Raw genomic sequence first — 140392 nt, forward strand, 5'->3', positions numbered from 1 at the left:
ATACAATTCTCGACACTCTAGAGAGTATTCATAACAGTGCCATGTTGCCCAATCAACAAAGTATGGGAAAGTAGGATTAGCCAAAATTCAAGTTTCTTTAGATCGCCTTGCTGATACACTGTGCGGCCAGGTACATTTAAACTTTGCGATTGTTACGCACCGTTTGCTGGCGGTTCTCGTATTGTCCGGGTTTGATAAAGACGAATCGGGACTTTAACGGTTAGTCTTTCAATTTAGTTTCGCGGGCCGACACGCCGACCGATTATACCTAAAACTGGATCGGACGTGGAGACGTGGCCGGGATAAGGTGAGCATCACCTCAACTTGGCATGTATGTTTGTTTTGTAGTACTCTGTTTTTGGAACATTGGTAATCCTTGCCAAGGCAAGCACAAATATGCATTTTAACCGTGTATTCGATGAGGTTTATTCTAATGCTATGAATGACGGGCTTCGCGGCAGCTATAATGGACCGATATTTGAATGGATGTATAGATGAACACCTTGGTGACGCCATAAGTTAGATTTTCTTGTCCTTCTTTTAGCATGCCCGGATTGCACAGGCACACATATGTGATAACAAGATCAGCTTATCGTCACGGAAAAACAAACAATAGTAGCAACATGCATGTTTAACTTTAGATGAGATTTATTACGGCCTTTTGGCTACCAATTTGTTTAAGTATTATAAAGGCTAAGGCAAAAATCTCTCAAAAAAGGTTTGAAAGTCTATAGTCCGCCCCATATTTATAAATATATACATATATGTACACACATATGCTGTACACTCGAGAGAAAAATCGTCACAATCTTATTTTATTCTGTAACATTTCTGTTCCACTTGTATGATTTTTCATTTTTTTCTCCCATCTTTTTTTGTTGTAATGCACCAACAAAACATGTTGCCAACCTGTAGAAAAGTCCACGTGGGCCTCAAGCAGAAGATTCCACGTTTCATTCTAATGCTCTTGTGATACTGGGGTACGTTGACCGGCATGAGACGTTTTGGTCACTTGCATATTAACACCCTGCCTCGCCTTGACGTGGTGCCTCATCAAGGTACGCGTCAAAACTCATTACATGATATGCCGTTATGCGCGCCAATATTACTCCCTGCGAGGTTTGCCGTGTGCTTCAGGCGTGTAACTGGCCTGACTGTCAGAGAAATGCGAATACACTTACGCATCAGTCGACGATATATATAAGCCACGAGCTTAGCACACGGGGGTGTCCGCGACGGCCGTCCACTGCTGACAACTAGATAAGTAGATATGATCGATGCCTTATCGCTTGCCCGCTTCCGTCAACGATGACGTTGTTTCTATGGGGAGGCAGATAGTGGGGCGAGCTTTACACGCTAGTAGACATCGCTGTGCGAAGGCTGTGCCGGTAGAGCCTGAAAAATGATTTGGTAATCACGCTAGCACTCAGTAGTGTAGATCTCTCAGCGGAGGAATACAGTGGCAGGGTGGCTACTCATTTGTTGCCTCATGATAGCGAGATCATTTGATCGGGGCATCGAATCGGCACAATATATCACACTGCGTAATCGAAGCGCATAAGCCAGAAGACGAGTAAAATGGCTGCACATAAATCAGGCTCGTACATATATGATGACGAACTTTCATATTAGGCATGCGGCCGGTACTTTTTTTCAGGGTCTCGTCTAATTTATGCAACTGAGTGACGCGACGTACCTTTAAGGCTCAATAGAATTATAAACGGCTGACGCAAATGTAGCACTTAGTAGGTATAAAATTCGCTTTAAATGAACATAATTAAACGTTGATTGTGGATAAAATAGCTTGTGGATTGCAGTTTTCGATAGACTTCCTCATCAGTGTGACTGTAAAAGATATAACAGTGAAATGACAGTTTTCAGACGCATCATCTCATGTTTACACTATAAATTGAATAGAGCTCAACAGGGCAGGCTCAGAAGCTTTGATAATTTCTATCAAATGTCTCTGCCAAAATATATACAAACGTTGGTAGAACCAGACTGCAAAGGATGTGGTTCAACGTTAACTTATTTAACAAAATAATAAAGTACAAATTTACAAGCTGGAACGGCTAATTGTATATTAAATTACAAATTTGGTAACGGGACCAAGATCTCTTGTTAGCACTATTACTAGGATCGGATTTTCCTTAGGTGCATTTAATGGCCATCGACGAGTCGTACATAATTGTCGACGTATAGCAACTTCCTTTTCGGCTTCTAAAATCAGCTCGATGCATCTATGGACACCACGTTTCTAAACATATTCAACTTAACCTTTTGCAGTACCCAATGGTTCATTCTATGCCAACGACGACAGTGCTTGTTTTGCGCCCATGTATTAGCACACCACAACTGTTCATTGCTATTCCATTATATTCAAACTATAAAGAGAAAAAACAAGCCCCCATGGAGGTTTGTCATAGAGTTTTTAGTCATCTACCTTATATCTCAAATGTACTATATGCCTATGCTCTCCTTTCATCTAAGCTCTTCTGAATATATAAAAAAAAACTGACTAGTATCGTTGCTGTTGTGGCCTTCGCCGCCACCACTACGTCCGCAACGAAGCAAGAAGGTCGCTACCATAACAGCATCGTATGGGTAATGAAGGACCGAAGCCCGCCACCCTATTCGACTGCTGTTGGTTACCCATCGTATCTTGCCGTCGTGTATTTTTTTCTGTTAAAAACTGCTCCATCCTATCCGCCTGTCACTTTAAGTCGCCTCGAGCGCTATATGCACCCTCGCGTGGCGCTATGCAGAGTTTTCCGTCGTTGGCGCATCGTCGGTTCGTTTCAGCTTCCCACGGGTGCTGTATCGGCAAAAAAAAGACGACGATGTGGCTATGATAGGACGGTTACGCTAGTCACAGCGCAATCGACAGCATCTATGGTTGTGATGAAGGGTGCAACTACGCCCTTCCATGGCATTACTTCCGCAACTTCGGCACCCCCTTCTTGCTGTGTAATGGCTGTCATAATAATAGCCACGCTTTGCTCGGCGAACAAGAACGTTTGCAAGCGCTACGGTACCCACGCCTTAGGACGCTACCGATTTCGCTAGTTCTACACTATACTGCATACTAGTGTATATACAGTGCTCAAATTACTATATTGAGCGATGACAGCAACACCGTCAACAATAATAGCCATTGCTACATCTGCTGCCACTACCAATACTCGGATAAGGCCTCTATATTTTTCCAATGAGAAGAACACCTGAGGAGATTGGAACGCCGATAGCTGGCAGGTCAGAGATTATTTAGGGACACGTAGTGGTCTACGTTCTAACAAAGGCATAGACAGACTTCGTTTTACGTCGCGAACGAAGTGTCTGATGGACGGCGATACCGGATTCGAAACATAGAGGTCAGAGACTCCAAAAGGAAACAGAACAAAGACAGAGGATCCGCAGGTTAATACAGCGTTTTAATTCCTTTCTGCGGTGGCCGACGTAGACGTCTACAGAGACATAAATAGCGGATGCATACACAGAGCACCATGAAAGCGACATCTATGGGCGGAATTATGGCAGCAAAAAATCAAGCCACGGATTTTGATGTTGATCGTAACGCTTACTGCTGCGGTTTAATGGCGAACTAAGAGGAAATCGGTGAAACTAACACTACGTCGATGATGAGAGCGCAACGTGATCTCAGACGACGAGGAAAAGGCCTGAAATGACCATAGACACGAGGCGTGGCGTAGTCTGGGCGGGTAACGTACATCGTTTTGAGTACGTTCCCATGGAAACCATGAGCATGCGGTCAATGCTGGTTCAAATTTGACCGTTGGCAAATTCTTACCATGATAGTTGGATAACCTACCGTTTCATAGGAGGCAAGTTCAGATAAAGGCCCGCTGCGGCTGAACTTTCTCGTCGGGCCAAGTCTTTGATGCTACACCGAGGAAATAATTCTCAGAATTTGTTGACACAATAAAAAACTAAAAACGTTCGAAGAAGCGACTATATGGTACTAGGCAAAATGTCTACCAATAGATGGCCACTCTTCGTTAACTTTCTTATGCACTGTTGTATCCCGCTTGCGACTACTCTTGAGACTCCTGTTTTATCCTCCGTTGTTACGATTATTGCCTTTTTCATGTCGCTTTTATCCTTTTATACAGCTTGCTTTTTGGGGCTCGGTGTTTGATGGTCGTTGGGCCTTTTCTCGTCTTCTTTGCAAAAAGTCTTTTGAGTGCTCGATTCTTCGCGGCTCTGAAAGGCACTTGGCCATCGCCTTATGGCTTTGTTGTGCTATTCCTTTTTCCTTGCTTTTATCTACTGACCTCTTGAGATTAATGTCATCTCTTTCCTGCGGGCAGTAACGTCGTTTTCGTACTTTCACTACCGCAATGACGATGGCTGACCAGCATCGCCATGTATCTCTATCTTATGGTCACCTTCATTTTTTCACGGCTTTTTTGCCCCTGTTTAGTAGCCCTATATGAAGAGACGGGAAACGGGCTAAATTGCCAAAGACCTGTTCGCGAGCTTCGCTATCAGATCAACAGACAATAGAACGACATATATGTGAGATAGCCAAGGATATGTACATTAGCAGCGTATAGAGTCCATCCAGATCGCCCTGTTTGCTTTGGTAGCTGGCCTCGTCGCAATATTTCAACTAGAGGGCTTGGTGGTCACATATCATCATTGCGAAGACGCTGCAGAAGAAACGCGTTCGTTGTTCAAGTTTGGGAACCGCTGAGACAGAGCTGGGGGATGCAAAAAGGGAGGGACTACGCACAGTGTGCATTCCGTGGTTACTGTATCTTTGTGCAGAGTTCTCCAATGTTCTCGAATGCAGAAGTGCCTCTCTTTTTCTGCTATTGAAGTACAAGCAGGGGCCAGGCAGCTACCGGCGAGAGGTGGTAGCATTGCGGGATAGAGCGAAAGTTATCCTGGTAGCACAATCTTCGTTAAGGCGAGGCCAAGAGGGGTCAGCGTGAGAGTTCATCACAAAAACCAATGTTCACCTAGTTTATAGTCACTGCTGGACAATGCCGCTTTGGTCACTCATCCCCATTGAATTGGGTATCGCTAACATACGCGGACACACATATACATATATCGAGTAAGCTCTTTAGCAATATATAGTGCTCTGTGGGCTTTCTCCACAAAAAGAAGCAGCAGCAGGCGAGCGCAATCGATCAGTACCGCAAGTGGCGGTAACAGTGAATGCTCGCCCCACAGCATTTTGTGCCCCTTCGTCGCCCTATCACAGAACTGGATAAAGAAGGCAAACTGCTTTCCCTTCGAGCAAGCCACAGTCAGAACAACACCTGCTAGGTCACAGGCCGCAACGGCCTCCGGCATATAAGAATATAAAGCAGCTCCCATCCCTTTACACGAACGATTAACTGAAGCAAGTAGCTCAACTACTGCTTACATAGTTACATCCTAGGTTTTGTCGCAGGTTGCCCACCAATGCCTAACCCAACTGTCACATCACTTGAAAGTACATTGGCTAGGTCAGGAAATTAATGGTAGCTTGGTTGCATTGTGGCAGAGTGTCTAAGGGAACGTGGAGGCATGCGCGATGTCGTTCTGTGTCTCTTTTAGACTAACGGTAAGGTAAGCCTGTCCTGGGTAGTTATAGTGTGCTATGACTTGCAACGATAAAGGCCCGAGGCCTGCTAGTAGTCGTCAGTCGCTGCTAGCGACGCGATCACAGCGTAGTTAATGCTATGCGAAAAAGGAAACTAACTGGGGGAATCCCATAATCGGAGCTCCAGCTGTACCTCCGAGTTTACCTCCGAGTTACTCACACCGAGTTTTCATGCACTCCGAAGAGCTCCTCACAAACATCAAGTACTGACAGTTTTGACGAAATCGTCTTCGTAGAGACCACATTGGGCGGATGAGTGATTAGCACGCAAGATACATGGGCAGTACAAACCTAACAACTTTTTACTAATGGGTTATTCAGAGGCCAAGAATTGCTTGAAATCGTCGGAACTATTGCTGTATAGGCGACAGACCGATAAGCCGCTTGAAAATAATATTATATTCTATACTACAGGTGTTGCCGACCAGAGTTGTGACGCATGTAAGTAGCGCATGTAAGTGGTTTCATACGTCTTGCTAAGTTTCGCTCTGGCTCAATCTTCTTCTATTGAAGTCAACTGGTTTTATTTTTATCCAACAGCGTTGGATCCAGCGCCAGCCGGAATGGGGTAACAAACTAAGTAATCTTTGTACCGCTTTAGTTTTCGCTTGGTTGTAGCCATTGTGTGCATGCACGCTGTGTTGACATAGCAGGACCAGCAACTCGTACAAATCGTGTTATTTTATTCACAGTCGTTCTGTATAAAAGAGACGCTAGATGAGCTCAAGAAACATATTTCTACCGTTGCCAGATGTGTCTCTAATTCGAAGTCTTAGCCCCTTATCTCTAAGATGATACCTCACCAGGACTGCCGACATCTTGTCCTGTAGTGTTCTCGGACAAGTTCATTCGAAGAAGCGACACGGCTTCCTAGTGATTCAATGGGTCTCGATATTCAATGAACTCACGATATGAATTTGCTACCACTCTCCTTCTAAACGATAAGAGAGCTCAGCCTTAACTCGTTCTTATGCTTCCTCTATTCTTTTTTACTTTTTCCTCAAGTCACTTTCTTCCTAATCCAGGGGTACTAGTGTGCTAGCAGTATTAGACAGCGCTTAGCTTGTGGTGTAACTTTTCTCGACAATCCCGCCTGTATAAGCACCGCACCTTCATCCTCTTTTTCGCTGCTGCTCTCGTCGCCGTTGCTTGAGGCCACTATTCGTGTGCTCAGTATCTTTTCGTGCATCCATATGCGATACGATATGGTAAAGCACAACAACGCAAGTGGCAGACGATGCGAAGCGGCTTACGGTTTGTCTGTCGTGGACCATGCCGAATTGCGCTTTTTTTAGACACAAAAACCTGTAAAAACCTAACGCCTACACTAAACGCATTGCCTGTTCTAACCCTAACGAGCAACAGCATTTGGCCGCAAGCCGCTGTACTCGGCCGCGAGTTCTATGTAACGACCCCAAGATGCTGAGACTGATATGATCGTTGTCGGGGCGTTATTACTAATGTCGCTATGCCTGGTGTCGAGTCGAGGGACACTGTCTGCTACAGTTCATCTGGGCGCTGCTACCTATCTGGTCCACGTGAGACTAATGAAAAAACAGTGTTTGGTTCTATGTTTTAAGTTTTACGTGCGGTACCGCCGTTAGGAGAAATAGACAGCCGGCTACCAACAGGAAATGAGGCGTGCCTATGCCCGGGTTCGGACCTACACTACAGCGTGTTTCCAAAATCAATAGGCATATACTTTGCCCAGTAAGCTATCATGGCCGGTTTGGGTCTACGTGCTAGGAAGTGAAATCTTGTCGACGATCCTGAGGCTGTGCTGTCTACCACCAACAATGAGTAGAGAAACTGATAGAAGAAGATATATGAATGCAGGCTACGAGGCAGGAAAGGATCTATAGATGCTTTCGGAGCCGATAAACGAGAATCAAGCCTGGTTATACTATATGTATGTCGCATAACATCTTCGAATGGCAAAAATGGACCATGAACGAAAAAGTGGGAGAAAGATAGTTGTATACCAGTTTCGACAATCTATACAGACAAACAGACACATGAGAAAAAATCCAGGCAAGCAGTTAAAACAGATTTGAAGTGAGTTACTTACATAGTTAATTACCCATTAACCGGCATCCTATAAGTAAATAATCAAGTTTCCAACGGATCACGTGAGGCCATAAAGAAAAACGCAAGATGCTTTTTCACCGTTACCATTTTTCTTTTTATTCGTCTTTTCACCGACACTTGGTTCTTTGCAGAGTGTCTCAAGTTGGAGAGGCATTAGTACACCCGGAGAGAGATAGAATCTGAATGGTAACTGGGAAGACAGGTGTATAATCAAAACACATTTTACAAATGTAATGACTTTGATTTTATTTTCAACGGATCGAACTTATTATTATATTTCATTGAAGGCATTCATATACATTGAAGGCTCGACTTCCAAATCCCTGTCTACAAAATCACACGTATTCTGCCAGTGCTCTTATTATATTATATAGAGGACCTTCTCTATAAACCGAATCCACTTCGTTAACCCTTCTCTGGATCATATCTGGCCCGTTCACCTCCTGGCTAATTAATGTCACTCCATCTTAGCCAGTGAATCTTAGGTCGCTGTACGTCCGCTTTCTGTTGCGTTGGCCACCGCTGTTTTTTACGAACTTTCACACCAGCGGTCGCCATCATAACCTCCCACTGTGCCCCATTTTGGCATCTTTAAATAACCTTTTGTCTTGCCGTGATCTTTTCTTGCGCCGTTTTCTTTTTGTGGGCGATGTGACGCAAGCGAACTACCCCATGCCGGCCTCCGGAGGCGCTGTCCTCTCACAGAGAAATTGCTCAACATACCTCTTTTCAAAAGCGAGATAACGCAGAATGTTTTTGTCCATTGTCATGCTTTGACCACGTCCAGTTGAACGGGATGAGCTCCCGCCCACCTTGGAGAAGAAACGGCTCCCCTTTCGAAGCACACGAACCTGTCGTTGTCGACTAACCCCCCTTGGGTGTAACAGAGAGAGACTGCAAACACCCGTTATTATTGAAGCATCTGCTACTGCCAGGGTTCCATGCTATTAGTGTATAATAAGCCCCTTACCGCTGCTGCTGGTTCATCTCTTGAGAAAAAGCGGAACGAGGCAGGATAATTTTGCACGTGACTTACTGCGTCGCCCTCTGCGTTGACGGCACGGGCTCTGTTTTCTTACCGCCTGCCACATGAGAGTCGTGTCCAGGGTCGCTGGGCCGTCGGCTCACATTGGCTGGATTATGCAGCACGCTTGATTCTAACTTTTGCAAGTAATACACCGGCATGGTATACTCACATGGACATCACAGATAGGAAACGCCAAACGAGGCCACTTCTAAGTAGGACCAGTAGCAGGTCCGACCGGTTCTTAACGATGCAGTTGCTCCTAGGTTATGCTTGCGGGTGTCTCCGGCGACTGCGACTCTTGCTGATAGTTTCACACGTATGAGCGATACTGATATCAATCAACAGCTAACACCGAAGAACGGGCGGAGGGTCTGTATGCAAATGGAATTGGGACTGTTGTCAAATAAACGTGTGTGTCAGCAAGTCTCTACAGTCTTCCTGCTTACCACGCCAGAACAAGGTAAGATGATCGGAATGATCTTGGTTGATCACAATGGTCTTGATGATGCAGGTGATGATTACGCTAAGAAGCGGCTATGTCCTTTATCGTTTTAGTTAACTGCACGGACCGCTGTGTTAATTTCTTTCCGGTACTCTCATGCACCAGCAGATAGCTTCAACTAAGTTGTTTAGCAGACATAGAGGAACGACGAGAGCAGACATCGTCGATGTTTCATTGCTGGCTTGTCGTCGTGACAGAAGAGCGTGGGTTGTTTGGGAATTCGTATAAGTAGTCACTGATTGGTCAATCATCAGCAATACATTTATGAAGAGTTAGCTGACAAAAAAATAAGTTTTGAGAATAACTTATGATTGGGTTTTTACCCATTTAGTCGGTGAATAGGTGGACGCTGGGGAAGGTGGTTATAACTATGCTTTTTGAAGTGGAAACACAGCCCAGATTAGGTAAACATCCTGACAAGCCTGATAGGGAGAATAGATTTATCAGCACTTTTCATTGTACGACGAGCATCAGGCGGGACCCTACACATGCCTATTGCATGTCGCATGCCACGTAAATTAGAGGTGCAATTAGAAAAAGGAACAATCCTGATCACTCAGCATTACAGATACTTGTAATTTTGACAAGTTTAAGCACGGTTTCTTTTTAAATTGCATATCTATAGTGGAACTGTTTTTGAGGCCTAGAATGACTAAAAATTGGAATTAATAGCGATTAGCTGATAATAACCCGAAATTTAAATCCATTTCATTCAAAGCTTTTTCATTTAAACACATGTTTCACCTAGCTGGTTCTCACGAATTGGCCACGAGCGTATTTGGTTTGAGATCACAGTCCTATCAGGCCTGCTGGACATCAAACTGGTGGTAGATTTCCATAAAAAACCTTTCAGTAAATGCTCGTGTTAGTACTTAGAATGAAATTCCGACTGACAAAAAAAACGGCTAAATGTTCTACACCTCATCGGAACAGTTTATCGAGACTGGTCTTCCTTAGCGCACTTCTCCTTCCTTGTTTGCCCTCTAGGCTTGATTTTAAAAAACATTTATCTTAGCTCGACAAAACGTTGAGGCAAATACAGGTCGTTCGAAGGACGGCTTGCATTCAGCCGGGAATGTTACGAAGGCTAACCGAAAATTCTGGATTTTTGGGAAAGAAGGTAGGCAAAGTCAAAATGCTGCGCAGGCATCTTGTCATTGTTCAATAACAGGCTAAACTGAACAGATGGTTGCACGTTGTGCCATTGCAAACCTTGAGGGCGGGTATAACCCTGTGTTCTTATCATGAGGAAGTCTAATCTAACCAGCCCATTGCGTATAATACGATACACTTATTCCAGATATAGCATGGCTTGTATAACAATTTGAAATTTTTGTTTGTCGATAGTTCACTAGCTCTAGAGAGTATGGAAAACGTTTCATTCTGACATTCCTATCGAGAATACACATACGAGAATATACATAATGCGCTAACATGACCTGTACAATCTATTAACAGGTCTATTCGATTTATATCTAGGCATAATTCCACTCGACAGTGACATGGAATCGTTTCATGCGTTTATGTTGCCTGTGCTTACCTAACCCTGCTAATCTCCAATTTCGACTGCATGTCAGTGTAAGCTCCTTTCATTCGAACAGTCAATGCAGAATACAGATTGAACGGAAGGACAGTTGAAATGAAAAAAAAAAAGTTGAAATCCGTCGCCTCTATTTATACATTCCATCTTTTATCGAGAGGCGTCATTGTCCCTCCTGGCAATTCACCGACTTTTACAGGTGAGTAACGGCACACCCGCAGGGCTACTTGTTAAACCTAGGCAGACTCCGGTTACTTAAAACGACACTCCTTCGCGTTGTCTATTTGTAATAAACACGGTCCTTTCTGTCCTTTTAGAAGAGAGAATAGAGCCGGACGTCAGACAATAAACTTGGCCAACAATGACGATGAGATTTCGAAGTATCCTAAACCTGGGAGACTTTTAGAATATTGCCTTAATGAAAATGGCGTACTCCACTGAGGATATCGTCTTTGCATTTTCAAGTATAGGATAGCTTCTCCTTGTCCGCTGATCGAAATTCAACAAATGAATTCAAAATAGGTTCCCAACAAAGCGGCTGCAACCGGTGAAGATCAGGGAGTAGCAGCAAAGTTCCCAGCTAAGCGGCTGCAACCGATGAAGATTAGGAAGCAGCAGCAAAGGTGAGTCATTCTGAAATATACTGTTCTAGTTCGATACCTCGGAGATTGCATCGGCCTAGAATGAAACAGGAACAGGCAACCAACCACAAAACGATACGAAGGCAATACAACTGGCGGAATAGAAGGATCCTATTGCACCAGCATAATATTCGTCAACGGATTTCTTGAAGAGGCAGTGTCATCACCACTGAAAGACTAAACTATTTTTGAGGCTGGCGATGGCTTTGATGTGAGAGCAGAAGAAAGAAGTAAAGGGTTATTTTGGCTTTTTGTCGAAAAACGTAGATCGGTACGTGAAGAAAAAAACCCGCTTTTCCTGACACCATTCGAACATGTCAGGGATATTTAGTAATGATTAGGAGTGCGTCTTAGCTCGAAGAGAAAGTGGATCAGAAGCCCCTACTGATCTCGGCTATGAGCCAGACAGATGTATTCTATAAAAAACTAAATATGTTGTGTAGAGAAAAATTGTTTAAGATACTTGGTATTACGGTAAATTGGATTTAGGTTAGATTAGACTTAGGTGTGGTCTTGAGTGCTTACAAGTAAAGCCCAAGAAAAGCTTTGAGCAGACATAGGCAGGTCAGCCGATTACTTATCAAAGCTATGTAATGCGTCATTTTACTTTTAACGCATTAATATTTGAAAATCACGTAAATAATGTGATACATTATTATTCATCGCGCTGATCTGAGGCGTCGTCCAGATACAAGCATCTGTAGAATCCACCCGTTGTCACCGTTTAAGTCAACATTTGAAAAGAATGGATATGCTCAAAGCCAAAACGATTCCATCGTGGTACTGCCGCTAAACAATGAATAATTAACAATTTAGTGAAAAAAACGGATAACAACTAATTCACAAATGAATGAAACTTTTCGTTCACATATTTTCAGCAGCGCAGGGTTTCGAATACAGGAAAATTGCTGTAGGCCAAGTCCTGCCATGCAGGAAAGGACGGTGTGCATTTTACTGTGTGTACAAGATGAAGTCAGCTGATAAACGCCACTATAATCGGGTAGCCGCTAGTAATCGAATTTTGTGAGGCCCATAATATTAGGAACATGTGATGATGTGATGATCTAGGTACAAATCCAAACATAAATGCACTTCGTCTCGTGCTGGGCCAATCATCTGGTCGAATAGCTGACGGTTGTGTCGGGCATAAAACTAAAAGCTTCAAACGCTTCTGCTTTTACGTGTATTGATTCGCGGATGGCTGCTATCAAATGTTCATTAGTACTTCCGTTTCACACACACAGGAAGTTGGTACGCGGCGAAATAACGTAGATCTCATTCTTAGGACAATCCTCTACAATATTTCGAGGAGCGAGAAGCGTCTAAGCGGGCCAAGATGAACCAAATCTACTTTCAGAAATGGTAGCAGCTCACACAACGCCGTCAGGCGTCGATGTCGTGAGGGTGTCGACCATTACAATAAAAGTCATAACGAATCAAGGAACCCTTGAGCTCGCGTTGGCTTCGAAGCCATTTATGTGCGCCTCAATGACGCCGAAAGTGTACTTTATCTTATCGTAGCAGTAGTAGCGGTAATAGATAGAGGGCGGAAAGTGGCCTTTGGCATCAAACTAGGGTGTGCATGGTTTCTTTTAACCAGAAATCCTTACGAGCCCTTCCTGTTAGCATTTTCTAGTATGTAGCACACCATTAACATTGCCGACCTATGAACATCCCGCTCCTGTCCACCTTCGCTAACATAGAAGCATATTCATGTGTAGACATACATTTACACAAGCTAACGAACGATCATCCTCCTGCCAACATTACTGTATATGTGGGTTGCTGAAATTGCAACATTTATCAAAAGATAACATTTTTGAGAGACGTTAAGGGAATCGTCCCTCCTGCCGCGTTTTCGTGAAGCGTAAGAATATTTTGTTCGAATCCGTACCCGCAGCAATCCGACCAAGTTCTGTCATTCTTATTCTGAAAGCAGCGCCTCTTTTTCTCCGACGTTACTATGCCACTCGGCCTCAATTCTGAGCTCATGCTTCATTTCATTCTCTCTATCAATTTTCTCTGTATGCCTCTAAAGAAAGCTAAATTCTTTTCTCCTCGGCTCATAGAGCAGCGTCGGTGGGCATCCGTACGGATTCGGCCCTGTCTTACCTACCATTATAGTCCATGCTCGGGGACGCTGGGTCGGCGGCTACCCGTGAACCGTCGTTCCACAATAGTGAATAGAAACGATAACAATATTGAAATGCCCCGCACCTCACATCTGCCTTTGCTTCCTTCTACCCGCAAACGTCCTTTTATTCCGGTGTACCCCCTGGAACACCTTTACGACCTGCGTCAACATGCAGAAACTCTTTTCTATAACGTCTTGTATGTATACCAACGCTATAGCATAGTTTATTTTTTTTAATTGGGTTTTTCTACCCAATTGGTCATTAATCTTGCCGTGGCCATCGCTGCTGCCGCTGCAAACGGGGCTCACAAATCTAGGTCTGATTCGATCCACGGTCTAGAGCAAATTTCAGGGGTTGATAAAATACGTTGTCGCTATTTCGCCAGTTGGTCACTGAGGCACTTAAGGTAGGCTTCTGAGTATCGCTTGAAGCTAATCTCAAGCCTTCAGTTGCTTGCGCCATATTACTGCCTCCATGGCCGTGCAGTTTATACTGCTGCGCAAACCCATTATATCGTTTTGATTTCAATTTCTTCTTTCACAACCGATAAATACGAGCACGTTTACTAGTTATGTCGTGATTTTGCGAAAGGCAGTCGGGCGTTAATGCTTGTGCTACCGGGCTACTTGTGATATACCGCGCCTTGTCGAGTTATATTTTCCTCTATGCAAGTAACTGCGTATGCGACAACAATAACGGCTTTCGCAACAAGCATATATTTAGTATACATATATGTTAATTACTATTAAGATTGCTATTACTATTTCAATGATAATTTCACGACTTGTAATAGCGTCCGAGCTGGCTAGCATGTTTGGCCATGCACATATAAACATGGACGTATAACAGGATAATGGTACACAAACTTTCAAGTAGAGGGACGTGTTTATGATCGAACGAAAAAACAGATCAGGTTTCGTTAACTGTAGTTGAACGATTATTGTAACAAAATGATGCCGTACTTTGTCACGGTTGGTCAACCAATGGGCAAAAGTGTATGTAATGAAAGATTGAGATTTAGTGGGTATGTTTCTGTTCTAATGTAGTATTGGGCTCGATGTTTGTTTTTATAATTTGCTGTTTTCTTAGATTGTTGAATCTTTTCAATATATTATTAGCAACTAGGCACCTTGACACTTAAATGAGTTCCATCTTAAAATAATAATAATCTCAATATTATTCATTTATCATGTGTATGAAGCAGTTGTTAATATAAATACTAACCATATGCGATCCTGATAGTTAAATATTGTGTTTATTATGTGTTTGTAGAAAATTGTACATCCACAATAAGACATTTAAATATACATAATGAAAGGAGTATAGTTAATATATAAAAATATTTACGATAATCATCTATTACTAAATCAAAAATGGGCTTGAAATTGCCAACGAAAACTGGAATATTCATACTAAATGTAAAAAAATATTAGTAAAAATTTCTATTCGTATTCTCAATCATACATTTAATACCGTTGTGATCTTTTGTTTGCATCAAGCTGATCCTTATATTATTCAGATACTGGGGTTAGAGCGACATTTCGTAAAACCGTAATTTCCAACCTTTGAACCCAATGAAGTATCTAGTTGTCTCGAGTACAATTTTCGGGCTTAACCACTTCTACACTAGCCAATATTTTCTTCAAATTGAAGTATTTAGGTATTGTATTGAAGTATAAACTGGGTGTCAACAAAGAAAATTTAGTAGCTAGCTTTTTCACGAAATATTCTTGCAAGCTTCCATATGACACCGGTGGCGCCCTTCATGAGCTAGTAACTTACCGTACGGTTTACACATCGGCAGTATTGCGAGAGAAAATCGATAGAGGGCGCTGTCAGCGGCCTAAAACATTTTCGTTGGCAGCCATAGAGAGCGCCACATGTACCGTTTTTCGTGTGTCTCGTCTGATGTTTAAGCCGCTAGACACTACTTCAGAGGGCTGGCTCCCAGTAGAAAAAAATCTACCTATTATGAAATTCAAAGCTAGGCCACTACGTAGTTTCAAATTCAGCAGGCAAACACGTTACACACTGAGCTATCACGGGAATGCGCCCCGTATACCTTATGAAACTTGTTCCATATAATCGAGCGCGATAAACAATATCTATTTACAGATAAAGACATTATTTTAGGATTAGATAAATTTTCTATTATTAGATTGATTTCTATTAGATATTTTTTTTAATATATACATATATATCAGAAATAATGATATGTATCACCCTTTTAGCATTCGTTCAAGGGACTGTCAAGGTCGGGAGTTCGAAACGAGCAATGTGAAAAGTCTGAGCAAAAGAAAAGAATCTGACTATATTCAACGTCTTATTTTCCTTTAGATTTTTATCCTTTATATTTTTTCCTTTTTTTTTTTCTTTTTATAGATTATTTATATTAGAAAGTGTATCCATGCTAAGACTAAAGCGTGGATCTCTTCTGCGCCCTTCCGCTTAATAGCCAAATACGTTATCACTGTATTCCCGAGGCGGCATTCTGTAATAATTTGCTCCGTAGTTTCCATACGCCACATATTTCAAGCTATAAATCGTTATCAGATTTATCAGGAGTAAATTGTAACTACGAAGATATCTAGCAGATCAACGCGTCATTGGCGGAAGAGGAGCTAAGGTAACTTGGTGCCTTCAATTGAAATTGGCTTATGTCCTTTTTAAATCTATAACTCTTCGGTGAGAGCCCTACAACGAAAAAGTGAGAAGAATAAAACAATGTTATTAAAACTATTAATTATATGAAAACGAACAGATCTGAGGAAATAAGGCCCACTATATAGAAAATAAGTCTATTATCCAAGCCTAACACGGCGGTAGTAATCATGGTTGTATAGGGAATTGATTATTGGTCCCTCTATTGGGAAATTGGTTATCATCATCATAAAATCAAAAAACGTCCATGGAATATTTAACTAGTTAGCTAATATAAAAATGTTATTTCACATTTCTATTGCTTGACTGACAACATTGGATGAGGGATCTAACAGATGCATACTGACTTTGTGATTGCAGGTAGGATCAAGTGTCATCGGCTTATGTCTTCGTCTGTTAGCATTAACACGGCTGTGAGGGCTTAGCTTTGGCAATAAGCGGAGCAAGCACTTTGCTTTCGGATAGAAGGTGGTCATTTGTTAACGTGGGGGAACGGAATCACCATACCGGCACGCATTGTGAAGTGCCCTATCTGACATAAATATTTGTAGACATAATAATAGATAAATATAAACATAAGTAGTTTTTCAGCTACCGTATTTTAGTGTTAGTCAATGGAAAATACTCGGCTACCGCTAGAGCTACCTCGGCCTGTTCTCGAGGTACAATACTAACAAATGTTTCGGGCCTCACGTTCCGTATTTTAAACGGGAGTCTTAGTACAATCCTGGGACACCTTATCTTTATTTTGTATATGAATTCAATAATGCACGTGTTACATTTATTGGTATTCATGAATATATATATGTAGTGTAAAAACCTGCGCGAGCGTCAATAGGGGCTTGATGTCGCAGGATATTCGAGACTATGGGTTCAAAAATGTGCCGTTCTGCACTTTAGCCATGTAAATCCGAATCATATGTACTCCATCGGCGGCCTTAACCTAGAGATAATAAGAGCTATCCGCCACTTAAGGGCTTACTTAAAATATACAGCATATGCGTTGAATATTGCTCACCATGCAATATGTTTATTTATCCTAGAGGATATATATCAGATCATTTAGGATGCAAGTTACTCATTCATGTATGTTTGAAAAAATTCTAAAAGCATATTAATAGGCGTTCGAACGTATCAATAAGCAAGTCTAAAGATAGCAATGTTCGATACGAAGTAGCGTGCTTTTACCAAATTAATTAACATAAAAAGTTATACACTTAACAACACTTATAAAATAGTCTAGTTTTTTTGCCTATAAATATAAGTCGCTATAGTAACTTTGAGAAAAATATGTTATTCAGCGTAATTCTCACAGTTGTCGAATCTTGTTTACGCTACATCGCGGCAAAACGGACACAATGAAATGCCAAAAGTAGCTGCTTAAAATCTAAATTATTTTTACCTGTTGCTTCTAAAATATCTCTTCCCTTTTTTACGCTACTTGATATTGTACCAGTGTGGATCTAAGAAGGCTTATGATAGCCATATGGAAAAAGTTTTAAAATTTAATCCTTTGTTTCTTTCTCCGTGGGAATCCGATATTAAACACATAATCGAAATTCGGTTCTTATACAATTAAACATCTTCCTGTGACTCTTCAGGTCGGTCGCTAGAGGCTCTCGTTTCATTATCTATGTATCGCTAATGTATCAAAATAGCTTGATGATTCTGAACCGGTGTCTGTTTCCTTTGGCAGTATCTTACTAAAGATACGATATAATTTAATAGGCAAAGTAAGAAAAAAGCGTGGAAAGGTCAAAACACTCGCTTTCCGTTAAGTAATACCCTCGACAGTGCGGCTTTAAGACACAGCTGTTCTTACCAGATAGATAAACAGTGCCTCCGCTGAAATCAAATTGCCTTTAAGGGCGAATAAAAAAATGATCAGCTACACAAATGTTATTTTCTAAGTCGATTTACTATAACGTATCATTTTTAATGTTACAACATTTCAATAGATTTAATTCACGGCAACTGGATGGGATGACTATATAATTTTTATCACAATGAACTTCTATATTTCCTGTATCTAATAAATGAATTTATCTATAAACCATCTTGAAAATCAACGAAATTACCCATTAAAAGCCTAAGTACAAAAAAAGATTCATTACTATTCCGGTTCCATGTGCAACAGCGTAGTTCAGATCCAGCAAAGTTTGATACGAGCGGATAAACGATTAGGAGGTATGGGTTATGGCCACCGTTACAAATCAACCGTTACATCTTTCTCTTCCATTATTAATGGAAATGGTTAATAGAACCAAACATTTCATCTTATCTTTACTGCCTACAATGCAATCTACCAGTTACTACTTGAATATGCAAGGCTTATCTTGACCCATTTAGCTTTCAGCCACCATGTATCCTCCCCGTATAATCTTTGAGGACCGAATGTTAGTTTTATTCTTACTCAATCCAGGTTTCTGGCCATGATTCGAGTATCATTCAATAAGCAATAGAACACTTTGTTTCGTACTGATCTTACATGCACTTACGACAAAAAGCGCAGGGGCTTCTCTATATATGATTTGTCCTTACAAAGAGTTTCTCGTAGAGGTACGGCTTGACGTACACTTGACGTATACGTTTTTATTTCAGTTGAATGCGCAGTTTATGCCCAACTGCGTTGTCAACAGAGCGTTACAAATCCCTCTATCTCTTTTGAGAATAAGCTTCGACACACCTCGCCTTTCTCGAATCACTTATGCTTCTGGTAGAAAGAGAACGATTCTGCGTATGCCTGAATTTGAACGATACCCATAGACGGCCTTTTTTTCCGCAGGCACGTTTGCCGACCAGCGTGGGCGTCAAAGGGCGTTCCAAAACAACATGCACGAATCGTGAAAAGAGTATGTGGACTAAGCGCACACGAGATGCTATTCAACTCCAGTGTCCAGGGCCACTACGACAGACTGAATAAGCCATACTAGAATTTGTGACATTTTGTCATACAACTTAGTGAGAAATACTTTCGAATGGTATGCCTTCACTGGACCTCCGTACATAAAAACGGTGCTCAAATTGTTTTTCTAAGGCACTTAGTTAGTTATAGTGTAAATAAGCAAAAAAGTAAAGATTGTGAAAACAATAGTAATGCCATTGACGACAAGATAACCATACTAACTGAAAGACATATTGGTTCAAAACGTAAGCCTATGAAAAACGATATGATTATATAATAACGGTCACGAACTTCATGTGTTGGTAATGGAAAGTAGCAGTTTCAGAGTGTGTATTTTCTTTATAAACTGCATGCTCGTTTAGCATTTTATAAATTCGTTTAGCGCCTTTCACAGACCTTTTCTTCACTTTGTCCTTTTCTGGAAACATCTCTGCTTGTTGCGTTTTGTGTCAGCATTGCGTAATATTTGAGCAGCCCAATCAGTTTTGTTTTCGATTGAAATTTTCCGAATTGCCTGTTTGTGCTTCCGCGTTCTTGTAACCCCTTACGCTACTATAGCGCTCAACGATACCCCCTTATGTAGGCTTGGGTAAGAGTTCTCCGACCTCAACTATACAGGAACTTCGTTGGTGAGCAACACTGACACAGTATATGCCGACTTCGCAAAATATGATCCTATTTATATAGCCTCATGGCATGCGAATAACTTAGCTCTACTCTTACAGTAATCTTACAAAGAGCAGTTCTTGGTTCTTTTCTGTTTCAATAAACCATTACCAGGGGGAGCCTCTTATTCTAGGAGATGGACTGAGTGCCAGCAATATTTAAGTGTACCCTTTTTCATCTACCCTGTTCTGTACCTCGTTCTCAAATCTGTCAAAAACACCGTATGAGATAGAAGCTAGGTATTACGAATTTGATGAAGTTCAGCCTGAACTTCACGTGTTGTATTTGGGCGTATGTGGACGTGTGAATACAGTGGATAGCAATAAATGTCTTAGGGAGAACAAGTGACGACATCTAAGGCACCAATGTACTATGAGTGACTAAGAGAATTGGATGTCCTGTTAGCTTTACGGTGCCTATGGGCCACCATTCTTGTAGGTAAAGACAAAAGTGCCAGTAATAGCAGGACCTTTTCTGTTGGCTCTATGCGCCAAGATGAGAAGTAGCCCTAGAGCATAGTGGATTTCGAGCGTCCCGTCACATCATAGGAGGAAACAGTTGCGATAAAAAACGTGAACGACGGAAAAAGGAAAACCAGATTACATGTTAACGAGAATCTGGAGCAAGCAGTAGTATTCAGGACCTGCTACGCTGCATATGTTTATTAAACGGATCCATTACATCGGAAAGAACGCAATTTTTAATATCACTCTTTCATAGAAAGGTATTATCACCAAGTAAAACTGACATTGCAATATCTTATCGTTTATACTAATACAATACGCATCGGTTTTTTTCGAATACTGAGGAATAGTTTTCATGAAGAGTACGGTTTGTGTCGGACACGTCTCTCATAATGATAAAACGAATACTATTACGAGGTTTCGTGGTTTCACTTTCGCTTGTATTTCGCGCTTTCATGCACCATTGGACATTTTGAACTTACGTTGATCATTAAGAGTTAAACTTTTTCTTTTTTGCTTTTTTAGGTCAGAAAGAAGAAAGCAAGTAATCAACATAGGTAAACAAATAAAGCAGCTGTTAGTAGATATAATCGATTGCGTATCCTTTGGCGTGCATTATATGCAATGATGTCTCATCAAAGAGAGTGCGTTCAAAACAACGTATAATAGAAACGATAACGGCGATGATTGGACTCACAGGACCTAAGTAGCTGCGTCGATTGAAAGCAATTAGTGTGATTGACCTCGGATAGCAAACATCTCAGTGGACGACATTACGTATTGGAGTTGATCCAAGCTAGCTTCGCGCTCGCTGGCAATAGTTTGAAACAACGCTTAACGGCAACACCAAATATACAAGAAATAGCAAGTACCAGATAACAATATACGATCCCTGAAAAATACTGTCGTTTGTAACCTAAACAAACAAAAGAACATCGATAGATCGAACCATTACATAAGACACAAATAAAGGAATCATATGTTTCAGCAGTTAACACATGTAATGTTTTTTTCTATAGTTTTTGGCAGTAGCTAAGAGGATCGATAGCATACGCATCTAGGACAGGTCTATTCTTCAATGTTCCCTTTGAGTGACAATCAGTATAACGAGAAACTTAGTACTGGACATTTTGATTTAGAGAATTTATTCCACGCAATCCGTTAAACGAGCAAAGCATTAATTCAGTCGTTTATTACCTTAACCTAACCTAACCTAACCTAACCTAAGTTCTAGGCCGCCGATCGTGCTTCGGAAATGCACGAAATTCCCACGTCCTGCTTATTCGTCGTTGGTCATTCAGACCAATATTTTCACAATGTAAGCAAATATGTACTTGATATAATCGTGTAGTTCGCATGCCGAAACTAAATTATCACAGGACATAGCCCGGACCATTACCACCAAATGCGTTTCGGTACTTCGTGACTAGATAGTGTGACAATGTACTAAAATGGAGAGAAAGACTTCCGGCCAGTTTAAAACTTTACAACAGTATATAAAGTCAACTGGAGAAATGAGAAAGACTTTCTGAAATAGTTGTTTGAACTCCCTATAAAAGGGATCTTTAAAGTGTTGAAAAATCCTTGATAAGAGTGCCCTTCTCTGTATAGAGCGACCTTTCTTGCACTCTGTGTTATGTCGCAAATACTAAGGACAAGCCAGACACGCTCTCGCAGCACATTTCCACCGCTTTGAATACCATATGCAGTGAGACTGTCCGACAACAGTTGTGTTATGGAATTACCTTCTTTTACCCTTTCTATTCGCCCTTCATTTTCTGTCTTCCTTCCCTGGCAATTACTTTTCACTCTACAAGCACACTCCTTTTACTCTTCACGTTCAGCGTTAACCAGCGTCACGACAAAAGGCACAAGAATACTCCGAAATTCTGCTATTCAAGTCTGTATACATGCACACATTAATTAGAACATGTATGTTGTCATGTATCAGAGCTATGTTCCAAGTAAGCTCCCTCGTGATTTGTGCCAATTTGCCAACAAAAATAACGCCCACCTACAATGCAACATAACCGCTCCTGCAGACAACACCGAAGTTACCAGATAACTAAGCCTCATCAGCTTTGCTTTTGCTAATTTGGTTCGCCGCTTCTTCTGCGACCGGTTGCTTCGCGCCTTACTTAGTGACCCTACAGACCCCAGTCACCCCTCATAGCATCGGTGACCACCTTTGGGCGGGTCGCCCTTATTACGGTTATTAACCACTTGCCACGCTCTAGGTGAACTAGGATAGAGAAGCCTATTATGAAGGCATGATAATAAGAGTGCAGTTTTTAACAAAGATGATCTAAAGCGTTAGATATATAGTCGATTAGATTCCGAGGAGCATCACATATGGGCTTATCTGTCATGGACCTGAAAATCCCTTTTTTGCTTTTCTTCTGCATTTCCAGTGTTTCGTGGTATAATTTCATAACAATCGACAAATCACGCACTGTGTGTTCCGTTCTGCCTAAAAGCTCCAATGATCATAGTAAATTGCCCCTCTGGCTAATGTCGTGAGATGTACCTATTTCCTCCACACCCTGAATCTTCTAATTTCCGTTATTAAAATGATTACACCAGTTAGAAACTGTTTTTGCATTCAGGACCTCTTTGTCCAAAAATCTCATTATCGCCGATAAATGACGTTAGAACTCTCATTTCCGAAAACCATAACTTTGATCGGAATCATTAAGCGTTGGCCTTTGACAACTTTTTTTATGGTAACGTTTCTGTCATGACGCTCAATATTCTTCTTGTTATTACTATTATCGTAGACAAAATACTGTTGTATTTCGCACCATTGAACGCTATAGAATATGAAAGACAAAAACTGAGAGTACGTTGGGGGTAATCTCCACTTGCTAAACATGATCGATGCCCGTGAAACATGGTCAGTTTCAATGCTACAGTTCAGGCAAGTAGCCCTTTGTTTCTATATTCCCTTAATAATATTTCAACAAACATTTATTGCTGATTAGCGAAGTGTTACCTACTCCTTAACGACATAATTATTTCTCTTCAGTTTCAAGTACCTCAAAAAAGACTAAATTTGTTATCTACAAAACTAACATTAAGTAATTTGACTGCTTATAATTAATACGCAATTCTTTGAATGCGTTTTTATCATAACCACGAGAAGCGGCCATCGCTAACTTAAATTCCAGTGTGGGCTAGTAGTTACAATGGCATACCATTACCATGCCATCTTAAAGGTCTGCTAGAGAAACCCCAGCTACGACCCGCGAGGCCTATCCCGGCTAAACCTGAAACAAGGGCAAGTCTTTGAAGCAAAGGGGTGACTTTAGGGATTCGTTTACACAGAAGAAATAGCTGAAAGCATTAAGAAAATTACGTGCAAGTACTCCTAACCGCTTGCAATCACAGTAGGACAATCAATTATTACACAATAGTAACAAATCTCTGTCGACCGACCTATTCGCTACTTTCCGTACTTTTAGCACATGCTGCCTTTATCAGTTCACGTATCGACTTGTAAAGTCGGAGACATCGTCCTTTCGGAAACTCAAACTTAGTCATAGTATTGTCATGCAATAACGAGACCAATTAGTTGTGTTTGTTCTATAATTAGCTATTTATCTGGCTGCGCACTAGCGAATAATTTTGTAGGCTGTTTAACACGGTCACCTTCCTTCATCGTGACTTGGCCTTCTGCTATCGTCATCAACATCGCTCAGTTTAAATCGATTCGATCTTAACCATCCTAATTCTGTTCGTGTCTTTCATCGGCAAACTCTATCGTCGTAAGGAAATACTACGACTGCCGCTTAATCGGCGTTGATCCACTTACTCTGTTTATTTTCGTCTTCGGCCCCCTTCATCGAGTTCCTCGCCCAAAAACAGAAGATGGCTGAGAAAAAACCTACTTGTGAAAATGATTAAAACCTTACTTCATACGCCTGTCTAATCCTCTTTTCTCATGGAAGCGCCGATTCCTACGTAAGTTAGTGGCACTTACGTAAAGGCAAAATACACCAGTATGGTCGAAGCATCTTTGCTCAGGCAGCGCTAAGGTTCAGGTTGATAGGAAGTTAGCCTTCGCTGGTTCGATGCGACGGATCGGCTCGTTAACAGCCAGGAACAATAATTTACTACATATCGTTGGCAGAAGTAGCTGGCCAGCATTGAGTAAGCAGAAACCTATACAATAAGTGTTTTTCGTTTTAACTCTAAACAACACCCTAGTTCACTCCTCGCTGTTTCTTTCTAATACACGTTTCCTAACTGACATTTACCCTTCATTTTGCCTTTCTTTCAATTCGTTTTGCCAGCCTTTAGGAACTTCCCGAACTTTTAAGAGCTTGTATGCGCAATTTAGACAGTCTAGTTTAGTGTTGAATTTGGCCAGGGACTAAACGTTCTCGTCCTTCATCCCACTCAAAAGCATCAACAGAGCAAAACAAACATAGTCTTAATCATCGTAAAACATACGCTGCTGCCGTTAAACGGACGGTTGGTGACCCCTTACAACGCAAAATGAGCTATGTGCCTGCCCATGATCTATTTGGAGTTGAAATCCTAGCTCACTCGTCCCTAAGTTGTACCTGCACCACCACAGGGGTTTTGTCCTGTCCTTACCTAAATTGATTGAATACTATGAAGTTTAACTAGCGAAACCTAAGGAACAAAACGCAGAGCAGAGAAGTGCTGAGCGTTTGCCTGATCGACCTGGCCTAGAGCCGACGTACAGGGTAGCATGGGCGAGGGTCGATCCTCGTGTTGGGTAAGGGAATGGCGCTAGTGACGTACCCTCACAAGCGCCCCCCCATACGCTCCTAGGGGAAGAGGTTCGCAATGCCCAGCCAGGATTGTTGGCGGACTCCTCGTTTACTGGCAGAAGTGTATGAAAGGTCTCGTGTGACACTACGTGCGTGCCGTGCTCCGAAGCGTGCTTCCGGACCACGCTGCCTGTGGACGGATGGACAGACAGGCCGACGTTGTGGAGAAGCTTTTTAACGAGACGGCTCTGCAGAGACCCGCAACCTGAATCAAAGCTAAGAACGTAACATGAAGTAAAACGAAACAAATATATTGCCTTAAAACTAGGTGCAATTCCACTTATGCTTGTGTATATAGCATGATCATAGTTACCACTAATTCATCGCTGCTGGGAAACTACTATCGGCGTTGCTTCGTATATGTGAAATATAATTTGAATTTCGAATAGGAAAAAAGGTTATGGATATTTACGATCAGCGAAAATCACAGCTAAGATAGTGAAACGTGCAATAAGCAAAATACGATGAGTCCGATGGGCTAATCTCAACCAACAGATAAATCGTCAACAAAAGCCAATCATAACGAGCGGAGAAAGAAATAAATAACGAAGAAAATATAATAGTTACGTAAATCGTTAAGTAACGAACGCACTGTCGAACAACGAACAAACATCGGATGCGTCCACGGTTTCGTACCGTAAAGCGTTCGGTGTCATCAATACGCGATTCGATACCGGATACCCCAGTGGCATCGCGCTTGGATCGTGCTAGTACGTGAGTGAGGGTGTTGGCTTCTGTTGTATCTGTGTGCATTTTCTATGCTGTTCTTCAGTCTTCTTCCTCTGTATTAATTCTATTAGTGGGTTTGAATAAATGCATCGGTCCGCTTGTGTATCTTCGAAGGAGAGAATCCGTCTGTGCACTAAATCTCGCTTCGTAAAACAGAGGATTATCGTAATCGTGTACAGGATCATCACGTCGAATTGGTTCGTCCACGCCGCAGCAACAATAGCGATTAGTGCAGTTTCTGTAGTACCTGTTCACATCTAAAATTGCAATAGGAACCTCATAGAGTGCGTGCTGGCTAGACCACTACCGTTACGGTAGGTAACCGTTACGGATAGGGCAGAAACTCACAGTAGGCAACATTTTCGCTCTGTGAGAATACTGCAGCCCCAAGTGAACCAAGACACATCTGCTGCTAATACAACTATTGTACTGCAGTATCTCATGGTTGGCTATATTACGGGCCGTAGTCTGTCCCATATAGCTGAGGTGCTGTTTGCGGCGTTTGCTAGTTAAAGAATAACAAAACGAATGTCACGAATTGGAATTTTTTATTCATACTCCTCATCATTACTGTAGGGAATAGTTACGAACCGTTCATTTCCCTATCGTCTGCCAAACTGACTGCTCAGCAAGCGTCTAGATAGATGATCGCCCTTTCATGAAACGCTACGCTAAAGCCTATCATAGCAGCATGGTACAGGCGAGATGAGCACGTTCGACATGCTAGTCATTGTCGCCGCAGGCGGCTGCGCAGTCGTCAAGGACCTAGCAGTCGAAAGCTGGCAGTGGAACTGCAGCCGTAAGTGAGGCAAGGTGCAGCTGTATGCCTGCAGCTGTCCTTTTTACGCCTATCTCCTGTCTGCCCTCGATGACTCGTTGGGTAAACGACGGAATCCTGTTGCGTGCCATCCTTTTGGCGGCGACAAGTTGTCTACCACATGGTTTTGTGCAGGCGACACGAGGAGGCACAGGTGGAGGTGCCGGTGTGGGCGCTCACGACGGGGCAAAATTGCCCCTTCGCACCGAGGCATGGGAGCGTCAAGAGCCGAGAGGATCGTTGCTAAGGTCTGGTCACCGGAGCAGGACGCATCATGGCGTACAGACATCGTTGTATCATCGGCTGCCAATCGAAGTGCCAATTGAAGTGCTTCATTCAGTGCATTCCCACCCACCACTTGTTAACGAGTTGGATACGATTCACTTCGGCGATGAAAATAGTCAAAGTGAACTGTTTGATGAGATGATCGCTGTACCCCCGGAACAGACGCCAGCTGACCCGGAAAAGCCATTTGGTTAGTATTCATCAAACGATATTTCTAAGATCTACAAGCTGATAAATGTGCTCAAACGAAGTAACAGTTGTTCAAAGAAAAAGTGTTCCTTCGTTGATCCAGTTTAGACTGAGTATTTTAAACAATTATACCACATAGAATAAATATTTGGCTGACATCGCGGAAAATCTAGGTAAATAACACGTTTGTGCTTCTTCGATACGAAATTTAAGTTGTAGTTGAAGTTCTAAAGTTGTCAATCAATTGACATTCTTAGAATTTGTAGAGCCCATTGTGCGTGAGTGAGTAACGCAAACGCGCTCTCAATCTCCAGTGTCTATAGTTACGTTTATGTTTTTGACAAGGGAGAAACAAGACCAATATTTCGCACAGTTTGAGTTTGGTACAAGCTGATTTATGGAATAGATATAATTTGCGGGATAGAGAATTATAGTAGTTAGCATATTAGACGTTTTTGACACTTTTTTTGAGGCACTTGAAATTGATAGAAAATATTAAAAATAGTATTATTTAATTTTATTTAGTTGCCAGAACAGCAAAACCTTCTAATTGTGTTGCAGACGTATCACTGAATATAAATCTAGTGTGTACTTGATTTATGCCGGAAACTCACAGTTTTTTTTTTTTTGGTAGAATATATTGTAACAGCTACGACGTATCTTAGATTAAAACGTAATGGCGAAAAAATTTTTACCGCGCTCGCTAAGCTACCTACGCACCATTATTTAGGTTACAATGTTCTGACACCGACGACGACGACCATGAATTAGTAAACGGCCTATTGCACGGATTTCTATCTTTTCGCAAATCTATCTTTTCTAGTTGTCGGTTGTCATGGGCTAAAAGTTTGGAACACTAGGAAGTTATAATTGCTTATGTAAATCCCCTAATTACTCGTAACGAATTCTCTATGTAGAAACTTAGTAGTCGTTATAAATAAAATCTATGCATGATAATGTCGTTCATACGTATAGGCACACGACTCTAGAGGCCGCTTGTCCAATACACAATGTCGTTCTGCTATGATTTTATACCTATTTATATATATATATATATATATATACATTTTATATTTGTATATTTTATTTGATTTATAAATTTATGCCGAAATAAAATTATATTAGAATTCAAATTAGTACGAAAAGAGAAATCTTATTAAATTCATGCTACATTCTATACAGGTCTAGTTGACGTAGTGCATCATCTTTTATTTCTATAATCACTCAACTGACGAGGTCTTCCCTGACCATCGATCCAATGTGGTGTCTACTATTCTGGTCTATCAATCTCCACGGTGGCTTCAGACCCAAGGATTAACAGAGCGACAACATGAAATCGGTGCCCACGTTTGTGGCACAATGTGTCTAAATAATAAAATTGCTTGGAAACTTATATAAACATGCTTTCCAATTGATCAATCAATATCGCTGATTAGTAGATCAACGTCGACTAGCTCCCCTGGAATAGTTTCAATCAGTTCAAGCTATATGAAGAATACGAACGACAGGATAAATATACGCCGGGTGCAACTGGACTTTTGGGAATCTATCCATTCAAGCTGGCACAGGAGTGCAATATAGCAATCCTATTTTCTTTTTATATATAAATATTACAAGATGTCTATGAGTAGTCCTAATAACTAGTGCTCGCAGAGAAACACCCATATCCTAGTCTGAACTACAATATTTGCACACGAGCAACGTTACAAAATCGCTTACCTTTCATCTAGGAGACAACCTAGCAACATTTACACTAACCGTATACATTGAATCAAACGATCGTTCCTCTATATTGGCATATTATGCCAGCTGTATTTTGCTCCTTATGCTGGTAGACATCTAGTGATTATACTTAAAACTCAGCTTGAAGCCCCGTGATATTTGCTTAATCATTAAAAAATAATGAACCCACTATGGTTTTTATTTTGTCCTCATAATACGTATCTGTATCGAGTAAATCCCTTTGCCAACTTTCGCGAAATTCTCACATAAGAAAATCATTTATATGCTGTATCTTAATATAAGGAATAAGAACTTCAAGACTATTAATGTTTACTCTAGGAATAGGGTTCATACTTAACACTGAAGGGTAAAATCGAGCTCAGTCGTTAGTTCATTTGTCGTACAATTAAACCTCAGTGGACCAGCTTCTTATGTTAGGCTTTAAGCAGCTTTTGTCTATGTAGTCCACATCGATAAAGCGCAATGTATCCCGCCGAGAATAGGGGCTTGACCCTCAAGCACATTGCAAAAAGGTTCTATTTGCTCAACGTTGAGTAAACAAGCGTCCGCTACCATGATACAATCTAGATATGAAATGATCGACTTTAAGCGGAACGAAGCGCGAAACTCATGAACCGTTTCATCGGCATCCATTTGCCGGTAATGGACGGTGCAGCTGTATCATTACTGCCATTTACGCTCATTGCGTCAACGGCATAATCAATGCGGTGTCCATATACATTTTGTCCTGTCACACCATCAGCCACAGCAGCAGCAGCAGCAGCAGGAGCAGCAGCACTATCACCGTCGCTCCTTCGCTACCCCTTAATTCACGCCTCGTGCATGCCTCTAGTAAACTCTAGATACAAATCCTTTTTATGTATAGCGTGCGTTTATAATAAACTACTTATATAACGACCATAGGCAGAAAGATGCATGTGAGCACGATAACACGAACGGTTTCATACGACCCTCACTCGAACCCAACGGTAACTTTGTGTTCCTCCGGAGAGACAAGGATAGCTATACGCGTCCACACAAGAGTCTCCACCTATTGGATCCGTCCGGCAAAAGAACAATAACAACTACCCAGAAGTAGTTCGATACCGTCACTCAATCTTGAAAGCCATGCGCTGCGCTTCACACTTGTGCTCCTAATGTCCTCTGTCTTTTTCTCCGAAGAACTGATGCTGGGTAACGATGGAATTGAAAATCCAGTAGACGAAAAACGATGGCAAATAGGGACGCATAACGGGCATGGTGAAAGATGCCATGACGGAATCCCCGTACTGTTGCAGCTAGTTTTCTTACTAGACTTCGGTACACATGAGCTGGCCGAAGTTCAGGTCAGAGCATGGACAGCACACATAGTTAATTCTGTGGTGGAAGGGGCCGCTAGCCGTCTGAAGCAGCAGTGCCTAACAAAGATCGTAAAAGCGTATGTAGAATTTGAAGCACTTATTTCGAACTGAATGACACAGAAAATGTACTTTTACCTTTTCGAACAGCCAAATAGACATATTCAATTGTTTTACAATGCAAACGAGCCAACAGCATCACCCAGCTTCCATTCAATCCTACAAACACTGATAGACAAATATACATTGCATTTAGCCCAGTTCAAGCTAATTTTAATTCAGACCAACAATGTAATGGGCAGACACAGGTTTCTGTAAGACTGCTCAGCTGTAGTTTTGCTAAGCCTTAGTACAACTGACTCAAGCGCGTATATGGGGCCGAGACGAAACATCAAGTCGGACATCGTCTAATACTTCCGCTTATTGAGGCGTACATCTTTTTCAAACAACTCTCTCATTGAGACGCTTGCTCTCTGACAAACAAGCGACAGATGATCGAATTATATTATTAGATTATATCATGCCTCTTCCTTCTTTTTTCTTTGAGGGTCTTTTTTCGCAAGCACTTCTTCCATGCAGGAACTCATAATGTCCCAGTTTCCTTTGAATTCTATTGGGCACTTTTGGCGCCCATTCATCAAACGACGGTTTTATCTCTTTTCCCAGCTCTGCTCTAAGTCTCCTTCTCTTCGTGTCATATGCTTCGCAGCTCCGGGAGGCGTGAAAAATCGTATTCGCCTCCCCTAGGTCGTAGAAAGCACATTATGGTTTTGTGTTTTGCCTGTCCTCAATTATTACTCGACGAAGTGTTCACGTCCTAATAGAATTTAGGCTGGGTGAAAAAGTAGGTATTCGTCTTCTCTATCAATCTATACCCTTAATTAAACTTTTAGTGATTCCGTCATTGCTGATCTTACTGTCGGACCAAGCGATCTGCGGCCCTTTCGGCAAGATGCCACTTGGGTAAAATATTTTCATCCTTATCTTGTTTCCATTTATGCTACTTCGCCACTGATGACAGTCACTGCTTTATAGGAAGCTATTCCAGAAGCTCCACTTACTCCAATGAATATATGTCATTGTGGCCGCCGTAACGCGCACGCGTTCTTCCTGGAGCATAACTCATGTATATTTAATAGAAGTCTGCTTAGATAATTATTAGTTAGCATAGCTGCGTTAATTCCTCGGTCTACGCGTGCTGTTCTATTGATAACCTTTTTAGCAATTTTAAGGTTTTCTGCGGAAGTATAGCGTGATCGTTTACATTTTCTCTTGATCCCTGGCGGTATTTGCGTCCTGTGACCATTAGCGATTTCGTCCTGTCCTGCAGCTTGTAGTCTCTGATCTAGAGATTCACGACGTCACATATATCGTTGACGTATGTGGAGACGATACTCTGTAGCCATTAGGCTGTTGCTTACTTCTTAGACGATTCTTTCCCTGCGGGTCTCGCTAGGCAGTGGCAAAAAAGGCCCTAGGGTACTAACCGAAGATATAAAAGGATATTTGTTTTCGATGGCCAATAAAACAACACGCTGTGTGTTGCGCCAGTATATTACTACACATGTAGAAAATAATAGCGGGTATGCGGTAAGCACCTAAAGAGGACAGAATAAGCGACAAAGATATGAACTGACGGTAAGCACATGCGGGGCAGTTCTAAGTCAAGGAAAGAACGGGGAGTTTTGTAGCAGTTTTGGTTTCTTACAACAGTTTTGTTATAAAAGTAGCAGAGTAAAGAGCAAGTACGGTTTAACCTTGTACGAATAGGGAAATTTATATACAATGCATATTTGTAAATATGTATGTATATAACCGCTTGCTTTGAGGGTATGGGACATTTGGAAATGGGTTAACGTTTTCTATGTATGGTCTATACAGGCCTAGTCTGAAATGATGTAGTAACTTTATTGAAACTTCTGTTATAGGCTGGTTTCAATGGAGACACGATAATTGCAATTTGTAATTTTATTTACCGCTCAACTTGGCCTATAAGATATCGATAAATAGTTCTTCGCCGGTTTTAATAATATTTTTACATGCTTATTTACTGAACGAAAGGGTTCTTCTTCTGTGGGTTAGTTGAACCCGGACTCTAAAAACTCTAAAGAGGAAGTATACTGGGATGATGAACGAAACTAAACCACTGAAGTGTACCGTAAGTAAAATCACGTACATATGTAGATTGTTCGTGTATTATGGAAACAGAAAACGACGATGATCTGCTCCTCTTCTTTATTTTTTCAGCCTACATTTGAAAACAACATATCGTCAAAATATCCCTGTTGGGGTCTATACGCATTTGTGCCGCTACAATAAATAGACAAAACTTTACTATTTGCCGTCCGTTGGCATCGGGGGCATACGGTCTCGCTCCTGACTGAAGTCTCATTGTGTGCTATTATAAAAGATAGCAGAAATTTGCCGGTACAAATACCAATCTAATCTGAATAATAAATCAACAGGTTGAAGCTATATTTTTGTGGGCACAGATGCTTTCCAAGTGAACAAAACACGTATTTGTGTTTGCTCTGTGTGAACCCCTCATTATCTATAGACAACATGAACTTCGGAACCCTTGCCGACTGTATAACAATGCACCTGAAAGTTAGAAAACAGCGACCTTGTACTAACGGGCCACGGTTTTCCCATAAAGCTGTATGTTCCCGCTTCCTGAGACTCGCACCTAATATTATCAAAACAACATTTTTTTTATAGAGAGTCCTCATGGAGCCTTAAATACTTTGGTTTAAATCCGCAGGGGCACGCGTAAACCTATAGATTTTGTGGACTCATTTGTGTTATTGCATGCGTAGTTAATTTATCAGTTATGATATAAAATGTAAAATGCATAAAAAGCCAAACATAAGTTTCGAACCAGTAGAGATACTCAATAGCTACGTACATCGTCGAGCAACTTATCACGTATTGATATCGAGGCATGCAACTTGGAACTAGATCCAGCCATCGTGATGAAGTTCTATCGTAACACATCCGTAAAGATACCGTAAAATACTTAAGGTCGGGCTAATGCAACGATCTCGAATATGTGGTTACCCTTCAATTATTGCAACAATATCATTTTAGCGGCTTTAAAGACTGAGGCTAATTGATCAATCGGTATACTCCTCAATGGCTCTGTTATCGCTTTGTCGCTACCCTTTAATGATAAAAAGACCTTCGTAATTGAAAAAGGCATGATTAGCACCGGCTGATCTAATGCGGACTTCTATGACGACATGGAATACCTCTAACTATATTATTCTGGATAGTCTGCATAACGGGCCTAAATTGGCATCGATTTCTGTTAGTACCTTTAACCTACGACCCTGCTAACGGGGGTACATCGGTCGCATTTTATAGAGATCCGAATCAACAGAATTGCTATCTTCAGGAAACTTCGGATAAATGAATACAGAGAAGCGTCAAAACCCAATAAGTATATCTAATTGCACTCTCGCTGCAACGGTAGTATTCGATAATGTTTTAGCATACACAAAGAAAGTGGATCCCCTGTTAATTTCGAGGTGGTATCTCGGCCGTGCTTGCTATATCGTAGGAGGACAATGTTATACAATGTAATCAGTACCTTAACTACCCGTTTACCACAGCCACCGTTTGATCGTCGATTAGACTGAGGAACGTAAGTGTAATCGCATTAGCAGAAATGTGAATTTTCAGTATTGAAAATTGTTTTTCCAGCTTCGTATTACGAAATACGATGTTCAGCTGCATGATTCGCTACCGTTGGGAGAAGAAAAACCCTCGTTAGTTCAGCTACGCAAGCAAACATGTCTAACCGTTTTACCCTACTGTTTATATAGCTTTTGCGCGCGACACTTATATTGATTAAAATGCGCGAATATTGATTCAAATGCAGAAAACATCCCACTTCGTTACGCCCTACGTTTAAATAATTTCTGCTATCTTTCTTCTATTCTAGCACAACTCGCAGTAGATAACCGCTCAGTGTAGTTTAGGGGTTACGTTCCTCACTTGGTCTCCATCTACACGGGGCAATTGCTCTTTGCTAACCGACATCGATCGGCCCACCTGCGATATTTGTTCACTTCTAGCTCAAGTCCCTTCGAATTTGTCCTAAAACTCTATAAACCTTACAAAGCCCTGCTCGGCCTTATCATAGCCTATTTTGTCTGGGGGACCGGTCTTTTCTGTAAAAATAGGAAAAAATTCAAATTTTACAGAACAATGCTTCACAAACCACTTCCGGAATTCTCCGTGTTTCCTGTTATGTCTCGCTTTACTTTATTTTTATGCTCCTATGGATATCTTCCACTGCCCTAAAGTCTGTTTTTGTCTTCTGGTTTACGAACTAACACATTAGAGTTTATGTTTTCATCCCCAACGTAAGCCGGTTATTATTTCTGATATTGCTCTCGGACATCGCGGACCTTACCTAGCGCGAATCTCCGTTACCAATCGCTACTACGTCAAGATCGATTCAATGACAATTCCCTACTTCCTCCGTTGTCCACCTTGAACATAGGCACCCCTCATCAAACCTAATGAAATAGACTCATACTCTCTTTTTTCAGTAAACGCGATTACTAGCTACTGCCAGCTATAAAGTAATCGTTATTTAGGCATTGATGCTGTAGCCTGTTGAAACAACGTGTGTCAATAAAGTGTTTTTGTAATTTAGTTATCCAGTGAAGCACCAACGCGAAGTTCATGAACAACAAAATCTAGATCGCTCCCAAGTCCAATACATTCATTATATAGCGACCTGTGTAATAGTATCTTTTAGTAATAGTTTTATATATATAGTAATGTGACTTTTCTGGGCTTTCGTGTGTCACAGAGAACCCAGTGAACACAGAAACCAGTTTTATATAGGCATTGATACTTCGTATTATTCTAAGCGAACTATTCCAATATATATTTTCGAATGCACATTCTTAGTTTCGGCCAAAATTGGCAAGATGTTTTCAGTTGTTGCTCTATCTGTAGAAATCAATTATCATCCAAATACGACCACTGCGGCCGCGTCTCCATTTTATAAAGCGAAGTCATAGTGTATGGTAAGGGGTACCTGTGTATGGTGCATATACAGTTTGCTTTGTAGCTGGAAATTCACGTGTGCAGTTGGACAGCGGGTGCGCTGTCATCGAAAAGCCTGAGTTTCAGTAGGTAAAAAAAAGGGCTTGCCTTGAATTATATTACTTTTATTAGAGAAAGGAAGCGAGAAATCTACAGTTTGTATGGAAAGGATGCAACGGTGCGGGCTTGATTAAGGCCACTGACGACCACTGCACACGGGTTTTCTGTAGAAGGCGGTCATTTCGAAGATGATTACAGGTGTCGGTGAACACCGGGTCAATCAGCACATATATTCGATCAGAAATATGATTATTGTTGTAACTGCAAATCACTCATGGACTGTGTGGAGGTGCGATTCGCACCGCAAGATGGCGGCAACTTGTGCAACTTACCTGATCAATCTGGGTTACTTAGAGGTAATTAATACGAACCGAAGGTGCGCTTATAAGAAGTCCAAGCTTATTCCACTTTAGTTCTTAACGGCAGATCGTCATTTCGGATAGCTAATGAGAATCATCTAGAGAAACAGGAATTTGTTTTTTAGCGTTGTAAAAGAGCTTCCTGGTTATTATAGGCGCCAAACTACATGTTGACAAGTCAGCAAGGTACTCATACTAGCATAAACAATTTAATTGAATTCCTGAGGCATTTTCTGGAAACTGGTCAGAAAAACCCGTTTGGTTTTTATTTCTGGATATCAGCATATAAATATACTCAGTTAACTATATATAATATGTGAGTTTTGATAGATTATACTGGATAGAATTTTTTTTGAGTCGGTGCAGGTGTTACGTCATTCAGCTATATCGTTAGCGTTAAGCCATTGCGCAATATCGGAACAAGCCATGTAATTTTTTTGGAATCTACGCAAGGATATCTATTTGCACGAGTAAGCAGTATACATACAGGTATCCTTTTAAATGCGTCCATATTGTCAAATGAATATCCAAGGGCTTGCGAGCGAGTGTTTATAAAGATATTTTAAATTAATCGCTTTAATCATATTATCTCTTTCGGAACACAATCGAGTTAAAATTTTCCGGACTGCAAATGTCAGGAAGAGGTTCCAGTTGTGGCAGAGTATTTAACACAAAACAGTCGCCTTGCGGAACTAGCGGACCAAGCAGAGAATAAGAACACTACAATGACTACAAACATTTAACCGTTCTCCTGTTTTGACTTCTTCCATATGCTAGTTACGTGCATTTCGTGCACCTTCATTCTTAAGCCTCTTAATTCACTCAACAGGCTATTCAGTTCCTTGGTACGTATCCCATGCCTCGATGTGATTATTTTATGGTGTGGCCTAATTGGCTGAAGACGTCTGTTCAGCCCTGAGCTTTTTAGTACATTTTTTTTTTCTTTCGGTTCACAGAACGGAAGTCGGTAATTCTACCGTGCTGTAAACCCAGTGATCTTCCGCGTTGCGATTATGGAAAGAAATTAATGACTTGTGGATAATCTAATGGATTTTCGATGCACGAAGAGAGACTGAACGTGTCGTACGCGCCAAAATTTGAAACGACAGCAACCTTCCTTTGTGAAAAGCGTGCATCCTTATAGTGTGGATATGATATATCTTGAGGTGTGTATTCGGAACACCCATGCTATAATTCGTGGCAACGACCTGGAACACGTTTGGCCCTGTTAATAGGTGTAAGCGTTGATAGAAATACCGTCGAATTAAATCCATATTTTGAAGCTTGCTTTCAAAAACAAAGATATATTCTAAAAATTTAAGAAGCCTTTGCACATCTCGTATCTAATAGCTCGCACAGAATGCATTTAATATGCGTTTATTTGACCCATTTTATCCACTGAAATAAACGACAGTTACATGTGTTAAGCTTTCACGTAGAATTGTGTGCTACACAAACAGAAAAATCATACTATTTCGTCGTGTTAGATTTAACCATTTTTCTTAGGTATTTTTTTTCATTAATGTAGGAACTCTTTTCGGTGCATATAACGGTATGAAGTTCAAGTTCTCCCAAAAGTCATTTTTAACCAACGATCCCACAACTGCGAAGGGGTGGAGAGTTTGTATCGCAGACAAATTTCCATAGAGGAAAGTAGCGTACCTGAACTGCACGGAACGATGTTTTGAGCCTCGACTACTAAGTCCAAGTTCGGAAGGGAGTTCAAGTTTCGTGCGTTCGCAAACTTTATTTTAAGGTACCTTGAAGGATACAAGGAGGTTCGGTTCGAAAACTTGCTGTACGGTGCTATGTTTTGTTAAAACAATGACGCGCTGCGTCTATTCTCTTTGATTGCAAACTATCGGTAAAAGGGACTCAGTCAAAAGGCGCTGAATGAGTAAAGAGAAGATACACCGCACGTCAATTACACTCCTATACTTCATTTTGTTCTTTATTGTTAAGCTTATGCCAGCAAGAGTTACACGTAAAAGGGTCCTTCCTACCGTACGGTCTCTATACTATGGGGGGGGGAGGGGTCCGAATACGACAGTTACATATCTATAAGAAACTGAGCGAAATGATACTTAAGAAACGGATTAATGTAGCTAGCTAAACAAGACGTCAGACTTTTATTATAAGTAGGTACTGAAATTATAATATAAATTGGACCATGACTAATGGAAGCATTAGGCCCAGGTATATAGTTGCAAGCCTGCTTAAGAAATTTTAACTAAAGTCGCAATAACAACGATAGTAGTGACATTACCTATCACATACTATGCCTTACGATGCTATCCCTAGCAGCGTTGCTAAGTAACACATATATTACCACCATCAACCTCGAATGCAGTTGAGATTCGGAACTTGAATGATTACATAATTATTTTCAAAATATTTTTCGTTAGTTTACAAGTAACTTTTTAAGAACAATTGTGCAAGAAGTGATATTTGTAGGCGTAAACTCGTTAGAGTGTCGCCCAAATATGCTAAATACAAGGAAAGTCCGAATGAAATTTTGAGCCTATAACAGGCCAAAAATTCCAAAAACGAAAAAAAGCTCGAAACGGCCAAAAAGTTTAAAAGATGCGAAAAGAAACAAAGAGTCTTAAAAGGCAAAATTGATGTAGCTTATCCGAATTACCCAATTAGTAGTGGGTATTCTCCTTTCTAATGTGGTCGTTAATGTCTACATTAAAAGTATAGATGTATCAAATTTTTAAGTCAATTTGTAGAATTTTCGAGCTTTTTTTTATTCTAAGCTTCACTGAGAATGTTCCGGTTCGTTTCATGAGAAATCTACTGGGATCTTTTAGAATCCGCATAAAAACCGCCAGTAATGTGAACTGTCGATTTTTAGAAAAAGGTTTTTAATCTTGATAGGGATTTCCTCCAAAAATAATTTCAGCGCGAAAAAAATAGACAATAATTGGTCCTCATTCAAATTTTAAAAAGGACGCTTTGCTTTTCGCTCTGATGATTTACTTTTTGCCCTGATGAGTTTGTTGTTTTGTTCTAAAAAGAATTGGCTTTCGTCTGGTGCCAGCAATAACGAATGAAAGCATGCCTGTTACGACGAAGGATTCGCCGAAGTTTCCTCTAATTTAAACACTGCACAGCGATGCACTGCTTTTCTGCATAGCTACTCAACCGAGATCAAAGCCGAAACCGTAATATTACGCCGAAGGAGCGGCTGAAGGTGTCGCCGATATTCGGTTGGCCCGAACTTGCCCCCTTTTTGTTTGCCCGGTGTGCAAATACCCATACGTCATTCCTATCATATTTCTGCTGTCTAAGATGAGCCTTCTGGATGACGTCACACCCAAAGGAAAACAACTGATGTGGCTAATGTTATTTAGCTTTTTATTAATGATGAATGGCTAGTTTAACTTCGCCTTGTGCCTTCAATTTATCGATGACCCGCCCTCCTAACGATAATTTCGTTTTCCGGATCTAATTTACGTGATGGTTTAGTCCGTACCTCTATATGTGTACACGCTTCGTTATGAAAACTCATATTTTTTTGTATACCGCATATGAATATATATGCCGTTACAGAGTTGGGGGCAAACTAAACTAGCTGGCAATAACGGTATCTCTCCAAACTATGTTGGTAAGACGAACGACGTCACTTACTGACCCAATGATAGACATAGCAATAGTAGTGCAATACGGGCTAACCCAGCATAGACATAAAACATAAAAGCAGTTGTCTTTATCGTTGTCATCTGTGATGTCGCACTCTCCGAAGAAAAAGGGTTAGAGAAAATCAATTGTTCAATTAACGAGGGACTGGAAAGAACGAACGCAACAACGAGTTATGAGTGAATCAGCAACGGCAAGCGATACGGCCAACTGTACGGCCGAAGTTATTACAAGGACTTTCGCGCTTGTTACTAACTATAATTTGTTTGCAGGGACATGACAGGCAGATATTTGCAAGACCAGATCGACCAGATGGGGACCGGGTAGAAATCCTCTGGTGGTGGTATGAAGACGGCGACAAACGGGCTCATAAAAATTGAGTTTCCTAAAGACTATTTGCCTCAGTATAACTAGAGGCTACATGCTTTAAAAAACGCGACATTCAAATATTTCCTTCGGTTTCAGCAATAAATGTAAAATACCTTCTTTTCTCAATAGAGGCATGCATCAACGGAGTAGATATGTCGAGAGACAAAAGAAATACGAAGCACGAACTCTGTGTTTACAGTCGGACCTGTTTAGTTATGACGCTGTGGCACAATGAAGACCAGTCAGCTGAACGCTGATTTTAGCTTTGCAGTTAGATAACGACGTGATGCGTGAATCCTAACTAAGAATCAATATCTGATCTTTGATGCGCAATCTCTATGACAATCTGCAAACAGGACGCTTTCCATACGTCCAGCTATGTCCACATGCTGTGTTTGCGCTACCAACATTCGAATACTACAAGCTAGCCGTAAAGAAACGCGCATGGTGCGATGTAGCGGCCTTCCTTTTTTAGGCTTCATATTCTATTCCCTTTGCACAGCACAGACACTTGGATGTGTTGTCGGAAATAATTGAAGGCTTGACTTTATTAAAGCTAATTAATATGCACATACGTTTGTGTGCATAATATTATATAAATAATATCATACCATATAATTTCTCAGTTTTTACGATCCAATGTAGTGGTAGATTAGTGGCATAAGCTGGTACACACAAACCATAAATATACATCACAATGGGTCACAAGAAATTTCGATCATTTCATTACAGCACAGAGAGCCATATGCGGTTTGTTTTGCGTTGAAAAGAATTGAACGAAGCCTGATAATATTTGAACTAAATATGCCTTATTTAACCCAGATGAAGTTAGTTAATTAAGAGGCAGTCTAGTCGATCAATTAAAATGCTCTAGCGAGTGACTCTTGGCTACTACGTATACCGAACAGAGCTCTCGCGAAGTGATTGTCATTACTAATGCTTGTTCCGTCCATGACTTAAGCCTCTCAACAACACTTAATCGTGGACAAAAGACTAGGGCATACCAATTATGAAGAGGAACGCAGAAGGCAGGAGCCATAAGGCTGAACGGCAATCCGACGGACCTGGCAATGTATGACATGGCCTAAGTCCAATTACATTAGAATGACTTAACATTATCGTTGCAACATTACGCCTGTGCAGGAGCTTTGTTCAACCTAATTAAGGATCGATATGAGGGTGTATCGACTAACCGAAATAATCCTTTGTCTTTCATGAAATGTCAATTTCTTATGTTTGCGGAACACAAGATAACTTTGTTCATAAAATGTGTAATAACAAAATCAGCGAATAGATTGTTAAAATTAGTATCGGTTTAGCACACTCGCATTACATGGTTATGGTCAAAGAGTTTAGTTATCAAATACTCTATAGCAAATCGAAATACTCCAGAACCCCCACTTCCTCCGTCAGCGTAAACATTGCGAGTACTGCTAGCTTACACGTGAGGCAAATTAAAAGAACAGTGTCAAAAATATCATGAGCATGAGAGGTCCTTAAGTGCAACATTATTATTTTTAAGAATTTTACCATACGAAAAAATATGCGAATATGTACAGTATATGAGACGACTACTTTTGGACTCGGCTTATACTAACACAGGACGAGGGTAATAAAAAAAAAAACGTGCAATTCTGTTAAGACTAATGGGTCGCAAAAAGCGACAGAAACTTACGCTGAACACCCTGAAGGTATTACACTTCAGTGTAATTACAGTTACTTTTGATAATATATATCAATTCAAATTAGGCGTGGGAAGTAGCCATTGACATCGACCACATTTACAGGTATCTATACGTACTGATTTGTTCCAAGCGCACCCAAGTAGTTGCCTCATTTCGAATTATCGTATTGTATATAGAAGCGTGTATGACATAATTGTGCATCTGTAAAAAAAAAACTAGCAAACCAACCGTTATTCGAATTCCATTTATAGCGTATAGTGTACCGGTATGCCGTAATATATATGCAGTACCATCACGGATAGCAGAGACGGTGTACTCGAAAGATAGACTAGCCTTGAGGTGAGACTAGGTTCGTGTGGGACTAATAAGAATATCTGGGCATAGGTTTGCTCCCCGGTCACCAAACGTTCAATCCAGACAAGTTCGTCTATCTAGAGTTATGATAACCGTACATTAAAGCCATATCGCAACATCATTTTAATTCCACCTCAAAAGGAAGAGTAAACATTGCAATCAATGACTCTTCTACAGCATAATCCTATATACTTTATAGGACACGCCTGTCACACTATAACGTCGAGCATGCAGATCTTCTTGAGTAGACAGTTACATAGCATGGCGCCATATCATTTGTGAAACGCGAATAGAAGCTACAAACAAAGAATAGTTACAAAAATATAACGAAATACGGAACTGCACCGTAGTAACAAGCTCATGAACGTGCGCGGACGTTGATGAGCCTGTCGCTAACGGCTAATAGTAATAATAATAATGATAAAAACAACACCAAGAACAACTTGCGTCTTGATCATACTATGAAAGCACCGGTAAATTTTGGACTATGGCGGTTATAACGTACAGGAGATTGAGGTTTCCCCCTTGGTGGCGTAAGTTAGTTGACGCTTTATTCGGCCCCGGCGATGTTAGGTAGGAATGTTGTTTAATGCTATGCCTGGTACATATTGGTTTACTTGCAAGATATGCCATTTTTGATTTTTTAATAATTGCATTATGTAGTTAGCTTGGAATTCGGTCGCTCGATTGCAACGTTTTCGATGGCCACTGATTATCTTATAATTTTTTTGTAAGTAAATGGCCTGTCGATAGCTGATCTTTGTTTAGTTCTTTTCCTTTCGTATAAATTCACGCACATGATTTTATCGTCCGCGTTAGAAACGTCCATCCCTAGTCCACTAAGCGCCATTCAATAGAAACGTTTTCGTAGTGAAAACATCAATTGCTATATAACAAAAGTTGTTTGTTCGGCTCGACTCGGCGTATTTGCAAGACACCGAATACCGTTCTTGCGACTGCCGTTACTATCGATCTTTAACTCTCTTTTCAACTTTCAGAGTTCTTTTGCAAACAACAAAGGTACAGTTGACTTGTTTCCGTTAAACAATAACTAATCCAAAGTCAACTTTGCATCCATCCGATACCGAATCTGCTTCGCGTACAGACGAATATATGTCGTCTCCAATCCGTTCGAATGCATCCGGTGCCATCATTTTTTCTTGGCCGTTCCCTACCTCCGCCATCTACTGTGTGCAGTACCGTAAAATCTTTATGCGAGCAACAACGGCTGGTCCGCACTGTTTCCCACTTTTTCTTTCCATTTCTGCTGTTACCGCTGTAATTGTTGGTTCTCGGCTCGAGTGTATTCTGTGACGGCGATAGTGACAGCGACAGCGTCTGGCGAATTAGTATAGCGTCTTGATTGGGGTAGAAAGAGAAAAACAAAAATAGGTGGAAACAAGGACTGTGTTTATGTGAGCGAAAAAAAGGAAGGATCTATATATGTATATAGAAGGACAGGGGGAAATTGTTCAGAGCCTAGCAGCAGATGTATTTTTCACCCATGGATGGAATACGTGCAACATACGCGTTCATAGATCTTTTTCTCGTGCGAAAGAACTCTATTATTATATTAAATGGTATATTACTGCTGGGATCCTATAGGGTACGATGCAAGACAAACCATCCAGCTGCTAGTCGCCTATGCAGCCCAATAAAAGACAACAGCGACGAACGGAGCAAAAAGTAACACTGCGAAAAGTTGGTAACCATGAAAGTGGTAACGCGACATTTTTTTTTTGAACAAAAACAGCAGAAACGACGGATGTGGCTGTGAATAAATCTATCCGGGCTAGGGTAGTTCAGCGGAGTCAAGGATCGACAATTTCTTCCTATTTTAGCGCCCAATGTTCCATCGAAGCTACAGTGAAGCCAATAAATTAAGAGAATCACGGAGCTCGTAGAAGTTCACACGTCGACGGTTTTGGAAAAAAATTATCTCACTATAGGACAGACGAGGCCGTCGCACTGAATAACATGGCCGGAGAACCGCTGATGTGAGGATTTGTCGGCACGGTTGTATATGCGTGTTTGTATGACAACGGAATGTCATCTGCAGGGTCTAAAAACCGTGTGAACTAGAAGAGATTAACGATAAGACGACGACGATAACAACAGCGACAAAAATGAACTTAAGTTATTGGCTAGTATCTGTTTGACGAACTTTATGCTAAGATATTTAGGGTGTGGTGTTGGTGAAGTATTTGTTCTTATTTAGATTCTTATAGTTAGATATGGGAAACTACGTACATTCTCCATATATACTCGCATGTTTGCATGGATATTTCTAGTCGCCAAATTACTACTGCCTATATATATATATAATCTCATTATAACTAGTTCTGAAGGTTATGCGCGTACCGTCGTCCTCTTTGACATAATTTTAATGCAGCGAATGTATTAACAAAGTAGTAGCAATGACTGAATAGTGGCTATACCATTACGAACAGAGAAAAATAGTCCAGTTCCTGAAGTGCTCCTTTGTTCCACGTAGTTCTATACAGAACGCAGTTCCACGCAGTTCTCTCTCAGATCAGGCCTGTGCCTGTGGAATCCCTGATTTGCCGTAAGATTGTGCTTGACAGCAGAGACAGCCCTGCTCTGTTGGCCGAAAAGAACGTGTGGAATTTGCGTGCATGGAATGAACGAAGCACGCCGGTCGGAAAATTCGATGCCATCGCGCATATCGTGAGGCGTGCAAACAATCGCTAGATGAAAGTCATGTTGTTGATCGACATCGCTGACGTTGCTGGAAAGTAGCTTGTTCGGGTCGGGCAGCAATACGAGTGGGGCTGAAACGCAAGGCCCTGGGGAAATGGCCGAAATGGGGTTTCAGCTCTGACAAACCCTGGAGATTCTTGTCAACATAAAAGAGCGTGTTAAAGAAGAATTCCACAGATGAGACAACTAACGAAAACTGGAATGTAAGCGGGGTGCGGTAACGCTTGCTTCCTAGTTGTTGCTGCTGATAAAGCTGACATGATGGGGAAATGGTAAGTTGCCGGATCGGCAGCCACGCAGTTTCTGGCGTTACCACTTATTGATAGGTGCTCCAGCGTAGGGACTGCTGTATGTATATGAACAACGAAAGCCGGTCTTCAAAACAGCAGTAGAGCAGTGCGGACTAACCCTATATACTATACTGCTTTACACTGTGGCAGACAATAGGCGGCAGGCTTTGAATAGCATACGATAAACAGAGTGAAAATAGTGAAGTAGCTTTGGGATTCGTAGTGGTTTATTTGCCTCTCTGCGTGCGCCTCATTGAAATGGCACGGTGACTTCAAGACTCGACGGCCGCTTTGATTCGGTTTTGGTCGTCTGCCACGTAGGGCGAATAGGCCCAAAGACAAGCAGGGAAACAGAAGTGGTTTTTTCTGTTGGTGGTGATACAGCCCCAGACAAAACGTCCCCTCCCCAAGAAACTAAACAACGATATATGATAAAAAGCCTAACTGGAATGAATAACACATAAGTGATACGTAAAAAAGCAGACATTTCGCCGGAACGACAACATAACCCTAGACGTGCATTTCGACTAAACAAGCAAAAGATATGACCGCCTTCGAAAGGGGATATACTGACATAATGACGCTATATCATCCTGATTTGGTATTAGAAAGGAAAAAAATGGGTGAGAAGGTGTTTGGATACGCGGACAAGATAAGCAGGACAAATTACAATAACAGCGAAGGATTGAGGTACCAGTGTACATCATACGCTGCAAGCTGATTATTGTAGAAGGATTGTCTTTCCTAAGAAGAGATAGACGAAGCAGAACTTCGCTAGAGAATTTCGGTAGCGTCTATTATGTGGATAAATATTTAAGTATTGATGAGCTGGCTGAAACTCGCGAGGTAAATACTCAAATTTCTGTTTTATAAGCTCATGCATTGAGGTAACCTCGACGTGCGTTCGTGTGTTTGCTTATATTGTATGTAATCGCTATGCTACAATTGTATGTTTGCAGCCCTACTGTATGGATATTGTATAAAAGCGTTAAAATGCATCGGCATTTTTGAAGTCTCCCATGGCGGTCAAATAGGTAAGGCAATGTTAGGCCGATAAGGTTTTTAGCCGTGATGTAGACGCTGAATAATTTCAGCTCTGCGTAAAAAATTTAGAAGTAAGATTTCAAAACGATATCTATCCGATATGCCAGATCTATGATGTTTATCTGAGCTGTTATTGCTGATTGAAAGCAGTCCAGGCATTTAAAACTTACGTTGCCACAAAAAAATGTGAAGCAAACTATCGTTGTTTACGGCATTAAGGGCTGTATCATTCTTAGTTCTATCTAGAGAAATGAGTCCAAGCTGACTCCCAGTACGAAAAGAAGTCTGTCTCTGCCGGGCTCAAATCTAGACCACAATGGATCCCTAAGGTTTGCAGGCAAACACATTACTCGCTATTACGGGGGACAAGCAGACATTCACCGTGCTAAGTCAGTTTCTGTTAGGAAACTTGCCACAGAAAACCTGCCCAATCTCTTCTCTGCGAAAAAAAAAACGTGTAATTTTCGGTGAGATCGAACGGAAGCGAACGCATAGAATGAAATTCCGCTAATTTAAAAAAGAACTTTCGACTTACGGACGTGCTACAACAAGTGGACTTGTGTATTTCTGTGTTTTTTGAACGATCGAACCGCTAGAAAGGACCCTTAGACAATAATTCAAATTTCACAATCAATTCGTTTGGCGAATGGCAGCGAGCATCTGGATTGATGCAACATTTGTGGATTGCCGTATTGATGTACGCTCGGATGAAATAATAACCGGAGCGATTATTCCTATTAGTTTAGGTTCTCAGGTCTAAAGACAACCTCTGCTCCCACTTGGGCCCTGCAGAATCGAATCCTGCGGTGGTAAAGCTTGTTCTTACCTACATTGCTCGCTCTAGTCTAGCTATCCATGTAGTTTTCTCGAGTACTACACTGAAGGTATTTAGTTCTAAATGTCTACTAGCGTTTTGGAGCGTTCCCTTTATTTTTACGCCTGGTCATACGATAGCCAAAGCCTAACACCGCATGCCCCGTTTGTTCTTCGCACATACGCTTGCCAACCTTTGAGAAATCGTTTGCATTAAAAACCATATACGCCTCCGAAGAACGCCGCTGTCTATAGGACCGGGTCAGTGTGTCCGCCGGATTCTTGATGCCTTTGTCTTTACACGTCAAAACCCGTACAGTACTTTCACTGTAGATCAGGCATAAAGGCGATGCATGTTTGCACGCAACACATACACATGCACGCACGCACACACAAACACGACTGTCCTGCTGCGGAGACTAGCACCGCAGGCCTATAGCTTTTAAATGGAGGAAAGCATTCCAGGTAGAGAGTGGTACAGTTCAGGAACTTCTGGTCAAGTGGATTCCGCGATGCCTGCGTCCGGCCTGCGTTTACTTGCATTCAAACAGCGGAAGGTTCTGCCGTGGCTAAGCCCCAGCAAGCAGTGTCCAAGTGGTGAAACGATTTGGTGTGCCTTTTAGGGTTTTATGACTGCCCAGTAAATCTGGAAGAAGGTGGGTCTGATAGACGAGTCAGGCTGCTAGGATCTAGTCGCATAGAGGGACTTACACGTGTAGAAGATTTGAAAGACCTAGTCGCGCTTGAAGCGGTTTACTTGTTCTTTTCCGTTCGTTTTAGAGACGGAACCACTCTTCGCTTTACGAAGCAAAGCATGCAAGTTGCTTATAGCGTTCTACAGCTTTCTGTCTTTGTCTACTTTGTTCGAATGTGCGTTCTTATTTGGGTAAACTACTATTACCGTCACCACTCTCTGCCTTTGCACTTTGGAAAGGTGACGTAGATCAGACGTAGAAGGACGTAGCGTGTGGACGCCGGCCCTGTTATTCCAACGTTAGAAACGCTGCAACGTATGGAAGAATGAGAAAACGGCGACGCGGATGCTAATGAAGCTAACATCTTCCGGGCCGTACAGGAGAGAGAAACTTGCTCCCAAACATCGCCAGTCTATTCTGTGTATGCAGTAGTACGCTTGATACAGAGCGCAGAACATGAGATGTTGGAACTACCACAAAGCCAAAGTTATCGGGTGAATTTGCCGTGTGCCATCTGTGGAGGAATGAATTCAAGCTTGCCAAATCTCTGGCCTTCAGCAGGTCTATTATTATTTCTACTATTTGCAGTTGCTCTTTGCTTCTAACTCGATTTTGTCCTTGCGGAGTCCGTGTCCGTCAGATGTCTCTTACTTTAGAAGGTGTACGTTACGGAATATAGACGCTTAGGTGTTTATGGCATCTGTTTGAAGCGATTCTCAGCCGCGTTGATGTTTTAGCAATTTCATTACGGAGCTCCTTCCGAAAGTTCTCTGAATGTAGTCGCCTGCGAAATAATTACACGAGTTTTTTTTTCTTAAGATCCGAACAGGCTGTAGTTAGGCAAAAGCTGAGCAAGCACAATAGCCTGCACGTTCGACTCCGTTAAGTACATTTAGTAATCGGATGTATATACCTATATAGATAAACATGTTGCTTTTAGTGTAAATTACTCTTGTGCAACTTATGGGAATATGTCTGACCTGAAGGGCCGGAAACGGCGGACTGGGCGTTCCGACACCGCCGTAAATCTGAAACGTACTACACAAATGGGAGAATATTCTTCAATCCAACTACCATTTGAGTTCTATTTTCTCCACTTTTATTCAACATTCCCCATAAATTAATCATAGGCTCTAGCAGTCAATCACCGACTCTAGCTTTCAAACTAGTGATAGCAGACACCTACGCCTTCGTTGTGTAGTAGCACGTTTGTAGAGAAAGCACGCGGATGAGAAGGGGAGGATCTTAGTTTGGTTTACCCCACGTAGTTAACAGCAGGTTGTCTGTGCCGATATTACGCGGCTATATACCTTCCAGTGATTCTTTCGCCGACTAATCTTTTGCAACTTGGGCTTTCGGTATCTTGCAAATAGCGGGGCCTCTTGCATTGGAACGGGTAGCCAGCCGTTCGTTAGTAAGAGCGTACGAAACATTCTCCCTTTTCTAAAGTTAGGTTTGCGTCGGTCCCTCCTTAATTGATTCTATTTCTGTTCGTGGGCGTCGTAGCAGTTCTCGTAAGTGTCCAGTACCCGCTTCGAGTACAGCCTGAGCCTAGCCTCCAATTAGGTAGTGCATAAGAAGGGTCCTGCAAGGACGAAATACATCTAATCAACCTGTCTGACTCATATGTTGAGCTATTCCCACGCAGATGAAAGGAAAAAAGAGACCGACATATTTAAATATACCTAAAATAAGCACATTGTTTTCGGAGTGCAGTCATCTAACTTTGTCAACAATACAATAAATATCCGTGTTATACGAAGTTACTAAAAGGGTCTAATTAGGGCCTAGTCAGCGGCATTCAACACTTTTACCCCCGCTATGTATACTTGACAGAAAATGAACCACCTGAGCTTTTCAAGCAAACATTATTTCATATTAATACCAAACAGCGTATAATGACGTATACTAATACGGGTGTTTTTAGTTGGACGAGAACGGCCTAGAAGTACCTTAGCTAATTTTCGTCCTAACAGAAATATTTCACAGATGCTTTTGCGCGATAGTCCTTTCCAGCCATTTAGAAAACCCACTCACACCACATTTATGAAAAACAACAATAGATATAAAGTATACGTACAAGCTATGATGTAAACGTATAGCCAACATTATTCGAGACCCACTTCCATAGCTTGTATCGGTTCAGTGTGCCTCATGTTTAAATGGTTTTTGCGTTTAACATTTCTATTTCTTTTCCTGCTTCCGTTCGTCTTCCAGCGTCGATCGTCTACACGGCCGTTGTTCGCGGTCGTGTCGCTCTGCCCTGCAACATTATCCCGCCTAATCGCGACGACGAGGTCGCCCTTGTTCTCTGGTATAAGGATAACATACCAGCGCCAATCTTCACTATCGATGCAAGGGAAACCCGCGAGTTGGAGTCGGCTCGGCAGACGGCCATCGAAGATTTGACTAAACGAGCTGTCTTCAATATGGCTAATAAGCCTGCGTTCCTCCAACTCGATCCTGTAACAGAAGCAGATGGTGGTGAATATCGATGTCGAGTAGATTTCAAGCGGGCGCGCTCGATTAACACCGTTATTAATCTTCGAGTTATCGGTGAGTACATAAATAATCATGCACAGTGGCTGCATAGGACGCTTGTATCGTATTATATTTGTGAATCTTAAAATCAATACACGTGATTCGTGCTAGAGATCAGCCGTCAATACGATCCTGCTAATGCGGCCATTAGGACGTACCGTTCCTTTGTTTGTAGAGATTCGTGCAGTAGTACTCTCGTAGTAATGGCAAAGACATATTAGTTACATTAATTTCAATGAAAAGATTGTGCCTTATTATCCTAGCAGAGACTGCAGAGAGGGCCATGAATACGTAGAAGTCATTAAAGTAGAGAGTGACAGGGAACTGAAGGGAATGTGCGGAAAACACTACCATTGATGAATATTATCATCATGAAAATACTTCGAAACAAATCAGTGGAACTACTCTGACGTTCTATAAGCTAGATTCTATGGCTGCCATTCTTCGTCTATACTTATAGGTTGAATGACTTATGTACGCAACACGACCCATGTTCTAGGTACAAACCTAAATGGCTTTTTAAAACATTTTTTTTTTTTTTTTTGATTTTTTTATATAGCACTTAATAGGCTAATTGGAAAACTTTGACGACTATCGAATATCTCATTTAGCTTAGGCCGTCTCATATTCAAAATCAGGCTTTGCGTTGTAAAAAGAGTTCCATCGGGTATGGGGCCTGCTAAACGTGTGACGAGAAACCTAGTCTGCACGTGAACATGTACAGTTCAGGGTAAAATGGCCAGTTCGCTTATGTTATATATTCACGTTTGGAAGTGTCGCATTTATTTCGGATCAATACACTGAAACATTATCTAGAACCATTGATGATATTACTACCATGATAATTACTCAATCTCGGTTGGAACCTTTTTCACGAAGTATATCCGAAGAAGCGTGTTCCGAAGAAGGCCTATTCTAGTACCTTATTATAATGAAAAATCTATGAGATTCGGATTCAAGTTTTTCAGGTCTAAACCATATGAAAGGTGCAGTGCTAAGGCCCTTATTAAAACATATAGATTTAGTTTTTAGATAAAAATATAAGATGTCAGCGATTTGAAGTTTCAACAACTGTTTAATAGATCGAAGTCTATTAAACAGTTGTTGAAGGAATTGGATCGCCCACTAAACAACTTTCAATTTTGTACGCAATTAGCCTGTTACTGTAATTTTCATACGAGTCATTCGGCCGAAGCAAGTTATATATGAAAAAAGAAAATAACTTTATTTTCTAAAACCACAGCTTAACAATTCGACGTTCTGATCCTTCTTAACTCAGAGCTTGATTTTTGTCCCGCATATTTTCTCTTGTATTTTGTTATAAAGCGGTGTCTTTTATTCGATCTAGTGTTTTTCAGAGAAAGTTCGGTCATGAATCCTGGTCTATTAGTTTATCCAATCTGAAGTACCACGAGTAACGCAATCCGAGTGGCTAGAATCACTAACGGAAATCTTCATTCACTCGTGAACAATTTCGTCGTTTTCTCCTACGGGCGTTTTTACAGTACTTTTCTAATTTTGTTGTTATCATTTGCACCATAACAGATCCACTTGATTCGTCTGCTATCTCTATTCACTTTGCAGTGCCCCCGGGTGAGCCCATCATCGTTACAGAGGAAGGCAAACCACTTCGGGGTCTGATTGGCCCGTTTAACGAAGGCGACCCGCTAACACTGGCGTGCCGAGCTGACATCGGCAAGCCGCGTCCAACTCTTAAGTGGCTCCAGGAGGGAAGTGTGATTGATGATTCGTTTTCATTTGATCACGTAGAAGAACGCAACAATATTGTGCGTAACTCGCTCGAGATACCAAAACTTACTCGGGCCCATCTCCTTGCAGTGCTTTCGTGTCAAGCGGCCAACAACAATATTACGGCGCCGTCGCAAACATCCGTTACACTCGACATCAATCGTAAGTACTCTATCCTGCTCACATATCCCTTTCTTTTGGCTTTTCTCAATTCTCTTACTTCTTTCCCCTTCCGTACCGCCGTTATTGAGAAAGATATAAGGAGTCGTGGGCAGAATGCTGACCTTCTATGCTCGTCTCGGGACATTTCATCTGCTACTAACGGCTTGGCCTATAGTAGGCTCTGATGACCGCCATACTGCATTGAAATGGATGCCTTCATTATCTACACCTTCGTGTCACCTCCTGCTCTGGCCATGTACGCAATTAAAAGGGTCTTCCACTGGAGGCCCAACCTAGCCAAACCGACCCTGAGTCGCCGAGTTTCGGAAGGATACGCAGATGAAACACGATGGTAAACGGGAAAAGGACATGGCAGAACAACGGCAGTAGTAAGCGAAGAAAAGTAAGGCGAGCAGGCAATATATGGGGGTGTATATCTACTAGAGACGGAAAGTTAGAGTCAACCCCAGCAGCCATTAGCGGTAACCCAGCTGATTGTACACATCAAGGTACGATGCTCGGACGATACACATGTGGCCCTCATGTACGTGCACACTGTGGGATGAAGAGGGAAAGAACTTTGTGATCTGGAAAATTTAAAACAGTGTCGTCGAAGGGTGCACTATATATATATATAGTGTATATATATATATATATACACTATATATATATATACACTATATACATATATAGTGTATATATATATATATATATACACTATATATGTATATATATTATAAGAATTCTATAAACATACTATAGAAGTTGTTGCTAGCATAGCCTAGCTCGCAATCAAAGGGACATAGAAGGAACAGGACAGCTATAACATATTGTCCTGTCAGCAACAGATCTCATTGCCTGTTTCGTAAATTGTAGGCAGAAGATAGTACGAAAGCCGACCGGATTCCGTCGGGGGATAACTGATTCGTTGTTACCCGTTAAGGCTAACTATAGTAGCTACTTTTGAAAAAATCGAGCACCTGAAAATGCTGAAGCGCCGATAGAGACCGCGGGTGTTGATAACCCGATGATAGCAATTTTTTATTTGCGGTAAAGCAAAAAAGGCCAAGGAACACGCATAATACGAGGCAGTAGGCTACTAACAATAACAGCATGGAAAGGTTAGAAACGGACGAAAGTTTCATGAAAGGATTGGTTGGAAGGTGTGTTGAAGTAAACGAGCACGATGATTTTTTTTCTAATGGAACAAGTAATAATAAAATCAGTCGGGAAGCGTTAGCCAATATTAGCTGAGGATACGATAAACTAAAATTAAGGCAGCAGTGCATAATATTTGTTCTAAGGAAGACGGGCAAACGGAGCTTTTCTCTATCACTTTAGTTTATTAGTAAACAGAATGTTTCGAAATAGTGCTCGTTACTCATGGTTACCGCCATAGTAACCGAGATTTTTTTCGACTATGCATGCTAGATCCGGATTTGAATTCGTGCTAAGAATGTATCAGTGGTTTATTTTGTTACATTTCTTAACTTTCAAAGCATATGCTCCGTTTACCTACGCATTACGTAATTCGTGTACATACCGTATACATCCTTATTGTGAATAGAAACAAAGGTATACCTTCTACTCACCGTTTCGTTTAGCTTAAGCTACAGCCAAGTTCTTTATACTCTCACTTTTGTTTGCTGCCGCCGCTCTTATTCAGTGGAATATGAACCAGCTGAAAAAGACGAAGTGTACCGTAAACCGTCTCGCGTTTCTTCGCTGTCCGCGGCGCAAATTCTATTAGCCGCTAAGTGCCCCAGGGTAGACTCGGTAGTCCCAGCAGTCCCTGGCCCACAATCGCACTAATCGACTTTGAAGGGACTAAGCTTTCCAAGAACCTTACCCTTTTTCGAGAATCTTTTATCTCTGACCGCGCCATTCACGCGCAACTTCACTCCCCCAACTGTTTTCAAAGTTCATTAGATTATTAAACATTCAACCTCAGCCACTCACATCAATCGAATGAACGACAGCCTCTAAACCCAAAACTCCGGACACTGACTATCCACGGTTTTGAGGACCGATGCACGTAAAACATGTCCTAACCAGTCGAGCCACTAACGGACCATCGGCAGATCGACAATGTCTGCAAAGTAGTTTAAATTGCTCACATTAGAAGCATACGCAGACTGCTTTCTCTGTTGAGTAGGTTTTTGTAAGGTGAAGTACCGTCGACGACCCCCGATAGGAAGAAGGCTAAAGGGCTTAGACAGCAAACGGTTTTGAGCCACCGGTACCTCGACGGCGGAAGCTCAGTAGGAAAAACGCTTTAACCCCCTTTATCACTACATATAGAGTGTACATGACGTGAAACAAGGAACTGGACCGGGGGCAGACCCCGTAATTATAGGTTTTTTCCAGAAAGTATCACTAGAGTTTATCGAACTGTGTAGAGATAATGTAGCCTCACAGTAGAGCAGTGGCGTGGAAGACGTGCTAACGCTAAGTAACTAGAAATGGGATTGTTTGGCGATCAATTCTATAGGTCAAAATTAAGTAAATCGAGCTCATCATCACGTTAAGGTTGCCGCGGTGAGGACATGTTGTTTTCCGTTTCGCGTCCAATTTTCGCTCTTTTGCCTGGAACGGTGAACTTAGAATACGCACAATGCTAACGTACACAATAATACCTATTATTTCGTGGATTTACTCAACAGCGTGCACTTTGTCAGGCGTGAGTTCAATAGGCCGAGCGAACGACGATTGTGTGAAAGCTATCGGATATATTCTGTATATACCATTCGTGGTTTGTCTTGCTGATGTAAGAATAAAGGCAGACAGTCTAAAAGATCAGAAGTTGAGAGAAAAATTTATACAGCATAACGGATGCCCACTGTATCTGCGTCTTAAGTATGCTATTGACAAACTAACGATACTAATTGATCTATGTACCCTTTATTAATATACTTATTAAATCTTTACGATTCTTGAATTATTCATGTGCTCGTTGAAACATTATACACGCAAACACGCATGCTTAGATACTGACTTTGTTTGTAAATACGCCAATTCAGGTACTATTCGTTTGTTCGCTCAAAAGGTGTGACTGACGTTCACTACGGAAAAAGTTCAGCCATATAGCAAAAGTTATTATTAAGAACGGAAAAAGGCTTTTAAAAATGTAAGCCTATTACACGAAGATAAAGGGAGTGGTATTTTTCAGATGTTGTTGGCATCGCCAGTCCAAGCCTTGTTAGCATATGTCGAGGAATAACGCGCGTGACAAACGAGTTTTGCGTGTTTCCTATTCTAGTTTATACCTTTACCATAAGGTTGATCAAAGTTACCATTTGTACGATGTAAAATGTTCGATGTATGCATTTTTAAGCAACGAATGTGACATTTGCTGTTATATTCCGAATAGGTAACTAATTTTATTACTAGTAGGCCACTCACTGGGTCATTGGCTTATCGCTTACCGGTTTCAGTAAAACCCCTTGATATTAACATTCAGCCACCCGAGAAGACGTTATCAGCTGGTAACACAGTGGAATTAGTTTGCACGTCGAGCGGCTCGCGACCCCCCGCAGTTCTTTCGTGGTGGAAAGGTGATGAACAAGTAAAGGCCACCAAGGAGGACTTTGCCAAAGGTAAGAAATTTGTTTAGGATCTATCGCTAGCAACAAAATAGGCAGGAACTCGACGTACGTGGGCGCTAGCGCCAAAAACTCTGTAGAAGTGGATATCCTTGTACCTCGACTGAATTCGTCCTTCGGTATCGAAAACCTACATGGCTTTCAAGGTTTTCTAATATCTATTTCGTAAGTCTGAGATGTTAAACCGAAAACGAAGGAAAACTAATATAATAACTCAATAAAATTCAATGGAACCTTTTTCTAACCCGTATAAACTTGTTTTTTAAACAAACAAAAAGCGTCGCACAACTCAAAATGGATAAACATCCAATATGCTTATTTTGCATACTTAGACAAATAACAGCTCCGCGATGGAAAGCAATTATGGCTCATACTTTTTTTCTAAAACGTGGTGCCGTTGACTTCGTCGTAAACGATATTTCTGTAACGGTTTGGTTCGACAATTTCTGCCGACGGAACACAGTACATCAGTGCTTTCGTTTTGAGCAGTCGTTATATCTGCAAGAAAAATATGATCAAATATATAAAATACGTTAAAACACGCTCCTATGAATCCCTTTACTAGGCAGATGTTATTCATACTTCGTGCCATAATAATTTATGCCATATCATCGTATATAAGTAAAAAAATTTCAAAATTCAGTGCAGTTACACGCCGCCCTCTACTTAAAGCAGTAAAGGTTAGGTATCAAGACGTCTGCTTAACGCACGGTTAGGCGACCTGTTTATCGCGAAGATATCTAAAAGTTACTAAAGTACCCTATATCTAGTGAATGCCCCTTTCTTTCTAATATTATTAATAATACTAATGATAAGTCGTTATTGTTTTGTTCGACATAGGAAAGCGTGCTAAAAATAAGTAAGGCAAGATTTATTTCTACTTAGTTGATACTAGGGGTAAGGGAGTATGCGCTAAGAAGTCAGCCTACGAGACACCAACTACGTAAATATTTGAGAATAAATTCGCGTTGAAAAAACATTAAGTTGTTGCGTGAAGACCACCAAAAAATCGTAAACGTCGAGAGATACCGATACGCCCCAGTGTAAGCCGGCTGAGTTGAACAGCCGTCGCTAGTAGGTCAGCCAACTACAACTGAGGCCGTTGATAAAGTTACTAAGGGCCTTTGGTCGGAATAATAGATTTTACTATTTTTATTTTGCTCAGGTGAAATTAAAAATGATACACGTAAAAAATACACGAAAGCACAGAGTCGTCGTTTATCTGCTGAAATGTTCTTCTCCCGTTTGTCGTTCGTGCTTATGCTTCTTAGGTCTACGAAATGCAGTTGTTTTAATAATGTATAATGTTGCCTTTTTTAAACTTTTTTTTCAACATTCTTAGTTATTCTCTACGTGAACAAGCCTTCAGAATCACTTCGTTTAGGTGGTCTTGCCCCCCCGCTAGGAAATCTAACTGGAGTGGGTCTATTAGGCCTATAAAACTGCATGGCAACCATATATGCAGCTATTTCCTTAAGCAATTCTTACAGCATATTCAACTGAGACTAGGAGAATGTAACGAGGATCTTTGCGTTCTCCTAGTCTTAGTTGAATATAGAAAAAAAAAAGTAGAAATCACAGCGGGGTCACTAATCCGAAACGTAAGCGATTTTCCCTGTGCTAACTTCATACATGCAAACTCCTCCGTGCTTAAATATATCTATTGGTCATCAGAACGATTTCGTTGTCAACGTTACGTTTTATAGGTTTTGTCAAACCGTTAGTAGGGATCAAGCAGTACAGAAGCCGTCTCTGCAACAACAAATAATACTAATTTCCTAAGATAATCACATGCCATTCGGAACGCACATACGCGAAGGTATACGCATATAAGGAATATGTGTGTCTTACGTGCCAAATATTTCTCGTATAGATTAGAATATCCTATATCATATAAAAAATGGAACGACAGCTAAAGCTAATGGTTCTTACCACAGAAGCATCATTTGCTTTGACAAACCAAAGATATGAATTTTTCTGTTAAAGAATGCTCGTTTAAATTCTATATGTACGCGCTGGTATTGGATCCTCTAATAAGGTAGACTAAAAACAAACTACTAACCGGAAACAATGTAGTGCGGATTGTTATTTTGTATACATACAGAAACAGATAGCCGAAAGCAGAGTTTTGATCAGTCCTTCATTTTCGGGAATTCTCAAATCACTCGCTCGCTAGTCTTATTTGCGACTTACTCTAAGTATCCAACCAGCTAGCACTCTTATCTATTCAGCCAAACCCAGTAGAATGGCTCATTTATCAACATATATTCAAAAGAAAATACGAAGCAGAGTTCTGCGCGTGACGTTTCCTAATAAAGACGATAAATACGCCAGTTGTACATGTACCTCTATTAAACAAACTGACGGCGACTAAAGTTATCGCTGAATGGCATAACATTACATCCAAACACTCACAGGCACAGTCATAGCCGTATAGTCGCACATCCCAAACAAGCTGTACCTATAACACCTAGATGGACAGTCATCAGGTATCTACTAGGACATGAAACTTTTGTAGATAACAACTAGGTATCTTCTTAAATAGACGGACCTCTGCGGAGATATCAACAGCAGCAGATAATGCTAGCACCATACTTATGCTCTGTTCAATATGTGATGTGCCTCTATTCACGTTTGGCTGGACGTTCTCTCGTTGGCTCATTTGCCACTCATCGTCCATCGTTGACTATCTTCTGGCGATGACCGCTTTCCTACGGCAACTTTCATCACCGCGGCGATGCTTGCACCATTTCCACCGCCATCTCTGCTGCCTGCCCCTAATGCCGTATCTTCCTGAATGCGACCATTGACATACGTTAATCTGAATCCGCTCAGGAGGCTTGAGCACGAGCACGTCCGTCTTTGTTCTTGTCCCGAAGGCGGATGATGACGGCAAAATGATCGCGTGCCGCGCGGACAATCCGGCCATCAGCGGGAGTGCTCTAGAGCGCAGCTGGACCCTCGACGTTCATTGTGAGTAGTAACAGTAATAATAATATCTGTGGTGGTAGCGGGAGTTAAGGTCGAGTCACTGCCGAAACCGTGGAGAATGGGTTAGAAACCATGGTTGGTCTTTGTATTATAATGTAGCTAGTAAGGTCCTGAGCTCGACCACTAACGCTAAAACGGTAATGGCCAGCAAGCCGATAAAGCGCAAAGGGAAACAAGCCGACTAATTGGCTCCAGGCGAGCCACATTTTTTCAGACCGATCGGCTTGCCAACTTCAACATGGGTCATCATGGATCGTAAAACAATAATAATAAAACTAGTAAGTGACTCCGTTTTAGCCATTTCTGGTCTTCCAATTTTAAGTTTCTCTGAGAAATTATACATGTAATATGGTAGAGACCAAGGGAAATAAGAGGAAAGGGAAAAGTCAGCGACAGTGAGGTGAAAATAAGACTCGTAAAGACGTATGCACAGAGATGGCGCTGGGCTAACGGCAAAAGCAAAAGCTCTATACCGTATGGTAGAATCTATTTTAGGCCCGATCCTAAGTTATAGAACTGTTATTGAAATTTTGGGTGCATAGATTGCAATGATTTATATTTGAATTTTTGCGTACTCAAGTAGGTAGTTTTTCTAGCTGTTATTGGTTATGCTCAAACGTGCAGTTAAAAATCTCTTTCATTACACAACAAAGTCATATTAATAATTTTATCCATACTGCACCGTATGTTTCTTTATTTCGGACTTCGAAGATGGGACGCACTTTTTGTCAGGTAGCAAAGAACAGCGCTTTCGACACCGAACTTAATCCACATCCTCTCTAATGTCAAAGAGCTGCAGAAGCAATTCAGAATATGTATCCCTATATGACACGGATAACGAGGAGATATGAAAAGTAGATCATATATTTAGTTTTCTTCAAAAGTGGCTTAGGACAATCCTCGACGCATAGCAAATGTCAAGCAGGATCATCCTCTAGGTCCAATATGCCCCTTTTGAACTCAAAAGGCCACTTTTAACAGCTATTTCCAGCTAGAGTTCTTGTCCCACTCATCTGTATGAGGTTATTCTGGCAGTTATTCGACCTTAATAAAACCTGAATAAGGCACTGCTTTCTAGCGCCCGACATATTATCTTTGAAGCCAAGCTAAGAGCGACATTTCGTGATCTGCAGGAAATAACATCTTTATCAAAAAAATGTTTTCCAATAAAAATTGACATTATCTACGTAACAGTCTAATAAATAATCCTCGTACATGCATACGGCATTCGGTAACATAGTTCGTACTGTCACAATCGCTATCATCATAAACATATTCCTAATTTTTTTTTCGAACTATAGACAAACCCCGTATTAGCCTAGTTTTAGGCGCCAACCTAAGGGAAAGCGATATTCAGGAAGGTCGAGATGTCTACCTCGAGTGCAAAATCAGAGCAAACCCTCGTGCTTCTGAGGTTACCTGGGAACTCGAAGGAACCGAATTGCAAACAGATAAGAACAAGGGTACGTACACTATTTTTTGCGTTTACCTGTTCTTGATATTTTATTTGTTAGAGGCTAATGTTCCTAGATATTTAATCATATACGTAACCTGTGAGTCGATTCCGTCAGTAGTGTTACGTAATTACCTTTGTATTCCATAACATATTACAAACCAGGTAAAAGTTAAAGGCCCTGAGCTTACTTTTTGAAATACAGTATACAATAGTAAGAACATATTTTAAATGAAGAATATTCCGATTCTTTCTATCTATATAGTCTAACATGGAAATTAGAGAAATATAATTAATTTCGAAGCAGTTACCCTTATTTTCTCTAAAATTATATAAACTAAAAACGTTTTCCCACGCTAGCTTTTATTTAGCTTAACTATATATGCATACTTATTAGCTATATATGTAGCTTTACGCTTACCAAAATCAGTGACACATTAAAATTCACGAATTTATATATCTATAATAAATATAAGGTTAATTTTCAACACCTTCCTCGGGAAATAGGCGATCGGTACCTGTAGTTGATTGCATAACTTCTCTGGAAGCAGTATACAAACATTTTAAACGCTGATGAACTAGAAAGCTGTTCTCTCGACAATTTTTTCTTTCGAAGATTTTAAGGTTCTAGTTAGATTGAACGGGAATGTTTGTATTGAACACAAACGTATTTCACACGTACGCACACAATTTACTACTACTACCGACTAATAAAGGAGGCAGCAAAAACAAGTTCTCACTTACGAATTTGCCTTTGGGAACTTGAGGTTAAGCGATCTAGTTTTCATGCTCTCACGCTTATTATCTACTAATTATCTATAGTGATCACTAAGCGCGAATACAAGACAAACAATTGTTGCAAAATACTATTTTCTTCCTCTGGGTGAGTCATTATCAAGCTGTTGTTAGTGGTCTGAGCAAAAGCTAAATCTATATTAAGGCCACGACTTTTGTCCATGGTACAGGTATCATTGTGAGCAGTTCATCGTTGGTCCTTCAGTCGATACAGAGATTTCAGAGAGGATGGTATACATGTTCTGCCAGTAACCGGGAAGGCGCTACAATAAGTAACCGGCTTCAACTAAAAGTTAAATGTAAGCTTGATTAAATTCTGATCCGAACGGACATTATTATTAATAGAGTTTACTGGGATGGTACGAGTAATGGGGTTGTGCAAGAATATTTAACAGGGAAACATAGATCAAATTGACTTTCAGCACGATAGCACCATAGGTCAGTATGCTAGAAAAAGGATGATCAAACGATATTTCAGAACCGTTAGTGTCATTAAGTTTTATGTAGACCATCTATAAAAGCCCATTCAATTTGATTCCCCTTCAAAATAACTTGCCATTACGCTAAACTTACATTGTCACCAATCACCTTCATGATTCTCTACGACGAAGGGCACTAAGCATTAGAACGCATCCGAGGTTAATCGTACAGAATCGATTTAGCACTTCACCAATACAACTCGAATACATTCACTTTAAAGTATTGTATTGTTGACGCCTTGCACGTACCACAGTTCTCATTGCGTGGCGCTCTCTTCAGCTGAACTGCCAGTCTCTGTCATAGGGATTTCTTTGGGGTTATCGAGATAAGTCAGCGTGGTCTCGAAACTAGGCATAAAAGATCACACTCGGAGAAATTGACCTGCTTGTCCCTACGGGGATTGGAGCGTAACGTTTTTTTTGTTTCTGTTTTTTTGACATATTACGCAATACTTCAGACGCACCCCGATGTCGCGAGCAGCAGCGCAGGGTTTACGGTGTCGATCTGCATGAGACGACACAGATCCGATGTGATCTAGATGCTGACCCTGATTCGGAGATCGAATACACCTGGGCGTTCAACAACTCGCAAGGAAAACGGGCCGAATTAAACCCACTGAACTCGACGCCACACCGATCATCGAGGTACACGAACACTTCAATGCTAGCTGATAAAGAAAAACATTCTTTTCGGTCTGTAGACTTCATCGTAGGCTAATAATCTTCGGACAGATAGGCTACCGATCTAGTCGCACACAGGTCCCGTGAGTTCAAACACTGTTCATATAGATATCGAAGGGGAATGTATTCTACAGCAGCTGTTATAGATTTCGTTGGACGTTACAACATGATAATCAGGCTTTCGTAATATGAAGAAGCGTTTACGATTTCGTTAACAGCTGACCAAACAAAATGGCGAATACTAAAAGGTTAGCTAATTTTATAAGAATCAAAATCAATAATTCAGCAGGTATCTAGCTAATTAGCTGTTACTCGCTCGAAATTACTCCGTCTTCCGTCACGCGACTACGGTGAACTTCAATTCAGTTGAAGTTTTCAGCATTCACAGGTTGTCTTCAGAGCATGCTCTATAAACCTCTTTTCCTTTGGATATCCCGTTCTTCCCTTTACAGCAAACGTTTAAGCTCCATAAAACTGCGCGATGTCCTGATCATCGTTTTGAACCCTCGACCCACGCAGTTGAAATGCCCCTAGCTAAACCGAGCCATTTAGTGCCACGATTGTATTTAGTTATGGACAATGCCGAACCAGATGGTAGCAAGCCCTTTTCGAGGTCACTCGTCCTCGTAACTGGTGAAGCATATACATTCGACCTTGTTTGGAGTTGTGTTTGACTGGTATTTCAACGAACGACCCGCCCATAAAATCAAGAGTTTCCGTCTGTCTGTCTGTCTAATAAATGCAACGAATCCATCCTCTGGGCCCTCACGGCTGGTCACCACCTCTTATAGGGCTTCTAATAAGCGGTTAACCGCTGTCAGATGGCATGCATGATCGAGATTCATTTAAAGCGATGCTTAACACGGTCTCACTCGCCATGTATCAACTGCTCTGTTCGTTTTAGCTTCATATATCTGTCGCAGGGTGTCATATACTACGAAATATCGATTTCGCCCTGCTCTTGGTTGCTGGTCACAGTTTTTCCTATTCGCTAATGTTACCTGGGTGGAATACATAGTGGAAACATAGATATTCATCAATGAAAGGCGCGTGCGAAGCGATCTTAACAGATTTTTGTAACGCGCCATTGATATACATGGCAGTGATGTAACGAGGGATATGGTGCGTGTGGGGCACGCGGAGCTGAACCATATTGACGTTCTGAAATAGTGAACAAATGGGTTATGTCGTCGTTTCTGGTGACGCCATCGTTGTACACACATACTCATAATGCATAACCTGTATTGCGTCTGTTCTTATATTGCATTGGATTTGTTTGTTGACACGCGGTTGCCCCCGCACGTCGTTGTTGTTATGGTTAATTTCCTCGTCGATGACGCGGGGCGATGAACGGCGTGTTCCAATATGTCAGGTCGATCCTCAACTACAAACCTATCACGGAACAGGACTACGGTGAGCTGCTATGCTACGGAAGTAATGCGGTGGGTCATCAACTTGTGCCATGCGTCTATCACATTGTGGCTGCCGGCAGTCCTGATCCGCCGGAGAACTGTACACAGGTGAGTGGGGCAAACCGAAAAGAACGATAGACAACACAATGTTGATGCGCGAGAAAGACACATTCTACTATCAAAAATAGTAAATTACAAAGGCGTATGGGAATAAGGGAATATCAATTGCTGAGATATTGCCTGACGCTGTATCTTATAAAATACAAACAGGTATAGCGCAGTTATCAAAACATCAGCGGGGTCATGGGTGGTTAACCTTGTCTAATATGCAGAACTTGGGTTCCAATTAGTTCACGGATTATCATGCCGGGCGATTGGTGCTCAGAGGCTTATCACGGTCTATTTGTGTAGCTGTTAATCATAAAATAATGACCGTTTCGCCTTTCATTAAACATTTAGCGTCAAGTCGGTATATAAATCGTACATAAGCACAGGTAACGATTCTCGTTTATGTGTTGATTCTCTCTAGACAATTTTGCCCAATATATATATACATATGTATTACAGGTTAACGCAACGGAAAACGGCTTCACGGTCGAGTGTGTCTGGCCGGATACGGCATGGAATGGTGGCGTCACTTTAGCTCAGCTTTCGTTTCTTGCCGAAGTTATCAACGAAGACACACATGTACACGTGTTTAATGTAACTACAGAACCTGGTTTACTACCGCCCACGATCGTCATCCGGGACTTGGAGATGGCTGAAAACAATCAGGCCGGTTTTCGGGTGCAGATCTATGCGCGAAATCATAAGGGCCATCGAAGCAATCCTGTCGTGATGATAGCTCATGTGCTGAATGCCTCGAAGTATCAAACGCGTAAGTCTGATTGCCAATAGTAAAATACACACCATAAATAGAGAATCGTTGATAAGTGGAGTGTATTCTAACTACTCGAAGGCTTCTTGCCGACAAATTGATAAATCAATTTTAATTATTATGCACATATGCATAATGAGTACGTCGCTGTATATGTTAAATAAAAATGCCTCCATAACGTTGATGCTCGGGGTTTGTCCGCCTTTGAAGGGCTGCGCCGGTTGTATGGCTTTACATCGTAAATTAATGTGATGTGCGTAGTATTACAGTAGTTGTGACGCTTAACGGGTAAACGTGTCGAAGAACTTGTACGTGTTCAAGTTAAGTACATACAAAGCAGTGTACATATTTACAGATCAAATTTTGCTGCAGCCAGCGTAATTTCAGTACAGCGTATAACAATACTGATAATGATAATAACTATAGTAAATCATTTATGTAACACAAGACAGGGGCACTTTGTGCTAAAAAATAGTATGACCTGTGTCCACCGTTTTATCGCGAGTACATACAGGAAGATTGCCTACGCTATTTTAGTTCATACAAATAAAAACACTGTGCAAATGATCCCTTGGATACTATATATATCTGCAATAGGGAAGTTGCCACCTATCATTTAGCGGGAAAGGTCACGCATGATAACGTACGTTGGGTCATGTGACCGGGTCAATTTAATTGATTGATCCCAGCTTGGCTTCGTAAGCCATGCGAATTCATCTTTGAAAGTATAGAATTAAGTACGGATTGCGAACACCGTCGATTGGAACCCGTACCTGTACACTATCTCTTAATGCCTTTATGCGTTCCCTAATTATTGCGAAACGCCGATCATGTATTGACGTTTGTCTGAGCTTCGTCAGGACAATTATAGTAATAAATATAGCTTCAATAGCTTCATAATTTCAGGCTTTCTACAGTACGGCAATCTTCTTTATAAGTCACTTTTTAATATTGCTATTCTATCATCCAACTTTATGTACAGGGGTGGTCCGCTCGAACATTCAGCTCCCATTTTAAATGTGGGCTGAGGCCTCTTCAGAAAGAAACGCTTCATTTGATTTGTTCGGACACGATGGGTCTGAATTGTTTCAAATATCGCTGCCAGTGTCGCTGTAATCTGGATACAGAAAAACCGTTCTGCCAAAGACGTCCGCTTTAGATTTGCAATTGGTATGTTTCTCGAAAACACGACAGACTAACGCGCCCCAATTTAGACTAAAGCGAACTTATCAGTTTTATTATTTGAGTGCACTCTTCTCGTTATTGCCCCGAAATAGCCGGTAAAACTTAACAAACCCCAATTTTCATTTTCTCCATTCGAAATAAAGAGCTTTAGTTTATTTGCTCCGGTCGATCCTTTGTTAATGTTTTTAGAATCGTCAGATCTGGGATTGCCTTGCAACGTTACCTCCAACTCATTTGATCCCTTTCGCGCATTTTCTCACATTGTAAACTGAACGGACAAGCAAGGAAGTCGGCCAGTATGAAACGGATGATCCGTGACGCAACCTGAATCATCACCGGGCGATTGCTGCGTGGCCGGGTATATGATTACAACAGGGATTTTAGGTTCGCGTACGGTCGTCTCATGATCAAAGGGGAAATCGTGCGAAACACTCTTGTACAGACACACGCGCATACAGGCATACTTAGTCACACGACGAAATTGAGACGGCTAATCTAGTGGACCACATACTATGAATTGTCGCAGTGCACCTCGTGCATCAGATTGCAGCAATTAATTGAGAGGTTATTAAGCTGCGATTGGGTGAGGCCGTCTTTACCCTCCGTAGTTTTGGTGAAGTACCTAACTCCTACTATCCAAGCTCCATGTCGAGAGGAATGACGGCCTCATCGAGGCTATCGTTCCTCTCGACCTTCCAGCAATAATGTTTTCAACTACTAGGCAGCGCGAATTATATTTCCTAACTGGTGCATTCTGCCACTTAAACTGCTGGTATGGACTTGTAATGAATGCACTGTACGCCACCTGTTAGCATGTCGTATTCTGAGAGCTTGGAACGGGTCTTTTTCCAGACTTTTCGATTTCAAGCGAAGGTCCGATGTTTTTCTGTCCCTTCAAGGCCTGTTAACCCGAGCCTATTTTGTACACGAAGGTCTCGTGATGCTACGGCGATAACGTGAAAACCTGAAAAAAAAATTCTCATTTGATACTTTTTTATGTGCCACAGGGCATCGGGGAACTTTCAAAGGCTTAGATTAGAGCACGCTTCTAAATTAAATCTTCTAAGACTTTTCGACTCAGAACAATATTTTTTTGTGCGAATTATTACGTGCACGAACTCATTTTAAAGCCTAACCCAGTTAAAAGGAGCTTAATACCAGATATCGCTCAGTCATTTGAGGGTGCTTTTCCTTGATCGTGTTTCGAAGTATGTTTATACGCTTGTAAGTTTCAACATATGGTGCACAATATAGCTAACATACGACGATACATAAAAGAAAAACGATTGATTTATTAGAATTGCTTCAACTCGTGGTGTTACACCCGCATGCTCCCACCCCAAGGGTTGGCAAAGGTAAATACAAGTACTACAATGCTATAGGAACAATATGTTATATTTATAGATATTTAGTATATATATCATTTAGTACTTTGTTAAATCGAATATTTGTTTGAACGGTTCATTTCAGATCCTCCAGGTCGTCTTGGTCTCGTAGTAATACGGCCAGTTATAGGAGTCGCACTCGGTCTCGTTTTCACTGCGGTTTTTGTCGGCCTCGTAGGATTCACCGTGATTAAATGCAAACGCTACCAAGAAGAACATAAAGGTCAGTTTTTTTTTTTAGTAGAAGTTAGTGGCACTTTGATACTCTGACCGAAGCTACTTACGTGTGTCTATAGCGTAACGGCGTTTGATACTAGACACCTATAAAGTTCACCAAGTCTCTATTCATAAATATTCCGTCTGCTCCATATAATCATTTCATAGATTTCACTTAGATTATTTTATTATTTTGTCTGTTTTTATTCATTTATTTAGATACTTTCGTTTTTGTTGCGTACGAGAGCATTCGGAGCACTGTCCCACGTAGCATCAAAAACAGTCGTCTGTCGCGAGAAAACTTAATTTTAGCCTCGACCATACGTTATGAACTCTACTGCTTTTAGGAGGATTAAATTGTGTGGAATAAATTGGTTAAATGTGAGCACGATAGAATCGTAAGCTCGTACGTTTAGCTAGGTTCCGCTCTGTAATTTCGTCGTGTTTCGTTATTTCTTTATTACATCGTTTAATTTGTTCGTCGCGTTTGTTGGGACTGTGATCGCTTATTGTTTCTCACCAAAACGTTGCGCTTTAGTGAACTTTTTTTCTCATCCTCCACCCACCACCCCTCTCTGTTTTTTCCTTGTTCCGAGTTGTGCTTTTCGTTGTTTCTAACCGTACCTCCTTGTTGGTGTTAGTACATGCAGTTTCCACACAGCAACAACAACAGGATCAACATAAGGACAATACTAAAAAAAAGTAAGTGTTACTGCAAAGTATTTATCATTATAGAGAATTTGTATTGGACAATTAAGTTTATGTATATACGTCTACCCCTTCCGATTTTAAGCGATTAAGAGCTTAACTATAAGACAAGAAATTACCTCTAATTATAACGGTCAGATTTATCAGTGTACAACGGCTAGCAAGTAAGTATAAGAATAAACAAACTATATGTCCAGCTCTGATATAAGCTCTTACGTATGCACAAAAATTAATTGAAGCAATTAATAGCGCTAGATTGATCGGTCGAAACTTCTAAAGTCAATTAAGGTTAGGGCTTCATCATTTTGGGACTCGTCATTGGTCACAGTACGTAAGCGGTCGGCACCGCACCTGATATTTTCTGGTATTATACATAAGGCATATATAGCCTCGTTGTTGACCATAGACAAGTTGCTTGGACCTGGTTACAACTGATATGAAAGTTAACATGAAATGATATTCAGCCGTAATCCTTATCTGAACTTCTTAAGATCTCTTTGTTCATTGATATATACAAGCCTTCGAATTATGGAAGTGGTCCCCAAGAGAGATGTACGGCGTTGCCCAGATGTTTCCTCAAACTTGAGTAGATTTTGAGAGATTCTAACGTTATTATTATGTCTTTATGCTGTTTATGCTAAGGAAAATCGTCCAAAAATAATGGTTTATATTGATTAAAGCACAAGCCATTATCCATACTATATATATATATATATATATATCAAATAACTTGATAGCAAAGTGTTTTATATAGCACGAAAGTGAAATCTAATTTGTTTAATTTCAGAAACCGAGAATGTCGTGTTTCTTTAATTCGTTACTATAGGTTTCGGTCATTTCTAAAGTTGAACTAGGAAACAATGCGACACTAAAACGTACTTTTTATATCTTAACTTCGCTCTGTTCAAAATAGTAGTATTCAATTGTTAAAATAAGTTCATGTACGTTGAAAGAATCAACTATTGAGCACGGCCTCGATAACTTTCTTTAGATTAGACATTTTCGATATATAACTCACCACGATTACAATGTGGACTATAGGCGTCGTTATACAATATATGTTTCTGGTCACATACAGAATTCTTCCCACTATAAAAAAATGACATGACATGTCATCCCTCTGCCTGGTGAGCTGCGTAATCTATAATTCAGTTATCCATTGCCTTCAAACAAAGCAATAGCCAAGCCCCCTTCGTTTACATGAATTGGTGATATCGAGGTTGAAGGTAATAGATTACAGATGTAAGTAGTCACTCAAACGACAGCAGCGCCCACTGGGTTGGTCCTCGCGTATCACAAAAGGAATATTTTTTTTAACTCACTGCAACACAAGTTCCCTAGCCGAGTTTACAGAAATCATGAACCTACAAAATGCCCATGAGATATGTATAACATAGGAATTTTATTAGGAATAGTCCATCGATACCGACACCTCCCGTCAGTTATTTTCCTGTACCAATGGACAGGAAGATAAACACCAATATGGGCGGCAAATACTATTTTGGTCAACTTTTGAAAAATGATCGCAGGTCCTCTTTTGATTCTGCTAATTTTCGTTCATAATGTAACGGACCCAGGGTTGATATCGTTTCTACTAGGTTGATTATGAAAGGCAAAAAAAAAAAAAATATGTGATGAAACTGAGAAAGACGATTCGGTCAAAGGTTGGCCAAAGGGCGACAACTAGCATTCAAGGTCAGTATCCATCTCGATAGTTAAAGAAAAAAAAAAACAAATGTTTCTTCTGGAATGCTGCTCGGCTTCGTTGACTGCTAGTGGTAATGGAATAGAAAAATGTAACAAACAAATAACAGCTATGAAAAACGAAAAACTTGCGTCATATCGCGCTACAAAATCTCCACTTACGTTAATTTACATTTTAAACTAACTATAACAGCATTTACGGACAGTCCAATCCCTAATCTATGGTTCCTGCCTTTATAGGTATAACGGAACGATATGAAATGCAATGCACTAAGGGAAAATAGTCTACTGCGAAAAGATTAAACCAGTTCTGTCAATGCCTCTTGGTCTCGAGGTTTTGCGTTCGCCCCTTGGACTAGAAGGCTGTTTTTGTTGCAGCCGGATACTTTTCCTATTTTCTTTAGGTCGTCCATTACAAGTCTCCTGGCCTCTTTCAGACCTACACGTCAAATATGCAAACATGTCATAAAGTAGACGCTGAGCTTACCGCAGGCTCAAGTAGGATCCAAACGTTGTCTTCAGACAATCCACTCACCCTAGATCGCTCCCGTTTGCGTGACAACCTCCTGCCAACCTTCTGCCGCCTTGTGTATATTTACTTCTGCTCAAGTGGTGACGAATAGTTACTTTGTCATTACAGAAATGATACAATACAGTAATAGTATACAAGTACAGCTGTTTCGATACAAATCAACACTTTCGTTTGTTACAATTTGACTGCTTCTTTGTAATGGAGTCGCAACTTATTTTCTACAGTTAACCACCTCCCTTAGCGCAGCAAATACCCTTTCGCGCGTACACGTGACCTTCACAAAGGCGCGGAACTCGAAGTTATGAGCTGGTTGTCGCTAGATGCCTGGAATCTGCAAACTCAACGAGCCAGAAATGAAGTGCGCCCTGCATATGAGGCACCTCAGTTTCAATGGTTGTTTTAGTTATTTTTTGGGGCTTACTTTGAATAGTTATACTCGTGCTGGCCGTCCATGATTTTCTGCCCGCGTGCACTGGCCGCGTGGGGCGTGTGAGGCTGGAGTGGCTTATGACCAACCTTGTTTTAAAGAGAACATATGCTACTTTGTGGCATCTATAGTTTTGTCTGAATAAGATATGCGCCCATTTTCCTAGGCATCCAAAAGCTAAAGCAAACAGGCCTAATGTGGGCTCAGTTCAGGGGATTGAGAATTCTGAAGAGAAAGGGTGGAATATGTTGCTAATAAGTCGTTATAAGATTGGAGAGTTTCTATAAAGAGAATGCAACCTGAGGGCTTGGTTGAATAGGTTTGTCGTCATTTCCGAACCGGGTCTTTTGGGAGCCGCTGGGATCCCTCTTCCTGCTAGAGGTCTCCCATTCACTTTTCCTGTTCTGCTCGTTTCTATGGGACAGCTCACTTAGTTGTTTACACTACTTGAGATGTGAACATATGCGTTCACCACAGTGTAGATCCATATGTACACCAGCGGGTTCAACTGCCTTAATTAGTGGCACCGATCATTAATATTAGACGGGACAAAGAGGAGTGTCGTATGTTGAGTGCTATCAAAGATTCCTCTCATTGATAAAAGGAAGGATGGTTGGTTGCTCAGAAGCTTCCGAAAATTTCTAACCTTTTTATTCTAATTTCAGCGTAAAGTAAATAAAAGCATTTATGTTTAGCATTAGTAATGACTAAAGCATTCCATTTTCTTCATTTGTAGACAAGTCAACGCTAGTGTCGTCTTTTAATATTTTGTGCGCTTTTATTTCCCCTAGACCAATACATTTATCAAGAATCGATCTGATACGGCCTTTTACCTATATATACATTTCCGATAGATAGATAGATAGATAGATAGATAGATAGATAGCTATATTTTGCCTGCATAAGGTTGAGTACAGTTTGCCCTTACATAGAAACGCGTGGCTGTTATTACCGAAGTTCCGGCGAAGGCAAGATGTAGGTATTTCTCTCCCGCCTTTGGCACAAAAAAGACTGATTTGCTTCACCAAACGTAACGGGAGCCAATACCGCTCGGAGCTAAATGTGACCGAATAGAATGCAAAGGTCCGGTTATCTGGAAATCCAGCAGAGCACATTATGAGACGAAACAGCCCCGTCCTCCGTCCCCTACAGCGCTCTATTCAAACGATTACATAATCGTCAAATAGGGTTATCTATTAATCCCGTTACGACAGCTGGCTTGGCATATAACCTGGAGAATTTCAGAAATATCGTAACGGATCTAGAGACACGTCACTCTTAAGGCACGTGGGGTTTAATGTCTGACGTAACTGGTTAGCCGCCGTAATCCCCATCGACGATGGCGACAGATCGTTTTTTTTGCAGTGCTCCTTTTATTTAACAGAGGCTTGTAGGACTAGTGACCATCATGTGCCGCGACATCAAGAAGGCAGACGAGTGTTGTGCTTTTGCTACGTAATGTTCGACTCTGGAATAATGCGGCTTGTCGGTACCGACTGTGGTTTGGCATCATTTCGAGCTGAATGATCGGCCTAGTTACCCATTGGGGCCTAACTAGCCCAGCGACAGCGCTTAAGGACAGAAGGTTTTTTGTCCTCCTTCTGGCTTCACCTCCCTGTCAAAATTTAGCACGTTTCTTTTTAGCTTTCGATAACATAAAAGCGTTAACGAAAGATTGCTGAGGAGAGACGCTGGTAGCACATGAATTGACCGTAATTACAACGAGTAAAACTTGGAGGAGGAAATGCATGACGGAAGTAGTACGGGATGGAATTGGCGAAGTAACCCAGGAGGCACCTGGGTACAAATATCGTCGCTTAGCTTTTAGACCTGAAAATCTGTTGACTTTTAACGCTGGGGGAGGGAAGATGGGGGGGGGGGTAACACCTCTTTTCATGAGTAAGGTTCGAAAAGCCAAATAAAATTCAAGACCTACTTGAGACTAGGGCTGAGGTCAACGACGACAGCGTCGAAAAACGCATTTTAAAGGCAAAAGAAAATCAGTCGATGCATGTATGAAGGGCACTAGATGTATTGGCACCGAAAATACGAAAGTCAGTAGGATGCAGTGTGATCGCACGAGGAAACGTTAACGTAGAAACCGTTTTCTAACCCAGTACCGAAGAGCTAAAGTTCTGTTTAGCACAGAAGCGTTACCGCGTCGAATTCGATGGAATCAGCTGTAGCACTCGATAAACGTCCGTATGTAGCAAACGGTGTTTTACTTGCTGCGTACTGGTACGCTCGTTTGCAGCAAAGAGCGACTTTAGTGTAACCACTAGAAGAATATGATGTTGGCAGATGTCTTTTTAGGTGGCTCAAGCTTTTAAGGATCAGGGATGAACATTATATGGGTTCGATTTGAGCATAAATTGTCACAAGCCCATATGTGCAAAAGTAATCTTCTTATGTGGCACACGATTCGATTAGGCTTAAATATGGAACGTGATTAGAAAATCAGTGTTGTTGAAAATTCGACGTTTTTATCTGTTGTTGGTTCACCGCCTTGAACCAACGTTGAACTAATGATGTCGTCGAAGAACGAACATAGAACCGACATACTGAAAACTTCTAAGAAACATTAACAGCAAATCGAAGGCAGTGCCCAAAAAGGAGACATGTTTTAGCCGTGTTTTTAACGATGAATTTTTAGTGGAATCACTGTAGTGCTTCAAACGAAGAAATCAGTTATCGACGTGGGCCTGGTTAAAATCGAGAGTATTTTTTAGAAATGAACAGTAACACGAATAAGCTAGAAAATATACGAAATACTCTAATATAGATTTCGGGATATGTCTGGTATGGACCTCTTGAACGTTTTATCGGTAAAAAAATCTTTAATCAGTGAATACTTTTCTATCTCTTTCACATCCAACCCGATACAAAATCAGCGCTCATTTGAACAGCCGTACAGATGAAAGAAAAATTGTGGCTTTATTTTAAGTCAAAGGAAGATTTTAATGTTCTTCAGCGGATACTAAGGAACAAGAAAGTTGGACATGGAGCGACCGTTTGTGTATGTTCTCGATACGAAACGCTTTTTTAGCCGAAATCGAACACTTTAATTGTTATCGACAAATGAAGAGAAAAGTTGTTATATAAATATGAATTAAGTATTATTATACCCAGCTATTTTTTTACCTAGTATTGTTATACACACTAATAGCCGATCTTTTGACCGATTCCCTGTGATTAACACAGTAACGGCGACAATATATTCGGTTCATCACACCAGTCTTACGTTTAGGCGTTTTTGTAAATTGTTTATGCCCAAGATGTGTTATCGGGAGAAGCAAAAGATGCTCTTGTCAAGCTAGCTCTGGAAATTTCGTACAGGAAAAATCGTAGCGGCTGATTAACTATGAAAAAAATTGGTAAAATAGTTGCGATCGTTGAGCAAAATCAGGACCTGAGTAGATATGACATCGCCAAAAATCGAATATCTATTGTAAAATCAACTGAAGGAAACTTGCTATAGTAAGCAGCGCGATGCTAAGTTAAAGGTCATCCACTCAATTGCGTTTGCAAAATCAAACTTGAAACCGTTTACGAAACAGTTAATCAAGGGAGAGGTGGACAATTTCTGGGTTTTGTTTTCAGGTTTCGGGCAGATTATGATCTGTTTCAGTCTCTGCAGTAATAACGGTAACGTTGTTTCAACGGAAAAATTAAAAAAACCGCTTGTAACAGTTTATCGTCCAGAAATCAAGAAAGGTTCCATAGCGATGAAATTATGCTGCACCCAGGAAAATGAACGAAGATCCTTGACCCAAATTGCGCATGTTTAGTGTGGAAATATTGTTTTAAAATATTAAAAAAACATATATTTACTTACACTTTGGCTTGAAACTTTTTTTTCGACGATTTAATGTATATGTATATGTATGGCTGTGGATCGGTTTGATTCTTTTGTGTTGAAAAGGAACGCTGGTCTCGACCCCGTAGATGCCGTTTTTATTCACCGAACGAGTCATACAATAATAAAAATCTAAGAATTTACTTTTAGAAAGTAGACAGATTCGTTCAAACAAACAAACAAACACACAGGTTTATTTGCACTCGGAAAATCTTTTCTGCAAATAGATGTTTCCCCCGTTTTACGGAAATATAAACCTGTACTATATTATTTTTATTATTAACAACGATCAAAATAGGTAAAATCGGACATCTACGCATCGTAACATGGTACATAATGGCTAATAGCAAGCTGATATGAAAGAGAAACAATTCGAGAAATGACTTCGCGCCTACATACTCACGAAATTAGTTGTGTTGCTGATTAAGGTCCCCAGTTAAAACTGGATCAGATGACGAAACGTCACGAATCTATGGAAGGTTTACAAAATCAGATCTTGTCAGAAATGGCTTGAGTGCCGTGGGAATGCTACTATTTTTACAGGTAGTCCGGCTTGACCAGTCTCTCTAGTTTCAGTGGCCCGGTGAAGGTACTGATTGTTAGGGCGATACTTCGCGGTACTCAGATCTTTTGTCAGTACGAGACAATGGATTACTAAGTGATGTAAATACTATTGATTCCCTCTATTTACGCATGTTATGTTTTATTGATCTACTGTTGGCCTCGTCTAATCAGGGGTATGGCCCTTCAAACCGCCGCATCGATAACTAAATGAGAAAAACGCTTGTATTAAGGCAACGTATTTTCCAAAACAATGTCTTTATTCTAGTGTACGCTGGGGTGCGCAGGTCTAGCGGTTGTTGTCAATACACAATGATTCTTCTATATGAATATCATGATTCTGGCAGCATCGTATGTAAATTTAGAGAACTGAATTGTTTGATTTAATGCAGACGTTTTGACCATAGCTTTACGTTTGGGACAAAGCACCGAGTGAACTTATGAGTTCATGGTGGAGGAAAAGCCCATGAGGGCAATACCACTGTTGCACGGCTTCTAAGTAACATCCCTAACGAATATTAGAACATTTAAATACTATAATTGGAAACCAATAATGGGAAAAACCACCCTCAATTAGCAGCGATCGCATCCATGTTTTACATTGAAGCCGCAACCGATATGCTGAGCGGCGTCCACTAAAGGTTCTTCATTTATGAAGTGGTTTACTCCGATCAGTTAAACTAAATCCTTTAAAGATCATGTGAAAGCTTGTGAAGAACGTGTGATCCCATGATCACAATTGAACATAAACGATTAACGATAGTGCTCGACTAATTAACTCTGCCTGATGCCTATCCCTGATGTTGATGGTGGCCTGTTCCCACTTTTCTTAGTAAGGAGTATCCTTTGTTTGTTGTTTTGAGGAAAAAAAACAAACAGTTCATGGTACACTTGAAAAATGTAAAGAATATATTATAGAATAGAACGATTCACATTTAAATGAGCTCCCTCTTTCGTTAAGGACTTTTGTAAACCTTTGCTTAAAAAATCAACAAAGCTATTCATACAATTGGATCTCGTCATTATTAAACATCGATCATCATCACTTTAATTCACTTTTGTTAGTAGCATAGATATAATAATATGTTGCCAGAAAATGAAACATTTTTTGATCAATTGGCGATGCATTATTAAGTCTGTTGTGTTGATTATAGGTCGGTGACGCAGCTTAAGGCCGATGCAAGCTCCGTTGGGGGTCTCGGCCCCTTGGGAAACGCTGGTGACCTAAATTGTTCGGATTCGCTGTTTGACCTCAACCGCGCACCAGACATCATCCAACAACAGCCGGCCAATACAGGACATCGAGGCCTGGCCGGCGACACGATGGACTTGAAGCAGCTCGGCAAGATAAAAAGCGCTGAGCATCCTCGTCAAGTCATCTCTACGAACAGTCCAGGTAGATTGACGGGCGGTAAGGCCGGCCATCATCAGACAGTCTATCCCTCACCTAATCTTTAGTATGCCCGCACTTACTATTGCCGCTACGGCTCAATTGCGACTACGGGCGTCCAATGGAATAGATCTAAACTGTTAGATAACTTTTTGCGGTTTGAACACACAAATAGTTAAGTGATTCAACTTAGTAACCAATACGCGAAGAGATCCACGGAATAGGATTCAGAACAATAAGACGATTGAACTCTGCAACCTGGAACAGTGAATGAGCGGTGCGATAGTTGTGGATAGTATTTTATAGCGGGATCTGATTTAAAAGCAGCTCAAGTATATTCAAATAAGATATACCTAAAGAAAGACCGTAGGCAGACGGACCACATATTTGGATGAGACCAAATTGTCCACTTTGTTTTTCCTCTGAAGTAAACCGAGTAAAACGCTATGTACTGTGAGTCAACTAAAAGGCAGCACAAACGTATATCGATAGATTTTCATTTTAAAATATATATGCATACGTTATATATAAGGGATACGGCGCTTTAATTGGGATTTTTTAACGCTTTGTTTCTAAAACAATATCTGAATAGAAACAAACAATTTCAAATAAAATAAAGTATAAGCTTTATAGATAAAGGAAAATAACAATGTTATTATCGGCGTATACAAGCACTATTTACCGCAGTCACTCTTTCGACTCGGGGCCTAAACTACTCACCATTGTTTTTTATAATTTTTTTAAGATATTTGCTTCATTAATTCGTAGATGAGCTCTCAACAGTGAGCGTGCGTTAGGCAATATTTCAAATGCTATAAACAAGAAAGGAATTAGCGAAATTAAATTTTAGGCTAACGAAAGGCCGGACGTTCTAAGACTGCAACATACAAAAGCACAAAAAGCCTTTTTGAAACTTATCTGGACGGTCCACTTGATAAATGGTATCTTCCTTTGTATTTCTTGAAGAAAAACTCTAGGTGTATAAAACGTGATTGGTTTTTTGAGCTATTTTGATATATTTTCAGTCTAAGACCTACTGAAGCCCTCGTCGGGTTTTTCAGAAGCCGCACGAAGACTAGCAATAAAATAGACAGCCGATTTCTAGCAGAAAACCAAATCTTTGATTTCGGTAGGGGGTCCGTTTAGCGTGATGAAATTGGGCAGTAGCTCGCTCTTGTTCAAATCGACGCATTGGCTTTTACCACAAACAGAGTCTCTTCTATTACGAAGAGCAGCCTTATGACAAACAGCTCGCCAGAGTTTATTCTAGTTTAAGTGCTATATCCTGTGAATGCATATCATAGCAGGTCACCGGCATCGGTTCAGTCCTCCATCTTTCTTCCACCACCAGCTCTTTACTTTGACTTAGATGTTTTGCAGCTGCGGCTTTTACAAAGTATATGCTCACTTTCGTCTGAGCATCGGTGATACTTCAACGCAATACGTTCCTGGCTGAGATTATAACTACGACGTTAAATTCCATCTGAATAACAAGTAAACAAACTTTCTTTGGGTAAACCTTTATCTATCAGTATCGTTTAGTGATGGTTTCATTATTTTGTTCTTAGCAAAACCAGCCGATAACGTGAGAAAGGGTATAATATTTTTAATGGACAAAACTACCCATTTATAACGTAAACAATATTGTATCTCTCAGATTTTACAACTCATGAGGATGGCGAATGTGGCTTATTCTACACTACCTCGACGGGAGGTCTCATAGGGGGTGGCGTGAAAAGAGGGGCAGCTAGTGCTCATTCCACGGAGCTATCCGTCACCGATCCAGTCGTTAGTCCGGTACGTGATTGATCGCATCTTCTGGAACTGACTGCAATAAAGATAACGCTCTTATTTGTCTACATAATAAATACAGAACTGTAACTATGGAAAGCAAGAAAGGCACTCTATGTCGAAAGCCAGTTGAGAAGCAAGAGATCTTCTCTCCCTCTCCTCTCTCTCTCTGTCTTTTTTCTTTTTTTTTTGTTCAATAGAAAAATAAATATAAAAATATAGAAAATTAATACAAATTAGAAAATAACAAAAACACTAAGTTTACACCTAAATCAACTACTAAATCGAAGATGAGTTAACTTGCTTGTTCGTGATATCTTACTAAACCAGATTGTTCGAACTGTTTTATTTGGCGTCGTTGCTAACCGTTGCTTCAGGCGCCTAAATCTAAGAACGAGGCGGGCTGTGTTTGTGCCTGGTTTAACGTTAAATTGTTATTTAATTATTCACCTCCAGGGGTACGGAGGATTCTCAGTTGGTGGAGCTGGGGACCTGAGTCACGAGTCCGCCGCCGAACTGCTTGCAGATACCTGTGGTACTTTACGAAGAAGCGGCAATGGAACCAGCCACAACCAGCATAGCAACAATACCAGCAGTAGAGCCCACAGGATCCCACAGGTAAGCACGAAGTCGTTTATGAAACCACTAACATATATATAATATATATATATATATATACATTCATATAGAGTAAATAGTCCTTTAGGTGTGATAGAGTCAAATCTATACTCTGTAGAGATGGTTTATAAGTGGAGAACGTAGTGACCTTTCTTGCTGTAATGTAAAGCAAGACAATGTGGCAATATGCGGACCTTTTATCTTATTATGTGCGCGTCGATTAAACAACCTCCGTCTTAATCGTAATTCTGATTACTTTAAGTATCAACACAGAAGTTCTTCGGTACGTGGTGGCGTCTCTTAAGACGTAGTCTGCATTGCTCTTTTTATTTTATATATATTTTTTTTGAAAGCTAAAATACTAGTCTTATACCCAGAGACGTCATAAAGATTTCCCTTGCCAGCTCCGCTCGTTCTGCCAGCTCTAAATGAAGCTTATTATCTACCTATGGCTGTTAGTGATTAAATAGTCGTACAAGGGATACATACATAAATATATATACACAGGGTGGGGCAAGCTTTCTTGACCACTTGAGAAAAAGTCAGCCATCTGTTTGAAGATCTTAACTTTATATCTGCCAAAGTAGCAACAGAATCACATATAATAGAAATGCAAAATTTCTCTTGATTTTCAGGAATGAGAGCAATAAAATGTTGAGAGGAAAAATCTTATTTTTATTATCAAGTAACTTATTCTCAGACTATTAAAAAACTATATATGCGAGCGTATGGTCTATCTAAATTGACCGTGTTCCACGGCTTTCCGCAGTCAGAGACGCGCAACGATCCAGGGACGAAAGAGATAGAGAAAAGGGAATTAAACCATATGTAGCACTGCATGGCTTTGCAGGTAATTGCAAAAACTAAGCAATGGCTTCGTCCATTGTGTGTCGAACGCTGAATTGGTCAGTCTCAGTTATCGCTACTATTGTCTGCGAACGAAAAACAAATAGATTTTAGAAGCTATGTAAATTCTATCGTCGAGTCTGCTCCTTTCTGTTCCTTCTGTCTACAAATTGAGGCTGTGCACGTTCGTCGGTGTCAAAGTGGAGCGAGAAGGAGGCGTAGGTGCGTCCATGACCGATAAATATCGATTTTTGCTTATTCCTGGTTTCTATTTCTCAGTGCCATGAGGCTTGAACGATAACTGACCTAGCAGACCAGTCGGCATTGGCTAGCAAGCATTAGGTAGATCGATGAAAAGGATATTAATTGTCCCAGATAAAAATTGTGAACCACCATTGTTCATGCAGACAAAACGTAACACCATTCAAAGGAAGGATCGTAAGCAAGCGGATATTCAACATGCGTCTCGGAAGAACATGTCGAAAAATGATCTTGATCGATAGAAAATATTGATTATTCCTTGCATCCGGTGGGCATTTCTTTGAAGCACGAAAGTACGCAAATGTAGTACTTTTTTTTTTTTTTTTTTATCAAAATAACCGCTGCCAATGTCCTTTGTATCATACTGGTCTGGTGGCGAAGGCAGAGGAAATCATCTTTGAACGAGGAAGCTCGCTGACGGGCTAGTAAAAACAACTGCAACATCAGTTTTGCGGTTCGTGCAATAGCAATAATATATAGACAGTAGTAGCTTTATTGACCATTAATGTTCACAAATAACAGACACAGATGGAATACTGAAAGACAAACAATCAGACTCAGTATTGGGGCCTTACGCAGATTCGAAGGAAGACTGAAGCTACAAACACACCCAGGTAGCATTCGATTTTAACATGAAGTTGAAGTAGATCGAACCATCTGGTAAAGTCGCAAAGCATAGTGAAAACAACTACCAGTTAAACGAAGATAACTGTATCAAAACATTGCTATGGTAGTAGTCTGTGCTCACCGTAATTTTCTGAGTGTCGCATGTGTCGCGATCTACTATAGAATCTAACAAAGAGCTGGATTCGTGAAAAATCCCATCGTGTCCTCGGCTTCTATATGTCGTTGCAGTTTTTCTCTACAGATTATATAGGCTTAAATTGTTTTTTTCTCCAACTCGTAAATAAAAACCATTAATTTTTCGAAGGGCATCAAACTGTCATGTCAAGACATTAGACTGGCTTGCACGACAGTAGATATTGAAACTTAAAAGCTTTGTCTATTATGCCTGCTATAGTACAGGATAGGTTCGATAGCAGCGTGATGTTGAATCTTTTAAAAATATATTACACTACAAACACAATGAAGTTTGCCCCACTAGGTGACTCAATGTTGGCCTGCTTCGTAGTAGTCAGATAAAAAGGAAATAGTGTCGCTTATCGATCGCCTACACTCGATCACGCAGAAAAGCATGGATAACTATCATAGGTACCTTTGCACCGATACGCATCGTTGTACACCTCGTTTATCATACATGTCTACAATTATCGGTAAAATAGAGAACATCGATATAAACAGCTAATTGTCTTTTACGATCAAAGATCACTTATTAGGTATTTATCTGTGATTAACGAGGGTCCACTCCTTTCTGTGCTACAGAGATTCGATTCCGGTCATTCGACTGAATCGTTGCAATCAACAGCTGAGAACTGCTATTTGTATATGTTTTGCCTAATAAACGTAGCTGGATAGGCGTACCTAAAAGATACATTTTCGCTTCAAAGGACCCTTGGCGCGGCATAGATCCTATTGCCATCCGGCCTTCGAGGCTAGTCTCAATATGAATGAAACTCGACAAGTGCTTAGATTTATCGGTCTGTCCGCTGTCCTCAGGTTGATATTGGGTCCGATCCATATTGTACCCAATTCTAAATTCTGTCGGCTTTTTCCCGTATGATCCTGCATATATGAGATTATTTCACACCTTGGCTATATATTTATTATCTCTGGATACTTTTTGAGTGTGCAAGGTTAATAACGATGACCATATCCTATCGATCAAACGTAGTTCTGCTGATTCCTATTCGAGTTGTTGTTAGAACTAGGCGTGTTTTTTTCTCTAAGCCATTATTATATATATTCATGTGAAAAAAAAACTCCGTAGCATCGAACTAGTACACACAGCCTGTTGTTGCCCCTGACTGGACATACAACGTTGACTGGATTTAGACGTACACGAACATGTGCGCGTCCGCTGTCCTTTCGAACGCTGAGCTGGCAAGCACGACGGTAGAACGTACCTCATCATTGTTACTGTTGTGAACAGTATATCGGCGTCGGCCGACACGATACTCTCTACGATACAACAACAAAATCATTAACATGCGGGCCTTATACGTAGACGGTGCGAATAACGAGGGATAAGGGCAAAGGAAGACGGAGAGGTTCATGAATATGGAGCTGGAATTGAGGGGGTGTAGAGTTCAGATCTTAATGCGTGTCTGCTTGTGAACCGCAGATTGCCCAAGGCGTCTGGTGGCTGTTTGGCTTGAGAAGCTGACTGAATTTCAAAGTAAATTAACGAACTAGATGAATCGGTTTGTAACTGTTGCAGCGTTAGTAGGATTAGCATTTGTTACTGGCATCTGTGATAATTTATCACAGAAACAGAATATGCGCGCATGTATGAATAATTAATCATTGCATTGAACATTATCTGAATTAAGATGATGTATTTGTCGTGGTAGTATGTTAGATAATAGAAATCGGAACTCGGGTGATTCATTTGCTGCGTGTCTGACAGAATTTTATACGCAAGCCACCCTGGGAGTGTACGCTGGTATTACGAACGAGGTTCGCGTGTACTTGTGTACTCAGCGATCAACGATCTTATGCAAACGACATTCAATTAACTAGAGGGACAATTATTAACTAAATCATCAGTCTAGCGCGTTCGATATTTGAATTCTCGTTTCAGTCCGCGGTTGATCTCTACGCCACACTCCGAACTCAACAGCGTTCTCAGCGTAAGCCTGGCTTGTTGCAACTCAGCAATGTTGAGGAGATCTGTAGTTTGACCAATGGCAGCTTGGGGGGAGCTCCACGTTTACTCCCTGGCGGCGGCGGCGGCGGCGGCGGCTTTGGCGGAGTAGGGCATGGCGTGCACAGTGACCCGCCGCCTCCACCATCGAATTCGAGTCTACTCGATCAACATTTTCGGCACGTGAAAACAGGCCTCACCAGCGGTGCGATAGTTAGTCCTACTTCGCATAGCCGTCAGATTTCTTCTTATCAACAGCAGCAAACACAGCCGCATCCGGAGCAACATCAACAGCAACTCCATCATCATTCGACATTGATAAGCGCGCCGCCCTCAAGCGGGGCTCAAGCGAAGTCAACACCCGGGTCTATGTCCAGCGTACCCGGAATGACGTCCATGATTTCACCGATGATCTCGCCGTCCTCTGTTGGAATCGGTGTTGGCCTCAATGGTGGCATCAACAGTAGTAACTCAACAGTTAGCTCCGTTACTCTGGCGTTATCGTCCACGACATCGGGAACGGATGTGGTCCCCCCACTGTCCCAGCAACAACCTGGGGATGAAATTTCATTTTTAAGCACGCTGCAAAAACGCAAGCGGGTGGCACAACAACAGCATCAATCGAATAACCAGACATCAACATCATTGTTACAGCTGCAAGAGGATAACGCCGTCTCGGCGACGGCGGCGGCGGCAGCAGCAGCAGCGGCAGCTGTTGGAACAGTAGGAACTTACAACTCCTCGCGGGAAAGTTGTGTGTGATTAACAAATTCTCTTTTCGTGAGTTGGTGCGTGTGTGAATGCGTGTATGGTGTGTGTGTTTGCGTGCGCGTGCGCGTGTGTGTGTGTGTATTGTAAAATAAAAAGTGAATCGGATGAGGATGTAAACTATGCTGAAGAACGCGATCACGCTTAAGGGGAAAAAGTGGATAGTGAAAAAAATTTATAAAATTAAATCTATCTAGCAAACGTCGAGGAATACAAAGGACGATGTAAAGGCGTTGAGATCGAAGCAGTTACAAATCGAAAATCAGCAGGTGAATAGTGATGAAGAAACTGAAAATGATGAGAAAATTAAATTGAAGCAGAGTGGTATGTATAAGGTAGGCACCCGAATTGAGCTGAGGGTGAGTATATAGTTTTGCGGAAATGAAGCTCGATTAGGCAAATATAGAATAAAGCAAGAGAAAAATGGATACGACGCGAAGGCTAACAGTTGAAACGATGGTGGAACAAGAGGCAAGGTGGTAGTCAAAGCAAGTCAAATTCAACAGAAAAGGACGGAAAGGCAAGCGATTATTTGCAATATTTTCATTTTTTTGAGAAATTTTTAATAACAGACGAGAGTCAAAAGCGACTCGTGTGTCAAAATCACCCGACAACTGTGCATAAACCAACAGTATAATTAACTTAGGTATGCATGAAAATTTGGGCCGCCAGATTTCGTCGAGTATGCTTGCTAATATATATTAATTGGTATAATAATATAATTATAATTAAGACACGACTAAAAGGATGATGCTAATCAATAGTAACATATTAGCCCACAAATTCGGTAAGACTTCTTCCCGGTCAGATATGTATTGAAATCGCAGTATTAAATAAAATTGAATATTACGTAGAAGTCACTAACAACTATGCGACATAACAAATGCCGGCAAGAGTGTATGCACACTATTGCTAGATAAGAAAAAATTCCTATCTAAAATAATTCGTTTTTTCAAAATTACTGGGCCATCGACGGAAATGATGAAAACGGTTTTATCCGATATGGTGAAAAGTATAATACGACACAGACAGCCAGGTACGTAGAGGTCTACAGCAATTGCTAATGTAATAAGTGCATGAAAATCCAGGAAAAAGTACATAGCAGACGAACACCGAAGCGATAAAGGATTTACTCTTGCGAATCTGCGCGTAGAATGGCGGGACGGAAAGGGAATAATCCAGCCGAGAGCTGGCAAATGGAATGTCGTAATCCGTGTGAGTACTAAGGTAGCTTAGAATAGGTAAAGAGAAATGATAGACCCGATATACTGAGGCGTGCTGAGCGTGTATCCTGTATGCAGGGTTCATGCTTCACCTTGGAGGAGAGCACAACAAAGAAATGGACTAGAGTAAAATTAATGTGTACATATAATCAGAATATATTGTATCTTCTTGCGATAATGTGTATAATTGTATTTTGAAAACTCTTTGTATAAAAAAAAAACGAAAAAGAAAAAAAAAGCAAAATTGGCGGCAAAAAAAATTTAAAAAGATGAGAGAGGAACAGAGGGAAGACAAAAAAAAAGAATGCAAAATAGCAAAGGCGGAAATGGTGACAAAATCTAGACTGATAAAGATGACTGTGTTGAGAAGCTGTATGCGAAAAAATTGATTAGAAGCGCGCACTGTTAAACAGGTCAGATAATGGTGTTTGGCCAAATCATGGATGGAGTGGAAGTTGTCGGATAGACAACTCAAGGACAAGAGAAATTGAGCACTTGGCCTGAAAGACAACGCTAGTGACACAAATAACATAAACATAAATCAACATGACACGAAATAAAATACGGAAATAGATTGTAGCCGTGTGTTAATTATGTTTTTCTATTCTTCATTGAATTAAATACGATCACAATCGATTAAAGTGAAGTCGAATCGAACGGAATTAATAAAATGGTTTAAATATATGAATGATACAATAAATATGACACTGTGATGGTCTCAATATAAATGATTTTTTTTCTAGCGGTAGACAAAAAGGGAATGTGTGGGTATATTAACGCGTGTCCTAAACACCGTGGAAATCCAGCTTTAGACTTTTCGAACTTTCTTCTTCTTCTTCTTCTTACCGGTTCAATAGAGAGCTCTGACGAGAGCTAAATTTAACGGACCTTACTTCTATATTCTATAATACGCGATCCGATTAACTGGACGATTTAAAGGCAACTTGTTATACTACTGATAATCTTCAGTATTTTAAAAATAAGCAAACAAGAGATGATTGAAAACATAAATATGCATGTGTTATCATTTGAAAGAGATCATCGACGAGCTAAATGGATCAACTAGATAAGCGACGTAAAGCTTTTACACATTGCTGCTAGACCCTAGTGAATAGGTTGCTGGACTTTGACCCTGATTGTTCCAAATGACCTTGAAAAACTTCATTAAGCCTAAAGTCCGGCACTCGGAGTCTCTTCGATAATAGAGCAGATAAAAACCGTCTGATTTCAAAGCGCGTTAATTGTTTGAAAATTAGCTTTTATACTAATGAAAAGTAAGCAAAAAATTAGTTCTAAATGGGCTAATTGAATTTGCGTCTGGAAAAAGATCGATTCGTTTACAAAACAAAAAGTAAAAAACAAATTTTGTTTTTTCCTTCCAGTAAGCCGCGTAGCATTTCACACGAAAGACGAGGACTTGCTACTACGTTCTTCACCGAATACATTCCACATATCCAGTAAGAAAATGAATCGCTTTATTGCAGACTTTGAGAGTTTACCCCCCTTTTTAGGTTTTGTATGCTTCGTAGTGGCCAGGATTTTGCTTGCCCCCTTTTTTAAATTAACAACATGGGTTTCTACTTATGTACTGTGGTGAATAGGATCAAGTGTACCCTCATCCGAATATACAGAGCACGAACTCTGACCAAACTCAGACTTCTGTTACTTCTAGACTAAATAGTAGTCGACATACTCATCTCAGTCGTTTAGATCTGCTCAGAGTTCCTGTGGAACCGAAAGGTATGTCTGGGCATACCGTAATACAAAGTTTACCTGCGGCGTCGAGCACGCATAGATACTAGCGCGGACTACGCAGTCAAGCAGCCAGACACCCACCCACCCTCGCGACTTGCAACGATTATATATCAACGTCGAACTGTTCTTCGTTTAAACGATAGCTCAGGGAAGTATCTGAGGGAGCCGTTTCTATAGCGCAGTTTGTATGATTGCTGGCATGCATTCGTCGCAGTTTTATTAGGGTTCGCAAAAGCCCTAGAATTGAGTCCTGGAAAGGGGATTAGTGGAGGTCTAACAACTGAGCCTGTCGGGCCTTGCTTTAAGGCATCCACGATCATAAAGACCATTATCACACAGAAAAAGATAAATGTCTCGCCGCGAAAAAAAGAGTAACGAGTGTTCGTATAACACTATCGTTCTGTTCTATTTAATTATTTACAGGGCGTAATAGGAGGCTGCCGAAAAGAAGTATCGTTGGCTAAAGAAAAAGAAAAACTAAGCCAATTGCACCGCCATAGTTCAATAGCACTTCGTAACCAAAGAGATTCTAAGTATAAAAAGATGTTGTTCATTCATTCTCGTTATACAGAACCGTTCCAATTATGGTAAAGGCAATGGCCTTTTGCAGTTTCACACAAACAAAGTCAAATTGCACATACTTCTACAACTGATGATGGCCTCATGTAGCCTAGATTGTTAATATAATCATAATTAGTAATTTTACCTATACCTGTTACAAAGTAAATTGTACCTACTGCAGAGAAAACATGATCTAACCAAAAATACAGTTATAATCATTGAAGTATGATGTGAAAATGGAAATAATCATTCATTTATTGCATGTCCCGTTACATGCTTGCCGATACATACAGAGAGGCTATTCACAGGTGCCTTACATAAAACGTTGATGTTTAATTAGCCAGAGAATAGTCCCATCATCGTCTAGCTCGTTTCAAGAGCCTTTCGCCTAATACTCGCAGGTTAAGGCTGTTATAAAGGATTTCTTCGTTTTTCTTCGTTTTCAATACTGACTTCGTGCAGAACTTGCTAGAGTAGCGTTAGACTGAGTTAACTCAGGATTCACTTACTACATATTATATCTACATACATACATACACGACTAATTAATCAATGATCTATGTCTAGAGCCCTTGAGATGGCTAGGTTTAGTCTTTAATGCGATAAAGCCTGCAGAAGTTAAGCGTACAAAACTTTAAACCAGATGACTAAACAAGATTTACGAATAGTAAAGATTAAAAGGACCCCGAAATTACTTCTTGGGCGTTCATCAAATTTAAAAGTAGGTTTTTGCAAGTTTAAAAAACCTCCTCTCCCACTTCCCCTTACTTACTATTTGCGTTTGATACACGATTTAAAATACCCTCGTCCCGATCGATTAGTGTGCTCTAACAGTGTTATGTTGTAAGCAATCTCAACTCAAAAAGATTCCTCAAATATTGATGTTGCAGATAAAAGAAAAAAAGCACATTTTCAACGCCTCAATGTACTGTGCGTTTCAGCGTAGCTAAAACGCCGGCGAAATAGTCCAGGACGGTAACATTGAAGTGGCGTATACATCTCAGCATGAATCAGGAATCGGAATAAGTGGCTCCAAAAGAAAAGCCAAGGTCCGAAGTTTAATCAGATCTTCATCCAAAAAAAAAGGTTATGCTTTGTGCTTGGTGGGACTGCGAGGGCCTGGAAATTGCTTTCTATGAACCAGACAGTTGACCGGCTTGTTTATTTAGCCCAATTGCATCGAATCTATTCAAAAGAAAAGGCCCGATAGATGAGGTCAGGCCATCCTGTTCGGGAATCAGACGACAAACATCGTCAAGCAAATCCTCCTAGACATCGAATGGGAGGCCCTGTTGCAACCCTAATATTTTCCGGATCCTCTGTTGATAAATTTTCACCTACACCATTCACTGGGCAATTATTTTCGTAGCGATGCCTTTGACACGGATCAAGAACTTAAAACGCGGTCAGTAAATCTGTTCGAAATAAAACCGTTACCCTCTAGCGGGACGTCGAAAGATGGGGGAAAATTGTGGAACATGACAGGATGCACGAGGCACTGTGGTATGTTTAGTATTTAATCGACAACTTCCTTTCGAGTCTAAGAATATCAAGACAAATGTATCGAAAGCTCAAAGAGTATATTGACGTTTACTAAACAACAAAGTGACAATGATGTGAAAACTAATACTAAATATAGTAATCATTTCCAACGAATCGTCGCAGTTTATGCGGGAATTAGATCTAAGACTCGCGAAGTCTGTCGCTTTGTCGCTTTGGGCTGTCATCTGTTGCTTAGACGTAGTCCGACACGCATCGTATGTATTTTCTGCGACAAGATTTACGCTAGTTGCAGCTCGTATATGGATTTCGGCGCTACAAGAAACCTGTAATGCGTCGTGGCTTTAACTTCGTAGAGATGGAAGAAAAGCCAAAAATAGTATCATCATATGATTAGGCTTATTGCATTGGCTACGATACCGTTAGACACGTTTTTATTACTTACTATGAAATTTTTTTTGTACCATCAATTGTCCATAGCATTAGTTGCAGTCTGCTAAACTCAGCAGTTTGTAAAATAACAATTTACAAATGGGTTTCGTTCAGAGTGAACATGTCTAAAAACAAACCAGCCAAACCTTCCAGTCCCCTCCCCCCCCCCAGTATCTATAGTCTGATATAAATGAACTCTTCATATATGATGACTTCCGTACACTCTTGAGTACAGCTACCTTCAACAGTGGTTGTAAGAGGGCGCTGTTACTACGTTTCAGACCCTTCCGTGCCGGTGATGGGATGGTTGCAGTATCATTTTTGATCGAAATGGCCGTCCCTGAGCAAGTGATGTTACGCCTTAAACATTTTAGCAGAAAATTTTAAATATAATTGCGTCTTGTATTTTTTTGAACAGTGGCTAAATGAATGAAGCACATTTAAAACTAGATTAAATTTGGCTTGCGTTTACTGTTCCAGAATGGATATAGAGATCCGCTATATCTTATAGAGAAACTTTGAAAAGTTTTCGGCATCTCTATATTCATAGGACACGAATGTTGTTACCTTCTATGGGAATATTCAAAGACGCAAATAACGGTTTCATAATACACATGTATATATGTATATGTTCGACCTCATCTGATTTTAACACGGGTTTAGACGAGTCGGCAATGCAGCCCGGCGCAATATCTATAATCTACCTAATCAGGCCACATTTAGACCTTAGCGAATGCTGCTCTTCGTATTGGAATCACTTTCTGTTAGGGCAGGTTCGGACGTTTATTGACGAGGCAGTTCGCGCCTTCGACTCCCTAAATATTCTAGGAAATAAAAAAAAATATGGGCACTAGTATGTAATCGAATTTTTCATGTATCCGAGTTTTGCATTGTTTAGCTCTGCCGTATTTTACTTCAACCGTAATTTGCGCACCATTTAATACGAAAAAGGCGTAGCTTGGTATTACGAAGATCGGCACAACGCATGGGCATTCAGCAATCTGGTTATGCCTAGCGTCATCGCTGGCCTAAAAGGATACTTTGTGAATCAATAGTAAGCAACAGCCGGAAAAAATACAATTCTATTATATTTTATATCATTTTCATTGTAGGAATCAGTTCCTGATAACGTACGCATAACGTATGGGGGCGACTAGGCGTACGTTATCAGGAACACCACAATTAGCAGAGATTTTAAAAAATAATCTAAGTATGAGTCGATGAAAACTTGCATGTTTATTAATGCGTAGTAACTGATAGGATTATATTATCCTGCCCTCAGCAAGCAGACGTTTATTTTGAATTTAATGCCGAATTGTTTATTAAATTATTATTAAAAGCTAATTTGTAAAGTAGAACTGAACGTCACTTGTTTATTGTAAAGTACTATTTGAAAAATTCATTAGCATGCCTTCACCCGAATAGCCCCTAGACGAAATTTCGAGATTACTACATGGAGATATTTGTTAAAAATCAATAAATACAGAATACGCTAATTAAACCACAAGTACAGTATCATCGTTATCGGTAACAGAGTATAACCCGTTGTAGACCCAAATGCGTCTGGAAAAGGACGTCGATGAACGGTAGACCAGGACGCAGCTGTTGACTCCTTTTCAGCTCGCTTCGTGCTGTTGCCATAACTTAGCCGTCGGCAAGGATTGTAAAAGATTCGGTCCAAGGCTGTTCCCTTTAGGGGAATATGAAATAATTCTCATTATGCCGATTCACAGGCATTGTACGAGTTAGCTAATTGCACGTACAGAAAGCGAACCAGAACGAAATGTCCTTTACTGTACCAGTGACATATTGAGCGCTACCGGAGGCGTTTAACGGACCTTGTCATTCATGATCTAGATAGGTAGGGCGTTTTATTAATTAAGTTCCTCCTAGCTTGGGGTTGCTATCACTATTATTATTAATCGCGTTTAGCTTCACCAAATATGTCATGTTATATTGAAGCACCTGTACGACATCCAGTGAACCCACATGGATTCCTGACTTGCATCTCGTGAACCGATTTTACAAATTTTGTTCAATATCTTTATAACGTTTTAATAGTACCTATTTCTAATGAAAAGTCATTGGACATGCTCAAGAAAGTCACTTTTTTTAAACAACATTTAAATTCAGCCTTAGTCCGACTAGGTGCTTATTGCCGTTTGTTTATTATAACATCACTTTATTTTCCGTATTTGCACCATTCTCGTTCGTAACAACAGCTGTACTACCTCACCTCTGCAGAGCACCTCACTTTGTATACATTATATTGGATTATGCCACACAGCCTCTTGGATCAGCTGGTTGTTGTCACCAGCAGGTTCGGATGGACGCGACCCGCGCACGTCTATGGGGTAACGTGCATGTATGTTATTCTGCCTAACACTGTTCATGCAACGGCAAACCATCTGACCATTAAGGTGTCGTAAACTCGCGCAAGCATCACTCGGTGTTAGCATACCACGCTGCGGCTTGCCAATCCGTCCTACCCACTGCAAGAAGTCAATCAAGACGTGTTTCTCTAGTGGCACCGCGGGGGGCTGTTCTAACGAGCACCTCCCTGAAGCCTTCCCGGTATCCAGGTTTCTGATGCAATCAGAGCTTCGTTGCGTTGCACTTTCTCTCGTGCGGGACGACGAGTAGCTATCGAAGGCGAATTGGCACTTGTGACGTCCGTATAAGATGACCACCAAACAAAAGCATACGGCAAAAACGAGGAACGAAACCTCGTTGGGGGGTAACAGTGGTGTGTATACGGAATGGGGGTCGATCAAAAAGAGGAGACCGATGTTGGTACAAAACGACTCGAATTGCACCGCATATACAGTGACAAAACAAGAACTATCAGTAAAAGTCCTTTAGAACTCAATGCAGGTAGCAAATTGGATAGAGAAAGTCGACTGCTCGAAGCAAATTTTTGATATATTTCGGAGGTGAAGGGTATTTCGTTCAACAACATGCAAAAATGAAATAGTTGTACAGTTTTGATCGCTGGATACTGAGTCTACAGGAAATTCTGCATACTTCTAGGCTCAAGCCGTTATCTGGTAATACTTGTAATATATATATATTGTGTGTATATTTCCTCAGACGCGTATATTGTGTTAACATGTACGATAAATAACTATTATGGCGTAAAAGTAAGTAAAGTACATACGGACTGACAATGCTTAACTTGCTCATGTAAAAATCAAATCTTGCAGCCACTTCCCGGAGTAGACATTGTCTTACTGTAACACTAATAAAAGAAACGTTTGAGTTATCAAGGCTGCTACTGCTATAATCGAGGATCGCTTTAGAGGGCTGATCTTTAGCTCTTTAAAATCTATAGAAACGAAGTGTACCTGTGCCCGAACTCGAACTCGTTGTTTGCTTAGCAAATATCAACAAAACACATGACATCAGTTCACGAAAAGCAAATACCGGTGTGCAAATCTAGCGTTTATGTGGTAACAACAGCACAGAACAAGATTAAAGGTTTGCTTTCCAATCCTGTCAATTTCATCTATTTACCATTTCTGCAATTTAATGGTACGATCGATATAACTTGACTTATTACAGATGACTCTCAGCAGGGTAGCAACGCTGGGCCCTCAGATAACGATAGACGGTGGAATATACACGCTATACTTTAAGAAAGGTAAGAGGAGAATACGTGTCAAATGGGCGGCCAATCTGTGGACAATGTCACCCCGACTGTATTAAACGGATTCAGTGTTTTCTTATGGAAAATTTGAAGACAATTTGGAAAATCGGTATTATGGATGCCCCTAACATGATTACAATTCTGTATGTAGTAGCATTAAGAGCAGAATTTCTGGCCATAAAACGAACCTTATTTTTACTTTCGTAATATATTAAAAAAGCGAGCTATTCTACAACTGTCAGCTAAAAGCTACCTAATAAATACGACTTCTTGTAGAAACACTTCGGGTATCTCGATGCCAATTACGTTTGCGTAATCAACTTGTTTCAATCACGAACCGATGCTAAGTTACTGAATTAGTCTTGAGAAGGTCATCGCTCAAGTACATCCAAGAGTAAAACACACACTAAGCCTCACTTAGGAGCACCAAGGTGATATTCGACATCTCCAGCACCTTCTCTGAAAATGCCCTGCCACGATAGACTCTTTTACAGGTACATAGAATTATTCCGCGTTCAAAATTTTCCTCCACCGTTGGACAGTGTACGAGGTCACTTTACCACATAAGCTATATTTACCTTGGAGGAAAAACTGGAGAAGTAGCGTTTATATTCACTGCTAGCGGACCTCAGAGTTCACAGCCTTAGTTTAATTCATGGAACTTGCCGACCTCCAAGCCTATTCGGCAGTAGGCTGCCATGTAAAACCCACTGAAAAATATATATAACGATGTGTAGCCTAACTGCAGACCACCCGCCCGCGTATGCCCCTTTACTTCTTTTGAACAAGGCGAACGTATAGGCAGTAGTTCTGATCTTTGTTATGCATTGGCTTTTGCTGTAAGCGATAGCTGCTTCCACCAGTGCAAAAGAGGAGCTGGTAGGCATAGTCGTTTAACGTCCTGATTCGGCAAGAAAGATTTATGGAAAGGGGTCCCGCAACAAAACGCGTGACAGCAAGGCCATCTGCCACAGTGACGAAAAATTGATGCTTGGACGAACTATACTAAAAAAATTCAAAGAGGAGTAAAGCATAGGGGAAGGCTATATATGGGAAAACTAAGCGTTTTTGATTTTGCTATCGTCTGCAGTACCGGACTTGAAATTCAAAGCATCTATTTATATGGCTTTATATCAAGATGAATAATATAAATTACCGTTGTCATTCTAGTCCTTTCTATATGTCCATTCTAGTCCTATATATATATATATATATATATATGGCATTTAATGCCTTACTTGATTAATACTAAATAAGCAAAGTAATTTGTTTTGGACGGAACTGTTTAAATCGAAAATTATACGTACATTGTCAGTTAGGTTTGCGTCATATTTACACGCTTTAGATGCAGTGGCATATGACTACATTGGGACAGTTTGTTACCAAATCTCAGGCAATAGCGTTACACATATGTGATACGACACTCAACGGAACGACTAATCTATCACAGCGGTTTAATTATATTACGAACTAATACGGTCCACGCAAGTCATATTTTTATTTTTTCAATTATACAATATTATATGTAGACATTTTTTTCCAGGAAAGTGGTCAATTCGAAAATCTAATATGGCCCTGCAGTTTTTATTGGGCCCGACATTTCTGCAAAATTGGCTGAATTTGAATAGCTGCTTCATTGGCTCGCTGTAGCTTCTGCGAAATTTCTGTGTTTTCTAAGGCATGACTTTTATATCTATGTGTATATATATGGTGCGACGTCTAAATCTGAATACACTTTGATGGGCCTGCATCCGTTATTTTTGGTACAAAACGAGCCCGTTTTTTCTCTCGTATAAAACAACAAACTCATCATGGATAAAAACGTCAATATCGGAGCAATAAAGCACCATTATCCGATTTCTTCGTGTCAGGAAAAGCGTCAGCAAAACTAAAAATTTCAATTTTTTTTTCAAACTCAACAGTGTACTTCGCTGCCAGTTTTCACTTCCGCGGCTGCTGAAAAATTCAAGGAAGATGAAGAAGCTTACGAGTCGCAACGAATCTCAGCAGGATCTGTAAGCTTAAAAGTAAGTTTTACTAAAAAGTTCAAAAAGCGATTTTGGTACACTTGATTTTTTTGCACGGAAATTAGCAGTCTTTTGGAGAGGGGTTATTAAGGACCAATTGTAATAGTCCAAATAGTAGACTTTGTCTTCTTTTTGTATATTTCAGACTTAAATTAACTTAAATTTAATAGATAAATTTATTGCATATTTGGGGGTTTTGTTTTGCTATTAACCCAAAATATAACGCTGCTAGAATGTTTTGTTCATATCGTATCTGAGCGACACTTGAGCGAGTTCACCCCCCCCCCCCCCCCACCGATATCGTCTGAGCCACAGTTACCATTATAAGGTTATTTGCAGATCAAAAAAGGGGCATTTAGAAAATGACTAGTGAGTGGTTTAGATATTGAATGGAAAATGTATGTGCGATGGATGGTGGGCATATTGGATATGCATAACTGTCAGGAATGAGTTCCAGCAATATCCGCTTCTGTTCAGGTACAATCTTGAGAATAAAACATGACAAAACTTCTAAAGTTTGGGCATCGCACCCTGTGTATGTAGATACGAAGAGCCCACTTTTCGAGTTCGAATTCAATATACCATTTTGTGATCCAAACAAGGCAATGACAACATCAAGAGACAGCTCTCTAACGCTATATAATCTACATAATATGGCCATCGCCAAACAAAACAGATATACTTATGTATATTAGGATGCCAAACAGGCAATCGCCGGCTTTTTTTAGTATTTTCCTTTTTGAACTTTTCGTGTGTTGGTAGCTAGGGGGTTATAAACCCCTTTCATCGCCTTACTGGCATTACAACAGTTCAGTCTGAGTTCTAACTTAAACGATAGGTACGTCGGATGCCTAAAGGCAACAGCATTTACGCCATTTCCTACTTGTTTGTCGTAGGCTGTTGTCAAAATTTGAAATAAATGTGGTGCGCATGATGCGGACCTTACAGCTGAAAGTACTACTCAAAAATAACTTACAATAAAATAAATCCAATAATAACATTTTCGATATAGAAAGTACACTGTACTCAACTTGTCGAATGCCATCTTGAATCATCTAAAACAAAAATTGGTTAAAACAGTCCTTACATTATGCGGAAGAAATTTCCTGACCTACTTTTGCGGCCACGTTTTAACCCCGCCAAAAGGTTGATGTCGTGAATTTGCTTTTTTTTTTTTTCATTAGGTTTAGACATCATTGGCGTCTAAATTCGAGGCAAAATGTTCGTGATCCGATAAAGTGATACATGGAATAGCCAAGCAAGAAGAGGAAAGTGCCCGCTAACTGTATAATGCTTGACCAGTGGCAAAAGAAAAACGAAGGAGGTCATTATCTGTACCAGTTTAATAAAATATATAGTAAATAATGGTACACTCGTATTCAAGTTGGATATTTACAAATTGCCCACGATAAAAAACACGTGTTACACCAGCTGACCTGGTCTAAACCGCGTATAGAATAGTCGTTACGTCTTCTGCTAAAATGTTAATTAAGAATATATTGCGAATTACGTGTTATTCATACGCTCTATTTCTTATGAATGGACCGTCTCGAGCCGAAAAAAAGAGGCCCGAGAGGGAAGTTCAAAGTCTGAGTTCCGTCGGCTTCTAACTTCAACACAGAAAACGAATGCACGCATTATTGCCGAGGACGGGTAAGGTCGTAAAAATGAGATAGAAGGGCAACGAGTATATATGTTCTTCAACGTTTAAGTCAAATATTCTTCTCACACTATAATTGATATGACATCTCCTAGTTCAATATAAAATCGCCGTCTACTCTGAGCGTCTACCCTTGTAGATCAACCAATTAGCACAGAAAACTAATCAGAAACTGAGGGCATGCTAATTACTCTCTTAAGTGATACCACAAGAAAACCAACGGATAATTAGCATCTTAACCAACACGACCATGAACAGGAAATATCGTCCAGCTTGTGCGAAATGAGTAATCTATAGAGCCCAGCTGAGGTCATAAGACAGCGATACTGGCGTCAGCTGTGAGTCGAGCAACAAACGCAGAGTTCCTTCTATGCCCGACAAGCATACGGCGGCTATTGCAAAAGATTAATACTGTATTTAAAATCAAGTAGAACTTCGAATATAGAGTTAGACATGGACATTAATGATAGGTTTGTGCTGCCAGCTGGGTTCAGCCACTGCTACCATAGCCCAGTGAAAGCGGCAAGATACCGTTAAACAGATAAGAAATATTGCCTCATTTACCCCACTGAAAACGCAACCACTAATGAATGTTTTTCATTATATGTTTATTATTATATCAGTTTGATTTATAGATAAATACCAGGAGAACGAAAAGTCAAGCGATCCTTTTTACTAGTCCCTCATATCATCCCTCTTCCCAGCACCGCAAACACAACAAGACTCAGTCGATCGCGGCTCGGATTAGAGATTCACGAAGACGTCCATAGGCATTTTAATACCCAACTGGATATAGATCATCCGCGGGTTGTCACTTAACTCATCTCTATCAACTCACCATGTTCCTCTAATCAATATTAATTATTTCTGTTATTCTAGGCCTCCAATAATGTTCAGCGGCCGCCTCGCCTCTATAGGTACAATCCTTAGACTAGACCGCATATTTTGCATTTCTTGCCGGTTGTGGGTAACGCTCAAATATTTCTCAACAGATGTATACGAGTTAAATTGAAGTCCAGAATTTGAGGTACTTTCTTTTGATTCCTCAATGCATACCAGATTTTTTTAAGTCACTGTTAAATCGGTGTTAGCAATAAATTCGCTATAATTTCGTTCATTCTATGCCTCAGCCCCTAGAAAAGTTTCTTGTAGCGTAAATTTTATATATATATATATATATATATATATATATATATATATATATCGCCTTCACAGACATATATACCGGCTTCAAACAGTCAAGCATGACTTGCATACGTATGCTGTATCTGCAAGAAGTCTCAGCGAGCGCGAAGAGAAGTGCCCGCTCGCATATAAGCTACAGGCCCCGTTATCTGATGAGGAGTGGAATTCATGTGGTCATCTAAACGATCTGTATTATGAACTAACGAGATCGAGCCCTGATTTACCCGCAAAGAGACTACATATTTTGAAGCTTCTTGAGAGGGAAGTAAAGACATCGCCTGGACTCGGATACATCGTGCTCTCTCTATACCTCCGAAATACTTTTCCCACCCTCTTCAAAGCTTACCTTCTTAAAACAGGCACTTCTGTTTTTCTCACTGCTGTTACCCCCAACCCGTCTGCCCGCCCACATCACTATTGCCAGGTGGCACTGATCGCTGATTTGCTGCACGAAACGATTTGCTCGACTAGCTAGCAGGCGTCTGCAGCCGCAAGGACTGGCGACAATAATGGCGACAGCAGCAGCTACGTTCAAGGCACAGACAGCCGGCGATTTGTGCTTGGAACAAGCCGACTTTGTTTTGGTTTCGTCCAGGATGCCATAATACGCGGACAGGCCTGAACGAAAGATATGGAGAACGATAAAGAAGGACTTCCAGGGACCTTCCGCCAACCACGATGAGCTAGCGATCAGGGTTTCTCGGCCTGGCTCCGTTCCTCTCCCCTAATCCTTCAGAACAGAGCGAAGTCTCTGGGATTCCCTTGGCGACGACTCTTTCGACTTGGCAAGGCTTTTTCGAGTAGCAGATGTCACCAAATTGCACCAAATGGAACTTGCCTTTGTGGCATGGCTCTGCGTTTCCTTGTTTCGTCGTCCCACAACAAGACAAAAATCTACACAACGCTACCAAAAGTCTCTACGATACGATTACCATGGTTTGCTTCGGCGCGTCTACTGCTGGCTTACTGACACACATATACACACAGCCATCAATATTTGCTACACCTTGTTTGAAATATCTTGGCATTAATACAACGTCTAGAGCTAATGCCAGGACTAATGCGGCTGCCAAGACGAAACCGCCGGCATCGCCGGTGCAGGGCGGAGAATGTGACACAAGAGGGGAAGGGAAATCATGTTTCAAAAAACGTCAAGCACGTTGGAAAAAATGGGCTTGGAAAAGATTTAATTTCGAGCATCCCAAAAAGACGTAGTACGGAACATTATTCAAAATTAGAAAGAAACAAATATGGATAAACTTGAAAAAAAAAGGTGAATTTTTACTAAAACACCGTAACTTTTACTGCCGCTTGTGGCGGTTCTTAGAAATAAATAAAGTAACGATTAGTGAACTATATTTCATAGATCTATATTTTTTATTTTACTTACACTGTGACACTTCATAAAACTTTCTCAATGGTACACAGATCTACATGTACTTTTATCACATCTTCTTTGTAAAACTAGACAGTGATCGATTTTTTTTTATATAATCTCGTTCTTGTGGAGCTGTTTTTATATATAGCTTGAACATGTCTTTTCTCGATATATGAAAGCTAAACTGTAGTATAAGCATTCTTGTTTTTTTTTTTAAACTGACTGCGACACTGAAAAATATTTTATACTGTAAGCCAAAAATATGCTAAATCATCATCATACCTTTTGACGCAACTTTTTTAGAAGGATTTGGCGGTTCCCATTTAAGCGGAAGTGGAATCTCGGAAAGTCACGAAGGGTGCTGCTTCGCTGGTAATTTTACGACTCTGATCGTTTAATTGCGTCGTAAATAATCCTAAACGGGTTGAATCAGTGTGTACTTTCTATACTGTAGAGAGCGGAATACACTATCCACATTATCCTCTTTACGTTTTATAGGTCTTAAACATATTTTCCGTGTCTCTGCGGTAGCGAGATAATTTCATCCATTATCATTGAAGAAGGATAAAGTAAATATACCGTATACAATATACGGATCAAGTTTTTAAATGGTTTATTATACTATAATGTATCACCAACCGTGGCTCGTTTTTGACGCGATCTATCCGTTACACGAGTGACACAAACTGAGGTTAAATGGCTAAGTCGACCTTGAATTAGCATACTGTACAAAGATATCGAGAGTGTCTAGCCTTCTAAATTGACTTATGTAGGTTTGACACGTTACATTCAGGTTGGTCTCAGAAGGGAATGGTCGTGCGACACATATGTCAGCGCTGTATCGAACCTCTTATTAGCAACTTACTCAATTTTCAACATATTTCTAGCTGTTAAAACTTTTAGCACGAAATGACATTTACCTATGTTTCGTTTAATCTCTGCCCAGCTCGCGTGTCGCTCATTTTTATCGGCGAACAGCGTTAAGTAAATGTTTCGAATTCTACGTCCGATACTGCCATTGTGCATCGTTTTAGACTAAAGACGCCGCCATTACTAATTCCATTTCTATAGTAATATTATAGAAAGTCTATTGAAAATCAAATAACTTTAATCTTAGCTGCTAATCGACGCCTTACACATGTGAGGTATGCTTCTGATTTTTGAAATCATCTTCTCCTTAGCGACTTCATACTAATACTTACATACCTACTAACCTGCCCATTAAATGCTTTTGTACTATAAAATAATCCCCTGCCGCTTAAAATATGAATGAATAATCAGAAGATCACTCTTCGTTCCCATAAACGACGAACTGCTTGGTATTATGTAGAAATAGCTAAATAATTTGAGTTTTACGTCGAACATCGCTGTTTCATTTCATCAGACAGGTCGTTCCGAGCACGAAGTTCGAACATTGATCACTACGTGTGCCATGTTTACAGGTAAATAGGTTACCCACTAATCTATGGCGGGATAATGTAGAAGCAGTTGACAATACTAAACACTCCTTCACACAAGAGAGTCGACACGGTCAGCAGAAAAAAACCGCTGAGCCTTTATCAATAACAAACTTGAATCGTGTTTTACTTTGAGTGCAGCAGTGGCAGCTTCACTCGGTACTATTTCTCCGTGATTCCGATCTTCACTTGCAGCTAAACATCTAAAAAGAATATATTCTCGTAGTTTCCTGTGCTCCTGGATGATTCTTGTGGATACGATTGGACAGTCTTTGTGCGAATACATGGGCGTTTATCTATTGGCAGGTTCCAGAATTGATACCAGCATTTTTAGTAAATCTGAGGTACTAAACCGGTTTTCTGGATAATCAGTGGCTTCTCCCAGAAACGAATGTCTCAAATCATTCGTCATCGACAGGTTGAAAATATGGTAATCGGACCACCTTTACGAAAATTAACGTGCCACGCCCAATGATAAGAAGCGTCCTTTTCTACCTGCTGTAGATTAGCCTTATGAGCGCCTCGACTACGAGCTGCTTCTTAAGGGATGCTGAGCAAATTTTGACAGAGTATTTTCATATACTTTCTTTGTGAATGCTACCTACCGCAGACAGGACTAAACAGCTCACTTCGACGAGTGGACTTTTAAGCCTTCTGACAACTGCATCATAGACGTTCGGATGCAAAGGCACCGACCAGATCACAAAGCGAACTATGCAATTTCGGTTTTGAAAGGCGCAAGTAGATCTTCGTCCTAGTGGAACGGTTTTCGAGATAGTCGGAAGAAAACGAGGTTCATGATAAAATTTCTCGTGGACAGATTTACTGTTTATCGCTTTTTGGCAAGGCAATCGCCAAAACGTCTAGCCATTACGTTTTAACAAAGCGATTTCATGCTTTAGTTAATTAGAATTAAAGACGATCTGTGGCAAATGGTTATGAGGTCAATTTTTTTTGGAACGTCAATTCCAATAGACGTGTACAGAAACACATATGTGTCGTTTGATTCCTGGCCTTAATATAACGTGTCACCGAATATTAATATTATATTATAAGAAGTATTAATATATATATAATTAATAATTAACACTTGTATTAGCAGAAAGTTTCGCCCTTAGAACGTTTTATTATTTCGAAGTACTTCCGGCACATGTTTCGAGATATAAGCGGTATGACCTGCGCCACGATCTGTTTACGAAATGTGCGCTATCCATTTAGCATCATATGCGAAGTCGGCCAGCTTGATGAACCCTTCAACCGTTATACCGTTCGCAAGTAAAAACTTTAATTGCTATATATTATGACAGATTAATTTAATCTGTCAGTACAAGTACTTTGGTGATAGCAGCTAATATGACGCCGCTATTGTTTCCCTGTCCACAGTGCATATATGGGCCAAAAGCCGAGTATAATCTGTGTATTTGTTTACATAAAGTGGAGAGGTAGCACATTATCTGATTAGGCACATTTGGTGGAATAGACTCCAGATGAGAAACTTAACACGATTCTTATATATATACATATATATAAGGCGAAAAATCGCAGCGATACGTTCTGTCGTTGACAGAACGTAAATTGACGTTACGCTCTATCGATTGTTGTGAGGACGTTTTATATCGCTGTTTTTACAGATCCTGCACAAACGCGTCAAACTTGGCTGATAACTCGATGGACTACAGGTTACTGGTTTTATCAAAACAAATGGGCGCAAAATTTATCAGCTCGTAAGTAAAGGCACTGTACGTCACCAAAAAGCGCAGTGCTTCGCTTAAACTCTAGAAGAGATCAAATATGCTGTGTCAAACAAGTTGTCATTTTTGTTTTCCAAAGATTTTCAGGTTTGGTGTCGAAAAGCCCGTCAATTTTTGGAACCTTCTTCACTATCAACTGTACCTCTACAAATTAGTCTGCTAATAATCTGAAAAAATTATCATCTGTCGGTGCAAGGCGTGAAGAAAATACTTCCACCAAAATTTTTGCGGGGTGGCATGAACGACCTTTGCCACCTGTGGTCTAGAGCTGTCATGAAAAAAGCGACTACCTTGAATTCGTGTTTCTTCTTTCTAGAAAGCTAATTTTATTATAAAATTAGCTTTAAATAATAAAAGAAAGATAATGTTAATTTAAAAAAAAAAATAAAAAATAAATTAAAAAATGTTTCATATATTTAGGATGCCTCTAATTAGTTTGGAACCTTGCGTCCGGTATCACCTTCCATCAATTAAGTGGTGCATCAAGCGGTTGGCTCCCAGCACGAAAAGAAGTCTGTCTATGCCCGAGTTGGAAGCTAGACCAGGAAGTGTCCCCAGTATTGTCAGGCAAAATTATCACGGAAACACATTCGAGACGGTTGACGATACTTTATATCTATATTTTCTTACCCAGTTAACAGGCCGTTTGCCATCCGAGCTGCCTCCTCACATTGGATTTTAGACCGCGGTGAACACGGAGCTCCTTCAGATTCAAGATCCAATCTTTGTACTGAACAAACCCCTTCGAACAGTTCTTTACTACGTCTCCACTTTACAAAGCATCGTATTTCAGGTTGCTACGCCAGCTATTTGATAGGTGAAATAGAGTACAAAATGAAATTACTTTTATTTTCTACAAGGAACATCCACATATGTAACGTGAATTCGACGAAAAATCCCAGTCATTGTAAAATAAAAATAAGGTGGACCTATGAAGGAAACACAAGGCGCTTTCAAGTAGCATGTAGAGGTAAACGAACATTGGAAATACTAAAAGCAAAAGAAAAATTAAATTATTACTAGTTTTGGCAATGACACTTGTTTATACAGGAGGTTTACCTAGTTTATGAAAACGGCTTAGCATGAGCCTGTTGGCAAAGCCTTAATTATCCCTTGCAGGTTTTCCGAGAAACCTGAAGGAATCACAACCTGAAAGACGACCTCAACCGTCAAATCAAATCAGTCGTACAAGTCTTCCGGTAATAAGCAAGACTCCATTATATTAGCAGTTTAGAAGTGTAGGCAACCCTATAACCAGCTCGAGCGTATCGGTTATTACCATAATTATTATGACTATGCGCTTTAAGTCTTTCTGTTAAACTTGCTTAGACCTCACGCGTATATTTAGCTATCGACATCTTGAATTTCCCTCGATACCTCGGCCTCCCAGTAAATATCTCGTTGGAAAATCGCGAAGCCTATGCAAGGCAAGATCTTTTGCTCCTCGTAGAACACCGCATAGCAGCCGCTTGATCTAATCTGCAGTTGGTGGCTTGCTATCTTTTGCGCCAAAGTAATCGCAGTGTCGGGGTTTAGCAATTTTAGCCGAGTCAGGTAAATAAAATTCAATATATGTACATTACAAATGAAAGCGGAAAATGGTGATGTTGAAGAGGTGAAAGTGGCTGATGCTGGTAACGTAATCCAATCGCGGGTCCTTGACAGCGGTGAAAGAGGTGCGGACAAACGTCCGCTGACCCGAGGATTCTTAACTTGGATCATCCATTTCGTACTTGTTTTTACTTCTTTGACATTGACTGATTGATTGAATTATGAACATATCCTCAAAGGAACCTCGGCAAATGGATGCTTTACGCAATAGAAGAAGAATGTGATGATCATGCTGATTACGATAAGCAAGGTAGGTAGACAGTAATCGAATTCGTATATAGCCTATGATTATTTTCAAGAAAAAAACAATAGTGCGAATGTTTGAGACGTTTTGTATGTACCGATCAGTCAGTTGTCTATGATTGTTAAACACTGATTGTTATTACACAATGCCGTACTCGACGAGAGCTGGATGTAGCTAGGAACACGGTGTTCGATTTAAAGTACGCTGGGAACACTGTTAGGCGTAATAGTTAGTAATAACCACTAAATCCGATAAACTTGAGTTGGAAATCCGACAATTGAGAGTCGGCCTGACGTTGGGTCATGGTAAACCAAGTTAGCCAATAATCAAACCAGCCTGCGGTGTGTCTAGCAGTCCAGCAACGGTGCTTCTAATGATAAAGGGTACCAACAAATGCGTCATGTTTGGCTCTTTATGCGGCAGGACAGAAGTATCCCTGCAACGGCACAGTGATAACGTTTTTACCTACTGAAGTTAACAATGATAAGAGCCATTCGTCAAAAGTAATGAAAGACAGTAATGATCATCTTGAATTCGCAAACCGAGGCATATTTTTTTAGGTTCTATTAAAATATGGCCTGAGTGAGTATCTTATGGGCTCGTGGCCCAGGATTGTCAATGCAGACGTAAGCGAACAAGCAGAAGTTAATTGACAACCATGACATATTAATTCTACAGTGTTTTTGTATGTGTTGGTACGTACAGACGACCAAACCGGGTTAAGCTTGGGCGGTTTAGCTCATATAGAAATTTCGCAAACAAAAAGAAGGAAAGTTCACAAGAAAGCAAAGTTGATATACTGCGGTATTTTATTTTTAAGAATGGATAACAAACGTTACAATTACATGTCTAGTGAATATGCGAATTAACGCGAGACGATTCCCAGAAAACATGGCCAGCGTGAGTAATACCGCAGTATAGGTAGGCTTGTCAGTGCGTTAAAATAAGATGCAAAATACTGGAACCTCGAAAGTTCAAGCACTCCATGAATGTCAGAAGTTGTTATGCTATATTTTTTGCAGTTTTTTTACCGCTCATTTATTATCGCCCCATTCCAGCTGTGCCATTTTAAAGATTTTTTTAACTGCACGACCAAACAAACAAACAAATGTGACAGCTGATACGTTCGATGGCGTGCACCAAACTATATTTCTAGCTACTATGTAATCACTCGTATCTTTATCTATTGTGACTACATCTTGTTGTGTCCTCAACGCCTTTAATTCTCACAGTTCATGCTTCCGTCTTATTGAACATGCCCCACCAAAGCGTTCCATTCAAAGATGGATTGCTCTTGCAAAGGAGATAGATGCATTGTTAGCAGGCGTCTCCGGAGCTAACAATGTGACCACACCGATGTCAACCCCACAGAGTCGTTCGTTTAGTCACTCAGCAGGGCATCAGGCTTCGGTGTTCCTCTAGGGTCTCGTTAACGATCGCTGCCAGTTTAGATAGCGGCACCAATAACATGAACGAACAAGGCATCAGCAACAAGCGATCTCTAACGATACCAGTAGGCTTTGCCCATCTCTACATTTGTCTCTTATTTGCTTCTTTCTAACTGGGGGCCAGATTACGTACAGCCTTTTAGTCAGTACAATTACATTTGCTCTGTTCTTCAACAATGACTTTCGTACCTTTCGAGGGTTTCTTTATTCCACCAGTCTTGTCCGCCAGACTGATCCTCCCAAGGGAAATACCCAGTATATATGATATATATATATATATATATATATATCCAAAAGTACGAAATGCAACTATTTCAGTTGGCAAGCGTCTCCAACAAAGACAACCCTGACCGCCTCTTTGCGGTGCTTGTTTTTGGTTTCCTCTACGAAAGAGCTCGACTAGTGATCAGTTTCTATCTGCCTGATGGATTAAGCTGACGTCGAAAAGATCAGCGCAGGTAATGATCAATACGTGGTTAATAAAGCTTACATTGACAGTGGGAGTAAAGCTTCGACTGTCTTTATACAGTTGTCGCAATAATAGAAATAAAGGACCTGTTCCTATCTTCGATCATTTTTTTCATATAATACACACCGACAGCTGATACGAGCCGTGTCGGTCGTTTATGTACGTTTTCAGGAAGCTATAGCTACAATATAAGCTTGTTCTGCTCACAATTACAGGCTCCCGCTCAGTTGGACTGAGCTCGGTATAAGGACAATCATTCGCCTGGAAATATTATATGCAAACACTTGCGTATTGAGCTGTGTATAAATACATCTAGATCAAAACAAAAACATTCTGTGAATATGTTAATACAGGCTTTAATTATATTCACGTTGGATATAAATTCTCTCGCTTGGAGAAAAAGCTCAGGTACTACCTTTCATAATTATAAAAAAAGAAACGTATCGTGTATGTCGAATGTGATTCCCACGTATGTAACAGAGGGATAAAATAATTTTGAATGATTTACATTGTTTGTCTCTTTGGGCTTCGCGAGATACGCTATGGTAGCTACTAACACGAAAAAATGGAAAGCCAATATAAAGATTCACGTTCTGTTATTCTCGTGTACAGAGCGCTTATTAGAACCGCTTATATATATTTTCTTAGCTTAGGACGCGTTGCTATGTACACGCCAGGTTTGCTGTCAAGCTCTTAAGCGCCACCAGATGGAGTTCCACTGGGGAACGTAGTCTGAGTGGTTTGTTTACACCTTTAAGTGGATCGTCTTGGTAGCCATGACTAATAAGCATGCTACCGTATTGGTTCAAATCCCAGCATTAGAAAAATTAATAAGCTAAAATTTATAATTAAGAAAGTTAAAAAATTACTGATTCAATAGCTGTTCTAAAATTAATTAATAGATGCTTGTATGACTATGATGCCGTCCCATGGGTTTTTGTGGGAAACTCAGATCCAAGACTAGCAAGACCCATCGTGGTTAGACTCTCAGCAGAAGCAAGCCGTTGATGATATGTACGTAAGAAGGATTTCGAGGATTTGTTCATACAAAAAAGATAGCATGATAGAAAATGACATGAAAAGGCCGACCTGCCGTACCCAAATCAGGGCACTTACAGCCTCTGCCAAAATGATACTGAAAAACATTTAGGCGGCCTACCAGTAAGCATCTAATTGTAGTTGGCAGGTCAAACCTAGTTCTCTGCTGAGGCAAGCATCGCAACTTTTCTTTACAGTTTACTTCACTAGACCCATCCTTCCGATTTTACTTCTGCTTAATATGTTTGCCGTTTATAACCTCATTTCTTCTCAATAGTCTCCTCAGGTACTTCAGGAATCCACCGCTCTTATACTACAAAAAAAGTCGAAACGATTCCAAGTTCGAACGTGACGTCCAACATTGTAGACTTTCCTAACCGGTCATCTTGTAAGCCTTAAATATATGAATTGTTTAAACTTCCGGTTTCCAGGCAAAAGTTTCTTTCTAGACCTGCAAGTTTTGATGGAAGCCGCCTACAATCTCATTTCTTCGTTATAAGCCCACATGAAATTATTTTAATACGAACCTTCATGTTGGAGCTATGTAGATCCCTAAAGAGTCTCACATCACTTTCACACGACAACAACAATATTAACTATAGTAGCAGAAGCAGCAACTGTCCCTGCGAAGGTACCCAGGCGGAAGAGATTGAACAAAAGCTAGAACAGGTGTTTTCTCTGTCACGCAAACCATCTGGGATCTCGCCGACTGGATCAAGCTAGTAGGTAAGCCCGACCGACCTGAAGCACACGAGGATAGTGGAAATGGCTGGCAACCTGAGACAAAGGCGGGTGGCTACAAAACTGAAGTCCTGTCTAACTCGAAACCATGTTGTTTCCGCCGTTAGGAAATAGTGGGTCCTGAATGACGGCTCAAGGGAGACGGCCATGGATAACCGTAACAAATCTAACGAAAAGCACTGGGTTAGCTGACATTTTAAAATAGACGCATTTCCAGCTATTCAAAAGGCCCATGCACGCCATCTTGCTATCATATGATAATGCATAACTTTGTTAGCGCTTATAAACTGCGTATTATTTACGTGCCGCTGGTGAGACACAACGTAATGGCTCTTTTTTTTAATCAGGAACTTGGCCATTATTGTTCTAGCGACCGTTTTGAGATAGAACTATTTATGTTCCAAATACGTCCATTGCAACGAAAGCATTAATAATAAAGCGGTGCATTTCTGGATTGGTTTTATGTTGATCTTGTTGTCCCCATACGCTTATGAGAAAAGAGGTAAAGTTATATTGATTTGCTTTTAACTCTGTGTCGAGTTGGTTTGCTTTGACAAGTCATCCTTACACAAGTAGCAAATGCCGCACTGTTCTACACATTATTTTGGCATTCCGATCCAGTTTTACATAGATCAGTCACTATAAACTACTAATGCGTTCGGCTTCCGTGAACGTTATTCCAGAAACTGGTTGGCTGGCAACCATAAATCTATCTGTCAGAAATTTGAATTACACGTTTGCTTATCTAGCGTCATTGTGTGACAGAAAAGGTGCGACGTATTAGGCCCGGCGCCGCACCCCGGATCGCCGTCGCAAACCCTTCTTTGTGCCGGAAACGTCACAAAATACCTATGACAATCCTTTTTTTTTTTTTTTTTTTTGGGGAAGCGATAGTGTCTGCCCGTTTACTGTCATCAAGATTGCGGCGCCGTGTGCCTTTCGTCATGTCGAGATAGCGGACTGAGAAGCAAGTCCACATGAACCCGTACGTGCAGGTACATCGAGATATTATTGGAGCACTACTGTGTATGATCAAATAGACTAAATTTTCAGACGGAAGCTGGAAGCCTGGCACTTACTAGACGTACACATAGGAACGTGGCAAAAGAGAAATGAGGAGGAAAGGATTGAAGGGGTCGAGCAAACTAACGATATATAGAAATGTAAAACGAAACTAATTATATGTGCGTGTTGATAACGGCAAGCTGAAAAAAAGAGACCATCTTTAGATAAGTCTTAAGTGTCGAATTAGATGTTGGTTGTTGTAGATGGCACGTGATGACCAACCCGTGTACATATATAAATATGTTTTGACTGGTTTTGATTGTAGAAACTAGGACTCGACGTCTTTCATGTTGGCCTTTGTTTACTATTACGTTCTGTTAGAAGTTAAGGTATAGCATAAGTTTTACATTTCAATTAATGCTTTCAATTCGTTCTTATAGATTTTTTCTAAATGTAGGAAACGATAACTTATTATCGTAAGGGCTTTTTTTTTTATTATTAAAACAAGTAACTGACCTTCAATTGGCGTTAACTTTGCCGATCGTAAAACAAGCCATCTTTACGCTACTCAAGGTATTCAGCATCTTAGAGTGGCGGACTGAGTTGGGATTCCTTCTTCTAACATGCGTAAGTCTCGAAATGTTTAACTTAAGTTTTCTTAAGTATCTAGCGTTGGCCTGCAAGCAGAATTTTTTATAGTATATCTTATTTTAAGCGAAAAGCTCAAATGCAAAAGCCATTTTTATAAAATTCAGAGATTCAAGTTAGCCTTTTGCAGCCTGTATAAACACTTGACAGGTATTGACAGGTTTCGTTAAAAATATAATTATTACACCGATACCGATGTGCCGCCAATAACATATACTACATAGAAGGTGTGACTAAATAAAGTACCATCCGAATATCTGGGGGCGGTGTTATCTATGGGGATTACGGGTTCATCGAGTATGCAACTGTAAAAACAATAAAACGCGCTACAAATCTGGCACGGTTTATGTCTAGGGTTAGTGGGGCCTCGAAGGGAACGATTGTGGTGCAATCCGTCGTACTCCATGCTTTCCCCAACTGGGTGAGCATGGCGCTGGATGAAGACGAAAACAGGGAGACGCTCAATCGGTACAAAAAGCGGTCGCCATCAGAAGAACCAAAACCTACAGGATGCTGGCGACAAATGTTATCCTCTTCTGAATGAAGCTGATTCCACTAAACGTTTTCACAGCTGATAGGGTGGAACGCGACCGCAGTGGAGATATAGACCTACCGACAACAAGAAGGGCCACCCTAAGAAAACAGCAGCTACAATGGGACCAGATCGGACCTACCAATCTAGTATACTGGATCCGAAGTCTTACAGCAAACATGGGTAGATAGAATGGTTGGCCGTATGGCAAGCTATCATGTAAGATGATCTAGGTAAATCGGCATGGACCATTACAGACGTATATGGAAAAACTCTGCGCAATTTGGTTCGATCCGGCGATCTTCCGCTGCGGCATATCCATGAGCAGAATTCGACTCGGACTATGGCCATCCAGCCCGGCGCAGAAATTGATCGAAGATTTGATAACATCAGAAGGGTCGCCAGACTGCCGGAGCGACTTTTTTCGAGAGGGTGGTGTGAAGAAAGGAGAAGGCAACGGTTTGACGAAGAGCGTCGAAGGACAGAGTAGGTGACACAAGCGTCATCGCAGTTTATCAATCCCTCTTCAATAGAGTTGAAGTAACACGGAAGTTTACCAGTTCTTGAGGGAAAGTGCGGAGATGTGGGGCTTTGCTAAGGCAAAACATTAGTGGACTAAATCACCCGGTACGGGGACAATTTCTGACAGTAGCAATGAAGTTTAGTAGGACTGCGCATATCTTTATGAAATGACCAAGTGGTGGTTCGTTGAGATAATTTATATAATACATTTGCAAGCCCCAAGGTAAATAATGAAACCAAAGGACGATAATTGAAAGAGGGCATATTGTCAGTTGAAAATACGAATATATTATCAGCATTGTTTGGATTTAACTGCATTCAAGGACAAAAGGAACTTTGACGATCTCACTTGTTCTGTCTGTGTTCTTCGGTGGCGTACACAGTCACAGCTCCTGATGCCTCCTGGGCGTTCCTATGAGTCCCCTAGGACTCGATAAATCATTTAATCAGTAGTCCAGCTTGAAGGTGATTGTATGAGAGGCACGATCTTGTGAGAAGTTTTTCATGGGATGAGGATGACCGAGCAGCATTGGTTAAGGTCTGTGTCCTGGTATTAACCATGAGGACACAGGGTGTGAGATTTGCCCTTTCACTTTAATAACACTCTTTTATGACAGCCTTGGCCGGCTTGGACACATTTGCCACTACTGATTATTCTTTCTGACAATATCAGTTACATCGTCGATAATACCAGCTGCTCTTCGTCGCCGGCCGTCTTTTAGTTTAGGATTGCTGATATATCATCAGCTGTAGAAACAACTCAGTAGTGGCTTATCCTGCCTATGGTTATACTACAAATTACCTTCCGTGATCGGATGACAACTCTTGAAGGCAATTGTCACGCTCTGAGTGCAAATATAACATTTACTTAAAGCCTACGGCTCACTAGAGTGCTCGCGATTCATGTACATAGAAACACGTGTCAATTATAGCATAAAGTATTAGTAAAGTAAAACAAACCCCAGCTATTCACGCACTCCATTGAGGGGCGCTGTTGTTGTCCATAACGGAAACTCGGTTGGTAAGAAAAGGTCGGAGGTAGGCGACGCTCATTGCTAAAACAAAAATTAACCTAAAACGTGTAAGTACAACTATGTCAACATATTTGGCTAGTAAATGCTGTAGCAGAAGTAAAGGATGCAGAACAACGGTTGCGGCGTAACCTGGCTTGTTAATGCGTATCTCTTTTTGCGTGTTGCTATCACAACCGTAACTAACGAGCGCGCTCGCACCGCCAATGTAAAGCTTCGCGTTGGCAAACATAATTATCAGAAAAAAGTTATCGGGAAAATTGCGGATTAAGGAAACAGAAAGGATTACTAAGAAAATTATCGGCCGTGTGTATCGTTGCTACGTCGCTTTATAGACCTGTAGGTTCTAATTAGAGGCCTTGTTGATGTTATTACTGAAAGAAGTGATTCGAAAAGTTACGGAACTTGTCAAAAACTAGAATAGTCGTACCGGTCGATAGGGATGAGCGTAATGACAAGCAACTGTCATCCTGGACGATGACTTTCACTACGGAAGCCAGTCAACGACAATTCACATGAACACACAAAAGCCATCAGCGGAATGAGAAGTTCGGTTTAGACGAAGAGTTAATTAACGCCAGACTGTTAAGTTACTCATTTTTCAAAAAGCACGCTTAGTCCAATCCAGAGTCATCAAGAGTGGAGAATTCGAAGCAATTTAAGCAGTCACACGACAGAAATCCGACGATATTCACAAACCTTATGCTCAGAAATCAAACACCCACCGCGTTATCAGGCCATGCATGCCTATGATCCACGAAAGCCTTCCAACGTTAGCATTCAACGTGGCGAATTGTCTGTGGCATGTGCCAATAATTTGACGCGGGCTATAATGAGAAGAAAGACGATTGCTTTTCACTTTGCGTAAAGAAAACGTACATGATCCGATCCGAAAGGTAATGACGCAAAATACCTCATGACTCGGACTGAATTTCGCTAAGTTTAATGGCGACACCTTAACTAAAGGCAACACTGTCCCAAACGAAGCAACACAACGTAAACTGGTATGAGAGGAGATTAGGGAAGCGGGAACAACGGATTTCAGAACGTCAAACGACGACGAGAACAGACAAACGGACAGGGAAGCGCTGGCCAAAATACGATAACCAGATCAATTAAGCCAACCGTCATGCAAGCAGCGTATGAAAGAATGAATGATCCGGTTAACATAAAAGATTATTGTACTAATGGATGCACCGGGCGCCTTGCAACAAACGATTTTCCACGGATTCAATATAAGAACTTCCAATTTCAGTGTCCCGACTTAAAGGAACGCACAGAGATTCTCAAGCCTAGTAGATAGTTTTCAACCGGGCCGAACAAATAGCTCGGATAGCCAAATTCAGGCTAGGTTAATCGAAGATTCGTTCAGGTCATAACGAAGTTCTGAATAATTCTAAGCGGTCCGATTTTAAATGCTGAAGGCGTCCGAATGAATAGGGATAAACACCGCTCTGAGTATCGGCTTGAAGAAATACGTGATACTTCTCCCGCCTCCAAAAAACATAATGGAATCGATTTTATTCCACTGGAAAAAGGGTTGCGACTCAAGGTGTATTGCGAAGATAGAGAATTTTACCGTCATTGAAAGCGATCGTAAGTTCCTGAAAAACCGTTTATCTTCTGGAGCACGATTACCTGTAAATTTGAAATCACAACTGGGGTCGATTATTTTCGAACTCGACCACAGCGACCATAATAGGGCGCTCGGGGAGCGTGAAACCGTCATCTGTGTTCAGTGTTGTTGTGTAGACCGGCGGTTTGGCTTATTAGCTAAATAAACGATTTAGTTACATCAAGATCGACGACAACTCGATTAACGAAAGGGTTCAAAGAGCAGTGGATGCCTGTGGATTGCTCCACTGTACTCTGATTCGTAGTTAGGTTTTCATTCAAGAGCCCGCAATCTCCTGCCAGTATTGATAACGATTAACCTTCAAGTCACGTTGAAGGAAAGGACCACTCGAATGCCTCGCCCTTACATCCGATATCTGGGCTGTTATACATTACTTCAAACGACTGACTCCGTGTGTACGTCTAAATTTGAACCTAGACCGCGTGTCCTTAGAACTGATGGTCAAAGACGTTACCTCTGTACAATCACAGGGAACAACAATATGCCCTTTGCGATGGATATATCCAAAGGACTAACGACTTGCCATCACTAATTAGCGATTAGATAAGAACTGGTGGTTCAGGAATAGGGCCTAGTAAATGGACTTTTGGCTTGTGCTACTAGTACGTACTGCTTAGTAATTTTTTTATGTCGATTATTGACCAAAATTGAACCAGTAGACAACAGCCGCAGCCACTTGATCGCGTAGAATAAGTTAAAGCAGAAGCAGACGCCCAAAGACTCAAGCTCAGTAGAGTTGTTTCGGCTTAGCCATGTGGCGTTTGTAATCAATATATTTTCAATGAGACCAAATGTTAGATGAGTCAGCTATAACATAAATGCTGTTCTGTTTCTATTTGATCTGTTTTATTCATCAAGTTCTATTACAATAGCCTGTTTCAGTATTCATTGTTGAATACCGTATTTCGAACTGTGATACGGATTTCCTCACGTAGCAAAAATCATAAGTATCATTCGGACCATCTGGGGAGAAATGGTGCCGCATGGTAGCAAGGCCTATGATCGGTCATTGGACTGAGCACACAAATTATTGTTATTGTCGTACATATATTCTGTTTTCCTCGCCGAGCTGAAACGGTTCAGTTGAATAGAGGAGTGCACAGCCAGAATCACAAGCGGCTCGCATATATTGTACTCAGTACGACAAATTCGAAATTACATCAAGACCTCATGACGGAAATGTTTATATTGAGTTATTATATGGAATATAGCAAAGCTCATTTGCGCTTAAAAGGCAGCCACTTTTGTTACTTCACCGCATTTGACTTTCAACTATCATTCTTTGCTGAGTTCAATCCTAAGTAAGTTTAATCAATGAACATAAACCTATGAGACACAATAAAGGAGATTAGCAGACTCTAGTATGATGGTACGACACACATAAGGCTACAACGCATGATATTCAATTAGTGATAGTGTTTTATTTATTACGAACTCAGTACTATAGAATAGACCTTGCCTCCTAATTAATTAAGTCAGACACCGAAGTTACCGCACAAAGAGCATTTGCAAAACACTACGGTAAGCCATTAATGTTAGCACATCGTAGCCCTTTTCTGAGTCGCGCTTGCGTAGCAGTCAAGCAAGAGCTAGTGCTGCGATAGAACTTACGGGACAGTGATTAATCAGGTCACAGCCGGGCCTCATTTCGAATGCCCAACGCTACTGCTGCCTAAAAACGTTACCCTTAACAAACGTATTTTAATAGTGCGATCCTCAAACGGGCTCACTTCAAGCGCCCGAAAAGTTGCTCCGCAAGGTGTCCTTATTCATTTGGCTACTTGGCCTTCGCTCACGTTCATGCTGTAACGCTATTGAAGCTCGAACTAACTAGGAATTCCAAGGACAAAAGTACTTTTAGTTCAATGATATAAACGAGGAGAGTTTGGTAGTTATTTAAAATTATCTCGGTGTAACACATGCCCAGTAAACATTTTGGGAGCTACGATACCGTAACTGTATACAAACCTAGTATACGTAAGCAAGAAAAACTAACAATTTCGCCTGGGCTAAATAACGCGCCTATATAAATAATAGCAAGAATAATAATATCAGTTGTTACCATATAGCGCGCTGAGACGTCCCATGAGTTAACTCGGTTCGCCGTGCGCGATTCATCTTCACCGGGGGTGTTTTGAGACCGAAAAAATATCACGTTACTTTTACTGAAATCTTTATTTATAAAATTCGACCTGTAACATGTCATGTGATCATCAGCCGTTCACCGGTGAAGCCTCCTGTACGTTTTCTCCACTTTTTTCCACCACGCATTTTCCGTCTCCTCTTACTTGTCGCTTACAATGACAGATTATACCCAATTTCAATAAGCTATTCCTTTCGTAAACATTTTTGTTTTGTAAATTGGGAAGTATTTGCCAGCATGATATAGCTCGAGTAGTATATGAGAAATGGTTTAATAATTTAGATAGGCCATCAAACAAAGGCAAATTTCTTATTTTGCAGAAGCTTTGTAGCAAGCTTTCCGGCACAGATTAATTCGTAGGTTGATTCATAGAAATAGGGTTTTTCGGAATCTATGCTTGTTGTGTCCGACTCTCATGAGTGAGCCCGCTCACCAAAATTTCGAGATAATAGTCGAACCTTCATATCGTGTAGTGTATACTCGAAGTTCGTAGACATTGGCGTTGACATTAGCGGACAGGATAAGATTTCTCATTGAATCATTGCGCAATTGAAAGGTGGAGCGCATATATGCGTGTTTTCTCTTACATCTACTTTGATCCGTCTAGCAACGTCAAGTGTATTTAAATGAAAGGTCAGGCGTCCTTACCACACCGTCAGATATGGCTTGCATCAGAACTATGTATATATAGCAGCCGTGAGACCGAGTAGTTGTGGTTTTCAGCTCTCTGTACTTCTAGTCACCGGAACATTAAGTAATTCATTATTTATGTAGAACACCGTAGTTAGCTTGGTTCCCGCATCGTTTTCGTTCGAACCCCCTAGATTGTTAGTTCGTTATAGTATTTCAGCCTGGAAAAAGCTACCTGAGTATATTTCACATAAACTACCTTCATGTGTTAGCAGTGAGCGATTACGTGCCTCTTTTGTTGAAGCAATTAGTTACGTCCATGTTGGCATTGCATACTGCTAGACGGGTGAGGCTTTAATCAAACGCCTCATTGTATAATCGCTTTTGCAACGCAACAGGCACGCCTGTTGTGTACCGTTATGCGTTCACGGTATGCCACCACACGAAGCGACGTCTTCGTAACGGTCGTTTCGCATATGTTACATTTTGCCGTCGCACGGTGGCCGGCTCGCACTGTTCAACGATGCCCGGTTGGCAAACCTAGTCGCTCTCGTCAGTCGGCATCAGCCTAAATTGGCTTGCGCCAGAGATATTCTGCGCAACGGATAATTATGTAAGTAACACTGTTCGAGAATACGTAGTGGGTACTCGAGTAAATAGCTTAACTATATTACTAAGATTGCTGCGGACCGTTGGTATAAGTGGACATAGAATGGAATCAATAAGTATACTGTCGTAGCTTTAAGATTAAATGAAATATTTAAGCATTAGTCAGACCTGCTAGCCTAGCTCGATTTCGCTAGAGTACAGAAAATTAGCTCCGTTTAGATTCTTTGAAGCGTATTCATGGTTATGTTTATGGCAAGAATAAGCAAAATACGTTTGTTTGAAGAGTAACTGAGAAGGTAGATCCTATCTTTTTCTTATCGTACTTCAACTTCATATAATATATTTTTCTCTGTTTTAATTTTATTTAACTTATGAAGCAAGTGAACTAATATTAATGTATGCGCCATGATGATGGGGTAATATTGCTGATTAACTAACAAAGACAAAGTAAAATACCTTAATTGAATAGAAATAGATTATTTATTCATTCGAGAGAAACAGCCCTTGTTTTGGGTTTGCGGCCAATTTATCCGTCCCATGTCCAGCTTACATCTCATGGGTTTTTTTCTTGCCTTGTTCGACTTTTTTACATTTGGAAATTTAATAATCATTTTACTAGCGTATATGTAATACATCTTATCTATGCCGATATCTGTCCTCGTTGCATCGCTGAGGTAGTTAAATCAAAAGGGCCAGATGTGAATGCCAGAATGAATAACAGGGTGCTGCGGCTCAATTGTTTAAACCAACTCCTGGACTTACAAGTTCTAAAAGTCGTCAGTTCGCGCCTCACACTAAGATCTATTCAGTCTGCTAGATTAGGGAAAGGTTCACTGGTGCAACTAGCTGGTAATTTAAAAAAGTGAACTATGAGTTTAAATACATAAAAGTAGGCCCATCATAGAAGATAGTCTTTTAGCGTATGCGTTCTCAAGAGCGTCAAGGGTATCTGGTTAGGCAATAGAAAGCAACTCGGTAGCTTCGTCTTGCGCCTGCGGGCACCGGCCCGGACCCGTTTTGTCCGTCAAACTGACCGATCGGTGTAATTACTATAGAGAATCAAACAATAAGCAGACAGGACTTACCATTATCAAAAATGTTCAATAAATTGATGGAACTATTTCAGCTTATACAAAATCAGAGGAAAACAATCACATACCCCTTGTTTTTTTGGACAAACAAAATGACAGACACAGACTTAAACCCAACCCGAAGGTATGAACCGGTGGGCTTTTGCTGGAGTCGACCAGTCAACTGAACAAGCTTCTCTCCGGCTGCCTTCTCCGAGTCAAGGGCAGCTCCCAGAGATGCTAACAAATCTGAAGAAGTCGATCTTGTAGTAGCCCGACAGACCAAGACCAGTTTTAATATATATACATATATATATTAAAATCCAGACAAAATAAAGATAAACTCATGCTGATGTCACCAACTTTCAGGATCACTTTTTACAGCATTTATCAGCATTTTATGAGCTGCTAAATATATAGTAGATATTTTAGACGAATTCTAGCGTAACATGTTATCTTTTACGTTGCAAGAATATGACCACCTATTATGGCTCGTAAATTTGGCATGCCTTCGTCAGTCATGCATTATCGTAGTCAATAATAACTAAATCGAGACGAGGTGATGTTCGATAAATCGAAAAGAAGGAGAAGTCAGAGCAAGAGAATGCATTGAGCTTCAGTGCCGACATTTTCCCCACGCACCTTGCAGAGTCGGCCCTGGATTCGTATGAGCCGAGCACGGGGGACAATATTTACCAAAGGTTTGCCTCTTCGCTTTATTTCCCCTGGTAATATTCTCCCGTGTACAATCTGCGTCTGTATATACTGGGTATGTATACGCGCAACGCTAGGCTGATTCTAAAGAGACCACGTTTATGCCAACGATGCACTTTTTTTTCTACTCAGTAGTGAGCAGAAGTGCGGTGAAAGTTGTGTTATCAGATTGAGTCATTGATAATACTTTTCCTATGTATACGTATAGGAGCTGCTATTTTTGCTTAGCAAAATTAGGGGCATATGAATCTTTAGTTCCAATATTAGAATAGAAGCGTTTCTTTTTTGGGAGCTGGATGTCAACCTCCTGAGAAAGCTGATTTTTGTATTGGTTTTTTTTTCTCCAATTAGAAAATTACCTTTTTGTCATTTTTGTTTATCCCCAAAAATATCCTGGACATATAAATTTCTTAGATCACTCTACATCGGCGATCGTGTCAACTAATAGGGCCACGCTAGCGGCAGGAGCCATTGCCATCTGCATCATTTAAGATGATCGCCGTTTGCAATTCGACCGAGTTTCTGAACGTAACACTGAGATACGACTTTGAAACATTACGGTGTATCCTATATAATATCATACCTTGGTACTACAGACTACCTCACATCCCCACTTTAGGCAGCTACACCATCCAGCCAATCTATCCTAAACAGTTCAATAACAAGTTGACAAAGCGAACAGAATCGAATGAAGTTGAATGATGCCAACAGCATCATTCAACTTCATTCGATTGCAATTCGAGAAGCATTGGTAGCTTCAGCGAAAACAGCGGTTAAACGTCTATATAATGTTGCATGTATAAAATACGTATTAACTGACCCCACTTTCTGACCTATCTAGACGACACAGCCTGTTGTCTTATAATTGACCAGATAAGCGAGACATGAGTAAACACACAACCTACAGTAATAAGTATCAAACTACAAGCCACAGGGTCCTATTTACTAGACTTATCGTCTCAAAAAATCCCTAGGCAAAGTAGAAGCATACACCGTCTACTATACAGTAGCGCGCAGACAGGGTGGCTAGTCATCCTGCATCCATAGTTAGCAACAAACGCCATCAGCGAAAAGTACTAGCGCGACTCGAACAAGTCGTAAACGTCAAATGACAGCAGCACACTATCCAATGAGAAAGCTTTAGTCCAGGCAACATAGGGAAGTCTTTAAAACGTAAGCTGCCCTAGGGACATATACGGGAAGAAGGTCCCTAGGAGCGAATGGGTGACAAGAACGAGGAATTTTCCGCTACATCACGTTCTATACGTATGTACATATGGTTTAACGAAATTTCGATTCAGGCGGATTTGGGCAGCAGCAAGAACAATTTCTACTGTACCATATAATGGCCAATATTGTCAATCATTTAAATGCTCGGGTCGTTGGCTAGCTAACTCGTTGCTGCTTCTGCTGCTATTGTTATTTAGATAATTCAATGAAACGTATTTATGGCTGGACCATGAATAAGGCAGACATCAATGTGCCAATTGTCAACCGAGAACAGAACGAGCTTGACTGTACAAGGCACGTGTAGGGTGATATGCTATAATGGCGCATGTCTATGCATTGTATTGCGGTAAAACGCATGAAGAGCCACCCGAGATGTCTACAGATGGAACCGCAATGCGTATATGGTAGTTTTAGCTGCTCTGATCTCTAAGAATCGCCAAGTTGTCTTTTGATTCGTTCATAACTGCGGTATCTCTATTGCGGTTGTGTTAGCATGGCACGTTAGCATGCTTGCGTACTTCATAACAACAGAAACAAAAAAAAAAAACTTACTCTAGGTTACAGACATACAAATGCGGCACCATGGCGATCTGGCAACGAAAATCGTTGAAATGCAACACACATCTGTATTTAGATATATTAAATCAAATGACATGTATATATAATGGTTCTACGATTATACAGATATGATACAGAAGATAGCGATTCATGGATACGCTCTTGATTAAAACATCGTATTGGCTAGTGTGCATTTAACATTGTCGTTAGAAGTCTTCATCTACATTCCGCCATTATGTTGGTACCAAAAAATAACTCCTACTCCTTCCGTTATGCTTCTTAAGTCCAACATCCGTCTTAAAAACGGTTGTCTACCGGCATTTTACTACGCCTTCGACTCATATCAATATGAGCAGAAATCTGATTCAATATTGTGTCTGTTCCCCTATTACTGCTCAGAACGGGCTCTTGACCCTATGCCTTCGAGGCGTGAACACTTCATACACGGAAAGAAAACTAGGCAACTCTATTTTTAATTATTAGAAGGAAGCATACGTTGAGCCAGGTTGCGGAACATGCCAGGCCCGTATCATGTACCTATTCACGCTTTTGATATTAAACATCGGTTGTCAATTGCCCATTACGATTTTCAAATAGCTTGCATCGGTTTCCTATTCGTGGAGACGTTATTTTCTAGGGCAATAAAAAAGTCTATCTGATCTAACATTGGCATCGATTTTTCCATGCGGTGGCTTCTAACATGATATGGCCGAGCTTTTCAACTATTTTAGTGCCGTCTAAGCCAATCTACTCTTCCGTAGCAGAGCTGAGCTATAAAGGAAGGTGTAATTATTCAATTTCTATCCCATCAATAAATTAGCTAACAAGAAAGACATAATAATCGTGTTACAAATTACTACTTTTGCACTGATCCTAACTACAAGCGATAGAACTTCGCTTAAAAATATCACAACAACTTATCCATTACTTCAGTTCAAGCCCTATGTCCTGATGAATCATCTAGTGGCTTCGGACGTTGAGTTCATTCCAGTTGCGTTGGAACTTAAAAGTATCCTGCGATCGGGCAGACTTGTCTATAAATAGACTTTCCTTTTTTGAGTGTATAGCTGAGAACATTCGGGTAAAACAGGCACGACAAGGTTGGTGAAGTTTCTGTGATATATAGTGCTTCTTGTACTGATTTTAGACTATCTGAATGTTTATAGTTTTACGTCCGAACGCCATTGGGAAGAAGATCAGTGCTTTAAATCATTCAAATCGATTTCTGACACAAACTTTATTCTTATTATTTATTATTTATACAATTCTTTGCTAAGCTCGTAAGCTCAGATTTTTTAAACGGGGTACGATCGTACTGTGAACTGCATATCGTTCTCTCGTTGCCAAGCCTTTTGCCCCCAAGGCCGAACAGAATAGCCTAAGTTTCTTAGTCGAAATTGATTTTTTATTACGATAATAACAATAACAAAAATAAAGTAAGTATAAGAACTATAAAAGAAGTTCAAGAAATATATTGTAAAACTTTAGCTTTTACTTTTCCATGTGTTATTTATTCATCGATTTTAATCAGCAATTATCGATCTTTCCCAATGATCAAGCAACACTTTTTGATATATTTTCACTACCAATTTCGAAAACATAAGCACCGAAGTGGGCACCAAACGGAACTCAAAATACGTATATGATTCATCAGCCATATTGGAGACTTGATCGTCTCTCCTATGAATTTTGACTCCACATGTCTTTATAGCACACATGTCCTTCTACATAATAATAATGAGTCGAAAGTTTTGCTACCAATATACATCAATGTTGTAAGCCCTTTCGGTGATTGCGATGCTTTGATAGCATGAATATAGATTCAATTGCCTAAATTAGATGATAAACTTCAATAAGGAAAGCGATATATGGCCAAAACAGGCACTTGAAGTAACTCAGTGATAAATTTTATAAAATATTGCTGGGAGCTTTAAAAATAGCTCAGAGATATGTAGTTGAAGGATGACTTTGAAACGAAAAACGTCAATTTCGCGTTCAGTTGCATTCATCTGAAGTAGTTTTATTATAAGAACGATAAGCGTTTATTATATACTAACAACCGACGACTTCATAAAGATTTGAAGTTCCATTCATATATTCTGCGGTTTTACATATATACTGTCATTCACATATAACCCACTAAAGCCATTAAGGATAGCCACTATTAATAGTTTAACCTTAAAATTTATTAGGATGAACGAGTAATATGTTCTAGAAGAAAAATAATGGTGATGCAACAAACTTTTTCCAGATTTCAACAAGATACAAAATTGTATGTAAATCACAATTGTTAGTGCGAAGCAAGTACTGACAACTTACTACATGAAACGTTTCTTTCGTATCAACAAGCGGCTAGCTAGAGTAAACTTGTCTATAGTAAATTTTAGTGATATAGCAGTTATAAATTCTTTCTTCTAGTCACCAATATATAACGCTATAGTTTGCCAGCCATTAATGACAGAACAGTAGACGTCTGTATTCTACTTGAGCTATCATGAACTTACTAATTATTTATTCAAATATGCTCCAGGCACTTGTTATCCAAATAATTACCCTTGCTTCTGCCCTCTGTATGCCCTATATGAATTAAATATAGAGTAAGGCGCAGCAAGAAAACATTTTAGTTTTATAACGTTGCCCCCTAACCGTTGCCGTTATGGAACAGAACTTTGGAAAATTTTTTTCAGGTTAAGATGCGCCGAGTTGTATATTGAAACAAAACTGGCTGATTCCACTTAGTTGATTGTCATACCCCCGCTTTCCCTTCTATGTGTATATATATATGTATATAAGGACCGCTACCTGCTTGTGTCAGGGGACCCTATCCAGCTTTGTCATACCTAGCGGGGAAAGAAAACTCGACGAATCCGCTCATAATTAATGCTTTGTTGCTGCACTTTGTTGGGGAGCAGTATACTCTCAGGAAGCGGAAGCGTCAGATGAACTATGTACGCTTAGAAAACTGTCCTCAAGGCATTTGTCGCTTGAATCCAATGAGAGTACTCCGCAATTCTAAGCTCTTCGAGAAGCTAGCGTAAAATGCTCGTTCAATGCATAACGTATGTAAGCTCTGTAGGCAAGATGCCCACCAGCAAAAATCGATTTCTATGCAGAATACGATGCGCCTATTAAAAAATGTAGGGTCACATTTGTGTTCCACAAGACTCAACTGATCATAATAATTTCCACAAAGCACTGGTCAACATCAGCGTACAATGGCCGAGCGACGTCGATGACGTTAACACATCTGAACATGCGGCTTTGAGCAAACAACTGGGTCAGGAAAACACGTCGGACCGGATGGAGGGATTACAGACGTATCCAGCAAAGGAAACGACGATAAGGTCAGCAATGGCAGTAGTGCTGGTGATGAGGTGGAGCGCGACGGCGATAACAAACAAAAATCGAGCTAAGACTTAGTTGGACAATGTACTTTTTCTGCGATAGCCATAGAAAAGACGGAATGAATTGCCGGTACCCCAAAGTATCGTTCAGCTCTCAGTAAGCGCCAACAGCAAAGCCCATAATCATGTCCGTTGATACCGTCGGCCGTTTCCTATACGGGATCGCTTTTCATATGTAATTTAAACTCTGTGTTGTCGTTGTTGTCTCTGTTACACGTGAACGTGCATGCCATTCGTACGCAACAAGTTCACTAAGCTATATATACAGCTTCAGATTTCACAAAGGCAATCCCTATGTGGAAATATATATGTCTGCTGCTGATATAGGCAAGGAACACACCCCTCAAGGGGAATGCATGTTACCTGCAGTGAAACACGGTTTTTTATTTCCTGTTACCAACTGGCCGTGATCCACATTATGTCAGCGGCATGAAAACAAAGAGCAGATCGGAACGATTAGAACCGCTGACGACAGCCATGAGTGGCGTTGCGTACACTTCGGAATTATTTCTACAGGGTTCTGATATTATTTTTTTTTTTTATAGTTCATAAATTTCGCGATCACAATATGTCTCTATGTGTCGATGAATCTTTTGCGTTCCGCCGAATTTTAAAGTTTTATTTGAGGCAATTGTGCACTAAATGTATTAAAATTGAAATTTATTTCAACAATTGACCGAACTGTTGCGCATTGACTAAAATGTCTAATGTTAGATATTGATGATACAAACATACATTTATTAACTGCAGATGAGAAATCTGCAGATTCTTTATCATGCTTTTGCTCACTTGTTGTTAATGAATAAACTAAAGTGAGAAATGTCCGAAACCTGTATAGATCAAACGTTTTTATCGGTTGGTGCGCCTTTTGAAGTCACCTCAACACTCGTACAAGGTCATGCTTTTCCTAACCATTGTCCTTTTTTGCGACTATTAATCCTTTGATAGCTACCCCGGACGCCAATCAAACGAGTACGACAGAAATATTAGTAAACATAAGTTCAATCGATAGTTAGATACTTTTTCTCTTTGTTGACTGTTCACCAGTATACGAATCTTCAGACATCGATTTCGGAGTTAGCTTTTGAATCGTTACCCTATATAGCATTCACAATGTTAACTTCCCCAATAAGAAATGATATCCATTAGAAATCGCTAACGTCCCGAACTATTCCGGTGGATCTTTGTCGTTCCAAACGTACTCTTGTCTGTAATACATATGATAAAAAAAAAAAGATATGTCTGTAATAAAATTAATCAACAATGTAGAGTTAAACATTACAAGGCATTGAAAAAACATCGACCAGATATTAATACAGACGGGCGTAGAAGAGTTGGCGGAGCTACCGCGTCTTCTGCAGATACAAGATCACAGTGACCTTTTACCCTAAAAAGAGCTGTTCAGCAAATACTTTGGAATCTGATAACGTGACTTTCGAAAGCTAGAATAATATAGCTAAATTATTTGTGCTTTTTTCTTCGCAAAAACGAATTCGAGTACGGCAGGTCAGCTGCATTTACCACTACTGCATGCCTCAACGCTCCTCCCAAAACGTCCCCTTTGCCTTTCTTCTATTTACTAATTTATCATCGAAAAACTAGCTTCTTTTTTTCTGGCGCTTAGCGTGTCCACGAAGCAGACTTCGCTGGCTAGAATGGCCACCGTTCCATTCGAAATCATATATATCTGGAATATATATCTAACTTATGTCTTCAGAGGAAAAAAAACTTTTCTTAAACTTTTTTTTTTTCGCTGTTTGCAGTAATTTAAGTTTTTGTGACATCTTTGGTTACATAACCTGCTCTAGTTATGAATTTCTTGTAGCCCTCAGTGAAGACATAAGTGCTTTTGACATTATCTTCCATGGTGAGAACTAATTTCCTGCTATGACTTTTCTCCAAATCTTACTCAATTAACGGTTTTTTAACTGTACAGGTTGGCAATGCAGTTTCGTGGTAAAACGTGAGGCTCTTCAAGGTTCGGCCTGTCTATATGTATACCTTATGTTAATATACTGTTCTTTCACATCGAATTTTGTGAAAACGGATTGAATACCGTTTGGGTTACCTACAGCTTCATTCTCATAGGACAGACGATTTACTTTAAATCGTTACTTTATGCAAACATCTGCGATTTGGCAAGTTAACTTTAAATACGGCAAAACTTCTCATTGCCCCATCAATATACTAAGCAATTTACTCGATGGAACAGTTGTTTAAAAAGTCGGTCAGAGAAATAGTCGTTGCTATATTTGGACGAAGGTTAGACTGAGCTGGTGTAATCTGAGCTGGCGTACCTTTCTAGATGTCTTTTTGAACCTATAAATACGTACGCTATTCTGGAAACGTTTTTTCAGCATTCAAACGTATTATCGAACATTCGGACTATCTTTGGATTATCAAAGTCCACTCGCATGTTAGATCTTGAATTGGACATGGGTTTTGCTGTTCCAAAATTACATACGGTTCCAGTTTGTTGTTTTGGTATACAAATTAAAGTACAGATGACTATAGAACGCTGCTAGCTCACTGAACAGAACGCAAGAACGAAGTAATGGATTTCTTAACCTACCAACACCGATATATCTGTAGGTTCTTATCGCTTTATAATATCTGCATAGAAAACCGCAGGTATTCCGCTCAGGTTTACAAGGATTTATTGGGCAACGCTCGCACCAGCTTAATTTAATTCTTGGTTGACACGAGTCCTTTCTTGCATCTTTGAATAAAGCTTATGTGAATTAAATAAAATTGTTTCCACATGTTTGTACTCGATAGTTTCTGGCGACTGGATTGCTGGCGCCCTCCGATGATGGGTCTGATGTATTCGTGCATTACTAGAAGCTGTGAGATTTAATTCCATTAAATTTGTGTGGATTGTAGCGGTCCAAGATGTACTAGCCAAGGCTCGTCCAATAGACACTTGGCGGAAGTTCGAATCTAGTATGAAGGTTTCCTGTATTTGTGGCATTTTGCTTTGGGAACGTTTATGTCTTTTGATATTTTATAACGTAAATCAAATAGGACGAATTTATGGAGCTGTTTTACTTTAGCTCACATAAGAAAGGTGTTCGTAGGCTTATGTCGAGCTCTTTTGAATCAATTTAATCACCAGCAACCTATTCCCAATAAATTATTACTCATACACATACAACATATAAAAACCACGAGTCTTATCCGATATTATATCTGATACGAATCTGATCCATGAAAACAGGCCGCGGCAGGCAACTACGATACTGCGAAACGCATCCCCGGAACGTTTTCTCATGATAATTGTAGAAATCTTACTTATTTGTTCTACTCACTTAATTGTAGAAAGAGATATTAAGAATGCTGAAAGCAGCGACATAGTCCTTACGTTCGTAACAGCGTTGTAAAAGGTACGTCATACAGTTTACTGGTTTAAATCGATTCCTATTTGGCATAACACTTACGTCTGTTTCCTAATACCTCAGAAGTCGGAAGATAATTGAACGTTAATTTTTTTACTGAGTGTGGGTATTGCTGTTGTCCAAAGAAATCCTTGCAGTTACCTCTTCGGTATATAACATCAGAAACACACGTCTTCACGTTTCCCCGAAATAGTCGAGTGCAAAATCTACACCTATTACCCATATATATATATATATATATATATATAGTTGCGAGTTTATACTTGTCCTGATACGGTCGCTGGCTGATCATATTAGCTGATGGGCTCACATCACATAGTACAGACGTTTGTCTAACAGAATTGGTAAATTTTATACACCGGCAATTGCAGGCTGTTAGTAGAATAAGTTTTTATCGGACCTTGAGGAGTAACATCACCTCTACGGCGATAGGGACTACGCGCAAGCCTATATAAGACGAAAAAGAAAACACCACAATAATAATTTATCGCGTGCCAGGCCATAGGACCCTGATACAATGTAGGCATAGCTGATTAGCTAATTCTAATATGCACCACAAGTTATCATGCGGAAATATATGTTTACAGGTTAGCATACTCAAACATATGTTGTGTTTAATATTGCTAAAAATTGTGCTTAAGTGCACAAAATTGTTTGCAATTGGTAACATGGAACGGCTAGACAAACAATTCTAAGATGCGAAAATATCAAATACCTCTAGAAAATGCTTAATAAGCCACGTTGTACCTTAAAGCTTTTTTTTCTAGGTCTTGAAAAATTTTAGCCATTATTCGAAGGTCAAATTAGGCAAGAAGGCGCTTATCCAACGAGTTCCGAAAAAAAAAAAAAGCACAAATCCCTTACAATCCATTGTATTTATCTCATATACGAGCTGAAAGCATGTTACAAGGATGTACGCCGTCGCCTTCCGCCCTGTGATGCATATAGAGATCGCAGGCTTCGCGAGTATCATATCAATCCGCATACTCAACACAGGCCGAACGTTGCTTGATTCCAATAAGTCGGTCTACATTTACATTACGATTATTGCATGTTATCAATCCTATGCATTTCACTTATTCTATCGTTCGATGCTGGCAACTCTGCAGCTGTTACCTCTGTTGATTTATTCTATCCGCGCTTCGCGGCTCTCGCTTCAGCGGCCCATGCATTTACACAACACGGCGACATTATTTACTGGCCAGCGCATTCCTGCCGTCTACGCTCACGCGATACTACACAAGGCTCTCTGGTCGCAATTCTGCTTAAGTATGTCGTCTGCTATAGGCCTTGTCCTACGGCATTAATACTCCTGGACACATTCAGCATAGTCAGATGTGTCGCACCCCTAACTACAACAACTGGACATCAAAGCAATTCTTTGGCAAATGACGAAAACTCAGGAAGGGCTGGAACAGCCTGTAAAGAAAAGCCTCGAGAGGGAAAACAAAAAAAAACGTAACAAACTAGATAGTCAGGACAACAGCGGCCCCGAGTAACGTCTGAAGACGATTTTACAAGCTTTGTAAAAACATACGAACAAATGGGACGTCATGAAACAAGCGACTCACTGAAATAATGCTAACGCAGTTCGTTGTGTTTTTGCTTTTCGAAGTAGTTAGAAAAAGTTCTTCATCAAGTTAGGATTGCAAGGCTTAGTGGATATTAACGTAGTGAGTTTGACCCTTCCCAAGACGTACCTTAATGTATCCTTCTGAATCCCTTTAGCTCTCGTTAATGTTTTTTTAAACAGCAACTTCGCTCACAACCTCTAGTTTCTGTATTACGAAAGTTATTCCTGTGAGTACTCGCTTTATGCTCAAATGAGTTACATTATCATGATAATCAACTGGTGTACAGCATTATCACTGGCCACCCACACACGTCGTCGCGATAATTTGGCCACTCGCGGCCGTGGCCCGACGCTGCCAGTTTACGTTTACTAGAAAACGTTTCGAGCGGAGGCGCCTGTAACGACATGGCGCGGATTCTTGGGCAAGTTCTCGTTGTTGAAAAACAAAACATGATGGAGAGAGATGGGTCCATTGAACGGTGACATCCCGACCATATCTATCTCTGCCGCCGTTCTATGAAGCTGAGCCGTTTGTCAACAGATGCTGTTTCAACAATTGGCCAAGGAATGAAAGAAGTAAAAAGCTTCATTTGAATGCCGCCCAGTCAACCATTGAGCGTACTTCGAATGCTTGGAGCACATTTCCCTCTTGATACCCCTTCCTGTTGGTGTTGACCACGACGACTGCTTAGCAAAATAATGTTTCAATTGCTAGCCGTTAAACAGCTAATGCCGTGTGACATGGACAGTGCGAGCGGTCAACAAATCGGTTCTCTCGCGAAGTGCTCCTACTGACACTCAGTCAGGGGCATACCATAGTCAGCCTCAGATAAACAAGTGAAACTGTCGAGAGCTAAGCCGAATGTTTACACATGCTTATATGCATTCAACTTGAAGCAATTGCGAGGATAAAGCGCTCGAGGAAGTGCGTGACCCCACGATCGAGTGGCAAGTCCGATGAGAAATTAAGTGTCTAATAGCGACCCTTGGAGTTAAGGACGAACGGACGTAACTGGCGGAAATTTGCAGCGGACGAAGTGCGCAAGGATTGTTTGTCATGCCTGAATATAAGGGTTTGCGATAGTGACATCGGCTTTGTAACTTTCTGAAGAAAATTTAATAGAAATATGTTAAACGGCAGATAGGTCTTGTGTTTTTATTTGTCAGTTGAATAAAAATAGGATAGTATAAACTTCTACAATGTAACAGCCACGAACGCGATAGTGTTTCGCTAATTCGACCACATATAGAAGCAGCATTGGTTGGTAATTGACTGATTACGTAGCCGATCGCCCAGCTGAAACAGCTAGAAGTCACTACTTGAAAATTTCGTATGGTACTATAATGTGTATAATGGCATGAAGTCTGCAATTTCCATCACAAAAAAATAGTACGACGTAATGACAGAAACGAAGTGGCAACAAGTGAGAGCACAAAAACGACGCTTTATCTGATGTTAATATACAACGATAATATAGAACGGCTGACAAGGAACCGACAGAAAATGTGTGCAAGAGCTCAATATTGAACTATGCCATCAAAAGCATTGTCGCTTTTTTTGTTTCTGCATGGAACACGTGACAGTTTCCAGTCGTCACGCACGCGATTTATAAATTTATAAAATAATGATATTTAATAGTAATTAGGATTTTGATTTTCTGGCAGCCCATTATTATTGCAGGTGTAGAAGTCGGGTACACGTTTCTCCAGTTCATTATAGATACACACCGTGGAATTCTTTGTTAGAGCTGAAACCTCTAACCGCCAGTAATGCTTACATCTTTATCCCGCGCAATTTTGAAGAACAGAAACATAGACGGCGATTTCTACTCAGTTGTAATATATGTTTGAAGTTTTCAACAAACCATACCCGTCAGTATTGTTCCTGCACCGGCTAATCTTGTAAACAGTCGGTTGCTTATACCGCTTTCAAAGGCAATTTCAATATTTTTGTATTGGGAAAGATTTCTATAGAATATTTACATCTTTAATTTACTGAACAATAAGCCTTCTGAAAGAACGGCCCAGAGAAAAGGAAGGTCTGTAGCGAAACAGATTGTTTTCTTCCTTCAGTAAAGTCGGGCAGCCGTAGTGGCTAACGGATAGGTTGGAAAAAACATGGAAACAATCGTCAATAGATGCCCGCTCTTTCTAATGAGCGGGTCGTCTAGTTAAGCTACGTAGATGCTTACGTGCTTTCTAGAAGACAACACAGTTCTTACTTTTTGCTGTTTGCGCAGTGATTACAAAGATGCAAACAGATCCCTTTCACGCCATGGAACGGTAATAACGACCTTGCCAACTGAATTTGAGGAGGCGTGAGGTGGTCGAGAGTTGAAACCCGGAGCAGATACACGCTTTGTTTCATGCTAAGAGGAGCCAATCATCTGAAACTAGAATAGGAAAACCGGATATTAAACTCAAACAATTTATTTAGACCCCTTTTTCGGTGCAGCGTTAACCTATTTCTCGTCTTCGATACCTCCTTTCTTCCCCCACCCGCCCTGACACAGTTGATGCCAATAAGGCGTGCTTGTTCCGGGGACGCCTCTGCAACAAGCACATCTCCGCATTACAACTTACATAATATTGGACTACTTGCGTGGTCCCTGGAGGGTCGACTTCTGGCCTACTTTTTGTGCAAGCTTCCGTCCTGCCGACAAGCTACTTCTAGCTGTCGACTGCCTCGTCTTCTACGCCTTTTTGAGAAATGCCTTTTCCGACATATTACTTGTTTGTTACCCTGTTTCAAATGCTTTTGATGTTTATATTGTCTGTCATGGTAACACTGCTCAATTTCAGCACTCCTCACCTCTTCCTCGTCGCTACCCTTGTTACAGAACGGCGGTGGCGCTTCTGTCGTACCGGGTATCCGACGTGAGAACACTGCATTAGAACCAGTTCTCTCGGCAACAGGGCGGACTTCTAATCGCTACGCCGTCTCTGACCACCAAAAGCGGGTTCGCAGCAGCCTATTTATCTCAGACTGAATTAGGCTTACATGTTACGTTAAGGTTGTGCTAGGTTTTGTTTGGCTTATTTGTGCTGGCCCGTCACAATGCTTCGAGTCGACTGCAAAGTTCGCAACATTAAGAGGCAAGAGCTGTGGAACATCGAAAACCTCCAGAGAATGCGCTTCGGCGCGAAAATCGTCTGTTAGGCTGTACATGTTATACGGGCGTATGTAGGTGTGTATTTTAGCAAGTCTACATTATATTAGTGCATACATGAGCCAACTATATGTGTCTATGTATTTGCGGCAGGGTGATGGTATGCGCGGCTCCGGATGATGATAGGCTGCGTGGCGCGTCGTGATGTACCCAACTATGAGATCGTACTTCCATTTCTTGCCGTAGTCGGGATGCCGAGTAAAGATGCGGCGGCCGGAATTCATAGCCAGCTACAGGAGATTACCGCGTGTCTGGCCGGGGTTAGCCTGCCACGTGACTACCTGAATAAGAAACGTTGTAACAACGGTGCGGAGTTCCTAGCAAGTCCGTTGATAGGAATCGTGCAGGTTCGACCTGCTTGGTGCATTTGGTCGGATTTCGAGACTTGACATAAGGTGTCCGTTAACTGATCTCGTGTTCTCAAATATTGATGTGCTCTATAATGGTTCTTCCGTGTTGCATGACTTCTTACTCGGTAACCGCTCTGTGTCTTTGGCCTGGCTTTACCCTATCGATGGCAACAGTGACAACATAATGTCAATCGTCGGTTGAGCAAACGTTCTCAGTACTCCCGGGCTCGTCAGAGATAGCATTTTACGTCACTGGACCTCTGCCAGGGGTTAGGTTAGCTCCAGTTCCGCTTTAGGTATATGTGCCTGTCCGTGTGTTTGTGGGTTCTACAGCGAGTTTCCTTCCTTTGCCGCCTTCTGTCTAGGACGCGGGTCACATTGCCAAATCACTACGTGGAAGCCTGCGCTACTTAATGCGCGGCCCAAATCATCTCGTTTGCTAGTCGGTCGGAAGTGCTGTCTCATCAGCGAACGCCCCCGCGGTATTGTACTCGTCTTCACTTCTCAGTTTCTCCATTTTGCCTCTAGTGCCTCTAGCTACCTCTGCAGCCTTTTAGTTCTTAGTCCTCAGCCAGTCCATCTTTAACCTCCGCTCGGCCCGATCCAATTCTAGCTTTCCTGTCGGAGTGAGTCAGCGCTTCCGTCAATTAGGATCGAATGGTTTGGCGGCGACGATGACGACGCCGACCACGAAGAAAGGGCGATGGCGAAAAAGCGCGTGAGGTACATTAGGGCTGCGCCGCACTGCCATGCGATGTCTGTTGGTGGACGGGGCAAAATGGGACGCAAAGGGCTGGTTGTACGGCCCATTATGGTGTGTTTCCGGATCTCGATCGGGTGGCATAACATCTGGCTGACTGGAGAACTTTTTGCTGAAGTTAGGTATCGACAGTGAGGCGAGAGGCGGGAGCATATTCGATTCAGAGATCTTGTTATTCCGGAAGAGAGCAGGGCGATCCCCAAGTTAACGGCCGTCGGCTGCTGGAGACTACCGAATCTCAAATGGTACAACGGTTTGATATAGAACACAGTAGGTGTACGTGATGCATGGAGACTTCTAGAAATAGGCCAGCAAACAAATACGAGCTGTTTGTTTTTGCTTCTATGGTGGTATCGGCCTGCCGCTGACTGGCAGAAACATTGTGTCTTGCTTGTCGTACTCTTAGCAAAGGCTGCATCGGTGCTCCGTGGGCTTCAGCCTACTTTGGCGCCGTTACAATGTGATGCAATGCACCTGTACCTGTATGGGTGACTTAGAAAAGCGCAAGAAGCACTAGCTCAAATGGAGGCAAGAAGTTTGGGATTAGGTTAGGATAAAAGCAGCGAATGTCGCCATCTGAAAGTACGACAGTTTCGCCATAATCAGGCCCTTGAGAAAAGATCTAGTGAGTAGGCAAGCGAACGAGCGAGGGAGCACAGACTGGTCGCTGCGCTGTCACTGTTTTTCCGCTTACCTTGTCAGTTTCCAACAGCCGGCTGACACGAAGAGTAAAAATACGAACTAACGACCAAGAAATTAGTATAGACGTTCGGCTGATGTCATGACATTATAGATTACATAAGACCGAACAAAACAAAGATTGACGAAGCAAAGTATGGGAGCGGTTAAGGGAGCGGGCAGAAGGTTCCGCTTCATTAATGAGGCATCGGAAGTAAGAGGAAACATACAAAACTACCCCCCTACGAAAAAAATCGAGAATATATTTATCTACGACATAGCGGAGGCTGTGGAGCGCCGGAATAAGCAGTGGTGACAGCAGAACCAAGTAAAAAATGTTTCTTCTGCAGCCATTACTCCGACAGCTGTCGTGTGGTGTCTTGTGAAGTAAGTTGAAGACAACGAAGATGTAGAAAACTTTGAAAATATTGAAAGCGGCTACGATTACCCGGACGAACGGGAAGGGTATACTAGACGCGGGAGGATGGGTGGACCTAGGGTTAGAATACAGGACTAATACACAAAACCGAGTCGTTTCGACGCAGTGACGCATAAATGACGAGGAACTAGGGTTGAGAATAGGGTAAAATAAATGAGGACTGGGGCATCATGTGGAAATCGAGCGAATCCTCTATATACTTACCGTGTAGGGCGAAATACACTATGCTCTGCCTTTATGTAAGCCTACTGTATGTGCGCAAATACATCTCTATAGGGTGACATGACACAAATTAATTAACCTGCCAGCAGACGATAGTGGCTACGATGAGGTTGGTCAATTTCACTGAAATGATGACTCTATGACTGACGTGTCGAAATAAGCAGGGGTAGTGACGCCGATGTGCTTGCGACGATAGGTTTAGTCAGGGGTGGTCGGGTGGAGTACAGGAAAAGCTTAGAATTTGTTTGCAGTTGGAAAATACGCATATCTTTTTTTTGAAGAAGAAGGTTGAATGCAAATCTCGTTGATCTCTCTCAGCAATAGGGTTATGCGCCATACGAGTACGGAGCTTCAGTCAGCGGTTCTTAAGTACTAGTTTTCTATAAATTCACACATTTCTCTATCCTTGATTACGTATTAGTGTTCTAAAGCTCTTTCCCCGCCAAAAACGCAAGTTTTCCGTTTTTTAGCGAATTCTACCTATTTTCTCCGTCACTTTTTCACAAAACAACCAGAGTAGTGATACTGTGAAAATGTCATCTCATATTCATTTAACATTCGTAGGCGGGTCCACTCTAATTAACAATACATAGGTGTCTAGACCGTGGAACTCGCAGAATAAAATGCTCTAGCCGCATAAAGTCACCGGAAGTTTGCTACTGAAGTTCAATAAAGCGTGAGGGAACTATGGCGGATAAGCTGAGCCACGTGCCTACATTTATTAACACACATATATATATATATATACTTTGCCGTCGAAAAAGCATTCCCCGTTTTTCTAGCTAGTTGGCTTTGAAGTCACGTATCTAAGGTAATAATAAGTCTCGTCGGGTCGGCGCTTGCAGGCAACATTTGACAGTATTAAATGTGCTACAGTTGTTGGAATGTCTTTATTTAGGCCTAAGACGTAGTAACTTGAATATGAGCGAACCTTCTGCAAAACTTTGCTTTATTTTATAGTTACCCCAGCTGTTCGCAAGGCCTATGACAAATTGGATGTTGTTTAAAATATGTTATCGGAAAAATCAGTAGTCTAACGGTGATTTTCTCCTTTGGCCTTCAAAATTTTGATGTGAGGGACACCTTTCCTAATGGGCAACTTATTATTGAAAAAGTTAATGAAAGCATTGTACAAGGAAAGTAAGAACGGTGCGTCAATGGCCATAACATTACCTGAACATCGTAAAACCATTTAGGACCAAAGGTAGTTTACTACAAAGAAAAGTTCGACGTTTAAGTGCTACGTAACTTGGCACGAAGTTATTTACTCGATCGTAATTGCATCTTCGAAATTCTGAAGCGGTTCATCATAATTAACGAAAAGTGAACTATAAATCACAAAAATGTGCACATAAAAAATAGAGAATAGATAAAACAAAGTGCTCGATAAACCCCAGACCAACGTCCCAGAGAGTAATGTATTGGAATGTATATGTTCGAACGTAGGCAGGCGTGGACTATGAGTCGTTACCGTTTATTAAAACGATAGATGAGGATCAATAACTTACAACAAGCCATTGGAAAAATCAATTAGAAGTAATGAATAGAAAAACCGTCGTCTTCCACTATGACAGCGCCAGATCCCATACATAGCAATGTGATAAATTTACAGAACATAAATGGGATTTTTACAAACTTGCCAAGCACCATCAAATGATACCATGTTTCGGTCTTTATGGAATCCTCTTGATGGCATTAATGTAGGTTTAGTAGACGGATTCAAATGTTACTTGTCGCAATTTTTGCCTAGAAGTTCTACAGTGGTAATTATGTTGTTACCAGAAAAATGGTAGAAAATCATAGATAACGACGGTCCACATTTAGTAATATTATTTTAAAATGTAAAACATATTTACTTCAATTTCAGAAACGGTCAATATCAGAGATATTTTTTCAACAAGCAAATACATGTTCGCTTTATGGATATAGGCAGTATTTTTTTTTAACTCAAAAAGGCCACTGATAATGTCAATGGTGTCAAAGGTTCAAGCAGAAGTCTAAAAATGTCAGCCTGGTGAACCTGGTGAAAAAAACAACCCTACAGACACAGTCAACTGCCAGTCGATTTGATGGAACCGATAATGGGTTAGGTACCTATCCGCGCTTAAACTAAGCTTTAAAAATGCTGTATTAACCCATCGGCAAACCGACTTTTCTTGAATGGTTGACAAATGTTTGTAATTTCACAAGAGCATAGTAGAATATGTTGTTCTTACTACAACCCGTTATTCTAGGGCAATTCTGTGTCTATGAGTAGGGGCTGACGAGGGCCTCGGCAGATGCATTCTCTGTAGCATTGCTGTAGTTGACTGCTGGTAAATGGCTAAATGGTTTGGCAAGGAAGATTTTTGCCAGGAAAACCGGATACGATAAATCGGTCATAATTAACATTGAAGTCGATAAAAGAAAGTTTGAATGCGTTTTACGTCTCCATAACGTGACAATATTGACGAGAAAGAGACAAAACATACTACAACTAGTTGAGAAGAGTATACATACCTGCACGCAAAGAAGCTGATACGGCCATAGTACAACAAACTAAAGTTTTAGGTAGCGATAAAATTTTATTTTAAAAATATTTCAAGGAATGACGCTGCGTAACGCTTTCAGGCATTACCTACGCCCAATTGATAAAAAGACATCTTTAAAGTATGATCATAAAGACGATGGCTGGTCGCTCGCGTACCTATAATATAGGTTATAGTACCACAGTACATAACAATCGTTATATTCAAATATTTAAAAAAATGACGCTATAGTTCTTTACCCTAAGTAGCCGTTCCTTGTGGGATACATCCGCTACTTGTTTTTGACACTAGTGCTATTATTAAGTACATATCGGAAGTTCTCTAATATCATTGCTATAATATAATAATGTAATAAAATAAGATGTTACTGAAAATACTGCCCCCCTATATATTCCACTGTAAAAAAAACACGCAAAAGTGTAAAAAAAACGATGAAGGCTAATAAATATTCTGAACTTTATAGCCGGTGCTGTAGTACTGAGCATTACTACTATAGAAAACAAAACATTGCTGGCTTTCGCCAGCACGTCTCCGTATCGGGCTTGCACCCCGATATGTCCACTGGGTTGATCTGGTGATTGACCGTTTGTTCATTCAGCCATGTATATATATATTTTTTTTCGTTTTCCTCCCGTCTGGCATTCAGCCGTATGCATTAATGGAACAAAAGTAATGATTCGATTTTTTCGTTCGGGCTCGGTGGTTGATGCAATAACTCTTGTACCACCACAGTTGTTGGCTCAAGGCGTAATCGCGATTGTAGCTGGGTCTGGGTTTGGGTTCACAGATGCAGCCGTTTCGAAATTACAATGCTGCTAAATCGAAATTCGCGTACTTCCCACAGATGTTTGGACTTCATAGGGTAGCCAGTATCCCGGCGACATTGTTCAGTGACAATAAACGTACCATCGGGACGTTGCAGAGCATTAAGAAAACTCATATAGTCAGCCGGCTGCTTGACAAAGAGCGAAAGCAAGTGGGGCGTGAGCAAATCAAATCAAGATGATGCCAGCGCAGTTTGTTACCTTGGCTGCAGCCCATGTTTTCGTCTTCTTTTAGCATCGATACAAAAGCATCAAAAGATGACAAATGGAAAATGATCGGGGGCAAAAGGGATTGTTATAGCAAGATAGGCAGCAAAACAAAAACGCCCCTGCATTATATCTGGTTGCTGTTCCGCACTCAAGGATGCTCTGAAGTCCGAACGTGTATAGTGCTTGAGGTAGCTAGTCAGAAGCGGGTATTTGGGCAGACGAGAAAAGAACAGAAAAACCCATTAACTGAAGCTAGCAGACAAAACTTTTACGTTTGTTTATCTTAGTAAATCGCACACAATTCACGAGCCTATCCAAAATGGATACTCAGAGGATGTACTGTGCGACACGCTGCCTATCGAAAACCACTTCGGCCTGAAATAGATACTGCACGTACGAAGTACGTTGGTGTATGACAAAAACTGATCGAGAATACAACAGTAGAAGGCCTAACGAAGATAAATGTTAGAACATTTCCTCTAGGTTCACCGTTGCAATCTTTAATGGGCAGCGTTTGTTATCATAGAAGAAAAGCCATGCACATAATATAAACGCAAGCGAGACGTTCTTTGCTACTCGGTGGTGAGTTATCGTCAAACCGGTAGCTAGGTTCCTCAAATGTAGGGAGCGTAGCACTGGGTCTGAGAGCTTGGGATCACTTCAATTGCGGCTTTAATGATACGCTCGTCAGAAGAAAATACCCCTGTTTATTAAAGGGCGTTTTTTTTTACCTAAGTACCTTTTATAAAAGAAAAAAAAAGCCAACTGGCCGCTATTCTTTGATATTTGAGATGAATTTCAGTCCGCTTGGAGGAAGGTTACATTTCTTTCCTAACCTATTGTTCGTTTCTATTGCGAACAGCGAATCAAAGTTCTTTAGGGTGTAGCTAGGCATGGATTTGTTTAGTAGGACATGGCCTTTGAAAATATAGGTATTAGAAATTCGGCTTTTAGCTTTCATATCATTCAGCCTCGATATTTGCTTAATTCTTGAAAGCAGACCCCCATAAATGTATCCCGAAAAGATCATGACTAGCGTTCATTTTCAATAGTGTTTACATGAATAATTTCAGCAGTCCCTAGATCGCCCACGTTCCTCTCCAAAATCCAGAAGCAAATTACCATTAGCTCATCATCAACTGATAAACGAATATTTGGATAAATTAATCGTGCTTTTTTAACACAAAAAACGGCTCATTATTTCTTCTCATTTATCTATGATAAATGATATTAGCGTCTAGCAGTACAATACCGCCCCTATCATCGTGCTTTTCGTTGTACACATACGATGCTGTGTAGGTCTATAGCGTTTCACCAACACCGCTCAAACCTGTCCTTCAACGCGGCCTGCACGCCACACAGTTCTACCTAGAACGAGGCTATCTCCACAGATTCTATTATACATCTTCTGTTCAAGTACTATACAGCCTGTACAGCCACTATCCTTTTGCTGCTTCCAACTTTCTACGGAAGTGATGCTCTTACTTCGGTTCATTCACACCTCTCCCTTTTCTCTCGACTTCTCTCCATTACATGCTGCACATAACGGGATTTTTGCCGAGAGAGCGCACCCTTCGAATAGTTAGCCATTAAAGGAGTCCGTTTCCCACGGAGCCTCCATGCCTTTTTGCTCCTTCTCCCCGGAGTACTATGTTTCCTAGCCATCGTCGCTTCTATACATTGGTGACCACAATGGTTTCTCCATCATTACCTCACTTATACGCTTTTCCTGCTGTTCCAACTGTGGGAGGCTTCGTTTCTGCTGCTGGGTCCCGCCTCAACGATTCCGTTTGGGTCGACTAGGCCTCGCCATGGCCCAGCTTTCCCTTCGTGTTACGTTCGGCTACCCGCATCTACTGCCGCAGCCAACGCCGTTGCTCCCGCGCACTTCTGTTGCCTCTCTAGGGTGTTACTGTCTCCATTTCCTTTAGGCCTTTTTGGTCGTATCAAGAGCTGTCACCACAGCCATGGGAATCCATAGACGTCGAAACGATAGGTATCACAGACTCGATGCCGTGCGACATAGTGGGAGCTAACGTTGCGAGTAGTAGTTCTGTTCTATGCGGTGCTGTCGCAGGGGGACCGCTACTTCCATTGCCATTGCGGGAAACCACGGCAGAACTCTTCATGTTGCAAACTACCACCTATATACATATATATATATATATATATATATATATAGCAGCCATCGCCTTGCAACTGAGCCTCGCACTCCGTCGACCCATGTTTCCCAAAACGTCTTCTCTTCGAATCTAGGCCGTACGCATCGGGAAATCGAAGGATCTCTGCGGTCCAGTTTCATATCACTCGCCTTTTTCCTTTCGCCACTTTCATCAATGGCAGTGTTCGCCCATTGAGTTCGTACTATAGAGGAAAAGAGCCGAAGCACTCAGGAATGGATACATTTATAGGTGGAAACCATTATCTAGTCTAGATGCACGTCCTTAACAAAGGCTATGAGCGAGGTTTATCATGATAAGGCAACTATTTGTTAGCTATTATATGTTTATGTTAGGTGAATAACGCAAGTCATTGGAGCTTTTTCAATTAGCTTTGATTCTACTATTTGTATACTCCACTTGGAGAAGAAGTATAATCAGTCTATTTTACGGTAAATCAATCCGCTGCATGTTAATGTCGATTGATGACACAATTTGATATAACTTCCTTTTTTACTTATAAAAAGACACATTTAAATTGTCGTCACAAATCAACGAATTATTTTGATTTGTCCGTCTTGTAATCGATAGTTCGGGGTCAGCAGAAAAGTATAAGTTTCCACACAAATTCTACGTTCTAACCTGTAAATGTAATGGATTCGTGTGTATTCTGCATGACTCGACTTTTGCACTATTCGGCTTAGCTCTTTGTACCGTAGCATTGCTCACGAGTGCTTTTGGTAGACGGTTCTTATCCTCGCATAAAGAGTGGGGTCAGCTTGTCATTAACTTATTGATGTCATGTTTATGGCGAAAAAATTTAAATAGGCCGTGAAACGGTCGCTAAGTAAAATCTGCGAACAGGTGCTCTTTCAACAAATAGCTTTAGCCATTTTGCCCCCTTTAGAATTACACTGCGTAAGAAAAACTTAATATTAGTCGTTGTTTTAAGTTGGGCATCTTCGGACAGTGCAATGCTATATTGGTTCACGTTAACCGGACCCGATGGAGAGCATTGAAGTCATTTTGCGGACTGCCCACACTGATGAGGTGCTTCTTTTATTTTTCGGGCTTTTTCGTGCCAAAAACGTAATGTAGAACCCGCGAGTTTCGTGAATTAGCGATAAGTTCAATGTTCGATCCAACGTCTGGTACTGTCTTTACTGTCTGGTAAGCCTAATAATTTACAATAACCGTTGGCGGAGAGCTTTAGAACAGTTGGGGGTCATCAAACACA

The 140392-nt window shown here is 40.8% G+C and overlaps 1 protein-coding gene and 4 long non-coding RNA genes across 9 annotated transcripts in view; 4 read left to right on the forward strand and 1 right to left on the reverse strand.

Annotated features, from left to right (window-relative positions):
* Positions 1-21238, forward strand: part of LOC147754011 (uncharacterized) — a 38627-nt gene extending 17389 nt beyond the window's left edge. For 2 of the 3 annotated variants that reach the window (XR_015316095.1, XR_015316096.1), the window contains 2 exons: positions 16569-20503; positions 20769-21238. This is a non-coding gene — a long non-coding RNA (uncharacterized LOC147754011). Of the gene's footprint in view, positions 1-9008; positions 9190-16568; positions 20504-20768 lie in introns of those variants that run through there. The other variant, XR_015316097.1, reaches the window with a different exon arrangement.
* A 4817-nt stretch (positions 21239-26055) lies between these two features.
* Positions 26056-84786, forward strand: LOC111273817 (uncharacterized). The gene is made up of 16 exons (XM_086973635.1): positions 26056-27063; positions 49453-49791; positions 51229-51687; positions 55122-55283; positions 58125-58262; positions 59582-59743; positions 60699-60827; positions 61466-61652; positions 63061-63208; positions 63668-63977; positions 66633-66770; positions 67405-67465; positions 75706-75947; positions 77599-77738; positions 78189-78350; positions 82159-84786. Exons 1-16 carry the CDS (start codon positions 26595-26597, stop codon positions 82981-82983), a joined length of 4071 nt encoding a protein of 1356 aa, XP_086829761.1. The 5' UTR covers positions 26056-26594; the 3' UTR covers positions 82984-84786.
* On the reverse strand, positions 47780-49407 carry LOC111273849 (uncharacterized). The gene is made up of 4 exons (XR_002688075.2): positions 49316-49407; positions 48422-48820; positions 48216-48273; positions 47780-48019 (listed from the first exon to the last, which is right to left on the reverse strand). It is a non-coding gene; the product is annotated as an uncharacterized LOC111273849 (long non-coding RNA).
* A 5771-nt stretch (positions 84787-90557) lies between the features above and the next one.
* LOC111273828 (uncharacterized) lies at positions 90558-96946 on the forward strand. 2 transcript variants are annotated; one of them, XR_002688061.2, is made up of 5 exons: positions 90558-91507; positions 92022-92100; positions 94029-94133; positions 95318-95457; positions 96417-96946. It is a non-coding gene; the product is annotated as an uncharacterized LOC111273828 (long non-coding RNA). The 2 variants fall into 2 exon arrangements; XR_002688060.2 differs by lacking the exon at positions 96417-96946 and having other exon boundaries at positions 95318-95501.
* Positions 96947-99629: 2683 nt separating this feature from the next.
* Positions 99630-101940, forward strand: LOC111273858 (uncharacterized). Of its 2 annotated transcripts, XR_002688079.2 has the most exons (3): positions 99630-99798; positions 101445-101537; positions 101644-101940. It is a non-coding gene; the product is annotated as an uncharacterized LOC111273858 (long non-coding RNA). The 2 variants fall into 2 exon arrangements; XR_015316100.1 differs by lacking the exon at positions 101445-101537.
* Positions 101941-140392: the final 38452 nt, after the last annotated feature.

Source organism: Varroa jacobsoni, unplaced genomic scaffold (genome assembly GCF_002532875.2).
Source record: "Varroa jacobsoni isolate VJ856 unplaced genomic scaffold, vjacob_1.0 scaffold_21, whole genome shotgun sequence".
Taxonomy (NCBI): domain Eukaryota; kingdom Metazoa; phylum Arthropoda; class Arachnida; order Mesostigmata; family Varroidae; genus Varroa; species Varroa jacobsoni.

What these genes read in the sequence shown, in the direction of transcription:
- LOC111273817 (XM_086973635.1), top strand. Translation starts at nt 26,595, where the DNA reads ATGCCTGCAGCTGTCCTTTTTACGCCTATCTCCTGTCTGCCCTCGATG. An exon ending in TATTAATCTTCGAGTTATCG is followed by an intron (nt 49,792 to 51,228) that starts GTGAGTACATAA and finishes ACTAACGGAAAT; the next exon opens with CTTCATTCACTCGTGAACAA. An exon ending in CCGATCCAGTCGTTAGTCCG is followed by an intron (nt 77,739 to 78,188) that starts GTACGTGATTGA and finishes ATTCACCTCCAG; the next exon opens with GGGTACGGAGGATTCTCAGT.